Below are 144,179 nucleotides of genomic sequence, written 5' to 3'. Positions count from 1 at the left end.
GTTATTGTTTTCATTGATGACATACTTATTTACTCAAAGAATGACCAAGAACACGGTGAACATTTGAGAAAGGTGTTAGAAGTATTGAGGAAGGAAGAATTGTACGCTAAGTTTTCAAAGTGTGCATTTTGGTTGGAAGAAGTTCAATTCCTCGGTCACATAGTGAACAAAGAAGGTATTAAGGTGGATCCGGCAAAGATAGAAACTGTTGAAAAGTGGGAAACCCCGAAAACTCCGAAACACATACGCCAGTTTTTAGGACTAGCTGGTTACTACAGAAGGTTCATCCAAGACTTTTCCAGAATAGCAAAACCCTTGACTGCATTAACGCATAAAGGGAAGAAATTTGAATGGAATGATGAACAAGAGAAAGCGTTTCAGTTATTGAAGAAAAAGCTAACTACGGCACCTATATTGTCATTGCCTGAAGGGAATGATGATTTTGTGATTTATTGTGACGCATCAAAGCAAGGTCTCGGTTGTGTATTAATGCAACGAACGAAGGTGATTGCTTATGCGTCTAGACAATTGAAGATTCACGAACAAAATTATACGACGCATGATTTGGAATTAGGCGCGGTTGTTTTTGCATTAAAGACTTGGAGGCACTACTTATATGGGGTCAAAAGTATTATATATACCGACCACAAAAGTCTTCAACACATATTTAATCAGAAACAACTGAATATGAGGCAGCGTAGGTGGATTGAATTATTGAATGATTACGATTTTGAGATTCGTTACCACCCGGGGAAGGCAAATGTGGTAGCCGATGCCTTGAGCAGGAAGGATAGAGAACCCATTCGAGTAAAATCTATGAATATAATGATTCATAATAACATTACTACTCAAATAAAGGAGGCGCAACAAGGAGTTTTAAAAGAGGGAAATTTAAAGGATGAAATACCCAAAGGATCGGAGAAGCATTTTAATATTCGGGAAGACGGAACCCGGTATAGGGCTGAAAGGATTTGGGTACCAAAATTTAGAGATATGAGAGAAATGGTACTTAGAGAAGCTCATAAAACCAGATACTCAATACATCCTGGAACGGGGAAGATGTACAAGGATCTCAAGAAACATTTTTGGTGGCCGGGTATGAAAGTCGATGTTGCTAAATACGTAGGAGAATGTTTGACGTGTTCTAAGGTCAAAGCTGAGCATCAGAAACCATCAGGTCTACTTCAACAACCCGAAATCCCGGAATGGAAATGGGAAAACATTACCATGGATTTCATCACTAAATTGCCAAGGACTGCAAGTGGTTTTGATACTATTTGGGTAATAGTTGATCGTCTCACCAAATCAGCACACTTCCTACCAATAAGAGAAGATGACAAGATGGAGAAGTTAGCACGACTGTATTTGAAGGAAGTCGTCTCCAGACATGGAATACCAATCTCTATTATCTCTGATAGGGATGGCAGATTTTTTTCAAGATTCTGGCAGACATTACAGCAAGCATTAGGAACTCGTCTAGACATGAGTACTGCCTATCATCCACAAACTGATGGGCAGAGCGAAAGGACGATACAAACGCTTGAAGACATGCTACGAGCATGTGTTATTGATTTCGGAAACAGTTGGGATCGACATCTACCGTTAGCAGAATTTTCCTACAACAACAGCTACCATTCAAGCATTGAGATGGCGCCGTTTGAAGCACTTTATGGTAGAAAGTGCAGGTCTCCGATTTGTTGGAGTGAGGTGGGGGATAGACAGATTACGGGTCCGGAGATTATACAAGAAACTACCGAGAAGATCATCCAAATTCAACAACGGTTGAAAACCGCCCAAAGTCGACAAAAGAGCTACGCTGACATTAAAAGAAAAGATATAGAATTTGAAATTGGAGAGATGGTCATGCTTAAAGTTTCACCTTGGAAAGGCGTTGTTCGATTTGGTAAACGAGGGAAATTAAATCCAAGGTATATTGGACCATTCAAGATTATTGATCGTGTCGGACCAGTAGCTTACCGACTTGAGTTACCTCAACAACTCGCGGCTGTACATAACACTTTCCACGTCTCGAATTTGAAGAAATGTTTTGCTAAAGAAGATCTCACTATTCCGTTAGATGAAATCCAAATCAACGAAAAACTCCAATTCATCGAAGAACCCGTCGAAATAATGGATCGTGAGGTTAAAAGACTTAAGCAAAACAAGATACCAATTGTTAAGGTTCGATGGAATGCTCGTAGAGGACCCGAGTTCACCTGGGAGCGTGAAGATCAGATGAAGAAGAAATACCCGCATCTATTTCCAGAAGATTCGTCAACACCTTCAACAGCTTAAAATTTCGGGACGAAATTTATTTAACGGGTAGGTACTGTAGTGACCCGAACTTTTCCATGTTTATATATATTAATTGAGATTGATATTTACATGATTAAATGTTTCCAACATGTTAAGCAATCAAACTTGTTAAGACTTGATTAATTGAAATAGGTTTCATATAGACAATTGACCACCCAAGTTGACCGGTGATTCACGAACGTTAAAACTTGTAAAAAAACTATATGATGACATATATATGGTTATATATATAGTTAACATGATATTATGATAAGTAAACATATCATTAATTATATTAACAATGAACTACATATGTAAAAACAAGACTACTAACTTAATGATTTTGAAACGAGACATATATGTAACGTTTATCGTTGTAACGACATTTAATGTATATATATATATATATCATATTAAGAGATATTCGTACATCATAATATCATGATAATATAATAATTTAAAATCTCTTTTGATATTATAAACATTGGGTTAACAACATTTAACAAGATCGTTAACCTAAAGGTTTCAAAACAACACTTACATGTAACGACTAACGATGACTTAACGACTCAGTTAAAATGTATATACATGTAGTGTTTTAATATATATTTATACACTTTTGAAAGACTTCAATACACTTATCAAAATACTTCTACTTAACAAAAATGCTTACAATTACATTCTCGTTCAGTTTCATCAACAATTCTACTCGTATGCACCCGTATTCGTACTCGTACAATACACAACTTTTAGATGTATGTACTATTGGTATATACACTCCAATGATCAGCTCTTAGCAGCCCATGTGAGTCACCTAACACATGTGGGAACCATCATTTGGCAACTAGCATGAAATATCTCATAAGATTACAAAAATATGAGTAATCATTCATGACTTATTTACATGAAAACAAAATTACATATCCTTTATATCTAATCCATACACCAACGACCAAAAACACCTACAAACACTTTCATTCTTCAATTTTCTTCATCTAATTGAACTCTCTCAAGTTCTATCTTCAAGTTCTAAGTGTTCTTCATAAATTCCAAAAGTTCTAGTTTCATAAAATCAAGAATACTTTCAAGTTTGCTAGCTCACTTCCAATCTTGTAAGGTGATCATCCAACCTCAAGAAATCTTTGTTTCTTACAGTAGGTTATCATTCTAATACAAGGTAATAATCATATTCAAACTTTGGTTCAATTTCTATAACTATAACAATCTTATTTCAAGTGATGATCTTACTTGAACTTGTTTTCGTGTCATGATTTTGCTTCAAGAACTTTGAGCCATCCAAGGATCCATTGAAGCTAGATCCATTTTTCTCTTTTCCAGTAGGTTCATCCAAGGAACTTAAGGTAGTAATGATGTTCATAACATCATTCGATTCATACATATAAAGCTATCTTATTCGAAGGTTTAAACTTGTAATCACTAGAACATAGTTTAGTTAATTCTAAACTTGTTTGCAAACAAAAGTTAATCCTTCTAACTTGACTTTTAAAATCAACTAAACACATGTTCTATATCTATATGATATGCTAACTTAATGATTTAAAACCTGGAAACACGAAAAACACCGTAAAACCGGATTTACGCCGCCGTAGTAACACCGCGGGCTGTTTTGGGTTAGTTAATTAAAAACTATGATAAACTTTGATTTAAAAGTTGTTATTCTGAGAAAATGATTTTTATTATGAACATGAAACTATATCCAAAAATTATGGTTAAACTCAAAGTGGAAGTATGTTTTCTAAAATGGTCATCTAGACGTCGTTCTTTCGACTGAAATGACTACCTTTACAAAAACGACTTGTAACTTATTTTTCCGACTAGAAACCTATATTTTTTTTGTTTAGATTCATAAAATAGAGTTCAATATGAAACCATAGCAATTTGATTCACTCAAAATGGATTTAAAATAAAGAAGTTATGGGTAAAACAAGATTGGATAATTTTTCTCATTTTAGCTACGTGAAAATTGGTAACAAATCTATTCCAACCATAACTTAATCAACTTGTATTATATATTATGTAATCTTGAGATACCATAGACACGTATACAATGTTTCGACCTATCATGTCGACACATCTATATATATTTCGAAACAACCATAGACACTCTATATGTGAATGTTGGAGTTAGCTATACAGGGTTGAGGTTGATTCCAAAATATATATAGTTTGAGTTGTGATCAATACTGAGATACGTATACACTGGGTCGTGGATTGATTCAAGATAATATTTATCGATTTATTTCTGTACATCTAACTGTGGACAACTAGTTGTAGGTTACTAACGAGGACAGCTGACTTAATAAACTTAAAACATCAAAATATATTAAAAGTGTTGTAAATATATTTTGAACATACTTTGATATATATGTATATATTGTTATAGGTTCGTGAATCAACCAGTGGCCAAGTCTTACTTCCCGACGAAGTAAAAATCTGTGAAAGTGAGTTATAGTCCCACTTTTAAAATCTAATATTTTTGGGATGAGAATACATGCAGGTTTTATAAATGATTTACAAAATAGACACAAGTACGTGAAACTACATTCTATGGTTGAATTATCGAAATCGAATATGCCCTTTTTATTAAGTCTGGTAATCTAAGAATTAGGGAACAGACACCCTAATTGACGCGAATCCTAAAGATAGATCTATTGGGCCTAACAAACCCCATCCAAAGTACCGGATGCTTTAGTACTTCGAAATTTATATCATATCCGAAGGGTGTCCCGGAATGATGGGGATATTCTTATATATGCATCTTGTTATTGTCGGTTACCAGGTGTTCACCATATGAATGATTTTTATCTCTATGTATGGGATGTGTATTGAAATATGAAATCTTGTGGTCTATTGTTACGATTTGATATATATAGGTTAAACCTATAACTCACCAACATTTTTGTTGACGTTTTAAGCATGTTTATTCTCAGGTGATTATTAAGAGCTTCCGCTGTCGCATACTTAAATAAGGACAAGATTTGGAGTCCATGCTTGTATGATATTGTGTAAAAACTGCATTCAAGAAACTTATTTTGTTGTAACATATTTGTATTGTAAACCATTATGTAATGGTCGTGTGTAAACAGGATATATTAGATTATCATTATTTGATAATCTACGTAAAGCTTTTTAAACCTTTATTGATGAAATAAAGGTTATGGTTTGTTTAAAAATGAATGCAGTCTTTGAAAAACGTCTCATATAGAGGTCAAAACCTCGCAACGAAATCAATTAATATGGAACGTTTTTAATCAATAAGAACGGGACATTTCAGATAGGGAATTTGATATTAACGCCATCTGGAGGCGTATGTCCCACTTTAATGAATTTCACGCCAGTGGAAATCATACATACTTAGATATAGACAGAGCTGAACTCCGAGTGATTCATAGATTCTTAGCAAACACAATTACACAAAGGGGAAGAAATAAGGAGAAATTGACCGTAAACGATTTGTTCTACCTCAAGTGTATTAGAGACCCGAGGAGTTTCGTTAACATTCCCTATTGTGTTGGTTATTATCTCGCTAATGTAGTTTCAGGGATGAAATCGGGGAGTATTATAGGTGGTGGTATTTTCATTACTCTCATTGGAGAGTATTTAGGTGTAGATAAGCACCAAGGGGGTCCAATGAACGAAATAGAGGACGGAGGTGAAACTATAAGTTCAAACCTTTATCACGGTGCAAGGGTATTATTGATGAGACGTGGTCGGGTATATCGATACGAGGGACCTCAGCGACAGGTAGAAAGAGGTTCGGATGATGAAATGGAAGAGGCGAACAACATTATAGGAGTTGTTCGGGAGACTGCTCTTGATTTAGGCGTTCGTATGGAGGATGAATACATGACGAACTATGATAGGCATATGCAGTACGAGGCATGGCAACGTCGGAATGACTACGAGCATTCCCGGCAACGAGAGCATGGCCGATGGGATTATCATCAGCGCCAAATTATAAGCCAGTTGCAGCCTGGCGAGATGTATTATCCGACCCGACCCGCATACTATCCCGCACATCAGCCAGAAATGAGACCACCCTATGATTCATATGATTATGACGCAGCATACCAGTTCACCTATAATCAGCCATGGAACCCGGACGCGAACATGAATTGGGATCCATATCCTAATTTTCCTCCTAACCCACCTCCTGATCAGTAGAGATAAGTTGGTAATTTTTATTTTTATTTTAAACACTTAACATTTTATTACGTTTATGTAATGTTTGATATTCTTATTATTATTGTGTACTAATATTTTTCTTATAGTTTGAAAGTGGGATGCCAAAGTTCCATTTCAAATTGCATGTATGATTATATTTGTATTGTATGTATTCTCTTTTATGCACAAAACAGGGTAAAACAAAGCGTTTTCAAAGACTGGCATTAAGTTCAGCAAAAGCAAGTAATTTTGACGACAATGATGCAAAATATATGTGAAATAACAACAAGACGGAATGAACAAATGACGTGCACCATTTATCATTCAGCAAACAAACGCCAATATATTTGGAAACTTTGGTAAAAATTTAATCATTTTCACACAAATCACCCTCAATAATTTAAATTGTTACTGATTTCTTGCAAATGAGGGCATTGCAAGATCTTAAGTGTGGGAAGGGGTTAAATTCTTTCGGATTTTAAAATTTTTATATTAAACACTTGGTTACCATTAAAAATACTAGTAAAGCAGTAGTTGTATTAGAATCTAGTGCTCTCTGATAAAAAAGAACAGCCCTAGTCTTATATACTAACTACCCAATTCTAGTAAATTTTTCAAAATTTTCAATTAAATGAATTCAAAATCATGTTTATACATATTTATGAACGATAAAACTAGGTTTTAACACCGAAATTATTGTTACCTCGGAAAGGACATAAATTGAGAAACAAACTAAAATGTTAAAATTCATTTAAAATGGAATAGAGGACGATAAAAAGGAAAATAAAAGCCAAGTGTGGGAAAATTTACCAAGTTATTTTAAACATATGTCACATATATCTGTAACAAATAACTGAAAATACTTTTGCTTTGGACTAAACTAAACTGTTTTACCCGATGAAAGAAAAGAAGAGATGGATCTACACGATGAATCAATTCCATCATTAAAAGGAAGTAAAGTCTTCCGAAAAAGACACGCGCTTCTTGATTTAGGTCATGAAGTTGTCGTCCAGACCAGCTGTAGGTTGACGAAAAATCTAGAAAAGTCATCACTAAAATCAGCAGGAAATCCACGGACCTCAGCATTAAACAGGGTCGCCAAGTGGTCAGATTTATCCTAACCATGAGAAGGATTTATCTCGTACAATGGGGGGGCACCGTGCAAATTAGCTGGATAAGACTAATGAATCATATCCCCAGAAAGGATAATCTCCTTAAAGATTAAAAATCAGCTTTTAAGACTGATATTACTCAATCCTAGAGATTGACCTTAAAGATTGAGAATTACAAACTCATGGAATTCGATGATATCTAAACTCGAGCTTAAACGAGAAAATATTTTGATCAAAAAAATTACAAACCGATTTGTTTTCTGAAAACCCTATTTTCAATGCGTTCATTACCATTGAACGTAAAATCCTAGGAATTCACCTGGAATTCATTAGGTCACCTGAATCAAATCGGGTGTCAACCGTAAGAACGGTGGTTGCATAGCATGGTCAAAGACAGGACCTTGTGCCAGACCGAAAAATTATAAGGGTGAGCTTTTACTATTGCTCCTACCAAGGATAGTAATTGCGTCCGACACGTTATAGACCATAATCAAAAGCATGTCACGGGACATTGCCTTAACAGTTGCTTGTTCAACGCTTTCCTTTACAACCGGACGGTAGTTTACCGAAAGGTAATATACGGGACAAGTAAACTGGACGTGTTGCTTTCCAAATACAAGGTTAGCAAGTGGGTGACACAAAACCGCAAGTTTTGAGCTAAAATTTTCAAATCTGAAACCCACCAAACCCACAAAAATATTTTGCAAACACCGGTAAAGGGTTATTCCGGAAAACTTATCTAGGGTAAAAACTAGATTTCAAAAGATCAAATGTTTTCATAAAGATCCAATTTCCTTAATGGATCTAAATTTTTATAGTCATGTGGGACTGTAAACCATATCGTTATTACCATTGTTTATACCGCCGTATAGAAATCACTGATGTACAAAGTATGAAGAATAAAGAAGTGATTCTAGTATTTCAAGACAATATTGCTTGAGGACAAGCAACGCTCAAGTGTGGGAATATTTGATAATGCTAAAAACGAACATATATTTCATAGCATTATTCCCCAAGAAAGACAAGATTTTAGTTGGTATTGTTCGATTTACAAGCAATATTCGTTTAAATATTAAAAAAGTGAAGACAAAAGACACATTCGACAAATTAAAGACAAAAAGGTCCAAAGAGCTAAAAAGTACAAGATACAACTAAAAAGGTTCAAAATATTGATGAGGAACGTCTCAAAATGACAAGAGTACAAGTTACAAAACGCAAAGTACACGATATAAAATAATACGCGAAGACGTCCGAAAATCCGGAACCGGGACCTGAGCCAAGAAGAAACGCCCGACGCAACGGACCAAAAATATCTAGTCTACTATGCACAAGAATATAATATAATATATATATAATTATATATAATTATATATTATATATATTATTATTATTATATTACGTCGGCAAGAAGAAAACAAAGCAATTTGGCTGGATCCAGGGTGGCCATGCGACTCGCATGGCCAGAGGCACAAATCCATGCGAGTCGCATGGAGTGAAAATGTTGGTCAGGTCCTATATAAAGCCAGTTTTCTGCCGAGTTTTAGAGACATAATTTTAATCTCTCTCAATATATACGATATATATATATATAATTTATATTTTAATTTTAATTTTAATTTTAATTCTAATAATAAGGGTATGTTAGCGAATGTTGTAAGGGTGTAAGTCGAAATTCTGTCCGTGTAACGCTACGCTATTTTTAATCATTGTAAGTTATGTTCAACCTTTTTACATTAATGTCTCGTAGCTAAGTTATTATTATGCTTATTTAAAACGAAGTAATCATGATGTTGGGCTAATTACTAAAATTGGGTAATTGGGCTTTGTACCATAATTGGGGTTTGGACAAAAGAACGACACTTGTGGAAATTAGACTATGGGCTATTAATGGGCTTTATATTTGTTTAACTAAATGAAAGTTTGTTAATGTTAATATAAAGATTTACAATTGGGCGTCCCTATAAATTACCATATACACTCGATCGGACACGATGGGCAGGGTATTTATATGTACGAATAATCGTTCATTTAACCGGACACGGGAATGGATTAATAGCCACTAGAATAATTAAAACAGGGGTGAAATTACATTCAAGGGTAATTGGTGTAATTGTTAACAAAGTAGTAAAACCTTGGTTTACACGCAGTCGATAACCTGGTGTATTCATTAAACAAAGTATTAAAACCTTGTTACAATTCGAATCCCCAATTAGTTGGAATATTTATCTTCGGGTATAATAATAATTTGACAAGGACACTTGCAATTTATATTTATGACTGATGGACTGTTATGGACAAAAACCAGACGGACATATTAAATAATCCAGGACAAAGGACAATTAACCCATGGGCATAAAACTAAAATCAACACGTCAAACATCATGATTACGGAAGTTTAAATAAGCATAATTCTTTTATTTCATATTTAATTTCCTTTATTTTATATTTAATTGCACTTCTAATTATCGCACTTTTATTTATTGTTATTTAATCGCACTTTTAATTATCGTACTTTTTAATTATCGCAATTTTATTATTCGCAATTTCATTATCGTTATTTACTTTACGCTTTAATTTAAGTCTTGTATTTATTTTATATTTTACATTAGGTCTTAACTGCGACTAAAGTTTTAAAATCGACAAACCGGTCATTAAACGGTAAAAACCCCCCTTTATAATAATAATATTACTTATATATATATTTGTATTTTTATAAAAGTAAACTAATATAGCGTTGAGCTTTGTTTAAAGATTTCCCTGTGGAACGAACCGGACTTACTAAAAACTACACTACTGTACGATTAGGTACACTGCCTATAAGTGTTGTAGCAAGGTTTAAGTATATCCATTCTATAAATAAATAAATATCTTGTGTAAAATTGTATCGTATTTAATAGTTTTTCCTAGTAAAATAATAACTATTTTATATACACCTCGTTCGACATCAATCAACAACTCAATACTAGCTCCTTCAAACTGTTCAACCCTAATCAACATCCTTTGATTTCCATTTGTCTTGATCATCAAAGCATCCAAATACTCAACATACTTATCATCAACAAATTCTAAATATTCAGGAACACCATACCTTTCTACATGTCCCTTATCTCTCCTCTCCTTCATCTCTAGATCAAACATCCTACAAAATACTTCATAATCCTTGAAACTTATAAACCCTTCTTCAAACACCAAATGTACCAGCATATAAACTCTCTTCAACACTTCATCAACAACAGCTTGATCCCCTGCATATTCTCTGATATACACAGCTATGCCCTTCCACTCACAAAAACCCAAATGCACAATTTGATTCAGCTTAACTCTTAACCTCCTATCTGGCAAATGAGTCATGGTAAGCAATAGAGTGACACCTTCAAATTCAGATTTATCAACATCAACCTTGACAACATCACCTTCATATCTTCTGAACCTAAATCTTTTGTTCATCTGGACCCTTAGATCACCTTGCCTAGCAGCAACCACAACAGTATTCTCCTGAACATCACCAACACCACCTATTTGAGTATCACCAGTAACAACCACCTGAGTATCAACACCAACCACCATTTGAGTATCACCAACACCTCTATCAGCAATATTCTCCCCCTCAGCCTGATGCTCCCCCTCAAGTTGAGCTCTCTTAGATTGCTCCCCCTCAGAGGATGATTTAGTATGAACTGAACCAACTCTTCATAACCTTCGTTAGCAAAGTTTTCAGGAATAGAATCACATGCAACTCTGTTGTTAGCCGAAACCATCACATCCTTGTTTCCTTTGATTTCTGTAGCTCAAACCATGTTAGCAGTGGGTACAAGAACGAATGGAATGAACTTTGATCTTGCCATTTAGCTTTAAGAAAGAGAGAATTTTGAAGATTGAGGGAATTTTTGAAGATAATGATCGAAAAGAGGGATTAGGGTTTTATAATTTTGATATTGATTTGAAGAAGAGGAGGGATTAAATACTCCTGACACAATTTCAAAAAGTTACTTTTAACCCCCAAAAGAAATTACCTTTTACCCCTTTAAAAATAACCCTTTTCACTTTAGACAAACGTAAGTAAAAACCAAATAAGGAAACAAATATTTCACAAACTTACACCAGTAGAGTAAATCTTTCCAGACTCTGAATAACATGATGTCACCCAGACTCTGAATATGACGTAATAATTTTTTTTTTTTTTTTTGTACAACAACAGTTTAGAAAGTATCATCACTGGACAACATTTCAGTTGATAGATTTAACATTCCAAGTTGCCCAAGAAGAGAAAAATGCCTTTCTTCAGGAAGTGCTTTAGTGAAAATATCTGCCAATTGATCTTTAGTACCAATATGCTTTAAAAACACTTTGCCTTTCTCAACACAATCTCTTATAAAATGATGACTGATTTCAATATGCTTGGTTCTGGAGTGAAACACTGGATTCTCAGTAATAGCAATTGCACTTTCATTATCACACATTATTGGAGTTTTGGTCAATGATAACCCAAAATCCAAAAGTTGATGTTGCATCCAAAGTAACTGAGCACAACAACTTCCTGCAGCAACATATTCAGCTTCTGCTGTAGAAGTGGCCACAGAATTCTGCTTTTTACTAGACCAGCTGACCAATTTTCCACATAGCAATTGACATCCACCAGAAGTGCTTTTTCTGTCTAATTTGTAACCTGCATAGTCTGCATCTATGTAATCAATTAGATCAAACCCTGAGTCTTTAGAGTACCAAAGACCCAGGTTAGGGGTACCTTTTAAGTACCTAAAAATTCTTTTCACAGCTTTATAATGAGACTCCCTAGGATCTGATTGGTAACGTGCACAAAGACATGTAGCAAACATTATATCAGGTTTACTAGCAGTAAAGTATAGCAAAGATCCAATCATACCTCTATAGGTTGATTGACAAGTGAGTTTTTCAGATTCATCTTTATCAAGCTTTTCAGAAACACTCATTGGAGTTCTCAAAGTAGAACAATTTTTAAAACCAAATTTAGTTAACATGTCAGAAATGTAGTTACTTTGGTTAATAAAAATGCCTTCAGAACTCTGTTTAATTTGCAACCCAAGAAAATAGTTTAAAGTACATAAATTGCTCATTCTATACTCTTCAGACATAATGTCAGAAAACTATTTTCTTAAGTGTGGATTAGTAGACCCAAAAATAATGTCATCAACATAAATTTGAACAAGTAACACATCACCTTTGTCCTTTTTGATAAATAAAGTCTTGTCAATGGCTCCTCTGGAAAAATTCTTTTCTAGAAGAAATGTTGACAAGGTATCATACCAGGCTCTGGGAGCTTGCTTCAGGCCATACAATGCTTTCTTCAATCTGTAAACATGCTTAGGAAATTTATTACTTACAAAACCAGGAGGTTGTTTCACATACACATCTTCTTGCAATTTACCATTCAGGAAAGCACTTTTCACATCCATTTGAAACACCTTGAAATCTTTGTGTGCAGCATATGCCAGAAACAGTCTAATAGCTTCAATTCTAGCAACAGGAGCAAAAGTCTCATCATAATCTATTCCTTCTTCTTGTCTATTCCCTTGAGCCTCTAACCATGCTTTATTTCTAATCACAATACCATCTTTATCAACCTTGTTTCTGTAAACCCATTTAGTGCCAATTGCAGTTTTACCATCAGGTTTTGGAACCAACTCCCATACATCATTCCTTTCAAATTCTGTCAACTCTTCAGTCATAGCCTCAACCCAATCATTGTCAGCCAATGCTTCATATACATCTTTGGGCTCAATTAGTGAAAGAAAACAAGAAAATAAGCAGTAGTTTGCAATACTAAAGTCAGACACAGGTGTCTGAGAAGAAGAGCTAGGTTTAGGCAAACCAGTAGGATCCACAACATAATCCTCAAGATGCTTTGGAGGAACTATATTTCTAGATGATTTTCTAGTAGGAACAGCAGGATCCAAGGTGGTATTTGATAACTGATCACCCTCTTGAATAACAACAGACTCATCTTCTTGTGGAACTTCTTCTGTATGAGAATTATCTGCAGAATCATTTTTCAACCCAGACAAATTAGGTTCATCTGACTCAGACTCTGAATCCAGAGTCTGAACACTGTTTCCAGAAATTAAATTTGACAATTCACCAAGTGCAGATTGCTCAGTGCTGGATGACTGATCCATTTCTATAGAACTTTCATCAAAAGAAACATTAATGGATTCTTTAATCTTCATTCTCCTCTGATTATATACTCTATAAGCTTTAGATACATAAGAATATCCCATGAACATACCTTCATCAGATTTTGGCCTCATCTTTTCAAGCTGATCTCTTTGATTTAAAATATAGCATTTACACCCAAATACATAAAAATAATGAATAGTAGGCACCTTTTTATGGTATAACTCATAGGGAGTTTTGCCATGTTTTTTTCACAATCAAGGACCTATTTTGAGTATAACATGCTGTATTAACTGCCTCTGCCCATAACCTTAGAGCAACATTTGATTGACATAACATAGTTCTGGCTGCTTCAATAAGGGTTCTATTTCTTCTTTCAGCAACTCCATTTTGTTGTGGAGTTCTAACAGCAGAGAAATTTTGACCAATTCCAGACTCTTCACAAAAGTCAATTAATGTAACATTTTTGAACTCAGTACCATGATCACTTCTCAACTGTTTAACAAAAACACCTTTTTGAACCTGCTCTCTCTTGATCAAATTGATGATTTTTTCAGGAGCATCACTTTTTGCAGTTAAGAAAATAACCCATGTAAATCTAGAATACTCATCAACAATCACTAGAGTATATCTTTTCCCACCCAAACTACTAGTGTTCATTGGACCAAATAGATCCATGTGAAGCATGTGAAGTGGATCACTGATAGTAGCCAGGGTTTTTGAGGGAAACTTTGTTTTGGTCTGTTTACCCATAATACAGGCAGAACAAGGTTTATCTTTCTTAAAAGGCTGTTGAGGCAGACCTCTTACAAGCTTCTTTTTGGAAAGCTCATTAATGTTTTTGAAATTGAGATGAGAAAGCCTTTTGTGCCAAAGCCAATTAAGTTCAGGGACAGTCTGAGAGTACAGACATGTTTCAATTCCAGCATCAACAGAATTTAGATCCAGCATATACACATTTTGAAATCTCCAGGCTACAAGTGTTGGTCTTCCTTTAGGATCATAAATAACACCAGCTTTCTTCCTTATTCTGATTTCACAATCTTCATCAGCAATTTGGCTTACACTTAGCAGATTATGCTTTAACCCTTCAACTAAAGCAACTTTCTTAAATGAAACACTTCCAGCCATAACAGTACCATAACCAATAGTCTTTGCAACTGAATTATCACCATATCTTACAGAAGGACCTTTTTCTTCAACAAACCCTACAAGATGCTCTTTGCATCCAGTCATGTGTCTTGAGCAACCACTATCCAAATACCACATGTTACCCTGTTACACAAGACATAAAACAAAAGAAAATGATTAGTTTTTAAGGGGAACCCACTTTTCAGTGGGTTCAGTTGGAGTGCTCTTCACCCTCCAAACAAAAGCCTCGTTTCCAATCCAAATCAACTTGTCCTTAACAGATTGTAAGACACTTTTATTTTCACAAACTTTGGGTTTCCATATCTTCTTAATTTCCTTAGGAAAACAAGATGTTCTTTTAACTGAAGGTTTTTCTTGACTCTTGATTTTTTCATTGAGCTTAGAAATTTCCTTTTTGAGTTTTTGAATTGTCTTAGCTTGTTTTGACTTTGACCTTCTTTTAGTTAACACTTTTGGATCTGGACAAGTGTCAGTTTCAGAGGATGATTCAGAGTTGTTATTGCTACTTGACCCTTGGGTGTCAGACTCTAGGTCAGAACATACACTATTATCTTGAGAGACTAAAATGCTAGAGTCTGAAGGTTTCAAAAGTTCAGACTCTAATGGATTTTTATTTTCAAGTATTATAGTCTCAGAAGGTTCAACTGGATCTAATGACCTTACAAAAGCATTGGTTAAAATCTTTTTGTCACCATCAAATTTTACGAATGTGTTTGGTAGAATATCAGGTTTGAATATACTTGGATCAACTTCCACATTATTATCTAATATGTAGTTTTCACCTAGTATAGCTTTGACATCATTTGGAATTTGTTTGGCAATAGCATCAGAATTCTTTTTGGAAGATACACACCAAGATTTACAAGTTGATTCATAGTGTTTTGACCATTTCATCGATCTTCCTAACTCAGTATTTAATCTTTTAGTTTCTTCTGTGTATGCCATTTTATATGTGTCAAGTTCTACCTCACATTTTTTCATGATTTTAATTTCAGCTTCTTTGTCTTTGATAGTGTTTTTAAGATCAAAAATTTGTGTTCTTAACCTATCAATATCATCTAAACACCATTGAAAGTCAAGCAGCAAGTACTGAAACATTCTCACTTTTTCATTATCAAGATAGTTCACAAAATTTTGTACCTTATAAGCAGAAACTTTATTACAAGTAGAGTCTTTATCCATCTTCTCAATAGCTTTCAGATCTTCCTCAAACTTGCTAGAACTACCATCAATTAAAGCCATAAGACACTTATCTTCCTCCTCATCAGATGATGAGTCTTCATCTTCCCATGCTTCTGTGTACAAAGACTTTTCCTGTTCTTTGTTCTTTGATTTTTCTGCTTCACTCTTTAACTTCATGTACTTGAGCTTATACTTTCTTGCTTTGTCAACAAACTTGTTGCTATTTGAACCTCCTTCACCCTTAGACCAGCAATCAGCAGCTATGTGTCCTATCTTGCCACACTTAAAGCATTTAGCTTTCTTTGGATCAAAAGTACCCTTGCCTTTACCCTTCTTATAACCAAACTTTTTCTGCTCAATCCTTTGAGTCAAAAGAGCCATCTGAACTTCCAAATCTTTGATCTCCTCATCTTCATCAGATTCACTATCATCATCAGAAGTTTCATCACTTTCAGATTCAATTTTGCTAGAGTAACTAGAGAACAATTGCTTATTCTTCTTTGAGGTAGCCACCAATGCAGCTTCTGGATCTCTAGCAGTTTTCTTAGCATTGATCTTGTTCTTTAATTGAGTTTCCTCAAAGTTTGACAGTATGCCAAACAATTCACTTAACTCATAGTTATCTATCTTTTCACTGATTACCATAACACAGATTCAAAGTTTGAGGGTAACAGTTCAATGAACTTTTGACACAACACTTGTTGTGTTTTCTCTACCCCAACACTTTCAAGATCATTTATCATAACCTGAAATCTTGAATGAAGATCACTCAAAGATTCTTTAGGCTGAGCAGCAAAATTTTCATAACATCTAATCAGATTCTTTTTCTTCTGAGTCTTAACAATAGTGACTCCTTCATAGTCATTAAGCAACAGATCCCACATAGCTTTAGCAGTCTTGGCATGACTGATCTTTCTGAGAATTGGAACATGTAACAACCCAACCCAAATTACAAACGACCACGCGGAAAATTGAAATAAAAAAAATTTCTTTGTGCAGCTGGTGGCGCGGCGCGCCATTCCCATGCGCGGCGCACAGAATGGGTCTGGCAGCCCGCTGTCCAAAAAGTCCCCAAATAAGAAAATGTTCGGCCACTTCCCAACGTATTTTGACAAAACGCTTTTCACAACACCATCATATAAGTAAAACTAACATGGTCCATTAATAAAATAAGTTTTACGAACCCGGGCCTACATATGCCCAACTTGCCCCTTAAGTACAAAATACAAGTTCGACCACAAGAGTTTAAGTTCCAACAAGACCACGAGCATGATGTTGGGGATAAACTACCCAAATCCTAGGTCGAATCCAAAAGTAATCCAAGTAAGCATCAAAAGGAGAAAATCATCTAAATCCCGAGCATACCCTTGCCAACTCCGCTTTCGTACCTAAAAATGTAAACAACGAGAGGGTAAGCTAATGCTTAGTGAATGCAATACTTATACATATACATATGTAATTTACCTACACGCATCCACTTACAATACCATGCAAACAAAATGCATAAACGAGCTAGCAACACCAAACATACGACTAGCAACAACGTTAGTATATAAACCGGTACAATAATATACTAAAATCACAACAATGCATAAATATAACAAACCGTTCCCCGTGGCACTACCAACTTGTAGACGACCAATAACATCGAGTCTCACTCGTAAGATGCCACCGACTTGTGACTCATCATAAGGTGTCACCGACTTATGAATCACCAAAGGGTGTCACCGACTTGTGAACTACCCACCAATATCTATGGGTCACCGACTTGTGAACGCCATGTGACATCACCGACTTTTGAAGCACCACCAATAAGTGTCACTGACTTGTGAAGCACTATAGGGTGTCACCGACTTGTGAATCACCCGCCAATACATACGAGGTCACCGACTTGTGAACCTCCAGGAGGTTCACCGACTTGTGAATCTCCTAACGAGACACTACCGACTCGTAGTTCTCTTCACCCATAGCCTCAATAAGTCACCAACTTGTGACATAACACCCAATACTCACGATGTGACGCCTAAGGCCCACATCGCATACGAGTAAATAAACCACATACATACATGTATAAATATTCCACTCACCTCGATTACTTGAAGAAGTGCAACTCGCAAACTTGAACTTCTTCCACCGACTTCACGTATATCACCTACGCAAATCATACATGCAAATAAGCTACAACTTAAGTCTATTCGACTTAAAACATCACAAGTGTAATTTCGACTATTTACACTTAACCAACTTTGACTAAGTCAAATCTCACCCGAACCACTCATAATCACAATCGAATAGTGATTATATCCCACTAATATATTTTGCACAAGGTTTGATCAACCAACCCCCCATTTGGACTCACGACCCGCCCAAATTGACATAAAGTGCAATCTACGTCTTTTTGCACTTTTAACGATACTCGAAAGTCCAAGACTAACGAGACCACTTCCCGCGTTCCCGAAATACCTAAATGAAATGTCCCGTTCTTATTGATTAAAAACGTTCCATATTAATTGATTTCATTGCGAGGTTTTGACCTCTATATGAGACGTTTTTCAAAGACTGCATTCATTTTTAAAACAAACCATAACCTTTATTTCATAAATAAAGGTTTAAAAAGCTTTACGTAGATTATCAAATAATGATAATCTAAAATATCCTGTTTACACACGACCATTACATAATGGTTTACAATACAAATATGTTACATCGAAATCAGTTTCTTGAATGCAGTTTTTACACAATATCATACAAACATGGACTCCAAATCTTGTCCTTATTTTAGTATGCAACAGCGGAAGCTCTTAATATTCACCTGAGAATAAACATGCTTTAAACGTCAACAAAAATGTTGGTGAGTTATAGGTTTAACCTATATATATCAAATCGTAACAATAGACCACAAGATTTCATATTTCAATACACATCCCATACATAGAGATAAAAATCATTCATATGGTGAACACCTGGTAACCGACATTAATAAGAAGCATATATAAGAATATCCCCATCATTCAGGGACACCCTTCGGATATGATATAAATTTCGAAGTACTAAAGCATCCGATACTTTGGATGGGGTTTGTTAGGCCCAATAGATCTATCTTTAGGATTCGCATCAATTAGGGTGTCTGTTCCCTAATTCTTAGATTACCAGACTTAATAAAAAGGGGCATATTCGATTTCGATAATTCAACCATAGAATATAGTTTCACGTACTTGTGTCTATTTTGTAAATCATTTATAAAACCTGCATGTATTCTCATCCCAAAAATATTAGATTTTTAAAGTGGGACTATAACTCACTTTCACAGATTTTTACTTCGTCGAGAAGTAAGACTTGGCCACTGTTGATTCACGAACCTATAACAATATATACATGTATATTAAAGTATGTTCAAAATATATTTACAACACTTTTAATATATTTTGATGTTTTAAGTTTATTAAGTCAGCTGTCCTCGTTAGTAACCTACAACTAGTTGTCCACAGTTAGATGTACAGAAATAAATCGATAAATATTATCTTGAATCAATCCACGACCCAGTGTATACGTATCTCAGTATTGATCACAACTCAAACTATATATATTTTGGAATCAACCTCAACCCTGTATAGCTAACTCCAACATTCACATATAGAGTGTCTATGGTTGTTCCGAAATATATATAGATGTGTCGACATGATAGGTTGAAACATTGTATACGTGTCTATGGTATCTCAAGATTACATAATATACAATACAAGTTGATTAAGTTATGGTTGGAATAGATTTGTTACCAATTTTCAAGTAGCTGAAATGAGAAAAATTATCCAATCTTGTTTTACCCATAACTTCTTCATTTTAAATCCGTTTTGAGTGAATCAAATTGATATGGTTTCATATTGAACTCTATTTTATGAATCTAAACAGAAAAAGTATAGGTTTATAGTCGGAAAAATAAGTTACAAGACATTTTTGTAAAGGTAGTCATTTCAGTCGAAAGAACGACGTCTAGATGACCATTTTAGAAAACATACTTCCACTTTGAGTTTAACCATAATTTTTGGATATAGTTTCATGTTCATAATAAAAATCATTTTCTCAGAATAACAACTTTTAAATCAAAGTTTATCATAGTTTTTAATTAACTAACCCAACACAGCCCGCGGTGTTACTACGACTGCGTAAATCCAGTTTTACGGTGTTTTTCATGTTTCCAGGTTTTAAATCATTAAGTTAGCATATCATATAGATATAGAACATGTGTTTAGTTAATTTTAAAAGTCAATTTAGAAGGATTAACTTTTGTTTGCGAACAAGTTTAGAATTAACTAAACTATGTTCTAGTGATTACGAGTTTAAACGTTCGAATAAGATAGTTTTATATATATGAATCGAATGATGTTATGAACATCATTACTACCTCAAGTTTAGTAGGTAAACCTACTGGAAGTGACAAGAAATGATCTAGCTTCAAAGGATCTTGGATGGCTTGAAAGTTCTTGAAGTAGGATCATGACACAAAAACAAGTTCAAGTAAGATTTTTACTCGAATTAAGATAGTTTATAGTTATAGAAATTGAATCAAAGTTTGAATATGAATATTACCTTGAATAAGAAAGATAACCTACTGTATATAACAAAGGTTTCTTGATCTTAGATGATTACTTGGAATGGATTAGAAATCTTGGAAGTAAATTAGTAAACTTGAAGGGATTTTTGAAGTGTTCTTGAAGTGTTCTTCCTATGATGATTATAGCTTGATTCTTGAAGTGATTTTTGATGAAGATGATGATTAACTACTAAAAAAATACGTTCATAATAGTGTGTGTGTGTTGAGAGAGAACTAGAAAGAGAATTGGAAGTGAAATGGAGTGAATGATGAGTGGTAATTGGTGAGTGGTGAGTGGGGTTAAAAGGAGTTCTAGTTAGTTGACTAGCTCATGGTAGAAGTTAAAATTGATTAGTCATACATGACATAATCAAGAGTGGAATCCCATGCTAGTTCCTATTGGTATATACCCATAGTAAGTACGTTTTGAAGCTGTGTATAATACGGGTAAGAATACGACTAGAATTCTTGATGAAAGAAAAGAATGGGAAAGTAACTGTAACCATTTTCGTTAAGTATGAGTGTTTTGATATATGTCTTGAAGTCTTCCAAAAGTATTTTAATACATCTAAATACACTACATGCATATACATTTTAACTGAGTCGTTAAGTCATCGTTAGTCGTTACATGTAAGTGTTGTTTTGAAACCTTTAAGTTAACGATCTCAATTAATGTTGTTAACCCATTGTTTATTATATCTAATGAGATGTTAAATTATTATATTATCATGATATTATGATATATTAATATATCTTAATATGATATATATACATTTAAATGTCGTTACAACGATAATCGTTACATATATGTCTCGTTTCGAAATCCTTAAGTTAGCAGTCTTGTTTATATGTATATAACTCATTGTTAATATACTTATGGAGATACTTACTTATCATAATCTCATGTTAACCATATGTATATCCATATATATATCGTCATGTCGTTTTTACAAGTTTTAACGTTCGTGAATCGCCGGTCAACTTGGGTGGTCAATTGTCTATATGAAACATATTTCAATTAATCAAGTCTTAACAAGTTTGATTACTTAACATGTTGGAAACATTTAATCATGTAAATATCAATCTCAATTAATATATATAAACATAGAAAAGTTCGGGTCACTACAGTACCTACCCGTTAAATAAATTTCGTCCCGAAATTTTAAGCTGTCGAAGGTGTTGACGAATCTTCTGGAAATAGATGCGGGTATTTCTTCTTCATCTGATCTTCACGCTCCCAGGTGAACTCGGGTCCTCTACGAGCATTCCATCGAACCTTAACAATTGGTATCTTGTTTTGCTTAAGTCTTTTAACCTCACGATCCATTATTTCGACGGGTTCTTCAATGAATTGAAGTTTTTCATTGATTTGGATTTCATCTAACGGAATAGTGAGATCTTCTTTAGCAAAACATTTCTTCAAATTCGAGACGTGGAAAGTGTTATGTACAGCCGTAAGTTGTTGAGGTAACTCAAGTCGGTAAGCTACTGGTCCGACACGATCAATAATCTTGAATGGTCCAATATACCTTGGATTTAATTTCCCTCGTTTACCAAATCGAACAACGCCTTTCCAAGGTGCAACTTTAAGCATGACCATCTCTCCAATTTCAAATTCTATATCTTTTCTTTTAATGTCAGCGTAGCTCTTTTGTCGACTTTGGGCGGTTTTCAACCGTTGTTGAATTTGGATGATCTTCTCGGTAGTTTCTTGTATAATCTCCGGACCCGTAATTTGTCTATCCCCCACTTCACTCCAACAAGTCAGAGACCTGCACTTTCTACCATAAAGTACTTCAAACGGCTCCATCTCAATGCTTGAATGGTAGCTGTTGTTGTAGGAAAATTCTGCTAACGGTAGATGTCGATCCCAACTGTTTCCGAAATCAATAACACATGCTCGTAGCATGCCTTCAAGCGTTTGTATCGTCCTTTCGCTCTGCCCATCAGTTTGTGGATGATAGGCAGTACTCATGTCTAGACGAGTTCCTAATGCTTGCTGTAATGTCTGCCAGAATCTTGAAATAAATCTACCATCCCTATCAGAGATAATAGAGATTGGTATTCCATATCTGGAGACGACTTCCTTCAAATACAGTCGTGCTAACTTCTCCATCTTGTCATCTTCTCTTATTGGCAGGAAGTGTGCTGATTTGGTGAGACGATCAACTATTACCCAAATAGTATCAAACCCACTTGCAGTCCTTGGCAATTTAGTGATGAAATCCATGGTAATGTTTTACCATTTCCATTCCGGGATTTCGGGTTGTTGAAGTAGACCTGATGGTTTCTGATGCTCAGCTTTGACCTTAGAACATGTCAAACATTCTCCTACATATTTAGCAACATCGGCTTTCATACCCGGCCACCAAAAATGTTTTTTGAGATCCTTGTACATCTTCCCCGTTCCAGGATGTATTGAGTATCTGGTTTTATGAGCTTCTCTAAGTACCATTTCTCTCATATCTCTAAATTTTGGTACCCAAATCCTTTTAGCCCTATACCTGGTTCCGTCTTCCCGAATATTAAGATGCTTCTCCGATCCCTTGGGTATTTCATCCTTTAAATTTCCCTCTTTTAAAACTCCTTGTTGCGCCTCCTTTATTTGAGTAGTAAGGTTATTATGAATCATTATATTCATAGATTTTACTCGAATGGGTTCTCTGTCCTTCTTGCTCAAAGCATCGGCTACCACATTTGCCTTTCCCGGGTGGTAACGAATCTCAAAGTCGTAATCATTCAACAATTCAATCCACCTACGCTGCCTCATATTCAGTTGTTTCTGATTAAATATGTGTTGAAGACTTTTGTGGTCAGTATATATAATACTTTTGACCCCATATAAGTAGTGCCTCCAAGTCTTTAATGCAAAAACAACCGCGCCTAATTCCAAATCATGCGTCGTATAATTTTGTTCGTGAATCTTCAATTGTCTAGACGCATAAGCAATCACCTTCGTTCGTTGCATTAATACACAACCGAGACCTTGCTTTGATGCGTCACAATAAATCACAAAATCATCATTCCCTTCAGGCAATGACAATATAGGTGCCGTAGTTAGCTTTTTCTTCAATAACTGAAACGCTTTCTCTTGTTCATCATTCCATTCAAATTTCTTCCCTTTATGCGTTAATGCAGTCAAGGGTTTTGCTATTCTGGAAAAGTCTTGGATGAACCTTCTGTAGTAACCAGCTAGTCCTAAAAACTAGCGTATGTGTTTCGGAGTTTTCGGGGTTTCCCACTTTTCAACAGTTTCTATCTTTGCCGGATCCACCTTAATACCTTCTTTGTTCACTATGTGACCGAGGAATTGAACTTCTTCCAACCAAAATGCACACTTTGAAAACTTAGCGTACAATTCTTCCTTCCTCAATACTTCTAACACCTTTCTTAAATGTTCACCGTGTTCTTGGTCATTCTTTGAGTAAATAAGTATGTCATCAATGAAAACAATGACAAACTTGTCAAGGTATGGTCCACACACTCGGTTCATAAGGTCCATGAACACAGCTGGTGCATTAGTTAAACCAAATGGCATGGCCATAAACTCGTAATGACCGTAACGTGTTCTGAAAGCAGTCTTTGGAATATCATCTTCTTTCACCCGCATTTGATGATACCCGGAACGTAAGTCAATCTTTGAATAAACAGACGAGCCTTGTAGTTGATCAAATAAGTCGTCAATTCTCGGTAGTGGGTAGCGGTTCTTGATGGTAAGTTTGTTCAACTCTCGGTAGTCGATACACAACCTGAATGTACCATCTTTCTTCTTGACAAACAAAACAGGAGCTCCCCACGATGATGTGCTTGGTCGAATGAAACCACGCTCTAAAAGTTCTTGTAATTGGCTTTGCAGTTCTTTCATCTCGCTGGGTGCGAGTCTGTAAGGAGCACGAGCTATTGGTGCAGCTCCTGGTACAAGATCTATTTGAAATTCAACGGATCGATGTGGGGGTAATCCCGGTAATTCTTTCGGAAATACATCGGGAAATTCTTTTGCAATGGGAACATCATTGATGCTCTTTTCTTCAGTTTGTACTTTCTCGACGTGTGCTAGAACAGCATAGCAACCTTTTCTTATTAGTTTTTATGCCTTCAAATTACTAATAAGATGTAGCTTCGTGTTGCCCTTTTCTCCGTACACCATCAAGGGTTTTCCTTTTTCTCGTATAATGCGAATTGCATTTTTGTAACAAACGATCTCTGCTTTCACTTCTTTCAACCAGTCCATACCGATTATCACATCAAAACTCCCTAACTCTACTGGTATCAAATCAATCTTAAATGTTTCGCTAACCAGTTTAATTTCTCGATTCCGAAATATATTATCCGCTGAAATTAATTTACCATTTGCTAATTCGAGTAAAAATTTACTATCCAAAGGCGTCAATGGACAACTTAATTTAGCACAAAAATCTCTACTCATATAGCTTCTATCCGCACCCGAATCAAATAAAACGTAAGCAGATTTATTGTCAATAAGAAACGTACCCGTAACAAGCTCCGGGTCTTCTTGTGCCTCTGCCGCATTAATATTGAAAACTCTTCCGCGGCCTTGTCCATTCGTGTTCTCCTGGTTCGGGCAATTTCTAATAATGTGGCCCGGTTTTCCACATTTATAACAAACTATATTGGCATAACTTGCTCCGACACTACTTGCTCCGCCATTACTCGTTCCGACACCATTTGTTCCTTTCGTTCTATTAACCCCTGGTCCGTAGACCTCACACTTCGCCGCGCTATGACCATTTCTTTTACACTTGTTGCAAAATTTGGTGCAGAACCCCGAGTGATACTTTTCACACCTTTGGCATAGCTGCTTCTGATTGTTGTTGTTGTTGCGGTTATTATTGTTGTTGGGATGATTGTTGTAGTTGCTGTTGTTGTTGTTGTTGTTGTTGGGCCGTTTGTTGTAGTTGCGATTGATGTTGCGATTGTTGGGATAATTGTTGCGATTATTGTTGTAATAGCTGTTGTTGTTGTATTGGTGATTCTTATCACCGTTTTCCTCCCACTTTCTTTTGACTTGCTTCACATTGGCCTCTTCAGCAGTCTGTTCTTTAATTCTTTCTTCAATCTGGTTCACTAGTTTGTGAGCCATTCTACATGCCTGTTGTATGGAGGCGGGCTCGTGTGAACTTATATCTTCTTGGATTCTTTCCGGTAATCCTTTCACAAACGCGTCAATCTTCTCTTCCTCATCTTCGAATGCTCCCGGACACAATAGGCACAATTCTGTGAATCGTCTTTCGTACGTGGTAATATCAAATCCTTGGGTTCGTAACCCTCTAAGTTCTGTCTTGAGCTTATTGACCTCGGTTCTGGGACGGTACTTCTCATTCATCAAGTGCTTGAATGCTGACCACGGTAGTGCGTACGCATCATCTTGTCCCACTTGCTCTAGATAGGTATTCCACCATGTTAACGCAGAACCTGTGAAGGTATGCGTAGCGTACTTTACTTTGTCCTCTTCAGTACACTTACTTATGGCAAACACCGATTCGACCTTCTCGGTCCACCGTTTCAATCCGATCGGTCCTTCGGTTCCATCAAATTCCAAAGGTTTGCAAGCAGTGAATTCTTTGTAGGTGCATCCTACACGATTTCCTGTACTGCTAGATCCAAGGTTATTGTTGGTATGTAGCGCAGCCTGTACTGCGGCTATGTTTGAAGCTAGAAAAGTACGGAATTCCTCTTCATTCATATTCACGGTGTGTCGAGTAGTCGGTGCCATTTCCTTCAAAATAGTCAAATGGAACAAGTTAATCATACAGAATATTAAGAGTAGTTAATAGTATTTCGTAGCATAATATGAACTCATTTATAAAAGCTTTTTCTTCATATTAGCATTTTATAAGTTTAAATTCGGGTAGTACCTACCCGTTAAGTTCATACTTAGTAGCTAATATACAATTCAACTACTACAATTCTATATGAAAAACTGATTATAATAATATTTCGCGTTCAAACTTTTATACAATATTTTACAAACTTACAATACCGCTTATTTTACATAAAGCATGAAATATAGCACACAATAACTTTGATACAAGATAGTTGTGAAGATAATTCTAGCTAGTACACAAGTCGTTCAGCAAAGGCAATAAAGACACGTAATTCATACGTCCAGAAACAAGTCATGCATTCTGGTTTTACTCGGACTACTTCCCATCCTTGGTCTTGTGGAACATAACCGTTATGGCCGTTGATAAGACAGCGTGTTGTAACGTCGTCAAAGGGACGAGGGTTATGTAATGTCCAACAGTCCCGTAACAATCTAAAAACCTCATTTCTTACCCCAATTACCGACTCCGTCACTTGTGGGAACGTTTTGTTTAATTGTTGTAGGCCGATGTTCTTGTTCTCACTTTGGTGAGAAGCGAACATTACTAATCCGTAAGCATAACATGCTTCTTTATGTTGCATGTTAGCCGCTTTTTCTAAATCACGAAGTCCAATATTCGGATATATTGAGTCAAAATAATTTCTTAACCCATTGCGTAAAATAGCATTTGGGTTCCCCGCAATATATGCGTTAAAGTAAACACATCGTAACTTATGGATTTCCCAATGTGATATCCCCCATCTTTCGAACGAAAGCCTTTTATAAACCAAGGCATTCTTGGAACGTTCTTCGAATGTCTTACAAACTGATCTCGCCTTAAATAGTTTTGCCGAAGAATTCTGACCGACTCTAGACAAGATTTCATCAATCATGTCTCCCGGTAGGTCTCTTAAAATATTGGGTTGTCTATCCATTTTGTGTTTTTATACTGTAAAATAGACAAGAGTTAGATTCATAAAAAAAATACTTATTAATACAAGCAATTTTTACATATATCATAAAGCATAAGCACACTATATTACATATATTACACCACACGAATACAACTATCTTATTCCAACTCGCTTGTTTCTTCTTCTTCGGTTTTGGTTCGTTTTGCCAAGTTTCTAGGGATATATGATGTTCCCCTAATACGAGCCGTCGTTTTCCACATTGGTTTAGAAAAACCTGGTGGTTTAGAGGTTCCCGGGTCATTGTTACAACTTAAGGACTTCGGGGGTTGACGATACATATAAAGTTCATCGGGGTTGGAATTAGATTTCTCTATTTTTATGCCCTTTCCCTTATTATTTTCTTTTGCCTTTTTAAATTCAGTTGGGGTAATTTCTATAACATCATCGGAATTCTCGTCAGAATCCGATTCATCGGAGAATTGGTAATCCTCCCAATATTTTGCTTCCTTAGCGGAAACACCATTGACCATAATTAACCTTGGTCGGTTGGTTGAGGATTTTCTTTTACTCAACCGTTTTATTATTTCCCCCACCGGTTCTATTTCTTCATCCGGTTCCGATTCTTCTTCCGGTTTCGATTCTTCTTCTGGTTCCGACTCTTCTTCCGGTTCCTCTTCGGGAACTTGTGAATCAGTCCACGAATCATTCCAATTTACATTTGACTCTTCATTATTATTAGGTGAGTCAATGGGACTTGTTCTAGAGGTAGACATCTATCACATAATATCAAACGCGTTAAGAGATTAATATATCACATAATATTCACATGTTAAAAATATATAGTTTCCAACAAAATTTGTTAAGCAATCATTTTTCAAGTAAACACGGTCGAAGTCCAGACTCACTAATGCATCCTAACAAACTCGATAAGACACACTAATGCAAAATTCTGGTTCTCTAAGACCAACGCTCTGATACCAACTGAAATGTCCCGTTCTTATTGATTAAAAACGTTCCATATTAATTGATTTTGTTGCGAGGTTTTGACCTCTATATGAGACGTTTTTCAAAGACTGCATTCATTTTTAAAACAAACCATAACCTTTATTTCATAAATAAAGGTTTAAAAAGCTTTACATAGATTATCAAATAATGATAATCTAAAATATCCTGTTTACACACGACCATTACATAATGGTTTACAATACAAATATGTTACATCGAAATCAGTTTCTTGAATGCAGTTTTTACGCAATATCATACAAACATGGACTCCAAATCTTGTCCTTATTTTAGTATGCAACAGCGGAAGCTCTTAATATTCACCTGAGAATAAACATGCTTTAAACGTCAACAAAAATGTTGGTGAGTTATAGGTTTAACCTATATATATCAAATCGTAACAATAGACCACAAGATTTCATATTTCAATACACATCCCATACATAGAGATAAAAATCATTCATATGGTGAACACCTGGTAACCGACATTAACAAGATGCATATATAAGAATATCCCCATCATTCCGGGACACCCTTCGGATATGATATAAATTTTGAAGTACTAAAGCATCCGATACTTTGGATGGGGTTTGTTAGGCCCAATAGATCTATCTTTAGGATTCGCGTCAATTAGGGTGTCTGTTCCCTAATTCTTAGATTACCAGACTTAATAAAAAGGGGCATATTCGATTTCGATAATTCAACCATAGAATGTAGTTTCACGTACTTGTGTCTATTTTGTAAATCATTTATAAAACCTGCATGTATTCTCATCCCAAAAATATTAGATTTTAAAAGTGGGACTATAACTCACTTTCACAGATTTTTACTTCGTCGAGAAGTAAGACTTGGCCACTGTTGATTCACGAACCTATAACAATATATACATGTATATTAAAGTATGTTCAAAATATATTTACAACACTTTTAATATATTTTGATGTTTTAAGTTTATTAAGTCAGCTGTCCTCGTTAGTAACCTACAACTAGTTGTCCACAGTTAGATGTACAGAAATGAATCGATAAATATTATCTTGAATCAATCCACGACCCAGTGTATACGTATCTCAGTATTGATCACAACTCAAACTATATATATTTTGGAATCAACCTCAACCCTGTATAGCTAACTCCAACATTCACATATAGAGTGTCTATGGTTGTTCCGAAATATATATAGATGTGTCGACATGATAGGTCGAAACATTGTATACGTGTCTATGGTATCTCAAGATTACATAATATACAATACAAGTTGATTAAGTTATGGTTGGAATAGATTTGTTACCAATTTTCACGTAGCTGAAATGAGAAAAATTATCCAATCTTGTTTTACCCATAACTTCTTCATTTTAAATCCGTTTTGAGTGAATCAAATTGCTGTGGTTTCATATTGAACTCTATTTTATGAATCTGAACATAAAAAGTATAGATTTATAGTCGGAAAAATAAGTTACAAGTCATTTTTGTAAAGGTAGTCATTTCAGTCGAAAGAACGACGTCTAGATGACCATTTTAGAAAACATACTTCCACTTTGAGTTTAACCATAATTTTTGGATATAGTTTCATGTTCATAATAAAAATCATTTTCTCAGAATAACAACTTTTAAATCAAAGTTTATCATAGTTTTTAATTAACTAACCCAACACAGCCCGCGGTGTTATTACGACGGCGTAAATCCGGTTTTACGGTGTTTTTCGTGTTTCCAGGTTTTAAATCATTAAGTTAGCATATCATATAGATATAGAACATGTGTTTAGATAATTTTAAAAGTCAAGTTAGAAGGATTAACTTTTGTTTGCGAACAAGTTTAGAATTAACTAAACTATGTTCTAGTGATTACGAGTTTAAACCTTCGAATAAGATAGTTTTATATATATGAATCGAATGATGTTATGAACATCATTACTACCTCAAGTTTAGTAGGTAAACCTACTGGAAGTGACAAGAAATGATCTAGCTTCAAAGGATCTTGGATGGCTTGAAAGTTCTTGAAGTAGGATCATGACACAAAAACAAGTTCAAGTAAGATTTTTACTCGAATTAAGATAGTTTATAGTTATAGAAATTGAATCAAAGTTTGAATATGAATATTACCTTGAATAAGAAAGATAACCTACTGTATATAACAAAGGTTTCTTGATCTTAGATGATTACTTGGAATGGATTAGAAAGCTTGGAAGTAAATTAGTAAACTTGAAGGGATTTTTGAAGTGTTCTTGAAGTGTTCTTCCTATGATGATTATAGCTTGATTCTTGAAGTAATTTTTGATGAAGATGATGATTAACTACTGGAAAAATACGTTCATAATAGTGTGTGTGTGTTGATAGAGAATTAGAAAGAGAATTGGAAGTGAAATGGAGTGAATGATGAGTGGTAATTGGTGAGTGGTGAGTGGGGTTAAAAGGAGTTCTAGTTAGCTGACTAGCTCATGGTAGAAGTTAAAATTGATTAGTCATACATGACATAATCAAGAGTGGAATCCCATGCTAGTTCCTATTGGTATATACCCATAGTAAGTACGTTTTGAAGCTGTGTATAATACGGGTAAGAATACGACTAGAATTCATGATGAAAGAAAAGAATGGGAAAGTAACTGTAACCATTTTCGTTAAGTATGAGTGTTTTGATATATGTCTTGAAGTCTTCCAAAAGTATTTTAATACATCTAAATACACTACATGTATATACATTTTAACTGAGTCGTTAAGTCATCGTTAGTCGTTACATGTAAGTGTTGTTTTGAAACCTTTAAGTTAACGATCTCAATTAATGTTGTTAATCCATTGTTTATTATATCTAATGAGATGTTATATTATTATATTATCATGATACTATGATATATTAATATATCTTAATATGATATATATACATTTAAATGTCGTTACAACGATAATCGTTACATATATGTCTCGTTTTGAAATCCTTAAGTTAGTAGTCTTGTTTATATGTATATAACTCATTGTTAATATACTTATGGAGATACTTACTTATCATAATCTCATGTTAACCATATGTATATCCATATATATATCGTCATGTCGTTTTTACAAGTTTTAACGTTCGTGAATCGCCGGTCAACTTGGGTGGTCAATTGTCTATATGAAACATATTTCAATTAATCAAGTCTTAACAAGTTTGATTGCTTAACATGTTGGAAACATTTAATCATGTAAATATCAATCTCAATTAATATATATAAACATGGAAAAGTTCGGGTCACTACACTAAATACACCTCTTTTAGGCTTTAGATGCATTTTAGATCAACATTTACACAAAAACCCATTTTGACCTAAAAACTAGTCAAAACACCAAATTGCAAGTTTATACCCCTAATCACTAACAATCCAAGTTAGCTAGTGATTTCATCAAAAAATTTAGTTTACAAACTAACAACATCATCATCCAACCCTAAACCCACCAATATTAGGGATCTTACACCAAAACTTAACCCATTTACCCCAAACTTCCAAGAAATGGGGTTTACATCCACTTTAACACAAACCCTAGCATCATAAACGAATTAACACAACTAAATCCGAATTAGGGTTTTACCTTTGAAGAAAACGAAGCTAGCACAACCAAAACACAAGAAATGAGCTCCAATTTGATGAACCCAAGCTTTCTCCTTCACAATCCAAGCTTTCTCTCACTTGTTTCTCACTCTAAAATTTGGGGATGAAGAAGAGAGGATATGGATAGGATTGTGGATGTGAATGAGTCCCCCAACCTGCATTTTGTGGCCTAAAACCGTCCATATGCAAAAGGACTATAATACCCCTCATTTAAACACTTTAAAATGCTGAAAAAACGCATCAGACACCTTCGGAGCGCCGCTCCAAATGGTGGAGCGCCGCTCCAACCTACAGGTCAGTTTTCAGAAACTTGTTTTGGCCATAACTTTTTGACCGTAGCTCCATTTTCGATGAATCAAATATCGTTGGAAACGTAATAAGATTTTATTTCTAATGGTAAGGCTTTGAAACATCAACACAAACTTTATTTGGGGTTGAAAAGATACTTACACACCTTGTAACTCAAACAACGTCCAGTTTTCTTCGACATTCGAGCAAGCAACACGTACATGCTTCGTACACTTCATACACGCGTCGTACACCATAAATACATTATGTACAATAAATATTTGGGTCTTACAACTCTCCCCCACTTAAATTGGATCGCGTCCCCGCGATCTAACCCTCATCGCGAACAAGGACAACACACTTTTCTCAAGTTTTCGAGTCCTCACACAATCTCGTACCCCTTCGATGCCCCCATTGCATCCTATGAGTCCCACATCCTTGGAACGTAACGTCCCATCCACACAATAATCCTCCATGATCTCTTGGCACACTCTAATTTACAATTCAAAGTATCCTTTCCAACTGTCAACTAGTTTGGGTCATCCGCACCACGCACATGGTGATGGAATTTCCCGCAACTTTTTGATACTTCCAACCGACACACAACCCCAAAATTTCCAAAACTCGTCCGCCATTACACGGTGAACATCATTTCGATTGTCCTCTAAAGATGATCTTAACACCTTTCGCACGTACAAGTCCTCAATACTCTAAGGAACTCACCCCCGAACGCACTCTATATTAATATGTCTATACATGAGACAGTCGAAAATCAACACTCTACGTCCCTAGGTTACTCACAAAACGGGACAACTTCCGTCAATTGCTCAAACATGCCTTTTAACCCGGGGCAACACCGTACCCTCCAGGTACACACTCTCCCACTAAGGGTTTTAACCCCACACTATCATCGTCAAGATGATAATATCTTGTGAAATTTCAACATTCCACATCACACATGACCGGTACTAACGTTAGTCATTCTCAAAAATTTTCCACGGACTTACTACAAGGTACTCGGACCTCGACCCTTCGAATCGGTCAAACGTTAACGCCCGTAAATCATCACAATAAACCATTATCGTACCTTCGGGATTCTCATCGGTACCCAAGTACAAAACGATCACAACACCGGAGTGAAGCATTCCACTTGCAGGTATACGGAGGCACCTGACGTAGTGTTATGCAACTCCCATTACTACCACCGAGTCTCAATAGCTCGACCCTTACAAGGTCCATCCTCGGTGTCATAAGTCACTTGACTATTCGAAGTCACAAAAATCCCACGAACCTTACGGCTTAACGCCCACAACTCCCTAGCAATTAACTGCTAGTCGAGATCTACTTAGGCCACAAAGCAAGCCTAGCAACCCCTTCACTTACAGTGGCGATGCTTGGGGTCACCAAGACTTATACCCAACCCGTACCGTCTCGACCGTTAACGCGGTTACTTACACACAATCAAAGATAGTCAACAACCATAACTATACTCGCACACATACAAGGTCAACTTAAACGCCTCTCGAACGGCATACCATTACTACGCTAACCCTTATGGAGAGCAATACAAGTAACCCTCTAATCAAATCACGGTTACACCCGACTTGTTTAAGCCTCCAACACCGAAACGATTAACCCGACTTGGTTAGTCAAGCACGCCCGGTCAACCTACCTTGGCTAACCCTTCATAAGAATTGATTAACCCGACTTGGTTAGTCAATCACCCTTGGTCAATCCCGACCCGGTCAACACCAACAACAATTGATTAACCCGACTCGGTCAAGTCAAATACACTACGTCGACCCGCCTCGGTCAACACCTAACAACAATCGATTAACCCTATTTGGTTAAGTCAAACACACGTGGTCAACCCGACTTGGTCAAACCCTAACAACGATTGATTAACCCGACTCGATTAAGTCAAATCCACCCGGTTAACCCGACTCGGTCAACAACTAACATCTAATGACTAACCCGACTTGGTTAAGTCAAACACACTAGGTCAACCCGACTCGATCAACACCTATCATCTAATTGATTAACCCAACATGGCTAATCAAACCGCAATGGACTAACTCGACCTAGCTAGTCACTACAACACACGGATAAACTCAATCGTTACCCAAAATCACCCGCATAAAGATAGTACTAAAATCGAATAGTACCTGAATCAAGCGTCGCTAGATTTTCGCGCTCCGTCACTATTCCACTCGGGACATTCTGACTTCCGGTGTCCCTCCTTTCGGCACTTAAAACATGTGACCTTACCCGACGGACAATCACGAGACTTATGCCCCGTTTGCCCACAATTATAACACGCGAATTTAGAACCACCCGTGTCACTCATCTTTACGCTTCCGACACCTTCGGTAGCACTTTTACTCTTCTTGTTCGAAAACATCGTCGCTTCGAACTTCCGTTTACTAACATCGGACACAATTGGCTTCGACACCTCCGGTTCAAAACCCCGAGCCAACTCAAACAACTCTTCAAAAGACTTAGCCATTCCCCGACTAATCTTACCCTTCAACTCGTCATTCATTGCACGGTAGAAATCTTTCATCAACTTGTGATCGTCACCAACATACTCCGGACAAAAAAAAATCTTTGCCAAGAAGGTAGACTTGAGAGTAACCAAGTCCATAGAACCTTGTCGCAGATTGTGTAACTCGTCCCGGATTCTATCAAGATCGGAAGAAGTTCGGTACTCATCAAAGAACTCCTTTTTGAACTCATCCCATGACAAGCTCATACATTGTTCTTCGCTATACAATTGAATCTTGTCATCCCACCATAACTTGGCTTCTTCGCATAACATACTAGAACCGTACCTCGTCTTCTTCTCGGGAGGACACTCCGCGGTACAGAAAGCCCCTCGATATCGGAAATCCAACAAGTGCTTTTCAATGGATCCCTCACCCCATTAAACATTGGAGGTTGAGCATCCTTGAAATTTTTGTAATGGAAGTCCCGCCTTCCATGTCCCCCATTACCATCACCCCCTTCACCACGAGGATAAATGTTTCTAGCTTTGAATGCCTCTTCGATCACGGGTTTTACTCGTTCGTTGATTAACTCGGTTACTTGCCCATCAACCGATTCTCGGAATACCTTTCTAACGTCCTCGAGAAACTCCACTTTTTGACATTTAAAGATGGCCTCAACCTTAGCCGTGAATTCGACGTCTTCGCCTTGATCTCCGTTAACTTGTTTGTTCCTCGTCGTCATTCTAAGAAATGAACTTGGTTAGGAAACGCAACATGATAATGCTAAAAACGAACATATATTTCATCGCATTATCTCTCAAGAAAGACAAGCTTTTAGTTGCAGTTGTCCTATTTACAAGGAATATTTGTTTAAATATTAAAAGGTGAAGACAAAAGGCAGATTCGACAAATTGAAGACGCAAACGACCAAAAAGCTAAAAAGTACAAAGTACAAGCAAAGAGGTTCAAATTATTGATGAGGAACGCCTAAAAATGACAAGAGTACAAGCCGCAAAATGCAAAGTACAAGATATTAAATCATACGAAAGGACGTTCGAAAATCCGAAACAGAGACATGAACCAGCTTTCAACGTATGACACAACGGATCAGAAATTATAAATTAATTATGTATATAAATATAATATAATATATAATTAATTATATGAATTATATATTTATATTATATTTATAATAAAATCCGTCGGCAGACTAAGATCCAAACTTGTGTGAGCTGGATTCCACAGCTCCGCACTCGCGGAGCTTATAAAGGCAAATTGCACCGCACTCGCGGAGCCCATAAAGTCATAAATCCACCTATAAAAGGCCATGCAATTCGACGGTTAACACCTTTTTCATTTTCATCATACGTAAAATATATATATATATATATATATATATATATATATATATATATATATATATATATATATATATATATATATATATATATATATATATATATATATTATAATTTTAATTTTAATCCTAATAATAAGGGTATGTTAGCGAATGTTGTAAGGGTGTAAGTCGAAATTCTGTCCGTGTAACGCTACGCTATTTTTAATCATTGTAAGTTATGTTCAACCTTTTTAATTTAATGTCTCGTAGCTAAGTTATTATTATGCTTATTTAAAACGAAGTAATCATGATGTTGGGCTAAATATTTAAATTTGGGTAATTGGGTTTTGTACCATAATTGGGGTTTGGACAAAAGAACGACACTTGTGGAAATTAGACTATGGGCTATTAATGGGCTTTATATTTGTTTAACTAAATGATAGTTTGTTAATTTTAATATAAAGATTTACAATTGGACATACCTATAAATAACCATATACACTCGATCGGACACGATGGGCGGGATATTTATATGTACGAATAATCGTTCATTTAACCGGACACGGGAATGGATTAATAATCTATGAAATTATTAAAACATGGGTAAAATTATGTACAAGGACACTTGGCATAATTGATAATAAAGTATTAAAACCTTGTTACAGTTTAAGTCCCTAATTAGTTGGAATATTTGACTTTGGGTATAAGGATAATTTGACGAGGATACTCGCACTTTATATTTATGACTGATGGACTATTATGGACAAAAACCAGACGGACAAATTGAATAATCCAGGACAAAGAACAATTAACCCATGGGCATAAAACTAAAATCAACGCGTCAAACATCATGATTACGGAAGTTTAAATAAGCATAATTCCTTTATTTTCATATTTAATTGCACTTCTAATTATCACATTTTTATTTATTGTCATTGTATTTAATTGCACTTTTAATTATCGCACTTTTTAATTATCGTAATTTTATTTTATCGCACTTTTATTATTCGAAATTTCATTATCGTTATTTACTTTACGCTTTAAATTAAGTCTTTTATTTATTTAATATTTTACATTAGGTTTTAACTGCGACTAAAGTTTTAAAAATCGACAAACCGGTCATTAAACGGTAAAAACCCCCCTTTATAATAATAATATTACTTATATATATTTGTATTTTTATAAATTAAAACTAATATAGCGTTAAGCTTTGTTTAAAAGATTCCCTGTGGAACGAACCGGACTTACTAAAAACTACACTACTGTACGATTAGGTACACTGCCTATAAGTGTTGTAGCAAGGTTTAGGTATATCCATTCTATAAATAAATAAATATCTTGTGTAAAATTGTATCGTATTTAATAGTTTTTCCTAGTAAAATATACACTATTTCATATACGCCTCGCATAACATCAAGTTTTTTTGGCGCCGCTGCCGGGGATCTTAAACGCCGAAAGCGCAACGCTAATGATATAAAAAAAATAATAATATAATTTTGTAAAAGTTTTTATTAAGTCCTTCGTATAAAAATATAAGTTTTTTTCAAATATAAAAATATAAAAATACAAAAAGAGTTTGTTAAAAAATATATAAAGTTTAAAAAAAAAGTATTTTTACTTTTGAGTTTAAAAATAAGTATTTTATTGTTTTATAAAAATATTTAGTTATATTTATATTTTATATATATTTGATAAAATAGAAAAACATAAAAAAAATAAAAAGAAAAAAACTGAACCTGTGCAAAAACGAACCCCTTTTCAGCCTAAATTTGACCCTCCGCGACTCGCGGAGCTTTTGAACTGGACCTAACCGCACTCGCGGAGGTCAATCTGACAGGTCAACCTAGGACTGCAATTATCACGAAATTAGGGTTTAACTAATTTAATTATTTAGTTTTTAGGGTTTTATTTAATTAATTAGTTTAGTTATTTATTTAATTTGTATTATTAAGTTATAATTAGTTTAATTAATTTATAAAATTAATAGTTTTATTAAATAAATAATATAAAAATAATATTTTTATAAAAATTGTACTTTTTACAACTTTAAGTATATTTTTATATTTTGTACTTTTTTTATTCGTTTTAGCGCAATATTTGTATTTTTCGCTCGTATTTAGTTTTAAATCATAGTATTTGCCATAGTTATTTTTATTTCTAGATTTTTAGGCTTTGCCGTAAAATCCCTTAAGTGCTTTTTCTTTAGACTAAGATTTAGGTGCTTTAGAATTTTGCGACGCTGTTCTAAGTTTTTAGTACCTTTTTAAGATATTGTCATTTGGGATATAAAATTCCTTGTAAGCTTTAATATTTTTAGACGCAACTTTTAATTCTTAGTTTTTAGTTCCTTTTTAAGTTTCGACGCGCTACTTTCTTATTTTTATTTTTCGACGCCTATTATTTTTCAATCTTTTATTTTTCGACGTTTTTCGACGCGCTCTTTTTCTTTCTTATTTCTCGACATTCTAGTTTTTAGGACTTAGAATTTTCTCTATTTCTTATCTAAAATTTCTTTAAATTACGAAAAATTATTTTAAGTGGTTAAGTTGATAGACATCAAAATTTTCTGGTTCGTAGTAATAGTTGGATTTGTACGTGGACCGGGTTATTGGAGCCAAACAGTACTCAATTATATTGAGACCAAATGAATCCTGCCCCTCTGCTGCATCTTTTGGCTATTCAAAACGTGGGCAAAATCAGAAAAGTCTATTAATTGGATAACTTATATAATTTTTCTTTTTTTTTAAAAACTAATAGGATATTCAGTGAATGCACCGAGCAAAACGTTCACCACCTTTTGTACGTACACCACCTGTAACTCGATCAAGACATCTAGCAAATATTGTTGCCGTTGATTTTTCTTTAGAATCGTCATCCAGTCGACCAAGTACTCCAATTCAAATTTCCGATAATCCATTTTTTGAACCCGACCTCACAATTGAGAATCCGGAGAATATTCAAGGACAATTCATAGATCCTGAACCATTAATTTTTCCTTCGGAACCACCAATCATTCAAACAGAGATTATTGAGGAACCAACCATTAAATCAGAATCCTCTAGTGATTCAGATTCAACAAATTCAATCATGAAGAATCTGGAACCTTTAAGTATGGAAGACCGAATGAGAGCTAAGCGCACTGGCTAAGGTCACGCAATTACTCAACTTGACATTAATGCGCCAGATTATGAAATCAAAGGACAAATTCTACACATGGTGACTAATCAATGCCAATTTAGTGGTGCGCCGAAGGAAGATCCAAATGAACATCTTCGTACCTTTAATAGGATCTGCACTCTATTTAAAATAAGAGAAGTTGAAGATGAACAGATATATATCATGTTATTTCCCTGGACTCTAAAGGGAGAAGCCAAAGATTGGTTAGAATCGTTACCTGAAGGGGCGATTGAAACATGGGACGTTTTAGTTGAAAAATTTCTTAAACAATTCTTTCCGGCATCTAAAGCCGTAAGACTTTAAGGAGAAATTGTTACGTTCACACAGAAGCCAAATGAAACTCTATATGAGGCATGGACAAGATTTGGTAAGTTATTAAGAGGATGTCTGCAACATGGTTTAGACACTTGTCAAATAGTACAAATATTCTACCAAGGATGCGAAATCACTACAAGGAAAGAGATAGACATAGCAGCTGGTGGTTCCATTATGAAGAAAACAGAAACTGACGCTTATAAGATTATTGATAACACTGCTTCCCACTCACATGAGTGGCACCAAGAAAAAGATTTCATTAGATCATCTAAAGTAGCTAGAGCCGATTCTAGTCATGACTTAGATTCCATTTCTGCAAAGATAGATGATGTCGAGAGACGAATGGAAAAGATGACTAAGGATATACACTCAATACGAATTAGTTGTGAGCAGTGTGGAGGACCACATTTGACAAAAGATTGTCTCAGTATTGAACTAACAATGGAACAAAGAGAGAATATTTCATATCTAAACCAAAGACCTGGAAATAATTATCAGAATAATTATCAACCGCCAAGACCGATTTACAACCAAAAGCATAATTGAAATGTTCCATACAACAACCAACAAGGTCCTAGTAATCAAAAAGTATCCAATAATACTTACAATCAACAAAGACCTAATTTTCAAAACAAACCACCACAAACCGATGATAAAAAGCTGAATTTAGAAGATATGATGACGAAGCTAGTTGAATCTCAAACACAGTTTTTCACATCTCAGAAACAAACCAATGAACAAAATGCTCAAGCATTTAGAAATCAACAAGCTTCTATTCAAAATTTGGAACAAGAAGTAAGTAACCTAGCAAGGTTAATAGGTGAAAGAAAACCGGGAAGTTTACCTAGTGATACAAATGCTAACCCCCGGAATGAAACAACTAAAGCCATTACCACGAGAAGTGGTATTACACTTAAACCACCTGAAATACCTGTAATTTCTGATGAAGCTATTCCTACTCCACAAGAACCACAACCTGAACAAAATAAGGAAAAAGAACCGGTAGTTGAAAAGGTTAATGAAGATAACACAGTTAAGGCTAAACCTTATGTTAAAACATACCAACCACCACTTCCTTACCCAAGTAAAATGAGAAAAGAGAGACTTGAAGCCGAGCAATCCAAATTCTTGGATATGTTTAAACAGATAAATGTAAATCTTCCTTTCATTGATGTGATTTTAGGAATGCCTAGATATGCTAAATTTCGAAAGATCTAATCTCAAATAGAAAGAAAATGGATGAACTCTCGGCTGTTACTATGAATGCTAATTGTTCAGCAGTGCTGTTGAATAAGATACCAGAAAAACTATCTGATCCAGGAAGTTTCACAATTCCATGTTTTCTGGGTAGTCTTAGTTCAATAGAAGCATTGGCAGACTTAGGTGCTAGTATAAATTTAATGCCGTATTCACTATACACTAAACTAGACCTTGGAGAATTGAAACCAACACGAATAAGCATACAATAGCCGATAGATCAGTAAAATATCCTAGAGGGATAATGGAGAACATGCTAGTTAAAGTTGGTACTTTAGTATTTCCAGTAGATTTTGTTGTTCTGGACATGGAAGAAGATTCTCAAGTTCCTCTCATATTAGGAAGACCATTCTTAAACACGGCTGAAACAATGATAGACGTGTTCAGTAAGAAACTTACCCTAAGTATAGAGGATGAGAGTGTTACCTTTTCAGTTGATAGAGCAATGCAACAACTGCAATCTGCAGATGATACATGCTATTATATTCAAACTATAGATTCACATGCAGAATTGTTGGAAGAATTTCCAGAATTACAAGGAACAGGAGAATGTTCTTTAGGAGAAGGTACTGAACCAATTGATGAAACTAAAATGTTAGCTACACTTATGGCTAATGGATATGAACCAACAACAGAAGAAATTCAAATGCTAAAAGAAGAAGACAGATATCGATATAAATCATCGATAGAAGAACCACCGAAATTAGAGTTAAAGCCACTTCCAAACCATTTGGAATACGCTTATTTACATGGTGAATCTGAATTACCTGTAATAATATCGTCTTCTCTTACTGAAAATGAAAAATCTCAACTCATTTCTGTGCTAAAAGCTCATAAACCAGCTATTGCATGGAAGATTCATGATATTAAAGGAATAAGTCCTTCGTATTGCACACATAAAATCCTTATGGAAGAAGGTCATAAAACGTATGTGCAACGCCAACGAAGACTAAATCCTAATATGCAAGATGTTGTTAAGAAATAAATTATTAAACTGCTAGATGCAGGTTTAATTTATCCAATTTCTGATAGTCCATGGGTAAGCCCAGTTCAATGCATGCCTAAGAAGGGTGGCATGACTGTCATCACAAATGAGAAAAATGAGCTTATTCCGACTAGGACTATAACAGGATGGCGTGTATGTATTGATTATAGAAAATTAAATGACGCCACCAGAAAAGATCACTTTCCCTTACCTTTCATTGATCAAATGTTGGAAAGATTAGCCGGAAATAGTTACTATTGTTTTCTTGATGGTTTTTCCGGATATTTTCAAATTCCAATAGCACCCGAAGATCAAGAGAAAACCACGTTCACGTGCCCTTATGGTACTTTTGCTTACAAACGCATGCCATTTGGACTTTGCAACGCCCCTGCAACCTTTCAAAGGTGCATGATGACGATTTTTCACGACATGATAGAAGAATGCATGGAAGTTTTCATGGATGACTTTTCAGTCTTCGGTGATACATTTGAAACATGTCTAGCTAATCTTGAACGAATGCTTATTAGATGTGAACAATCAAATCTAGTACTTAATTGGGAGAAATGCCATTTCATGGTTAAAGAAGGCATCGTTCTTGGACATAAAATCTCAAAAGAAGGAATTGAAGTGGATAGAGCTAAAGTAGATGTAATTGCTAAACTTTCACATCCCACCAATGTTAGAGGAGTTAGGAGTTTTCTAGGGCATGCCGGTTTTTACCGACGTTTCATAAAAGATTTTTCTAAAATTGCCACTCCTATGAATAAACTCCTAGAAAAGGATGCTCCATTCATCTTTTCAGATGAATGTATCAAATCTTTTAATATTCTTAAAGAAAAACTCACTAATGCGCCGATTATGATAACTCCAAATTGGAATCTACCATTTGAACTTATGTGCGATGCAAGTGATTTTGCAATGGGAGCCGTTTTAGGACAAAGGATTGAAAAATGATTTCAACCTATATATTATGCTAGTAAGACGTTACAAGGAGCACAAACAAATTACACAACTACTAAAAAAGAACTCCTTGCTATTATCTTTGCTTTTGACAAATTTCGTTCATATCTCGTTCTAGCTAAAACGGTGGTCTATACCGACCATTCTGCTCTTAGATACCTATTTTCGAAACAAGATGCTAAACCACGATTAATCCATTGGATCTTACTCTTACAAGAGTTTGATATTGAAATCCGAGATAAAAAGGGAGCAGAAAATCTCGCCGCTGATCATCTTTCTCGTCTTGAAAATCCCGAATTAGAAGTTCTAAATGAATCGGCCATACAAGACAACTTTCCTGATGAATATCTATTGAAGATAGATTATAATGAAATTCCATGGTTTGCAGACTATGCAAACTATTTAGTATGTGGATTCCTTGAAAAAGGATTGTCGTACCAAAAATGAAAGAAATTCTTTAGTGATATAAAACACTATTTCTGGGAAGATCCACATTTGTTTAAAAGTTATCCAGATGGAATAATACGCCGATGTGTATTCGGAGATGAAGCTAGTAAAATTTTAAACCATTGTCACACAGGACCAACAGGAGGGCATTATGGGCCTCAACTAACAGCAAGAAAAGTTTATGATGCAGGATTCTATTGGCCTACAATTTACAAAGACGCACACCTTCTTTGCAAATCCTGTGATGCTTGTCAAAGGGCCGAAAAAATAAGTCAACGTGATGAAATGCCACAAAATGTCATTCAAGTATGTGAAGTATTTGACATTTGGGGTATTGACTTTATGGGTCCATTTCCAAAATCTCATAATAATCTATATATTCTCGTAGCCATTGATTATGTATCTAAATGGGCGGAAGCACAAGATCTCCCAACTAATGATGCACGAGTTGTAGTTAACTTTTTAAAACGTCTTTTTGCAAGGTTCGGAACACCGAAAGCTTTAATAAGTGATCGGGGAACTCATTTCTGTAATAATCAACTTGAGAAAGTTCTTAAAAGATATGGAGTAACTCATAAAATCTCCACCGCATATCATCCACAGACAAGTGGACAAGTTGAAAATACCAACCGAGCTTTAAAACGTATTCTAGAGAAAACCGTAGGATCAAATCCAAAGGAATGGTCCACTAAATTGGAGGATGCACTCTGGGCTTTTAGAACAGCCTACAAAACTCCAATTGGAACCACACCTTTTAAACTCGTTTACGGAAAAGCATGTCTTCTTCCAGTAGAAATTGAATACAAAGCATTTTGGGCTTTGAAGACATGTAATCTTGATTTACATGAAGCTGGACGTCTACGATTAAGTCAACTAAACGAATTAGAAGAATTAAGACAAGAAGCATACAAAAATTCGTTAATCTATAAGGAAAGAACGAAGAAATGACATGATAAAAGAATCAGAAGTTCCAAAGAATTTAAAGAATGAGACAGAGTTCTTCTTTTCAATTCACGATTCAAGCTATTTCCTGGAAAATTGAAATCAAGATGGTCTGGACCATTCATAGTCAAAAGAGTTTTTCCATACGAAACAATAGAATTAATAAATTCAAATGGGATTGAATTTAAGGTTAATGGTCACAGAGTTAAACATTACATAGATAGTCCGATAGAAGTTGACAACGAAGTTAATCACAATTTCAACACCACAGCTAACTAAGTGTGGGGAGAATCAAGTCTTTTAAGGATAATATGTATTTCTGTTAGAGTTAGATTTTCTGTTTTCGTGTAGTTCTCGAAAATGGAACCCGAATGGTCTTTCCCTAGCAGAACCTAAAGAACTATTCTTCTCCCCCCATTCTGAATTTTTAATTTTTTTAGGTTTTACGAGATGAAGACTTCCTGTGAATTAAACCATGGTCTAATGCTACATGCTTTGATCACTAAACGTAATAATGACATACTTCCAAGTGAAATAGTATCATTAATCAGAGGTAAATTGGACGGAGTAAGAAAAGAATCCAGATGCGAAAATAATAAGTTACAATTTGGTAAAGGAAAATCAAAATCCGCAGCGAAAAGAAGAGCACGACACCTTGAAAGATGTCACAAATGCGGAAAATGGTCACACGAAGGAAAATGCTCGACAAATCAGACATATTCCAATACCGAATTTGTTACGCTATACAGAGATGGACCGTTCATATGTTTAGAAGAAAAAACGTTGAATGCTCGAGGTTACGCCTATGTAGCCATGGAAAACCAATTAGTCCGACTATCTTATGAGTGGGCTAGAGCATATCATTAAGAAATCTTTCTCACAGGTAAGTATGTACAGTTTTCATTTTTATTTTTATTTTTATTTTTAACCTTTTGATAATAAACGCTAATTTGTTCGCTATAAAGTATTAAATTGGTATTCGATAAAATTAGGTCTTGTGACCGAAATTATTGATATCATACAAAAATTTATTACATCACTGCGAAATTTACCGTTTATTCTTAAGGTATAAATATCTTTAATCAATCAACTCAAAATATTTCAAAAATTCGTCATGAGTTAAACTAGGTTATGGAACCAAAATTACTTTACCGAAAAGAGGGGCGTATATTTTTGATAATATTTGATTGATTAAAGTGGGATAAAAGACCAAAAAGATTTTTAATTTTATTTTTACTTTGTTTTTAAAATTAATATTAAAATAATATTGTAAACTTGTTAAAATTAATATATATTTAAAATTGTAAATATTTGAAAAATTAATATTTTTAAAACAAAAATATAATTTAAGTTTGGTGTGAATTTTTAATATTAATTTTTAATTTTATGCATTTTAAATTTAAGTTTGGTGTAAATTTAAAAACAAAAATTTACTTTATTTTGCTAAGTTAAAAATATGATTTTTAAAATTCGTCGTGAGTTGAAGACTAGGTCGTTGAACCGAAATTGCTTTACCCGAGGGAGGGACGAGAACTTTTATTATCATTATTTTTAATCTTATTGAACTAAAGTAAGCCAAAAACATTAAAAAACCCAAAAATCTTTGCTTTTAAAACCGCGCTTAAAAATGACAAATTTTAAAATTTTTGTCGAGGGACGGACTAGGACATCGATCCAAAATGCCCTCATCCTAAAAAGAAACAAAATTTTAATTTTTAAATTAATTTTATATTTTATAAAGTTATAAGGTTTTATAAAAAAAAAAAAAAATCCACCGCAACTCGCGGAGGTTTAAATGGCCACACCACCGCACTCGCGGACGTCAAAAAACCCAGAAAAAAATATAACTGGTCGAACAGACCAGTTTGTACCACCACACCCATTTTTCTGCGAAAAAACACACAAAAAAATCGCCCAAATTCGTGATTTTTCACCATTTTTCATCAAATCTTTCATAAAATCACAATGAGGAGACTATTATCAAGGAATTACTCAAGGAAATCGGTAAATTTCTACACCTAAACACCATTTAATCCGAATTTTTAGTGTTCTTGAACAATTTCATGCCTAATTCGATTTTGATGCTTTCTAGTGTAATAATGCTTCAATTGTTTGTGTATTATGCTTGTATAACCTAGACTGATGCTATTTAACATGATTAGAAGCGTTGAACTTCAATTTTTGAGTAATCTAGAGTTTGTGTTCTTGAGCAAAATTAGGGCTTTTGATATAAACAGGTTATGACCGAATTTTGTTGTTAGTTTATACTAAATTGAGTAGTGTAACATGTTTAGGTTGCTAAATGATCAAAACTTTGATCCTAAACATGATTTATGAAGATTAAAATGGACTTTTTGAACCTAAATTGCATAAACTTGATTTAATTGATATGAATGCCATGAGGAACTTATTTAATTGTTATAATGATTGTTTTTGACATGTTTTAAAAGATAATTGCGAAGGAACTTTGTATACATTTTTGTAAAAGTATATTTGTAAAAGTGTAGAATTGTTAATATTTTGAAAATGTGTATAGAGTTTAATATGGATTAAACATGTCATTGTAATTGTTTAGATTTACGATTTTGCTAAAACTAATGCATATTTGGATGCACAAAAATTGTGTTTATTTTGCAGACTGAAAGGGCTGAATCTTCATCCCAGGCTCGCAATGCTCCTCCGGAAGATGCAGATCAATAGGAAATTAATAACCAATACCGACAAGATATGCCTCACCCAATTATTTCATATTCAAACAATCATGAGGCAGATTTACATCCGAATTTAAGATTTGATAGATATTGGATAGACTATCCAAAATATCAAAAGAACCTGTACAACCTTGTGTCTAATAATGTTGAGGTACCCAGAGATATAGATTGGGAACCATTAGAGGTAGTGAAATTGGCCGACTCAATCAGGGAATTACTTACTCAAAGGTATGGTAATTCTACTTTTAGTGATTGGGTAAGTTTATTCAACATGCGTAGACCTGTGTATAGAGAATGGTGTATAGAGTTATTATGTACTATTGAAATAGATGATCGGGTAGATACTTTAACCGATCGTAGTTTTCTTAGATTTTTATTAGGAGGGGAGATGCGCCATATGTCTTTACTAGATATGGCTCGGGCTTTACGTATATATACGCCCGAGGAGCTAGCATCTTATGATTGTCAGAGGTTAATAGTTTATGGTAGGAGGGTGGATGAGAATTTTGATATGAATGACGTATGGAGTAGGATGACTAGCCATCATTCCAGGGGGGATTATACTCTTATCTTGATATTGATAGAGCTGAATTAAGAGTAATCCATAGGTTTTTAGCCAATTCGATTACACAATGAGGTAAGAATAAGGAAAAGGTAAATGAACAGGATTTGTTTTACCACATGTGTATTCGAGACCCACAGAGCGCTGTAAGTATACCTTTTTGTGTGGGTTATTATTTATTAACTATGGTTAGGGGTATGAGGCGTGGTAGCATAATAGGATGTGGTATATTTATTACTTTAATTACTAAATATCTCGGTGTGGATAGAAGTCGGGGGAATTATTAATGGCATAACCAGAACCCCGCGATAGAATAGATTTGCATGTTTATCATGGTGCTAAGGTCTTAAAGAAACGAAACAATGCAGTAGCACATTATGATGGCAGGCATCCACAGGTTGAGAGAGATCAACAGTAAGGTCAACCGGGAGGGGGTAATCCAATGACGGAAATGTAAATTTTTATGGCTCGACACGAGTATGAAATGGCTAGACAAAAAGCATTTCAAGATTGGCAGTATCATCAAAACCAAATCATAAGTCATTGTACACACGTAGGTAGAGACTACATTCCTACCGTTATGCCCGAATTTGCTCCTTGGACTTTAGAGAGCCGACCACCATATCCTACATATGACCCGGCCCAAGCATTTTACAGCATCTATGGATACGCTTGGGACCCATACTGGAACCATCCTCCTCATCCGCAATTTTCTATTTTTGTTTATTTTATTGTAATGTTACTAATTCTTAATTTTCTTATTTCTTATTTCTTATTTTATTATTATAATAGCTTTTATAATTTTCTAACTTTATTAGATTTTAATAATTTTTGAATGTGGTGTGAAAACCCAACTTCAAAAATATGTACAAAACAGGGTAAAACAGCGCATTTTCAAAGACTGGCATTAAGTTCAGCAAAAGCTATTAATTTTGACGACAAAACAAAAAAACAAATGTGATGTACCAACAGACGGAATGAACAAATGATGTGCACCATTTATCATTCAGCAAACAAACGCCAATATGTTTGAAAACTTTGGTAAAATTTAATCATTTTTCTACGCTAATCACCCTCAATAATTTAAATTGTTACTGATTTATGCAAATGAGGGTATTGCAAGATCTTAAGTGTGGGAAGGGGTTAAATTCTTTCGGATTTTAAAATTTTTTTGATTTAAACACTTGGTTACCATTAAAAATACTAGTAACGTAGTAGTTGTATTAGAATCTAGTGCTCTCTGATAACAAAGAACAGCCCTAGTCTTATATACTGACTACCCACTTCTAGTAAAATTTTTCAAAATTTTCAATTAAATGAATTCAAAATCATGTTTATACATATTTATGAACGATAAAACTAGGTGTTAACACCGAAATTATTGTTACCTCGGAAAGGACATAAATTGAGAAACAAACCAAAATGTTAGAATTCATTTAAAATGGAATAGAGGACAATAAAAAGGCAAATAAAAGAAAATAAAAGCCAAGTGTGGGAAAATTTACCAAGTTATTTAAAACATAAGTCACATATTTTTATAACAAATAACTGAAGATACTTTTGTTTTGGACGATTTTAATCAGTTTTACCCGATTTACTGTAATATATTTGAAAGAAAGATGGATCTACACGATGAATCAATTCCATCATTTAAAGGAAGTAAAGTCTTCCGAAAAAGAAATGCGCTTCTTGATTTAGGTCATGAGGTTGTCGTCCAGACCAGCTGTAGGTTGACGAAAAATCTAGAAAAGTCATCTCTAAAATCAGCAGGAAATCCACGGACCTCAGCATCAAACAGGGTCGCCAAGTGGTCAGACTTATCCTAACCATGAGAGGATCTGTCTTGTAAAATGGGGAGGACGCCGTGCAAATTAGCTGGATAAGACTAATGAATCAGATCCCCAGAAAGGATAATCTCCTTAAAGATCAAAAATCAGCTTTTAAGACTGATATTACTCAATCCTAGAGATTGACCTTAAAGATTGAGAATTCAAACTCATGGAATTCAATGATATCTAAACTCGAGCTGAACGAGAAAATATTTTGATCAAAATTACAAACCGATTTGTTTTCTGAAAACCCATTTTCAATGCGTTCATACCATTGAACGTAAAATTCTGAGAATTCACCTGGAATTCATTAGGTCACCTGAACCAAATCGGGTGTCAACTGTAAGAACGGTGGTTGCATAGCATGGTCAAAGACAGGACCTTGTACCAGACTGAAAAATTATAAGGGTGAGCTTTACTATTGCTCCTACAAAAGATAGTAATTGCATCCGATACGTTATAGACCATAATTAAAAGCATGTCAGGGGACATTGCCTTAACAGTTGCTTGTTCAACGCTTTCCTTTACAACCGGACGGTAGTTTATCGAAAGGTAATATACGGAACAAGTATACTGGACGTGTTGCTTTCTCAATACAAGGTTAGCAAGTGGGTGACACAAAACCGCAAGTTTTGAGCTAAAATTTTCAAATCTGAAACCTACCAAACCCACAAAAAGAATTTGCAAACACCGGTGAAGGGTTATTCCGGAAAACTTATCTAGGGTAAAAGCTAGATTGAATTTTCAAAAAGATCAAATGTTTTCATAAAGATCCAATTTCCTTAAAGGATCTAAATTTTTATAGTCATGTGGGACTGTAAACCACAACGTTACTACCATTGTTCATACCGCCGTAATGAAATCACTGATGTACAAAGTGTGAAGAATAAAGAAGTGATTCTAGTATGTTTTTATTCAAGACTATATTGCTTGAGGACAAGCAGCGCTCAAGTGTGGGAATATTTGATAATGCTAAAAACGAACATATATTTCATCGCATTATCCCTCAAGAAAGACAAGCTTTTAGTTGCAGTTGTCCTATTTACAAGGAATATTTGTTTAAATATTAAAAGGTGAAGACAAAAGGCAGATTCGACAAATTGAAGACGCAAACGACCAAAAAGCTAAAAAGTACAAAGTACAAGCAAAGATGTTCAAATTATTGATGAGGAACACCTAAAAATGACAAGAGTACAAGTCGCAAAACGCAAAGTACAAGATATTAAATCATACGAAAGGACGTTCGAAAATCCGGAACCGAGACATGAACCAGCTTTCAACGTATGACGCAACGGATTGGAAATTATAAATTAATTATGTATATAAATATAATATAATATATAATTAATTATATAAATTATATATTTATATTATATTTATAATAAAATCCGTCGGCAGACTAAGATCCAAACTTGTGTGAGCTGGATTCCACAGCTCCGCACTCGCGGAGCTTATAAAGGCAAATTGCACCACACTCGCGGAGCCCATAAAGTCAGAAATCCACCTATAAAAGGCCATGCAATTCGACGGTTAATACCTTTTTCATTTTCATCATACGTAAAATATATATATATATATATATATATATATATATATATATATATATATATATATATATATATATATATATATATATATATATATATATATATATATATATATATATATATATATATATATATATATATATTATAATTTTAATTTTAATTTTAATTTTAATCCTAATAATAAGGGTATGTTAGCGAATGTTGTAAGGGTGTAAGTCGAAATTCTGTCCGTGTAACGCTACGCTATTTTTAATCATTGTAAGTTATGTTCAACCTTTTTAATTTAATGTCTCGTAGCTAAGTTATTATTATGCTTATTTAAAACGAAGTAATCATGATGTTGGGCTAAATATTTAAATTTGGGTAATTGGGTTTTGTACCATAATTGGGGTTTGGAAAAAAGAACGACACTTGTGAAAATTAGACTATGGGCTATTAATGGGCTTTATATTTGTTTAACTAAATGATAGTTTGTTAATTTTAATATAAAGATTTACAATTGGACATACCTATAAATAACCATATACACTCGATCGGACACGATGGGCGGGATATTTATATGTACGAATAATCGTTAATTTAACCGGACACGGGAATGGATTAATTGTGACGCCCCGTACAGAATCATCGTGTACGGTACATTAACAACAGGATCATTACAAGGTCAAACACTATATGCTGTTTGAAAACCAGTTTTGCATTCATGAACAGATAACGTTTTACAAAAGATGAATAGGAAACATTAACATGAGTACATGATACTAATGTCATTACAAAGCAATTGTTTTGAAAATAACATAAGTTGCGAATGCAAAGTAAAAGTTCCATGCTTGAGACATCTCTAAGTAATGCAGCGGAAGTCTAACACAGCAAGTCTGTAACAGCAAGTCTATACACCGAGACTAGAACAGCAAGGCTAACAGCGGAAGCAACAACGTCTAAACACCTGAGAAATACATGCTTAAAAAGTCAACACGAATGTTGGTGAGCTATAGTTTGTTTGTATTCAGTAATGTAATGTAGGCCACGAGATTTCAGTGCTTCAAACAAGCGTTTCAAATCAGTAATTCAAATCAGTATGATAAAGTATATGTAAAACCGTGGGCACCCGGTAACTAGACTTAACGTTTATAACCCCCTGAAAGTACACTTGGCGAGTTCGTATGTTCACGAAGTATTAAACACCCGTTAAATGCTAGCGCGACTAGCCCTACTGGGGATGTCAAACCCTATGGATCCATATCTAGGATTCGCGTTCACCGGTTCAAAAACCAATGACTAAACGTTACCGTGCTAAAGGGAATGTTTATGTCGTTATATAACCCACACACATATAAAGTTTAAGTACTCGTACCTAGTATGTAAAACGTAAAAGCGCATGTATTCTCAGTCCCAAAATAGTTAAAGTAAAAAGGGATGCTATAACTCACAGTGAATAAGCAATACAAGTTGATACGAAAGTGTGCAAGTAGAAAGTCGGTCCGAAAGGTCGTCAACCTAAATCAAAGGTAACTAGGTCAGTAGATTGTCTTTATAAGTTCTAATAGTACATAAAATAAGTTTAAGTGTCATCATCATCATCATTCATCATCATAAAAGCTAAGTAGGGTAATCAAGTATAGAGGTCAAAACAATTGGCTGACTTGGATCAGCTGCTACGACCTCTACGTAAATCGAAAAGACACAAAATCAGTGGCCATGGCTCCGTATGGGAGTCCTCTAGTTTCTGACCAATTTCTAGACTCAAACTCGTCTTAGTTTGACCGTGGTGACTGTCTAAGTGCGAGTAGGTCCGAATTTTCAGCACAACGTTACAAAGGAGTATTGACTTTCGGAAGGCCATAGATCCTAAATCGTAACTCGGATTAAGACGAGGTCTAAACGGAAAATCATCTACTCGAAATGAACTATCTGAAAATCAACTTTCCAGTAGCCCAGGTGGTTTGATCAGATACGAAAAACAGTAGGTTAGGTGCTCCGGTGGGGTTCTTAGTACTTGATGCTCATCACGGTTCTCATCCTTGATGCTTGTAGCTTCAAGTGTACAACTTGTTGATGGGTTAGCATCACCTTGACTAAGATTCCACCATCAATACACAATATGTTAAGACCAAGTAAGAATACAACTCATTTATGAGTCTTAGATGGATGATGAACCATGGTTACATCATATCCTTAGTCTTAACACATTTACAAGTCACATTTACAACTAAAGCTACAAACTTTACATCAATCTAACAAGTATGAACACACTCTAAGTCAAGTGAGGTGATAGAACCCTAAGCTAGAGAGCTTGGATCCATTTCACACAAGTTACAAGGTTGCAAAGCTAGAAAGCTTGCACCTTTGATGTTCTTGAAGATCTTGAAGCATAAAGCTTGGATCTTGAAGCTACATGAAGATTACAAACACAAGTTTGAATCTTTTCAACAAAATAACAAGATCATAAGTTAGAAAACTTAAATACAACAAAAAGATATGAAGATTCAAGCTAGAAAGCTTGAATCTTGATTGTTCTTGAAGATCTTGAAGCATAAAGCTTGGATCTTGAAGATACATGAAGATTACAAACAAAAGTTTGAATCTTTATCACAAAATAACAAGATTAAAGCATAAAATAAGTAGATCTACAATGTTGGTGAAGATTCAAAGCTAGAAAGCTTGAATCTTCCATGTTCTTGAAGGATTCATACTTGAATCAACAAGATAAAATCAAGATCAAAGTTAAAGGAACTTGATCTCCATATAATGATGATGATGAGCCACGAATTTGAAAAGAAAAAGAGGAAGAAAAGAAAACTTACAAGAATACTAGAAAGGAAAGAAAGAAAAGAGCAAGTGTGTGTGAAAATTAAAATGAGAGCAAGTGTAAAATGGGAGAAGTATGGCTAGTATTTATAGGCAAAATAAATGACAAGGATTGATGACATGGAGGCCTCCTTGGCCATGATTTTCATGGAGGGGAGGGGGAGACACCATTTTTCTTTTTGGGTAGTGGTTGTCTAAAGCATGTACTTATGCTAGAATCCCATGTAACCATATGGATAATCCTTATCCAAATGCTTGTATGACTCATTAATTAATTTATTTTATTTATTATGGGTCACTAGTAAATAATACTTGGGCTATTTAATTGGGTCACTATCTAGAGTAGGGTGGGCTTAAGTCCAACAAGGTAGAAAGTCTAACAAGACTAACTACTGTGCATAATTAAATTACTACGCGTAATTAAGCATCCAAAAACCCAGGTAATTATTATTATAAAATAATAATTAATATTTCGCAGTCATAATATTCCGATTACGACAAAATTTAAACGTGCGCGCAGTTCGCGGTTTATTCGAAACGTCAAATAACACTAACGGTTATAAAGGCTTCCAATGATCAAGTTATGTATCCTACGTACTCTAAGGCACGTTTTAACATATAAATGGAGGTAAACCACGTAAATCAAGTTTCCAGAGTATAAAGTAACACAGTACGCACAAATACGCAGTTTCGCAAAAACACAAGGCACAAAAGCAAGTCGAAAAAGTCGGGTCGTTACATTACCCACCTGTTAATGGAAATTTCATCCCGAAATTTGAGGAGTGACTAATAATGGTACCGTATTTAAATAAGAAGTAGTGTATCAAAGTTTTGAAAGATTCGTGGGCTAAAAAGTGAGTTATTTACCTCGAAGGGTACTTGGGCGTATAAAAGTAAGAATAGGTATATGCCATTGATTAAGTCTCTTGTCCTAAGAGACCAACAAATTGATTTCGTTTCTGGCTAACATGAGTACGTCATCTGAATATATACCCACAAAAGGAAAGATGACGTTTTTAGCCTTACAGGCATCTTCAGTAAGCTGGATGCATGGAATACATCATGAAAGTTACCAAACTCATCTAAAACATTGAGCGCTTATGTTGTAGTACCAAGCTGATAGATAGAATGGAAAACAGGGCGATCACAAAATACCGCATGTGAACTCATCCTTGGATGGAAAGAAAGCACAGTTCCATAATGTAACTTTATCCATTCAGTTACATGTTGAAGTTAGGTTTAACATTAATCTAGAACAACATATAGTTGTGACCAATGAAGGAAGGAATATGTAGGGTAACCATATCTGTGATACAGATGTTTTAAGCAGTCCCTTCCAAAAGGATAACAAGATTCATAGATTCTTAAAGTATTTTATACTACATTTCAGAAAGAAAATCGCACGAAAGGTGTGGTTCTCGAACGAGAGTGAACTCCCCGAGCGGTTTGTTCTGAATTTATCCTTATACTTAAGGGGATACGCGGATGAGAAGATACGTGAACCCTAGGTCATAAAGAACGGTTTACTCTAAGTGAAAAGAATATCAAAAACGATTCCTTGTACCTCAACCTACTGATTCATAGAGATGATGTTTACGAGGGTGCTGCGATTAGCCATGAAACATTGAGAGTAGAAACCCGTCTAGTGCCTTTCCTACAATAGGGTGACCACTGAGTGTACCTCAGAAGACTGATTAATCGGCCCGCGTTTTTGTCATGTCTAACCTTAAAAGGAACATTTCATGAGCGCAAAGACTTCTTAACAAATTTTTAAAAATCTGCCACCCAAAGTGGCTCAAGCGTTTTTAACAAAGATTTTAATAGTAAGCTTCATCCCTAACGGAGGGCGAGAAGAGGTGTGATCTATACATGGTGTAGTCTAATACGAAACCTTTAGTAACACCAAGGAAGTTTTGAAAAACCTTTAAACGTTTGATGTGATAACATAACGGAACGAAGTTCTTAGTAAATTTAGAAGTATGTACAACGTGTACCATTTTGCACAAAACTATTTGACTTAAGTTAAATAACTCGATAAATGAGCGATTTTTAAGTTATTTGGAGGTATAACTTTGTATGTACTAACCAAATTAAGTGAAGGTAAATTTATTAACTTAATTACGTACATACATATATGGTTTTATAAATCGCATAAGTGACAGAAAAGTTTTTAGTACTTTCATTTATCCATAAATCTCGTGAGGACCGGACAAATAAGCAACGTGTAAAATCAATGTGTAAAAATTTTGATAAACATAGTTTTTCGCATTTCAGAGGTTATGAGTTGAAAAAGATTGAGTGAAAAATCTTTGAATCATCGGGTGACGCTTTACTAGGTAATGAAAACTAGTGAATTAAATGTAGTTTTGATAACATAAGTCTTTGGACAAAAATGTTCACGTGTGAAGCCGTTGCTAAAAAGTGAGGTACGAAGGATAAAGCGTGAGGATGAGAAGTTAATCGTTTCTTGACTTTGCAGAATGCCACACAGGTTATGGCTAATATTAAAGTCGGAATACTAATGATGTTAATATCGCTAGATGAGAATTTCCTTAGAATAGGTCAGGACTTTGAGTTATGTAAGATAGAGCATCGCTCCGACAGGTGTGAAGAATAAGATTCCTGGGGTAACGCAGTAATTTTGAATGGTTTAAGTGTTTGTGGATGCCCGAAGGCTCTACATGACGTGGTAGTAAGTGCCTTCATCACATACACACACATGAATCTCTTAGTTTCGACAGTTGTCTGTCTTCATGGTGACTTGGATACGAATAAGCAACGAAAAATTTTATATTGACAAGCAACGAAAATTTTATAGAATTTGTTTAAGGTGACGATGTAAGAAAAGAAATTAAGTTCTTAGCAAACTAGGGTTATGTACAACACGTACCATTCAAGGTAAAATATCCTTTGAATAAAAGATTTGATTTGTAAAAGTGAAAGTAAAATTTCATATGTATTTGTCAAAAAGAAGTAATTATTTACTTTATTTTATATAACGTATACGATTTCAAAAATTTGCACGAATGGCAAATAAAATAAATTTATTTTTATTAAGTTTTGAGAGGATCGCACAGTAAAATAGTGTAAGTAAAATTTTGGCAAACAAAATTTTCATATTTCGGAGGTTACAAGTTGGAAAAAGATTGATGAGGATCGAGTAAAAGATTTTGAAAATTTCGGGTGATATTTGAGGTAATAAAAACTATTGAATTTAAATGCGGTTGATGACTATTAGTAAGGCATAAGTCCTTTGACCAAAAATGCTTAAGTGTGAAGTTGTTGCTTATAAGTGAGATACGAGGGGGAGAGTATGAGGATGAGAATTAACTACCCATTGATTTTGAAAATTTCGAACTGGTACGACTAATATGGAAGTAAGAAGGGTGATGGTGTGATTATCATCAAATAAGAAATCTCTCGGAATAAGTTAGGATTCAGAGTCACGTAAGAATGAGCATCAAATAAGATTCTTGGGTAGTCCTTGAGATAGAATTTGAATCGCCGAAGTGACGGGATACAATTTCCTTTATGTATCGTTGTGCAGCTTTGTTAATTGCATCGGTTTCTTTCATGGCTAGAAAGTGTGCAGATTTGATGAGGCGGTCAACGATAATCCCGATAGTGTTATAACTGCATATTGTTTTCGGTAGCTTCGGGATGAAATCCATTGTCATCCCTCCCCATTCCCATTGTGGGATTTCAGGTTGTTGAAGTAATCCAGATGGCTTTTGGCTCACCATTCTAGCGAGGTATACAAATAATCTTCTTACTATAAATAACTTTCGCTTTCATCCTTGAAAGCCAGTCCGTTCCAACTATTTTCTCAAAGCTTCCTAACTCGATGAGTATTAGGTTAATCTTAAAGTTGATTCCAACTGAATCTTATTATACTATCACGAAAAATTCTATCAACCTTCTCAAATAACATCTGCTTGTGCGTAGGTAACTAATCCTTCCCAACTACTACTTTAAAACTTCCAAGTTTTGTTGGCATGAGGTCATCTCCAGTGACCCACCTGTTAATTTTAAGGTACTACCTTAAATTACTCCTCTATCTCTGCCAGCTTACCATTAGCTTGTCCTATAGAATACTTAACCCTCATGGTTGTTAATGGCTTATTAGTCATAACACTAATGTTCTTAGATATAAGGTTTCTATCACTCTAGTATTAAACATCTCTGAGACAATAAAACGTTGTGACGAAACGTACCCTAACTAAAATCAGGATCCATGCGAGTCTCCATAGCGGAGATAACGATTGCTCTATCGTATGTGAGTCCAAAGTTTTTCCTATTTGAGAACTTTTCCTTAAGTATCCAGGGTGTCTATATCTATAACAAATTTTTGGGTTATCAATTCTGCAGTCCAGGCCCTTCTCGTACAGTATCTAGGCTAAGTGGATATTCCTACCTTTATCAGGCCATAATGCGTATACTCAAGTGGTTCCTACCAACATTTCCTTTGAATCGCTTCATATTCCTTATATAGTAACATTGAGACTTCTGCATGATTTACGTCAATATAATTACGCTGGCCTGGCGTTATTATACTGTACTGAATCGTACGTTCATTCCAATATCACTCCATATGGTCAATGTAACGTGTTCACTTCAAGTTCTACTCAATTCCACCTAACGGTACCTTATCTATGCTATCTCAAAACAAAATCTACATAATTAATCTCACGGTTTCTCGGTGTGGATGCGTAGGTTCCGTAGGTCATGCATCAATGCCTAAATGTCTCGAAATTTCTTCAAAATGTTTGGGTTCAGGTAATGTCGTTAGGTTCCTTTCTAGAAATTCAATATGGGTCTCGTGTCGAGTTGTACGTGTAGCAAGTAGTAACATGATATGTTTCGAGGCGACTCCCAAGTCTTTGGGTATGGCTGAGCATCAGTAGAAGACACTATGACCTTATGAAAGGAGATGTCTTCCCGACTTCTCTAATGCCTAAGAGTGTTAGGGACCTAAGTCCAGAAGTGTCGTTAGATCGTCGAGTAGTGGTGAAGAATGAAAGAGATAAGCGACGGTCACGAAAGTGTACGGGATACGGGTCTTCTTGCAGAAACTGAACATCCTTCGAATGTTCATACATTGTGCGTGGCTAATTAGGGTGAGCTCGGGGTGCGGTTACTCCGACAAATCCTCGCATATCTCCTCCTCCGAGGATCAACTTTAGTGGGCGTGTAATCCGAGGGGTACTCCTCCTAGATTGCGTGAAGTAATGCTTCGATCTCTGGAACGGTGGAACAGTAGTAACAGGTGGATTACAATACTAATCCTTAGGGTTAGACGTGTGGGAAATGGGTTCAGAAGAACATCTGAACTAGGAAAGGTAAGTTTTTCCAAGTCAGTGCAGCGAATAGCAGGCATGAAGCAAGCACGTAATCAGGCACTACAACAATCTAGCTCGTTTACAGCAGTATATAGCATGGCAATATTAACAGTACTAAACAGAAGTAACATGCAATCGAAAGCAGATAGTAGCATGCAGTAGCTAGAATAAGCAAAAGCATGCAGCGAGTTTACATAGCAGTAAAAGGAAACGGTAGCATGCAGTAAGTTCATACGGTAGTAAAAGTAAGCAGTGGCATGCAGTAGTAGTAAGCAGTAACATGTAGTAATATAACACAGTAGCATGCAGCAGGTTCCGCAGAAACAAGTAAACTAGCAAGTTATAGACTAGTCCTATTAGTGAATCCTACTCGGGTCGGTCCTAGACTCACTAATGCAACCTAATTCCCTACAACCAATGCTCTGATACCAACTGTGACGCCCCGTACAGAATCATCGTGTACGGTACATCAACAACAGGATCATTACAAGGTCAAACACTATATGCTGTTTGAAAACTAGTTTTGCATTCATGAACAGATAACGTTTTACAAAAGATGAATAGGAAACATTAACATGAGTACATGATACTAATGTCATTACAAAGCTATTGTTTTGAAAATAACATAAGTTGCGAATGCAAAGTAAAAGTTCCATGCTTGAGACATCTCTAAGTAATGCAGTGGAAGTCTAACACAGCAAGTCTGTAACAGCAAGTCTGTAACAGCAAGTCTATACACCGAGACTAGAACAGCAAGGCTAACAGCGGAAGCAACAACGTCTAAACACCTGAGAAATACATGCTTAAAAAGTCAACACGAATGTTGGTGAGCTATAGTTTGTTTGTATTCAGTAATGTAATGTAGGCCACGAGATTTCAGTGCTTCAAACAAGCGTTTCAAATCAGTAATTCAAATCAGTATGATAAAGTATATGTAAAACTGTGGGCACCCGGTAACTAGACTTAACGTTTATAACCCCCTGAAAGTACACTAGGCGAGTGCGTATGTTCACGAAGTATTAAACACCCTTTAAATGCTAGCGCAACTAGCCCTAGTGGGTATGTCAAACCCTATGGATCCATATCTAAGATTCGCGTTCACCAGTTCAAAAACCAATGACTAAACGTTACCGTGCTAAAGGGAATGTTTATGCCGTTATATAACCCACACACATATAAAGTTTAAGTACTCGTGCCTAGTATGTAAAACGTAAAAGCGCATGTATTCTCAGTCCCAAAATAGTTAAAGTAAAAAGGGATGCTATAACTCACAGTGAATAAGCAATACAAGTTGATACGAAAGTGTGCAAGTAGAAAGTCGGTCCGAAAGGTCGTCAACCTAAATCAAAGGTAACTAGGTCAGTAGGTTGTCTTTATAAGTTCTAATAGTGCATAAAATAAGTTTAAGTGTCATCATCATCATCATTCATCATCATAAAAGCTAAGTAGGGTAATCAAGTATAGAGGTCAAAACAATTGGCTGACTTGGATCAGCTGCTACGACCTCTACGTAAATCGAAAAGACACAAAATCAGTGGCCATGGCTCCGTATGGGAGTCCTCTAGTGGCTGACCAATTTCTAGACTCAAACTCGTCTTAGTTTGACCGTGGTGACGGTCTAAGTGCGAGTAGGTCCAAATTTTCAGCACAACGTTACAAAGGAGTATTGACTTTCGGAAGGCCATAGATCCTAAACCGTAACTCGGATTAAGACGAGGTCTAAACGGAAAATCATCTAATCGAAATGAACTAATTGAAAATCAACTTTCCAGTAGCCCGGGTAGTTTGATCAGATACGAAAAACTGTAGGTTAGGTGCTCCGGTGGGGTTCTTAGTACTTGATGCTCATCACGGTTCTCATCCTTGATGCTTGTAGCTTCAAGTGTACAACTTGTTGATGGGTTAGCATCACCTTGACTAAGATTCCACCATCAATACACAATATGTTAAGACCAAGTAAGAATACAACTCATTTATGAGTCTTAGATGGATGATGAACCAAGGTTACATCATATCCTTAGTCTTAACACATTTACAAGTCACATTTACAACTAAAGCTACAAACTTTACATCAATCTAACAAGTATGAATACACTCTAAGTCAAGTGAGGTGATAGAACCCTAAGCTAGAGAGCTTGGATCCATTTCACACAAGTTACAAGGTTGCAAAGCTAGAAAGCTTGCACCTTTGATGTTCTTGAAGATCTTGAAGCATAAAGCTTGGATCTTGAAGCTACATGAAGATTACAAACACAAGTTTGAATCTTTTCAACAAAATAACAAGATCATAAGTTAGAAAACTTAAATACAACAAAAAGATATGAAGATTCAAACTAGAAAGCTTGAATCTTGATTGTTCTTGAAGATCTTGAAGCATAAAGCTTGGATCTTGAAGATACATGAAAATTACAAACAAAAGTTTGAATCTTTATCACAAAATAACAAGATTAAAGCATAAAATAAGTAGATCTACAAAGTTGGTGAAGATTCAAAGCTAGAAAGCTTGAATCTTCCATGTTCTTGAAGGATTCATACTTGAATCAACAAGATAAAATCAAGATCAAAGTTAAAGGAACTTGATCTCCATATAATGATGATGATGAGCCACGAATTTGAAAAGAAAAAGAGGAAGAAAAGAAAACTTACAAGAATACTAGAAAGGAAGGAACGAAAAGAGCAAGTGTGTGTGAAAATTAAAATGAGAGCAAGTGTAAAATGGGAGAAGTATGGCTAGTATTTATAGGCAAAATAAATGACAAGGATTGATGACATGGAGGCCTCCTTGGCCATGATTTTCATGGAGGGGAGGGGGAGACACCATTTTTCTTTTTGGGTAGTGGTTGTCTAAAGCATGTACTTATGCTAGAATCCCATGTAACCATATGGATAATCCTTGTCCAAATGCTTGTATGACTCATTAATTAATTTATTTTATTTATTTTATTTATTATGGGTCACTAGTAAATAATACTTGGGCTATTTAATTGGGTCACTATCTAGAGTAGGGTGGGCTTAAGTCCAACAAGGTAGAAAGTCCAACAAGACTAACTACTGTGCATAATTAAATTACTACGCGTAATTAAGCATCCAAAAACCCAGGTAATTATTATTATAAAATAATAATTAATATTTCGCAGTCATAATATTCCGATTACGACAAAAGTTAAACGTGCGCGCAGTTCGCGGTTTATTCGAAACGTCAAATAACACTAACGGTTATAAAGGCTTCCAATGATCAAGTTATGTATCCTACGTACTCTAAGGCACGTTTTAACATATAAATGGAGGTAAACCACGTAAATCAAGTTTTCAGAGTATAAAATAACACAGTACGCACAAATACGCAGTTTCGCAAAAACACAAGGCACAAAAGCAAGTCGAAAAAGTCGGGTCATTACATTAATAGTCTGTGAAATTATTAAAACATGGGTGAAATTATGTACAAGGACACTTGGCATAATTGATAACAAAGTATTACAACCTTGTTACAGTTTAAGTCCCCAATTAGTTGGAATATTTGACTTCGGGTATAAGGATAATTTGACGAGGATACTCGCACTTTATATTTATGACTGATGGACTGTTATGGACAAAAACCAGACGGACAAATTGAATAATCCAAGACAAAGAACAATTAACCCATGGGCATAAAACTAAAATCAACGCGTCAAACATCATGATTACGGAAGTTTAAATAAGCATAATTCCTTTATTTTCATATTTAATTGCACTTCTAATTATCACATTTTTATTTATTATCATTGTATTTAATTGCACTTTTAATTATCGCACTTTTTAATTATCGTAATTTTATTTTATCGCACTTTTATTATTCGAAATTTCGTTATCGTTATTTACTTTACGCTTTAAATTAAGTCTTTTATTTATTTAATATTTTACATTAGGTTTTAACTGCGACTAAAGTTTTAAAAATCGACAAACCGGTCATTAAACGGTAAAAACCCCCCTTTATAATAATAATATTACTTATATATATATTTGTATTTTTATAAATTAAAACTAATATAGCGTTAAGCTTTGTTTAAAAGATTCCCTGTGGAACGAACCGGACTTACTAAAAACTACACTACTGTACGATTAGGTACACTGCCTATAAGTGTTGTAGCAAGGTTTAGGTATATCCATTCTATAAATAAATAAATATCTTGTGTAAAATTGTATCGTATTTAATAGTTTTTCCTAGTAAAATATATACTATTTCATATACGTCTCGCATAACATCAAGTATTTTTGGCGCCGCTGCCGGGAATCTTAAACGCCGAAAGCGCAACGCTAATGATATGAAAAAAAATAATAATATAATTTTGTAAAAGTTTTTATTAAGTCCTTCGTATAAAAATATAAGTTTTTTTAAAATATAAAAATATAAAAATACAAAAAGAGTTTGTTAAAAAATATATAAAGTTTAAAAAAAAGTATTTTTACTTTTGAGTTTAAAAATAAGTATTTTATTGTTTTATAAAAATATTTAGTTATATTTATATTTTATATATATTTGATAAAACAGAAAAACATAAAAAAAATAAAAAGAAAAAAACTGAACCTGTGCAAAAACGAACCCCTTTTCAGCCTAAATTTGACCCTACGCGACTCGCGGAGGTCAATCTGACAGGTCAACCTAGGACTGCAATTAATACGAAATTAGGGTTTAATTAATTTAATTATTTAGTTTTTAGGGTTTTATTTAATTAATTAGTTTAGTTATTTATTTAATTTGTATTATTAAGTTATAATTAGTTTAATTAATTTATAAAATTAATAGTTTTATTAAATAAATAATATAAAAATAATATTTTTATAAAAATTGTACTTTTTACAACTTTAAGTATATTTTTATATTTTGTACTTTTTTTATTCGTTTTAGCGTAATATTTGTATTTTTCGCTCGTATTTAGTTTTAAATCATAGTATTTGCCATAGTTATTTTTATTTCTAGATTTTTAGGCTTTGCCGTAAAATCCCTTAAGTGCTTTTTCTTTATACTAAGATTTAGGTACTTTAGAATTTTGCGACTCTGTTCTAAGTTTTTAGTACCTTTTTAAGATATTGCTATTTGGGATATAGAATTCCTTGTAAGCTTTAATATTTTTAGACGCAACTTTTAATTCTTAGTTTTTAGTTCCTTTTTAAGTTTCGACGCGCTACTTTCTTATTTTTATTTTTCGACGCCTATTATTTTTCAATCTTTTATTTTTCGACGTTTTTCGACGCGCTCTTTTTCATTCTTATTTCTCGACATTCTAGTTTTTAGGACTTAGAATTTTCTCTATTTCTTATCTAAAATTTCTTTAAATTACGAAAAATTATTTTAAGTGGTTAAATTGATAGACATCAAAATTTTATGGTTCGTAGTAATAGTTGAATTTGTACGTGGACCGGGTTATTGGAGCCAAACAGTACTCAATTATATTGAGACCAAACGAATCCTGCCCTTCTGCTGCATCTTTTGGCTATTCGAAACGTGGGCAAAATCAGAAAAGTCTATTAATTGGATAACTTATATAATTTTTCTTTCTTTTTAAAAACTAATAGGATATTCAGTGAATACACCGAGCAAAACGTTCACCACCTTTTGTACGTTCACCACCTGTAACTCGATCAAGACATCTAGCAAATATTGTTGCCGTTGATTTTTCTTTAGAATCGTCATCCAGTCGACCAAGTACTCCAATTCAAATTTCCGATAATTCATTTTTTGAACCCGACCTCACAATTGAGAATCTGGAAAATATTCAAGGACAATTCATAGATCCTGAACCATTAATTTTTCCTCCGGAACCACCAATCATTCAAACAGAGATTGTTGAGGAACCAACCATTAAATCAGAATCCTCTAGTGATTCAGATTTAACAAATTCAATCATGGAGAATCTGGAACCTTTAAGTATGGAAGACCGAATGAGAGCTAAACGCACTGGCCAAGGTCACGCAATTACTCAACCTGACATTAATGCGCCAGATTATGAAATCAAAGGACAAATTCTACACATGGTGACTAATCAATGCCAATTTAGTGGTGCGCCGAAGGAAGATCCAAATGAACATCTTCGTACCTTTAATAGGATCTGCACTCTATTTAAAATAAGAGAAGTTGAAGATGAACAGATATATCTCATGTTATTTCCCTGGACTCTAAAGGGAGAAGCCAAAGATTGGTTAGAATCGTTACCTGAAGGGACGATTGATACATGGGACGTTTTAGTTGAAAAATTTCTTAAACAATTCTTTCCGGCATCTAAAGCCGAAAGACTTCAAGGAGAAATTGTTACGTTCACAATACGAATAAATCACATACACCGCCACAATCAATATTCACAAACATATAAGTATGTCAACGTTCATACATCCCATCTAGTCCAATCCTTGTTGTACATCACTTGCATGACTTGGCTTGCAACCGTAATAATGGTCGCGAAGCATTATTACGCTCACACGCCATGCCGAGCTCATGAATACGACAACCATCTCGTTAGATGTTCCACACAAAACAACATGGTTAGTAACAACATAAACCATATAACTAAAACCCGAACCGACCCGTAATCCTACAAGTCCCGCATAATAGCACACACAAAAGTCTAAGTCTAGGCGCCTATCTCAAGTCACCTAAATCCCTTAGACCATGCTCTCATACCACTTGTGACAACCCAACCCAAATTACAAACGACCACGCGGAAAATTGAAATAAAAAAAATTTCTTTGTGCAGCTGGTGGCGCGGCGCGCCATTCCCATGCGCGGCGCGCAGAATGGGTCTGGCAGCCCGCTGTCCAAAAAGTCCCCAAATAAGAAAATGTTCGGCCACTTCCCAACATATTTTGACAAAATGCTTTTCACAACACAATCATATAAGTAAAACTAACATGGTCCATTAATAAAATAAGTTTTACGAACCCAGGCCCACATATGCCCAAATTGCCCCTTAAGTACAAAATACAAGTTCGACCACAAGAGTTTAAGTTCCAACAAGACCACGAGCATGATGTTGGGGATAAACTACCCAAATCCTAGGTCGAATCCAAAAGTAATCCAAGTAAGCATCAAAAGGGGAAAATCATCTAAATCCCGAGCATACCCTTGCCAAACTCCGCTTCCGTACCTAAAAATGTAAACAATGAGAGGGTAAGCTACTGCTTAGTGAATGCAATACTTATACATATACATATGTAATTTACCTACACGCATCCACTTACAATACCATGCAAACAAAATGCATAAACGAGCTAGCAACACCAAACATACGACTAGCAACAACGTTAGTATATAAACCGGCACAATAATATACTAAAATCACAACAATGCATAAATATAACAAACCGTTCCCCGCTATGGAACTACCGACTTGTAGACGACCCATAACATCGAGTCTCACTCGTAAGATGCTACCAACTTGTGACTCATCATAAGGTGTCACCGACTTGTGAATCACCAAAGGGTGTCACCGACTTGTGAACTACCCGCCAATATCTATGGGTCACCGACTTGTGAACGCCATGTGACATCATCGACTTGTGAAGCGCCACCAATAAGTGTCACCGACTTGTGAAGCACTATAGGGTGTCACCGACTTGTGAATCACCCGCCAATACATACGAGGTCACCGACTTGTGAACCTCCAAGAGGTTCACCAACTTGTGAATCTCCTAACGAGACACTACCAACTCGTAGTTCTCTTCACCCATAGCCTCAATAAGTCACCAACTTGTGACATAATGCCCAATACTCACGATGTGGCGCCTAAGGCCCACATCGCGTACGAGTAAATAAACCACATACATACATGTATAAATATTCCACTCACCTCGATTACTTGAAAAGTGCAACTCGCAAACTTGAACTTCTTCCACCGAGTTCACGTATATCACCTACACAAATCATACATGCAAATAAGCTACAACTTAAGTCTGTTCGACTTAAAACATCACAAGTGTAATTTCGACTATTTACACTTGACCAACTTTGACTAAGTCAAATCTCACCCGAACCACTCATAATCACAATCGAATAGTAATTATATCCCACTAATATATTTTGCACAAGGTTTGATCAACCAACCCCCCATTTGGACTCACGACCCGCCCAAATTGACATAAAGTGCAATCTACGCCTTTTTGCACTTTTAACGATACTCGAAAGTCCAAGACTAACGAGACCACTTCCCGCGTTCCCGAAATACCTAAATACACCTCTTTTAGGCTTTAGATGCATTTTAGATCAACATTTACACAAAAACCCATTTTGACCTAAAAACTAGTCAAAACACCAAATTGCAAGTTTACACCCCTAATCACTAACAATCCAAGTTAGGTAGTGATTTCATCAACATATTTAGTTTACAAACTAACAACATCATCATCCAACCCTAAACCCACCAATATTAGGGTTCTTACACCAAAACTTAACCCATTTACCCCAAACTTCCAAGAAATGGGGTTTACATCCACTTTAACACAAACCCTAGCATCATAAACGAATTAACACAACTAAATCCGAATTAGGGTTTTACCTTTGAAGAAAACGAAGCAAGCACAACCACAACACAAGAAATGAGCTCCAATTTGATGAACCCAAGCTTCCTCCTTCACAATCCAAGCTTTCTCTCACTTGTTTCTCACTCTAAAATTTGGGGATGAAGAAGAGAGGATATGGATAGGATTGTGGATGTGAATGAGTCCCCCAAACTGCATTTTGTGGTCTAAAACCGTCCATATGAGAAAGGACTATAATACCCCTCATTTAAACACTTTAAAATGCCTAAAAACGCATCAGACACCTTCGGAGCGCTGCTCCAAATGGTGGAGCGCCGCTCCAACCTACAGGTCAGTTTTCAGAAACTTGTTTTGGCCATAACTTTTTGACCGTAGCTCCGTTTTCGATGAATCAAATATCGTTGGAAACGTAATAAGATTTTCTTTCCAATGGTAAGGCTTTGAAACATCAACACAAACTTTATTTAGGTTGAAAAGATATGTACACACCTTGTAACTCAAACAACGTCCAGTTTTCTTCGACATTCGAGCAAGCAACACGTACATGCTTCGTACAATTCATACACGCGTCGTACACCATAAATACATTATGTACAATAAATATTTGGGTCTTATAGAACAGTAACAGCATTCCCAATAATACTCCTTATTTTGCTATCTAGTTTGTACTTAATAGCTTCTACTTCAGTCCACCTTTCTCTTGGTGTTTCACGAAAATAGGCAGGTTGAGCAGCAACAGTATCTGTGGCAGGAACAGCAGCTATCATAGAATCAGGAATAATGAAATGTCTCGTTCTTAATGATTAAAAACGTTCCATATTAATTGATTTCGTTGCGAGGTTTTGACCTCTATATGAGACGTTTTTCAAAGACTGCATTCATTTTTAAAACAAACCATAACCTTTATTTCATAAACAAAGGTTTAAAAAGCTTTACATAGATTATCAAATAATGATAATCTAAAATATCCTGTTTACACACGACCATTACATAATGGTTTACAATACAAATATGTTACATCGAAATCAGTTTCTTGAATGCAGTTTTTACACAATATCATACAAACATGGACTCCAAATCTTGTCCTTATTTTAGTATGCAACAGCGGAAGCTCTTAGTATTCACCTAAGAATAAACATGCTTTAAACGTCAACAAAAATTTTGGTGAGTTATAGGTTTAACCTATATATATCAAATCGTAACAATAGACCACAAGATTTCATATTTCAATACACATCCTATACATAGAGATAAAAATCATTCATATAATACTGACTTCGCCTCCGAGCTTACGAGTAGCTTGTTAATTAGCGTTTTTGGGTCCACCTTTCGATCAACTTCATCCATCTTCATGATTAATGATTGAAGGTTGTGATTGCCGACTTGATAATGTTTCAAAGAGAACAAATGAATTGAGAATAAGCGAAAGAAAGTGAGAATAGCGAGGGTAAGTGTGACGTTGGTGATTGTGAACCACAATATATATAGGCGAATGCAAGGGGTAATCAAGTGTTTTAATTATCCGTTGTAAAAAACTCAAACGGTAATATTTGAGTTAGCAGGAAACAACGGTAACTTTTACAACGGTAACTATGCTAATGCGACATTAATTAAAGCGGAAAATAACTGCGAACATTGCAAATTTTAGAGTTTATCATGATGCATTTGCTTCGCGAAAATACATCATAATAAACTGGGGGGACTTGATCATATACATAGCATTGTATATGTATATTTTATTTTCTAAAAGCTAAGGACAGAACTACGCGGATTATAAGGCACAGTTATGCAATATTCGCTGAAAATAAATACTGCGGTTATGTATTCGCTGAAATACCAAACTGCGGTTTGATCAGCTGACTTTCCGCGGAGAGTCGAGCATCTCGCAGACCACGGATATCACGGATACTACAAATAGGGAGCTTGGACTCTCATTTATGGGTTGTTGATTCTCTGCCATTTGCCTAAGCCTTTGTAGATTTCACTTGTGACTTTGCCCAAGGACTTCTTACATTGAGTTAAGGTGAATCATGCTAATCGATAACGAAGACCGGGTCGGGGTGGTTGATCACTTGAGAGTTAAAGTGAAAAACGATCATCGGGGCCCAAAATAATCATCGAACATCCCATCCTCCATTATAATCTTATTGCACTCAATCCGTAATTAAGCAACATCATTAATTAAGGATTGATTAGTGAACACCTGGTAACCGACATTAACAAGATGCATATATAAGAATATCCCCATCATTCCGGGACACCCTTCGGATATGATATAAATTTCGAAGTACTAAAGCATCCGGTACTTTGGATGGGGTTTGTTAAGCCCAATAGATCTATCTTTAGGATTCGCGTCAATTAGGGTGTCTGTTCCCTAATTCTTAGATTACCAGACTTAATAAAAAGGGGCATATTCGATTTCGATAATTCAACCATAGAATGTAGTTTCACGTACTTGTGTCTATTTTGTAAATCATTTATAAAACCTGCATGTATTCTCATCCCAAAAATATTAGATTTTAAAAGTGGGACTATAACTCACTTTCACAGATTTTTACTTGGTCGGGAAGTAAGACTTGGCCACTGGTTGATTCACGAACCTATAACAATATATACATATATATCAAAGTATGTTCAAAATATATTTATAACGCTTTTAATATATTTTGATGTTTTAAGTTTATTAAGTCAGCTGTCCTCGTTAGTAACCTACAACTAGTTGTCCACAGTTAGATGTACAGAAATAAATCGATAAATATTATCTTGAATAAATCCACGACCCAGTGTATACGTATCTCAGTATTGATCACAACTCAAACTATATATATTTTGGAATCAACCTCAACCCTGTATAGCTAACTCCAACATTCACATATAGAGTGTCTATGGTTGTTCCGAAATATATATAGATGTGTCGACACGATAGGTCGAAACATTGTATACGTGTCTATGGTATCTCAAGATTACATAATATACAATACAAGTTGATTAAGTTATGGTTGGAATAGATTTTTTACCAATTTTCACGTAGCTAAAATGAGAAAAATTATCCAATCTTGTTTTACCCATAACTTCTTCATTTTAAATCCGTTTTGAGTGAATCAAATTGCTATGGTTTCATATTGAACTATATTTTATGAATCTAAACAGAAAAAGTATAGGTTTATAGTCGGAAAAATAAGTTACAAGTCGTTTTTGTAAAGGTAGTCATTTCAGTCGAAAGAACGACGTCTAGATGACCATTTTAGAAAACATACTTCCACTTTGAGTTTAACCATAATTTTTGGATATAGTTTCATGTTCATAATAAAAATCATTTTCCCAGAATAACAACTTTTAAATCAAAGTTTATCATAGTTTTTAATTAACTAACCCAAAACAGCCCGTGGTGTTACTACGACGGCGTAAATCCGATTGTACGGTGTTTTTCGTGTTTCCAGGTTTTAAATCATTAAGTTAGCATATCATATAGATATAGAACATGTGTTTAGTTGATTTTAAAAGTCAAGTTAGAAGGATTAACTTTTATTTGCGAACAAGTTTAGAATTAACTAAACTATGTTCTAGTGATTACAAGTTTAAACCTTCGAATAAGATAGCTTTATATGTATGAATCGAATGATGTTATGAACATCATTACTACCTCAAGTTCCTTGGATAAACCTACTGGAAATGAGAAAAATAGATCTAGCTTCAAAGGATCCTTGGATGGCTTGAAAGTTCTTGAAGCAGAATCATGACACGAAAACAATTTCAAGTAAGATTTTCACTCGAAATAAGATTGTTATAGTTATAGAACTTGAATTAAAGTTTGAATATAATTATTACCTTGTATTAGAAAGATAACCTACTGTAAGTAACAAAGGTTTCTTGATCTTGGATGATTACTTGGAATGGATTTAGAAAACTTGGAAGTAAACTTGCAATCTTGGAAGTATTCTTGATTTTATGAAACTAGAACTTTTGGAATTTATGAAGAACACTTAGAACTTGAAGATAGAACTTGAGAGAGATAAATTAGATGAAGAAAATTGAAGAATTAAAGTGTTTGTAGGTGTTTTTGGTCGTTGGTGTATGGATTAGATATAAAGGATATGTAATTTTGTTTTCATGTAAATAAGTCATGAATGATTACTCATATTTTTGTAATTTTATGAGATATTTCATGCTAGTTGTCAAATGATGGTTCCCATATGTGTTAGGTAACTCACATGGGCTGCTAAGAGCTGATCATTGGAGTGTATATACCAATAGTACATACATCTAAAAGCTGTGTATTGTACGAGTAAGAATACGGGTGCATACGAGTAGAATTGTTGATGAAACTGAACGAGGATGTAATTGTAAGAATTTTTGTTAAGTAGAAGTATTTTGATAAGTGTCTTGAAGTCTTTAAAAAGTGTATGAATACATATTAAAATACTACATGTATATACATTTTAACTGAGTCGTTAAGTCATCGTTAGTCGTTACATGTAAATGTTGTTTTGAAACCTTTAGGTTAACGATCTTGTTGAATGTTGTTAACCCATTGTTTATTATAACAAATGAGATGTTAAATTGTTATATTATCATGATATTATGATATATAATATATCTTAGTATGATATATATACAGTTAAATGTCGTTACAACGATAATCGTTACATATATGTCTCGTTTCGAAATCATTAAGTTAGTAGTCTTATTTTTACATATGTATTTCATTGTTAATACACTTAATAATATATTTACTTATCATTTAACATAATAACCAAGTGTATCAATATCTTAATATGATTCATATGTACCTAGTAAGACGTTGTTATAACGATAATCGTTATATATATCGTTTTCGAGTTTCTTAAAATAATAGTCTCATTTTTATGTATATAACTCATTGTTAAAATACCTAATGAGATACATACTTATAATAAAATCATGTTAACTATATATATAACCATATATATGTCATTGTATAGTTTTTACAAGTTTTAACGTTCGTGAATCACCGGTCAACTTGGGTGGTCAATTGTCTATATGAAACCTATTTCAATTAATCAAGTCTTAACAAGTTTGATTGCTTAACATGTTGGAAACACTTAATCATGTAAATAACAATTTCATTTAATATATATATAAACATGGAAAAGTTCGGGTCACTACAGTACCTACCCGTTAAATAAATTTCGTCCCGAAATTTTAAGCAGTTGGAGGTGTTGACGTATCTTCTGGAAATAAATGCGGGTATTTCTTCTTCATCTGATCTTCATGCTCCCAGGTGAACTCAGGTCCTCTACGAGCATTCCATCGAACCTTAACAATCGGTATCTTGTTTTGTTTAAGTCTCTTAACCTCACGATCCATTATTTTGACGGGTTCTTCAATGAATTGAAGTTTTTCATTGATTTGGATTTCGTCCAACGGAATAGTGAGATCTTCTTTAGCAAAATATTTCTTCAAATTTGAGACGTGGAAAGTGTTATGTACAGCCGCGAGTTGTTGAGGTAGCTCCAGTTGGTAAGCTACTGGTCCGACACGAACTATAATCTTGAATGGTCCAATGTACCTTGGATTTAGTTTCCCCCGTTTACCAAATCGAACAACGCCTTTCCAAGGTGAAACCTTAAGCATGACCATTTCTCCAATTTCAAACTCTATATCTTTTCTTTTACTGTCCGCGTAGCTCTTTTGTCGACTCTGGGCGGTTTTCAATCTTTGTTGAATTTGGATGATTTTCTCGGTAGTTTCTTGTATTATCTCCGGACCCGTAATCTGTCTATCCCCCACTTCACTCCAACAAATCGAAGACCTGCACTTTCTACCATAAAGTGCTTCAAACAGCGCCATCTCAATGCTTGAATGGTAGCTGTTGTTGTAGGAAAATTCTGCTAACGGTAGATGTCGATCCCAACTGTTTCCGAAATCAATAACACAAGCTCGTAGCATGTCTTCAAGCGTTTGTATCGTCCTTTCACTCTGCCCATCAGTTTGTGGATGATAGGCAGTACTCATGTCTAGACGAGTTCCTAATGCTTGCTGTAATGTCTGCTAGAATCTTGAAATAAATCTGCCATCCCTATCAGAGATAATAGAGATTGGTATTCCATGTCTGGAGACGACTTCCTTCAAATACAGTCGTGCTAACTTCTCCATCTTGTCATCTTCTCTTATTGGTAGGAAGTGTGCTGACTTGGTGAGACGATCAACTATTACCCAAATAGTATCATAACCACTTGCAGTCCTTGGCAATTTAGTAATGAAATCCATGGTAATGTTTTCCCATTTCCATTTCGGGATTTCAGGTTGTTGTAGTAGACCTGATGGTTTCTGATGTTCAGCTTTGACCTTAGAACACGTCAAACATTCTCCTACATATTTAGCAATATCGGCTTTCATACCTGGTCACCAAAAATGTTTCTTAAGATCCTTGTACATCTTCCCCGTTCCAGGATGTATTGAGTATCTGGTTTTATGAGCTTCTCTAAGTACCATTTCTCTCATATCTCCAAATTTTGGTACCCAAATTCTTTCAGCCCTATACCGGGTTCCGTCTTCCCGAATATTAAGATGCTTCTCCGATCCTTTGGGTATTTCATCATTTAAATTTCCCTCTTTTAAAACTCCTTGTTGCGCCTCCTTTATTTGAGTAGTAAGGTTAGTGTGAATCATTATATTCATAGATTTTACTCGAATGGGTTCTCTGTCCTTTCTGCTCAAGGCGTCGGCTACCACATTTGCCTTCCTCGGGTGGTAACGAATCTCAAAGTCGTAATCATTCAACAATTTAATCCACCTACGCTGCCTCATATTCAGTTGTTTCTGATTAAATATGTGTTGAAGACTTTTGTGGTCGGTATATATAATACTTTTGACCCCATATAAGTAGTGCCGCCAAGTCTTTAATGCAAAAACAACCACGCCTAATTCCAAATCATGCGTCGTATAATTTTGCTCGTGAATCTTCAATTATCTAGACGCATAAGCAATCACCTTCGTCCGTTGCATTAATACACAACCAAGACCTTGCTTTGATGCGTCACAATAAATCACAAATTCATCATTCCCTTTAGGCAATGACAATATAGGTGCCGTAGTTAGCTCTTTCTTCAATAATTGAAACGCCTTCTCTTGTTCATCCTTCCATTCAAATTTCTTCCCTTTATGCGTTAATGCAGTCAAGGGATTTGCTATTTTGGAGAAATCTTGGATGAATCTTCTGTAGTAACCAGCCAATCCTAAAAATTGACGTATATGCTTCGGAGTTTTTGGGGTTTCCCACTTTTCAACGGTTTCGATCTTTGCCGGGTCCACCTGGATACCTTCTTTGTTCACTATGTGACCGAGAAATTGAACTTCTTCCAACCAAAATGCACACTTTGAAAACTTAGCGTACAGTTTTTCTTTCCTCAATACTTCTAGCACTTTTCTCAAATGTTCTTCGTGCTCTTGATCATTCTTTGAGTAAATAAGTATGTCATCGATGAAAACAATGACAAACTTGTCAAGATATGGCCCACACACTCGGTTCATAAGGTCCATGAACACAGCTGGTGCGTTAGTCAATCCAAACGGCATAACCATAAACTCGTAATGACCATAACGCGTCCTAAAAGCAGTTTTTGGAATATCATCCTCCTTTACTCGCATTTGATGATATCCAGAACGTAAATCGATCTTCGAATAAACCAACGAGCCTTGTAGTTGATCAAATAAGTCGTCAATTCTCGGCAGTGGATAACGGTTTTTGATGGTAAGTTTGTTCAACTCTCTGTAGTCAATACACAACCTAAATGTACCATCCTTCTTCTTGACAAACAAAACAGGAGCTCCCCATGGTGATGTGCTTGGTCGAATGAAACCACGTTCTAATAGTTCTTGCAGTTGGCTTTGCAGTTCTTTCATCTCGCTGGGTGCGAGTCTATAAGGAGCACGAGCTATTGGTGCAGCTCCTGGTACAAGATCTATTTGAAATTCAACAGATCGATGTGGAGGTAGTCCCGGTAATTCTTTCGAAAATACATCGGGAAATTCTTTTGCGACGGGAACATCATTGATGCTCTTTTCTTCAGTTTGTACTTTCTCGACGTGTGCTAGAACAGCATAGCAACCTTTTCTTATTAGTTTTTGTGCCTTCAAATTACTAATAAGATGTAGCTTCATGTTGCCCTTTTCTCCGTACACCATTAAGGGTTCTCCTTCTTCTCGTACAATGCGAATTGCATTTTTATAACATACGATCTCTGCTTTCACCTTCTTCAGCCAGTCCATGCCAACTATTACATCAAAACTCCCTAACTCTACTGGTATCAAATCAAACTTAAATATTTCGCTACCCAGTTTAATTTCTCGATTCCGGCATATATTATCTGCTGAAATTAATTTACCGTTTGCTAATTCGAGTAAAAATTTACTATCCAACGGCGTCAATGGACAACTTAATTTAGCACAAAAATCTCTACTCATATAGCTTCTATCCGGCCCGAATCAAATAAAACGTAAGCAGATTTATTGTCAATAAGAAACGTACCCGTAACAAGCTCCGGGTCTTCCTGTGCCTCTGCCGCATTAATATTGAAAACTCTTCCGCGGCCTTGTCCATTCGTGTTCTCCTGGTTCGGGCAATTTCTAATAATGTGGCCCGGTTTTCCACATTTATAACAAACTACATTGGCATAACTTGCTCCGACACTACTTGCTCCGCCATTACTCGTTCCGACACCATTTGTTCCTTTCGTTCTGTTAACCCCTGGTCCGTAGACCTCACACTTCGCCGCGTTATGACCATTTCTTTTACACTTGTTGCAAAATTTGGTGCAGAACCCCGAGTGATACTTTTCACACCTTTGGCATAGCTGCTTCTGATTGTTGTTGTTGTTGCGGTTGTTATTGTTGTTGGGATGATTGTTGTAGTTGCTGTTGTTGTTGTTGTTGTTGTTGTTGTTGTTGTTGTTGTTGTTGTTGTTGGGCCTTTTGTTGTAGTTGCGATTGATGTTACGATTGTTGGGATAATTGTTGCGATTATTATTGTAATTGCTGTTGTTGTTGTATTGGTGATTCTTATCACCGTTTTCCTCCCACTTTCTTTTGACTTGCTTCACATTGGCCTCTTCAGCCGTCTGTTCTTTAATTCTTTCCTCAATCTGGTTCACTAGTTTGTGAGCCATTCTACATGCCTGTTGTATGGGGGCGGGCTCGTGTGAACTTATATCTTCTTGGATTCTTTCCGGTAATCCTTTCACAAACGCGTCGATCTTCTCTTCCTCATCTTCGAACGCTCCCGGACACAATAGGCACAATTCTGTGAATCGTCTTTCGTACGTGGTAATATCAAATCCTTGGGTTCGTAACCCTCTAAGTTCTGTCTTGAGCTTATTGACCTCGGTTCTGGGACGGTACTTCTCGTTCATCAAGTGCTTGAATGCTGACCACGGTAGTGCGTACACATCATCTTGTCCCACTTGCTCTAGATAGGTATTCCACCATGTTAACGCAGAACCTGTGAAGGTATGCGTAGCGTACTTCACTTTGTCCTCTTCAGTACACTTACTTATGGCAAACACCGATTCGACCTTCTCGGTCCACCGTTTCAATCCGATCGGTCCTTCGGTTCCATCAAATTCCAACGGTTTGCAGGCAGTGAATTCTTTGTAGGTGCATCCTACACGATTTCCTGTACTGCTAGATCCAAGGTTATTATTGGTATGTAGCGCAGCCTGTACTGCGGCTATGTTTGAAGCTAGAAAAGTACGGAATTCCTCTTCATTCATATTCAAAGGTGTGTCGACTGGTCGGTGCCATTTCCTTCAAAATGGTCAAATGGAACAAGTTAATCATACAGAATATTAAGAGTGGTTAATAATATTTCGTAGCATAATATGAACTCATTTATAAAAGCTTTTTCTTCATATTAGCGTTTTATAAGTTTAAATTCGGGTAGTACCTACCCATTAAGTTCATACTTAGTAGCTAATATACAATTCAACTACTACAATTCTATATGAAAAACTGATTATAATAATATTTCGCGTTCAAACTTTTATACAATATTTTACAAACTTACAATACCGCTTATTTTACATAAAGCATGAAATATAGCACACAATAACTTTGATAAAAGATAGTTGTGAAGATAATTCTAGCTAGTACACAAGTCGTTCAGCAAAGGCAATAAAGACACGTAATTCATACGTCCAGAAACAAGTCATGCATTCTGGTTTTACTAGGACTACTTCCCATCCTTGGTCTTGTGAAACATAACCGTTATGGCCGTTGATAAGACAGCGTGTTGTAACGTCGTCAAAGGGACGAGGGTTACATAATGACCAACAGTCTCGTAATAACCTAAAAACCTCATTTCTTACCCCAATTACCGACTCCGTCACTTGTGGGAACGTTTTGTTTAATAGTTATAGCCCGATGTTCTTTTTTTCACTTTGGTGAGAAGCGAACATTACTAACCCGTAAGCATAGCATGCTTCTTTATGTTGCATGTTAGCCGCTTTTTCTAAATCATGAAGTCCTATATTCGGATACATTGAGTCAAAATAATTTCTTAACCCGTTGCGTAAAATAGCATTTGGGTTCCCCGCAATATATGCGTTAAAGTAAACACATCGTAACTTATGGGTTTCCCAATGTGATATCCCCCATCTTTCAAACGAAAGTCTCTTATAAACCAAGACATTCTTGGAACGTTCTTCGAATGTCTTACAAACTGATTTCGCCGTAAATAGTTGTGCCGGAGAATTCTGACCAACTCTAGACAAGATTTCATCAATCATGTCTCCGGGTAGGTCTCTTAAAATATTGGGTTGTCTATCCATTTTGTGTTTTTATACTGTAAAATAGGCAAGAGTTAGATTCATAAAAAAATACTTATTAATACAAGCAATTTTTACATATATCATAAAGCATAAGCACACTATATTACATATATTACACCACACGAATACAACTATCTTATTCCGAATCGCTCGTTTCTTCTTCTTCGGTTTTGGTTCGTTTTGCCAAGTTTCTAGGGATATATGATGTTCCCCTAATACGAGCTGTCGTTTTCCACAACGGTTTAGAAAAACCTGGTGGTTTAGAGGTTCCCGGGTCATTGTTACAACTTAAGGGCTTCGGGGGTTGACGATACATATAAAGTTCATCGGGGTTGGAATTAGATTTCTCTATTTTTATGCCCTTTCCCTTATTATTTTCTTTTGCCTTTTTAAATTCAGTTGGGGTAATTTCTATAACATCATCGGAATTCTCGTCGGAATCCGATTCATCGGAGAATTGGTAATCCTCCCAATATTTTGCTTCCTTGGCGGAAACACCATTGACCATAATTAACCTTGGTCGGTTGGTTGAGGATTTTCTTTTACTTAACCGTTTTATTATTTCCCCCACCGGTTCTATTTCCTCCTCCGGTTCCTCCTCTTTCGGTTTTGATTCTTCTTCCGGTTCTGATTCTTCTTTCGGTTCTTCTTCGGGAACTTGTGAATCAGTCCAATATATATTCAACTCTTCGTTATTATTAGGTGAGTCAATGGGATTTGTGCTAGAGGTAGACATCTATCACACAATATCAAACATGTTAAGAGATTAATATATCACATAATATATACATGTTATTAATATATAGTTTCCAACAAAAATGTTAAGCAATCATTTTTAAAGAAAACACGGTCGAAGCCCAGACTTACTAATGCATCCTAACAAACTCGATAAGACACACTAATGCAAATTTTCTGGTTCTCTAAGACCAACGCTCGGATACCAACTGAAATGTCCCGTTCTTATTGATTAAAAACGTTCCATATTAATTGATTTCGTTGCGAGGTTTTGACCTCTATATGAGACATTTTTCAAAGACTGCATTCATTTTTAAAACAAACCATAACCTTTATTTCATAAATAAAGGTTTAAAAAGCTTTACGTAGATTATCAAATAATGATAATCTAAAATATCCTGTTTACACACGACCATTACATAATGGTTTACAATACAAATATGTTACATCGAAATCAGTTTCTTGAATGCAGTTTTTACACAATATCATACAAACATGGACTCCAAATCTTGTCCTTATTTTAGTATGCAACAGCGGAAGCTCTTAGTATTCACCTGAGAATAAACATGCTTTAAACGTCAACAAAAATGTTGGTGAGTTATAGGTTTAACCTATATATATCAAATCGTAACAATAGACCACAAGATTTCATATTTCAATACACATCCCATACATAGAGATAAAAATCATTCATATGGTGAACACCTGGTAACCGACATTAACAAGATGCATATATAAGAATATCCCCATCATTCCGGGACACCCTTCAGATATGATATAAATTTCGAAGTACTAAAGCATCCGGTACTTTGGATGGGGTTTGTTAAGCCCAATAGATCTATCTTTAGGATTCGCATCAATTAGGGTGTCTGTTCCCTAATTCTTAGATTACCAGACTTAATAAAAAGGGGCATATTCGATTTCAATAATTCAACCATAGAATGTAGTTTCACGTACTTGTGTCTATTTTGTAAATCATTTATAAAACCTGCATGTATTCTCATCCCAAAAATATTAGATTTTAAAAGTGGGACTATAACTCACTTTCACATATTTTTACTTCGTCGGGAAGTAAGACTTGGCCACTGGTTGATTCACGAACCTATAACAATATATACATATATATCAAAGTATGTTCAAAATATATTTACAACGCTTTTAATATATTTTGATGTTTTAAGTTTATTAAGTCAGATGTCCTCGTTAGTAACCTACAACTAGTTGTCCACAGTTAAATGTACAGAAATAAATCGATAAATATTATCTTGAATCAATCCATGACCCAGTGTATACGTATCTCAGTATTGATCACAACTCAAACTATATATATTTTGGAATCAACCTCAACCCTGTATAGCTAACTCCAACATTCACATATAGAGTGTCTATGGTTGTTCCGAAATATATATAGACGTGTCGACATGATAGGTCGAAACATTGTATACGTGTCTATGGTATCTCAAGATTACATAATATACAATACAAGTTGATTAAGTTATGGTTGGAATAGATTTGTTACCAATTTTCACGTAGCTAAAATGAGAAAAATTATCCAATCTTGTTTTACCCATAACTTCTTCATTTTAAATCCGTTTTGAGTGAATCAAATTGCTATGGTTTGATATTGAACTCTATTTTATGAATCTAAATAGAAAAAGTATAGGTTTATAGTCAGAAAAATAAGTTACAAGTCGTTTTTGTAAAGGTAGTCATTTCAGTCGAAAGAACGACGTCTAGATGACCATTTTAGAAAACATACTTCCACTTTGAGTTTAACCATAATTTTTGGATATAGTTTCATGTTCATAATAAAAATCATTTTCCCAGAATAACAACTTTTAAATCAAAGTTTATCATAGTTTTTAATTAACTAACCCAAAACAGCCCGCAGTGTTAATACGACGGCGTAAATTCGATTTTACGGTATTTTTCGTGTTTCCAGGTTTTAAATCATTAAGTTAGCATATCATATAGATATAGAACATGTGTTTAGTTGATTTTAAAAGTCAAGTTAGAAGAATTAACTTTTATTTGCGAACAAGTTTAGAATTAACTAAACTATGTTCTAGTGATTACAAGTTTAAACCTTCGAATAAGATAGCTTTATATGTATGAATCGAATGATGTTATGAACATAATTACTACCTCAAGTTCCTTGGATAAACCTACTGGAAATGAGAAAAATAGATCTAGCTTCAAAGGATCCTTGGATGGCTTGAAAGTTCTGGAAGCAGAATCATGACACGAAAACAATTTCAAGTAAGATTTACACTCGAAATAAGATTGTTATAGTTATAGAAATTGAATTAAAGTTTGAATATGATTATTACCTTGTATTAGAAAGATAACCTACTGTAAGTAACAAAGGTTTCTTGATCTTGGATGATTACTTGGAATGGATTTAGAAAACTTGGAAGTAAACTTGCAATCTTGGAAGTATTCTTGATTTTATGAAACTAGAACTTTTGGAATTTATGAAGAACACTTAGAACTTGAAGATAGAACTTGAGAGAGATCAATTAGATGAAGAAAATTGAAGAATGAAAGTGTTTGTAGGTGTTTTTGGTCGTTGGTGTATGGATTAGATATAAAGGATATGTAATTTTGTTTTCATGTAAATAAGTCATGAATGATTACTCATATTTTTGAAATTTTATGAGATATTTCATGCTAGTTGCCAAATGATGGTTCCCACATGTGTTAGGTGACTCACATGGGCTGCTAAGAGCTGATCATTGGAGTGTATATACCAATAGTACATACATCTAAAAGCTGTGTATTGTACGAGTACGAATACGGGTGCATACGAGTAGAATTGTTGATGAAACTGAACGAGGATGTAATTGTAAGCATTTTTGTTAAGTAGAAGTATTTTGATAAGTGTCTTGAAGTCTTTAAAAAGTGTATGAATACATATTAAAACACTACATGTATATACTTTTTAACTGAGTCGTTAAGTCATCGTTAGTCGTTACATGTAAATGTTGTTTTGAAACCTTTAGGTTAACGATCTTGTTGAATGTTGTTAACCCATTGTTTATTATAACAAATGAGATGTTAAATTGTTATATTATCATGATATTATGATATATAATATATCTTAGTATGATATATATACAGTTAAATGTCGTTACAACGATAATCGTTACATATATATCTCGTTTCGAAATCATTAAGTTAGTAGTCTTATTTTTACATATGTATTTCATTGTTAATACACTTAATAATATATTTACTTATCATTTAACATAATTAACCAAGTGTATCAATATCTTAATATGATTCATATGTACCTAGTAAGACGTTGTTATAACGATAATCGTTAAATATATCGTTTTCGAGTTTCTTAAATTAATAGTCTCATTTTTATGTATATAACTCATTGTTAAAATACCTAATGAGATACATACTTATAAAAAAATCATGTTAACTATATATATAACCATATATATGTCATCGTATAGTTTTTACAAGTTTTAACGTTCGTGAATCACCTGTCAACTTGGGTGGTCAATTGTCTATATGAAACCTATTTCAATTAATCAAGTCTTAACAAGTTTGATTGCTTAACATGTTGGAAACACTTAATCATGTAAATAACAATTTCATTTAATATATATATAAACATGGAAAAGTTCGGGTCACTACAAATAATAGGTCCTGTTGTAAGAACATGCTCAGCTTCTTCATGAATGGATCCTAAAAACCATAGGACTTTCAATTTCCAAGTTGCAAAGTCTGTGCCATCGAATATTGGCACACCTTTTCCAGCCATAACTGGGGTAGGAATGATACTGGTAGACATATTGATAAAAATATGGATCGTTTGTAAAGATCACCGTAATAGGATTTTCACCTTACCTGCTCTGATACCAGTTATTAGTTCACAGTATTTGATCTATGAACACCAGACTCTCAATCTAACAATAAATAAGAATTATAAGTACAAGAATTGAGAGAACACGATATGAAATATATGTTTGATAATATTGATCGTACCAAAAAGATACACATCGAATGAAAAGCACACGTCCCTATTTATACAGATCAAAACCAAATCTGGAGATTTGGTTTCCAAAACTACTTTGCTACAAATAAGGAAAAGATAAACTTAAAAACTTAACAAATATGCAAAATAATTCTGAAGTTAATCTTCTGGAGATAAAATCGAATCAAAACATATCTTCTTAATATTTAAACATATCTCCTGAATCTTCCTTAGCTTAGCCATCAAGACATCTTCAAATCGTTGACTTCAATAAGCACCAGAGTCTGCAACCTCAGACTCTAAAACTCCAGACTCTAAAACTACAAAATACTTTGACTCATCAGATTATAATTCCCAAAAAAATGACTACATGCAATATTTGACATATACGAGGGACCAATGATGTAGTTTTGTCTAGTAGGTGACTTGAAGATTACCTGTTATAGCATGTTAAATACATACAATAGTACAATTTAGAAAGTTAAATGCATACAACAGGAGATCTGAAAGTTGGATGCATATAATAGAAATTTTATGAAAGTTCAATGTATTTTCAAACAATTTTTCTATACATTAGGGCAAATTATATGTATATATTTATATTTATTTATATTTATTTAATTTATTTATATTTTTTATTTATTTATTTAATATAGCAAAAGAAATATAGGAACGCGTTATGGCTTATTTTCGTTTGAGATTTTAGAAAATCTAGCCGTCATTTTGAGTAGATTTTTGTTTCGTCGCAAAAACGGAAAAACGTTTATAAAACTAGAAGGTTCGTCATAATAATAACATCATTCATAATGGTGAGGGTTTGATGGTGCGTAATGGGGTGTTTTTGTAGGGTATAGTGCTGATTTGGGAATTGTGATAGCGTGATGAAGTTTGTAATTGTATGAGTTGATGATTGTGTGATAAGAAAATAGGTCCCACCTTTTTAGTTATTATATTATTTTTATTTTATTAATTAAATTATAATTAAAATTATCTAATTTATTATTGGTTGGAGAAGTTATAATGCCCAAATATTCTTCCGTGATATGTGATCACGCCTAGCTTCATTTTGTACCATCACTCCCCATTGTTGGGTGATGGTGGCGTGATGGTGCTGTTTACGGAGCCATCACGCTGCATTAAATATGATCTAATGAAAATCTCCTAAACAAATACAAACCGAGTAATTCGAGCATAACTAGACAAAAACTACACAAAGCTCGCAATACCAATACAAAGACAAAGTCTTACTGAGCACAAAAAAACGACAAAAACATAACGAAATAGATGAAATCCAATCTAACCGGCAACCATTAGAGATTCATCTAAAGACGAAATGGAAAGTCGCCGACAATCGAGCCAAAAGGATCAAGCGTCTTTGATATATTCACCGAACACTTCCAACTCCTCAACGTGCATCAATTTCTTTTTATTTCTTATTATATTATATTATATAGTTATTATTATTATTATTATTATTGTTATTATTATTATTAATATTATATATATAATATAAAAATAAATAACGTACGTAATAATAATTTTTGATTTTATAAATTCACAAAAAATATTATAAAGCATAATTAGTTTTTAGAAAATCCAACATAAGTGTGTTTGTGCGAAACTAGCTGGAACTTATAGGAGCTAGCTTTTTTATTATAAATTTTTTTTTAAAGAAAATCAAATATATATTGATAAACCAAACCCCCTAGCAAGACGCTAGGAGGGAATTACAATAACTTAATTACCAATAAGTTCAGGGTTATATTTTTATGACCTATGTTAATTACAAAATCAATTAAATGAAAACTGCAAACAGAATCAAATAAAAGACATTTCTTCAACGAACAAGGCTCGAGAAAAGTGTTGTTATGAAGCCGCCATAAAATCCAGATAGAAGCCGCACAAATCAACATGATGTCTGTAAGAACTAGAATGGGGGTTCAATACTACTTAAGCCAAATTTTATTTTATTTTGTTATAATCCACTTTAATTTATTTGTTAAGACCTTGAACTTGAAATAGTGAAGTCAGTGGCCGAAGATGATTACTTGTCATTGCGAGACGTTGCGAGACGTTGAAGAAGATGTCGATGCTGGTAACAAGTCTCAAGGTTTCTTTGCATGTTTGGTGGAACGTGGTGTTATTCATCCATCATCTGGTACTCTTATTAATGATAAATATTCTAATGTTCTATCGTATTCTTTTGAATACACAACGGGGAAGGCGATACATATTGACAAAATCGATGGACGGATGCGTAAGAAGGGCTCCACTAACCGTATTTGATTTCTCAAGGTTTGGTTAGGTATTAGTTATGTTGTCATTTTTTGTCATTTTGATTGTTTGTTGGCTTGTGTTGGCTTGGCTTTCATGTAGAGTTTTTTCGGATGGCTCTTAGTTTGTTTGGTTGTGTGTTAGCTTTTTCCATTCGGTTTTTGCCCCGTTTAGGCTCGACTTAGATAGCGTTAGCTCGAGGTGTTTCAGTGGTTTAGTTTAGTTTATAGTTTCGAACCTTTTCGTTGTTGGTGTATTGTTTATTAGTCTCTTTCATCTTTCGATGAAAGCGCCTTGTTTTAGGGTAATCGTATTTTTCATTAAAAAAAAAAAAAATCCATCTTATAGTTTGCATTTTGCAATATACCAAAGGAACTTTGAATATTAAAGTTATGTGCAACTTTACACCATTGGCTATATAAACCTATTGTAAACAATGCGACCAGTTTTAAACTGTTAGGATATTAGGACCCAAACAACGCTAGTAATTCTACAAGATTACTAGCCGAGTAGTGATACTATCAAGATCACTCAAACCCACTTAATGAACGAAAGATAATAAATGCGAAAAAATAAATCGACACAAGATATAAAGTGGTTATATGCAATCGTTGTGATTGCTTTAGTCCACGGACCAACTAGAGAGTGTTTATTTTCTGAATATTTGTATGTGGTGTGTTACAATTGCATACAATGAGTTCTATATATAAGAGAGAACAAGAACAACCAAACTTCAACTTGATCTTCAAGTGTGCTAGTAATCATCAACTTAGAACCAACTAGCCATGCTTTACACCTTGTATTGGCATGATCACAGCCCTAATTTTAGGTGTAAAGTATCCAACTTTGCACCAAAAGTGAAAGGTAGGCTAAGCATGCTCGGATGTCAAGTGTGCAAGTTGACAACTTGCTGACAGGCAGGCGATGCGCCGCATCACCAAGGAATGCGCCGCATCCCTTTGCTTTCCACGAATGCAGATTCAAGAACTGGCATCAGATGCGCCGCATCTGAAGGAGATGCGCCGCATCTCTGCCCTTTGATGCGCCATATCAGCTTGAAACGCCACATCCAAACCCTTCGAACCATTTTGCTTGCATAGATGCGCCGCATCCACCTATGATGCGCCGCATCACAGCCCAGATTCAGTTTTCTTGTTTGTTTAATGACTCCATACTCCAACAAATCCCCCACTTGGAGACTTTGAACAAACTCCAATTATATCAATGAATTAACTAAGAACATTAAACCACCTTCGATTACCGTCAAATACCATTTGAAACACAGATGAGTAGACTTTCGATAAAAGGTCTTCAATACTACTTGTTAAACTTGTAACACCATTCAAATCTCTAGCTGGGGTCTTCTCTCAGCAATTCGTGAGAAGACCAATTGAGGTAATGCAAAACCTCAATTTCTTCGTCGTGACCACCTTAGTAAACATATCGGCAGGATTCTTCGTACCAAGGATTTTCTCCAAGAATAAAGTGCCATCATTTATATGTTGTCGAATAAAATGATACCTTATCTTGATGTGTTTCGTACGACTATGAAACACCGGATTCTTCCCAAGATGAACCGCACTTTGATTATCACAATACAAGGCGCAATAGTCTTGTCTTTTACCCAACTCGCCTAAGAAGTTCTTCAACCACACTAGCTCTTTAGAAGCTTCCGCAATAGTCATGTATTCGACTTCGGTGTTTGACAAAGCAACACTCTTTTGCAATCGAGATAACCAACTAATCGCCGTCTTCCCCATTGTAAAAACATAACCCGTAGTGCTTTTCCCCGAATCATCACATCCACCCAAATTAGCATCCGCATAACCTCTAAGTATGAGATTGTTTTTAGAGAAACACAATCCCATATTAGAAGTACCTTTCAAATAACGAAACAACCATTTGACCGCTTCCCAATGCTCTTTCCCCGAATTAGACATATAACGACTTACAACTCCCACTGCTTGAGCAATATCGGGTCTTGTACAAACCATGGCATACATAATACTACCCACGGCCGATGCATATGGAACCTTTTTCATATCTTTCTTGTCTCTTTCCGTCTTTGGTGATTGACTTTTCGATAGTTTTAAGGTGCTTCCCAAAGGCATAGAACGAGCCTTTGAATCTTTCATGTTGAACCTCTCTACTACTTTCTCAATATATTTAGATTGAGACAAGTATAGAGTACCCTTCACACGATCACGCACAATACTCATGCCAAGTATTTGCTTAGCACCACCAAGATCTTTCATCTCGAATTCTCGGGAAAGTAATCCCTTCAACTTGTTAATTTCGGACATGTTAGAACCTGCAAGCAACATGTCATCAACATACAACAATAAGATTATGTAAGAAGACTTGAATTTCTTCAAGTAGCAACAGTGATCCGCTTCACATCTTAAGAAACCAATCTTCTTCATAAACTCGTCAAACTTTAAGTACCATTGCCGAGGTGCTTGCTTCAATCTATACAAACTTTTCTTTAGCTTACAAACCCACTTATCTTTACCCTTTACCTCAAAGCCCTCGGGTTGCCTCATGTAGATCTCTTCAACAAGATCACCATGTAAGAATGCAGTTTTTACATCTAGTTGCTCAAGATGTAAGTCTTCGGATGCAACCATAGAAAGTACCAAACGGATAGTAGTCATTTTAACTACCGATGAAAATATCTCTTTGTAGTCAACCCCTTCCTTTTGTTGAAAGCCTTTGACTACCAAACGAGCCTTGTACCTTCTCTTGCCATCTAACTCATTCTTGATTCTATACATCCATTTGCTTTGCAATGCCCTTTTATCATGAGGTAACTTCACCAGTGACCAAGTCTTGTTCTTCTCAAGTGATCTCATCTCTTCTTTCATGGCAAGCTCCCATTGTATGGATTCTTTTGTCTTCCTTGCCTCAAAGTAACTTTCGGGTTCACCATTCTCGGTATAGAGCAAGTAGTTTGCTGATGGGTAATACCTAGGATTAGGTTTGGGCACTCTAGTCGAGCGTCTTGGTGTAGGAGTAACCGGAATGGGTGGACCGGTTTCATTTGTATCCTCCTCATCACTAGAACTCGCACTATGTTCGGAATCATCACCGCTTTCTGAACCATCCCCATCATTAGCATTTTCTGACACCTCACCGTCATTTGGCAATTTCTCAAACTCCCACTAGAACCTGCAAGATCATCAATAGAAACATCGTCAAAAGTAACTTGACTCAGTTTAGGACTCCCCGTTTCCGGTTTGCCATAGACCGAATCTTCATCAAAAGTAACATCTCGCGAACGAATTACTTTTCTAGCCTCGTTGTCCCAATAACGATAGCCCATTTCATCCGACCCATAGCCTATGAAAATACACTTCTTTGACTTAGCTTCAAGCTTGTCTCTATCCGCATCTTTGGTCTTCACATATGCATTACACCCAAAGATCCTAATGTGACCATAACTCACCTTCTTACCTTGCCATTCTTCCTCGGAAATTCGAAAACCCAACGGTGTTGAGGGTCCCCTATTTATCAAATAAGCCGCCGTATTAACCGCATCTGCCCAAAACATCTTAGGCAAACCGGCATGTAGTCTCATACTCTTAGCCCTTTCATTTAACGTACGATTCATACGTTCGGCGACCCCATTGTGTTGCGGTGTTTCCGGTACCGTTTTCAACATTCTAATACCGAGCTTTGCACAATGGTCTTTAAACTCAAGACTACCATATTCTTCTCCATTATCCGACTTCAAGCACTTGACTTTCAAGTTAGTTTCATTTTCTACCATAGCTTTCCACTTCACAAAAGTATTAAATACATCGGATTTAGCTTTAAGAAAATAAACTCATACCTTTCGAGTGGAGTCGTCAATGAAGGTAACATAATAGCGAGAACCTCCATGAGATTCTACATTGGTTGGACCAAACACATCCGTATGAACGAGCTCCAATTTCTCCAACTTAGGTGCATTCCCTAATTTCCCAAAAGTCACCTTCTTTTGCTTTCCATATACACATGGTTCGCAAAACTCAAGTTCTACGTTTTTCAAATCCGGAATTCTCCCATTCGAAACAAGCATCTTCATACCCTTCTCACTCATATGCCCGAGTCTTCGGTGCCATAGAGTTGATTCGGACTCAACATTAACCGTAGTAACCACTGTGCCTTCATCAAACACTTCAACCATATAAAGAGTTCCCCTTTTATGTCCACGAGCCACTACACAACTACCCTTAAGCACCTTCCATTGGCGGTTTTCAAAAGTAACTGCGTTACCTTCATCATCTAATTGACCAACCGAAATAAGTTTCCTTTTCAATTTAGGAATGTACCTTACGTTCTTCAAAGTCCAATTAGAACCAAGAGTAGTCTTCAAAACAACATCTCCAATACCCTCTATATTGAGTTTCTTGTTGTCCGCAAATCTCACCTTGCCTTGATATGAACGAAAATTCTTCATCATGATTTTGACATGAGTAGCATGAAACGAAGCTCCCGAATCTAAAATCCAAGACTCCATTGAATTTTCAACACTACACAAAAGTGCATCATCACTTTCCCCTTCGGCCAAGTTTACACCTTTCGCGGAACCATTTTTGCAATTCCTTTGAAAGTGCCCTTTTTGATTGCATCCCCAACAAGTAACTTCACTTCTATCTTTCGATGAATTCCTCTTCTTAGACTTCTTCCTACCCTTCTTCTCACCGCTTTCAAATTCCCTACCCCGGTTGTCGGTACTTAACAAAGAACCGGACGTTGATTCTCCCGAGTTTCTCCTACGAGTATCTTCACCAAGAATCAAATCCCTTATGGCTTCAAACGCTAGCTTAGTAGTTCCCGTAGAGCTACTAACCGCGGTAACCGTACCCGACCAACTTTCCGGTAATGATGAAAGCAAGATAAGTGCTTTTAGTTCATCATCAAACTTAATCTCTACCGATTCAAGTATTGAAACGATATTATTAAATTCATTGATATGATCCGTTGCACTCGTACCTTCCTTCATCTTAGTATTAAACAATTGACGCATCAGAAATACTTTATTTGCAGCGGTAGGTTTCTCATACATGTTAGAGAGTGCTTTCAAGCAAGCAAACGTCGTCTTCTCATTCACAACGTTGTATGCAGCGTTCTTAGCAAGTGAAAGGCAAATAGCACCCAAAGCTTGACGATCCAAAAGCGTCCAATCGGCATCGTCCATGCTTTCGGGCTTGGTCTCTAACAAGGGTTGGTGTAGCTTCTTTTGATACAAGTAATCTTCAATTTGCATCTTCCAAAAGCCAAAGTCTCTCCCATCGAATCGATCGATTCTAAACATCCCATCTTCCGCCATCGTTCCCTTAACGAAACCTTGTGCTCTAGATACCAGTTGTTAGGATATTAGGACCCAAACAACGCTAGTAATTCTACAAGATTACTAGCCGAGTAGTGATACTATCAAGATCACTCAAACCCACTTAATGAATGAAAGATAATAAATGCGAAAAAATAAATCGACACAAGATATAACGTGGTTATATGCAATCGTTGTGATTGCTTTAGTCCACGGACCAACTAGAGAGTGTTTATTTTCTGAATATTTGTATGTGGTGTGTTACACTTGCATACAATGAGTTCTGTATATAGGAGAGAACAAGAACAACCAAACTTCAACTTGATCTTCAAGTGTGCTAGTAATCATCAACTTAGAACCAACTAGCCATGCTTTACACCTTGTATTGGCATGATCACAGCCCTAATTTTAGGTGTAAAGTATCCAACTTTGCACCAAAAGTGAAAGATAGGCTAAGCATGCTCGGATGTCAAGTGTGCAAGTTGACAACTTGCTGACAGGCAAGCGATGCGCCGCATCACCAAGGAATGCGCCGCATCCCTTTGCTTTCCACGAATGCAGATTCAAGAACTGGCATCAGATGCGCCGCATCTGAAGGAGATGCGCCGCATCTCTGCCCTTTGATGCGCCATATCAGCTTGAAACGCCGCATCCAAAACCTTCGAACCATTTTGCTTGCATAGATGCGCCGCATCCACCTATGATGCGCCGCATCACAGCCCAGATTCAGTTTTCTTGATTGTTTAATGACTCCATACTCCAACATAAACTTATATGTTATATGAAAAAAGTATGATCAATAAGAAGCAAATACTATGTTATCAAATAAATGTGATCTCGTGAACTTCCATGTTAATAAAAATCATAGCATGAAACTTCCATGTTAATAAAATCATAAAATGAAAATTTCAAATATATCACATTTCCAAACTAGGGACTTTAAAGATGAAAATATCTATAGCTTTAAGTCCTTCACGGTATCCAAATCCATCATATTATCATACTTTATACATGTAAAATCTAAAACGGGATAACCAAAATAATAAGGATCAAGAATATTAAACAAATCACAAACGTGATTAGTTAGAAAATAACTCGCGCACGAGTTGAGAAAACAAGAACGCCAAAACAATTCTTAAAGAAATATTATTTAATAATTCAAATGGAAGATATCTTCTCGTATTACATATACGGACCCTATATATAATAAGATACCAAGACCCCTAACTAACTTGGACTCTTAACATTTAAACTTAAGGAAACAAATAATATAATATAATAAATAAATAAATAAGATAAATTATTATTTAGATAAAATTAATATTCTAACTAACTAATACGGATCAATTAACAATGGAACAAAATCCTACGCCAAATAGCCTTTGATCCTTTCAACCCGGGTCCCACACCAGTCTTCTCCACCTGAAAAGAACTCGACCTCGAGTTCCAGTTAAATAAGACGATACACCCGGATCAAAGACAAACCAATCAATGACAAATTCTTTAGTGCCATTCCAAATAAATTTGAGCTGAATCCTCCTACAATTTTTTTGCTCCAAAATCCTTTGATTCTTCTCAAAATCAGCATTATAGCCAACATTGAATACAAACATATCTTTCATTCTAATCTTTTTGCTAGTATCTAGTAAGTTAATCAAATAAACATATGATACTTTTTTGTCTCCATCTTTTAAAACCCCTACAATCTCACCTTTATCAAGAATACCTTCAGAACTCGTGACTAACTTGCATATTGATAAATTCTCTTCTTTTAAATTAGAGCCTAACAAGTAAGAATCTTGTGTCGCAGATTCTTTACCTTCTTCAACAATGGTAACTATATCGTTATGCATCTCCTCTAAAATAATTACCTTTTCTATATTTGAGGATACATTCTCTGCTTCAACCTGACTCTCTTCTTCAACTATTTTATCTCGCTTCTCCATATGAGAATCAGATTCCGATTTCTTCAACCTGGCTATTAAACTTTTCATCGAATCAAAAAATTCTTTCGTATCGAGATTCTCATTAACAGGTTGACTCTGCTGGTAGCGTTGTGGTTGATAGTATGGTTGATGATATGGTTGTGGTGGATAGTAGGGTTGATGGTAGGATTGTGGTTCATAGTAAATGGGGCATTGGTGGTATTGTTTATGGTAGGGTTGATGGTAGGATTGTGGTTGAGCCCAGGGTTGGGTGCCAAAAGCAAACCTTTCAGAATCTTCCCGCCCCTGTTTCAGGTCCCTAATGTTAATCTCCACTCGATCAATACGAACTGTAAGATCTTCAAGAGTGGATGTTATTTCTTCCAATCCCCTGATCACGTCAGAGAGATTGTTCTTCCTGCTCGCGTTATAGCCAGCCATCGAAACAGGAGAAACCTGCTCTGAATTATAGATGCACAAACCGGATAAAAAACCGGATTCGGACAAACAAACAAAAACCGGATTTTTTTGTCCGGATTTTTCGGAACCGGTTCCGGATCCGGTTCCGGATCCGGTTCTCGGCGTCGGATTTTTTTCGGATTTTTTTCCGGAACCGGTTCTTTTTCGGATCTCGATCGGATTTTTTCGGATTTTTCTTGGACTAGGATTCGATTTTGCGAATTATATTTTTACCGGTTCTATTTTTTTTAACGTTTGACAACAATAATATAATCGGTATAAAGAAAAGTTATAACGCTCAAGTGCTCAACACAATAGATAATATAAATAACAATATTCGAACAATACAATTGTGTACAACAAGCTTTTTCCGCACCATCCTTCATTACACACAACTCGAATTTGGACCAAACGTCCCCTTTTCGCTTTGTTTCTTTTTTGTAATCAATATCGGCCGTAGTGTAGCCTTGTGAAGATGTTCCAACGGAAGCGGAACCGGAAACGGAAGCTTGTGAATTATCCATTATGGGATAATTAGACTAGAGATTAGAGAATATTTAGTGATTTAAAAATAAATATGAGAATGTTTGTTGGTGCATTTTCAACCAAGGCATTACAGGTGAACAAAAAAACCGGATCCGAAAAAAATCCGAAAAAAAATCCGAAACCGGATCTTGTCAGATCCGGATCCTGTCAGAACCGGATCCGGTTCCTGGATCCGATCCGGATCCGACCGGATCTAGCCGTTGCCCCAGAACCGGATAAATACCGGATAAAAACCGGATTTTATCCGGATTTTTGAAAACCGGATAAAAACCGGATTTTTTTTTTTTTTTTTTTTTTTTTTTTTTTGCTGTTCGAAAATCAAAAAAAAACTAGCCGTTTGGAGCGTTTTTTTTGCAGTTTTTTGAACTTTTTTTGACCATTTTACCCCTTCAAGTGTAGTATAAATAGATGGTATTGGGTTTTGGTTGAAAACACACCATCTAATTCTCTCTATTCTCTCTAAATCTCAAAAAACTCTATAATTACACTATAATTACTCACTAAACTCTACTTACTAATCCTATAATGGATAACTCACAAGCATCCGCTTCCGATGCCGCTTCCGTTGCCCAATCTTCACAACGTTATACCAACAACGATGTTCGTACGATCAAAAATACGAGTCGTAAAGGCGACGTTTGGGCTAATTTCGACTTGTGCGTGATGACCGATAATCAAGAAAAAGCTCGTTGCAAGAGATGTGGTAAGTTCCTAGGTGTTTCGGGTAACTCTACTTTAAGAAAACATCTTGCAAAAAGTTGTTCGGGGGCCGCTCAAGACCCGACACAACCTACACTTGGTCGGGATGGTTCGATTTTTGTATACGATCAAGAAGCTCTTCGTCAAGATTTGGCAAGGTTTGTCATTCAACAAGGGCTTCCTTTCAACCACTTCGACAATCCAAAGCTTACGGAGCTAATTCGCAACCGACTACAACCGCGATATGACAATGTAAGTCGTACTACTCTTAGACGTGACGCTTTTAAATTATGGAAAAAAGCTAAAAATGATATAATTGAAGGTTTTGGAACATATAAACATAAAGTTTCTATAACTTGTGATGTTTGGACCGCACCACACGGAACGGCAAATTCTTATTTAGCCGTTACCGCTCATTGGTTCCATCCCGATTCGTGGTTATTAATGAAACGGACTATCGCTTTTAAATTATTTGCTTATCCGCATAATGGTAATAATTTAAGAAAAATTATACAAGACACTTTGACTGAATATAATTTAATCGATAAAGTTTTTACTATTTCGCTAGATAATGCTTCTAATAATACTAGTGCCATGGATATGTTAAAAATACGAATGCAACCGGTTTTAAATGGTGCGTTTATACATACACGTTGTGTTGCTCATATTATAAACTTGGCCGTTCAAGATTGTTTAACTTATTGTAGTTCGTTAAAAGATAAATTTAGAAAATTATTAGTAACGATATATCGTACGAGCAACGAACGACATAAAAACTATAAAAATTTTGTTAAAAATTGTAATGGCACTTGGTTAGGTCCTTATTTTGATAATAATACTAGGTGGAATTCTACTTGTCTTATGTTTGAAAATATATTACGACAAAAAGAAACTTTAATCGGTTTTAATAATAGACTAATTAGAAAGGGATATTCCGAACCGATTGATAACGACGAATGGGATGACTTGGAAGCATTAACAAATTTTTTACAAGTTTTTAAAGAGGCAACGACAAAAGTTTCGGGTGTTTATTACCCAACTAACTCACTAGTTTTACAACAACTTTATATAATGACGGAAAAAATTAACGAATTTGCGAACTCAAATAATCGTATTTTTAGACAAACCGTTTTTCACATAAGAAAAAAACTAAAAAAATATTTTGGAACAATACCTAAAGTTTTTTTATTTGCGGCCGCTGTTGACCCGAAAATCAATTTTAGTGGGGTGGAACTTTTGATGACAACAATATATCAAAATTTGGATTGTATTCATGGTCCCGAAGACGCCGAACCCAACTATATAAACAACCAAATATTCGCATTTAATGACACCTTTGAGCAATTATTTTCAATTTATGCAACAACTTATGGTCGACAATCAAACCCAATTGTTGACCAATTTGAGAGCGGATCATCTTCTCGAAGGGCCCGAGACCTTAATATTACTCTTTTTAACCAATTACGTGAAGACGCTTCAAAACGTGCCCGAACATCGGCACCCACAAGCGAGTTGGGAAATTACAAAATTGGAAACTTTGCACTAAACATGAATCCCGAACAATTTCACAACTTTGATGTTTTGGCTTGGTGGAAAACAAAAGAAGACACCTATCCAATATTATCCGCTATGGTTCGTGACTTATTAGCCGTTCAAGCCTCAACCGTAGCTTCCGAATCGGCTTTTTCTCTTAGCGGTCGAATTATTTCGGAAAGAAGGTCAAGACTTACCCCCCAAGCCGTGGAAGTATGCGTATGTTTGAAGGATTATTTGGACGGGGTAGATAGGATACAAGATCAAACGTCATTAGAATGTCCGTTAGATAATGACGTTGAAGATTTTATAGAGATGGAAGAAATAGAAGCGGGATTATCACCTTCATCAACCGAAGGAAATACCGAGACCGAAGTGGAGGAAGGTGAATATGATCCCATTAACATGGAAGAATATATTGCAAATTACCAACGAACATTTGCGGTTGATGACCCCGAATTTGAAGCAAGTGAAGACTATTTCGAACGACGAAGGCAAGACGAGTAGTCGAGTAATGTATAATGGGTGATGGCAATGCCGAAGCTCAATATACTTTGCTCGTAATACATTATCGGGTGATGGCCATGCCGAAGCTCGAATAATGTATTAACTTTTGTATACTTATAGTTGTAACTTGTATCGTTCAAATAAATGTATTGTTATTGTTATTTATATTATCTTTAGTGGTTAATCATTTGAATAAAAATGTTGTATTATTTATAATTGTTGTAGCGTTATATATTTTGTTTATATTGATTATATTATTGTTGTTCAAAAGTTATAAAAATCGAACCGGTAAAAATATAACCAGTAAAAAACAAAATCCGACAAAGATCTTAGTCCGAAAAAAATCCGGTCGAGATCCGAAAAAAATCCGATTCCGAAAAAAAATCCGAAAAAAAACCGACCCCGAGAACCGGATCCGGAACCGGAACTGGATCCGGAAAAATCCGGATTTTTTTTGTCCGGTTTTTTTAAATCCGGATCCGGTCCGGATCCGGTTTTTGTGCACCTATACAAGGCATTACCATGTATTTATAATGAACTTTGTGGGGTTAAAATGGTCAAAAATAAACTCAAAAAACTGCAAAAAAAAAAAGGCTGAAAGTGCCAAAAAAAAAAAAAAAAACGGCTAGTTTTTTGAAAAACCGGATCGGATCCGGATCCGGATCCAAACCGGATCGGATAAAATCCGGTTTATATCCGGGAAAATCCGGTTTTCTTGAAAAACTGGATCCGGGTGGAACCGGATCGGATCTCGGATCCGGATCCGGTTTTTGATGTGTCCGGTTTTGCTTGGATCCGGTTCCGGATCGGATCTGGATCCGGTTTTTTTGCCCATCTATACTCTGAATACCAACTAATAAGGATCAAGAATATTAAACAAATCACAAACGTGATTAGTTAGAAAATAACTCGCGCACGAGTTGAGAAAAAAAGAACGCCAAAGCAATTCTTAAAGAAATATTATTTAATAATTCAAATGGAAGATATCTCCTCGTATTACATATACGGACCCTATATATAATAAAATACCAAGACCCCTAACTAACTCGGACTCTTAACATTTAAACTTAAGGAAACAAATAATATAATAAATAAATAAATAAATAAGATAAATTATTATTTAGATAAAATTAATATTCTAACTAACTAATACGGATCAATTAACAATGGAACAAAATCCTACGCCAAATAGCCTTTGATCCTTTCAACCCGGGTCCCACATCACAAAAGATAAAAAGTAATGATAAGTTGACCTGAGAGGTAAACTGGATCATGCAAGGGGAGGACCTGAAGAGTGATAAAAAGGAACTCTGCAATGGGGATGAAAAGTTGTATGCCTGCAAGTTTTTATAGATGACTAACTTAATTGTTACATATTGTGACATTTTTATTAGTGTGTGTATTGACAATGTTTTTAGCGTTGGGGTTCGATGTATGAGGGATGTAAGACGTAGTCATTCCTTTACTCTGGGAGAGAGACTCGTTTCTCTAGCTTTCAATCAACGCCACTATTTTACAAGTTAATAATAATAATAATAAAAACAAATAGAGGTATAGTATTAAGAAAGAAAATTAAGAAACAAATAGACGTATAGTATAAAAAAACATAATCTAGACATGTACTCCACAAAATAGTCCGCATAAAAAGCAAAGCAATGTGCTTTGACAATTCTTAGTAATATTAAGAAAGAAAATTACCAAGCATCATCTTCGTAAAGAAGTTTTTCGGCGTCCAATAATTAACTTTGCTAAAGGTGATGCACGAGGAAATGGAAGATATATCAGCTCTTTATAAATATTCATTTCTTCAATAAAAGTAATCTTGTCATGAAGCTCAATTCGTGCTAGCTTTAGTACAGGTGACTTAGCCATGATGAATTTCACAAATTCAATCAGCAACACATTGTTACTGGAACTTACTATTTCAAAATGCTTAAGATGATCAAAGGTCAAACTCAAGTCATCTTGGAGATCAACAAACTTCATGGAACTTTCATGCGGAAGATTTACATTATCGTTCATCTAATCCAGAAACATGGTTAGATATCATTAGAACTGCATTATAAGGACCATTAATTATAATTATTAATTATAATTATCATAACGCAATACAATTAAATACCAGAAAATTAAGTCGCCTTAGTTTTGGGGCGTTCCTGATGATGCAAAGTGCAGATGAAATGACATCATGTTCCTTTAGGCACAAATCCAAAGTAACATGTCTTAGGTGAAGCCAAGTTGGAAGCTTATTTGGCATACCACCTACACCCAAGTTCTTTGCGGGAAAAACAAAAATAAACGATTAGCAATTGCAATAATTTTTGTACGAGATGTATATAATCTTTAGACAAAATCACTTTCATCTAATACTTTTTCATTTTTTATTAACATGAGTATTTTTTTTTTCTCTAATGATTCGAGCTTATTTAATAAATAATTAGATACTTGGAGATAGTAAACGTACCAAAAACATATCCACAAGTAGTGGGCAATTCGAGAGAAAGTGCTGAAGCGCTTTAGCAGAAATCTGAACATTTCGAAATGACATTCTCCTCAACTTATTAAATCCATTAAATATAACTAGAGTCTAGAGGTACAAAATTACAATTTTTTAGGTGTAGAGATTCTAATCCTTGCAAGGAAAAGAACGACGTGGGTAGTTTATAGAGGGTGTATAAATTATAAATGACTAAATGTTTCGGTTACTATGCCCAATTCGTTGATAGGAAGCCTGAACACTAGTATCGTCGGTGAAGGTTTCCAGCCTACAATCTAGAAGCTCACCTTCTAGATGTTCAAAGTATCCTTCTTTGAACACCATGTGGAAGTAGCAAAGTTGAAAACGGTGACGGCCGCCAACCTTCCACGTTCACACGTCACCTTCCTCATTCACACCTATCTACCGCTATAAGATCCTAGCTATAAATAGAGGTGCAAACCTCAGTTGTAAATTATCCCAAATCACTCAGAGAAGTGTAATCACAACCTTGAGAGTGTGTGTGAGTTTGAGAGTTTTTTTTAGAGTTTTGTAAATACTCGTGTAATCTATTCTTGTGAGTAATAGAGTTATTTTTCTCTCAAATTTGTATCTCCCAACGTCCAGGCGATCCTCTCTTCCTGACAGTCGGACCAGTGTGTATAAACAAAACATGGAAGATCGCACTGACAAGCTTAGATTTCACCAAATGTCTGTTGACACCATCAGATAAAACTTCAACCAGGTTGTAATCAAAAACAAGTTTTGGCATAGTCATCCAACAATACCTCCATTTCTTTGACAAAATGCTTGTCCTCAATGCATCTCAGATTGGCATAAAAGTTAAAATAGTTTCAATTATGTGTTGAGGAAGGGAGCTGATTATATCTGAACTTAGGCATTGAGTTTTCATGATATATAATCCACAAGTCTGTAATAGAAAACTACAGAAAACTGAATATAAAAAAATCATTCAACTAAACTTTGTAAAATTATAACTAAACTTCAAAAAAGTAATCACCAAAGAAAGCAGAAAGAATTTTTTTTCTTTTAAAAAAAGTTAAAGAGTTTGATGAAATCAAAAGCACTGTTCTTTTCAAGATGGATTACAAAAATATTATCAGATCTAGGGCTAGAAAATTAGGAGTTTCGTGAGTAAGGTATTTTTCAGTTCAGATAACGATATTGTGGAGCTGTTTCTTGATCAAATTTATAGACGGATGAATATATAAAAACTTGAATTGAATAAAATTAATCCGTATTGCAATAAATTGTAGAGCTAATTTATACAAGAAAGAACAGAGTTAAATACCTCTACGCTTTTGATCTATTTAGGACTCCATGATCATCATCAACCTATAATTTGAATTGAAAGTGCAAAGGGCGGTACCAAACGTAAGTGATGAACTTGGAGTAATTTTATTTAGGGCAAATATTATAAAGGAACCTATTCTATTTTAGAAAGTACTAGTGCAAAAACCTGTGGAATCACTGGATTTTAAAAGATTTTTTTTTAATAATACGTTATATAATCAACATGTAAATAAACTAACATAATTCATCAAATTGTATGAGATAGAAAACAACAATGTTTAAACAAATACTTGAAAGAACGACAATTAAAAAAGGGAATCCAAAAGCATAGTCTTAAGTTACAAAACGTTAACAAACAAATTGAAAACCATCTTAACAATTCATTACTTTCAAAAATCATAACAAACCTGACTGTTTTACAATTTGATCATGCATATTTTAACCGTGGGGTTTAATATGTCTGCTCAATACATAAGGAGGGGTTTAAGGATCTTAGAACGTGGCTCTCCGGTCCGGCTACCGTGAATAACCCTGGCCGACATGATGATATCGGCGGGGTGGCCAAGTGATTAAGTCCACCTCTGATAACGGTCGTCGATCAAGAGGCCCCAAATAAGGTCGTAGGTACTAGCTTACGAAAGACTAACCTGTTAACCTTGAAGAGATGCTGAATGATGCTGTTTTGCGTAATGTATCTCGTGTGCGATAGTTACGTAATATATGCCGTGTCTGGTAAATGATGATTAGGGTTTGTATTTATAGGCAAACCCTAATTCTAGAACCGTCCCAGATCACGTTAATCTTATCCATAACTGACTCCCCCAAATCACGGATATAATTATGGGAAAGATATTTACTTGACAGCTAAGCAACCGCCGTACCGGGAACAAAGGCATTCGCACGCCGCATACCGCACACAAGAACACGCATACGCACAATAGTGATTGTCCGCATACATTTGCGGTGCGCCTGCGGGTTGCGGTATCATTATGTCCTCCCAGTTTGATGTTATATGGCGCGAGGCGTATGATATCAAACTATTAAGCGAAAGAAAAAACAAGAAAACGGCTAGCATTTAATATTCCGCGTGCGCCTCGATGTCATTAAATGCCTGTCACAATCGCAGAAGCCCATTCGGCGGACATGACATAAAGTGGCAGTGTGTCAGGCGCGTGCCAACCACGCGCGTACATGTAATCATACCCAACTGGCATCCACGCGCATAAATAAAGTGCTGGCCGTCGATTGCGTAACACGTGTACAGCCACGATCACACCACTCCATCCAATCTTCCCTATAAATACCCCATTTTGCAGCTCATTTCCACTTTCCTGCTTCAAGCTTCCTCGTTACGCTGCCAATTTGAATTCCGATCAAAAATCGAACATTCCGGCCACCATTTAAAGGTTAGTATTCATCCGATTACTCCTAGAAAATGACTAAAGCTAACGAGACGTATGTAGATAGCGTAGAGTCTGTTATAGAGCAGAAGCACATAGATTACTTAATGAAACAGTATCCTCCCTTAGCCAAGTACAATCCGGTGCCACCCCTACCCCATCAGCGTGCTCACGAGCCACCGGAGAAGAAAGTGGCCATTTATGAACATGCGTTCAAGCATGGTAACTTTAGGGTTCCTCCCTCTGACTTCTTCTTAGGCGTATTAGATCACTTCAGAGTGGGATTAGGGCAACTACACCCGTACGCCATAGGCAAAATAGTTCTGTTTGAAATGTGGTGCGCCGCAATCGACAGGGTACCGTTGGTTAAAGTTTTCTGTCATCTATACCGCCTAGCCAATCACCACAAATCCTGGTTCACCTTCTTCGCCCGACAAAATTTCACCAAAACCCCAAAGTCGAATGCGGGTAACTGGAAAGAATCTTTCTTTTTTATTGACCAAACTGTAGTTGGTACCGCTTTTCCGCAAACGCTTATATGGTGCGAGAAGGTGGAAAAGGATGTGAACAAAACCCCGGTCCTTGATGACGAGGAAACAAAGCTGTTAGCGGAGTGCGCTAACGCACAGCTGGTGCACCGGTCATACGGGAACGTGATGTTGCGGCTAGGGAAGATATCCGCACACTGGCCATGGGAGGATGTGCGTCCAGCCATAGTCGGACCGGATGGAAAGGGTAGGAATAGTATAATCACGTACTAACAACAGTTTGCTATTTATGTGTTCTAACGCATGCGTGCATTTTTGCAGAGATGAAGATGAAGAGAGTACTGACTGCGGAGGAGATTGCGGGCATCGCCTTCCGCAAACAGAATGTGAACCAGCCGTTAGAGAAGGAGAAGACTGGCGAGAATGCACCTGCCACCTCCGGCAATAAGCGCAAGGCCGCCGAAGCCTCCCAATCCCAACAGAAGAAGAAGAAACTCACTCCCAAACAGAGGGAGGACAAGCGGAACGATAACTTCGTTCCCATCGAACCCCGTTCTGCGGATCTACCTCCCCCATCTGGTAAGAGTTCAGCTTTCGCGCATACCGCACATTTAAGTTTGCATTTATATAACCACTTATTAACACGCAGGGCATGTGGAAGAAACTCATCACACCCCACCGCGGGTCAATCCGGACCTCGAAGCTACTGCCGAGTCAAAGGATAAGACGATACACCTGGATTCCGAGTCCACACCAACCCCGCCACACGGTAACTTCCGATTGGCAAACCTGGCGCAGCTCACCCAGTTATCGGCGGAAAACGCCGCAGAGCATTCCGCCTTCCTCCAACAAATCTTCCCGGCTGAGTTCCGCAACCAACTAGCCGCACTGCCTTTTAATCAGGCGCTCAACGCCTTCGTCCAAAACGGCCTTGTCTTTTTTGGCATGGTTGCAGATCAAGCCCGCCGTTCGACTAACTTGTATCAAGTGACCTTGCGGAAAGAAACAGAGCTAGGGCTGCTGCAAGCGGGGGTTAACCAGGTGAAGAAAGACAGGGACGCCGCAGAAGAAGCGCGCAAGGCGGTGGAGTTAACCGCGGCGGAAACCAAAACTGCACTGATTGAAGAGAGAAAGAAAAACCGCGAGCTGGTTGGTGCGGTTGACCAGTCCAAGGGGGAGGCGGAGCGTCTGCGGGTGGAGCTGGAAAGGGTGACGAGGGAAAGGGATGACGCGGTAACCAACCGCGAGCTGGCAGAGGCGGATCTGGCGAAGCTGCGCACTGCACTCCCCACCATTGCGCAAAAGGTGATGGATTCTGGGCCAGTTACCGATAAGTTCAATGCCTATGTTGACGCGGTGAAAGACCACGAAGTCAACAAGGCAGTCTTAGAGGTGATTCAAGCCTGCAGCCTCACACCACTGTACCCTGACGCTGTACAGAAGAAATTGAAGGAGGGTACGGCTGCGGCATTGCTGGAAGCGGAGAATGCTACCACCACCATTCCTATCCCTCTAATCGAGGCGTTTGCGGCGGACCCAAACATGCCGATTGATGGGTTTCTCAAGGAGGATTTTTAGTTTTTGTGATGGTTTGCGCCGTAAGTCCTATGCTTAGGCAGGCAATTGTAAATGTATTTTTGAGCCCTAAGTCCCGTGTCGGGCAGGCATTTGAAACAATTACCACTTATGTAATAACTTAATTCAATGTATATGTATCTTACTGTTATGCATGCGTAGTGTAGCGACCCGACCAAATCGTCATTTACGGCGCCGTCTACTTAGGTCCCGTTACGTGGTCATAAGTCTTTAAAACAACGTTGACCAAAAGATATGTCGCATTCATTTCAAATGTAAAGGTTGTTCAAGTTTTACAAGAATAGTTCCACCACAAGTTACGATACCAAGTTTAAGTACAATTGAAACTTATGCGACACAATTTAAAAGTATCCAAAAGACGCTCCATGTATGCATGTATACTCGACATCCAATGCAAGTATCAAAATAATGAGCGGAAGCATGTATCATGTATCGTTCAAGGACCTGAGAAAAACATAGAAATCTGTCAACGAAAACGTTGGTGAAATCATAGGTTTAAGTAAGTAAGTACAAGTGAACCACAAGATTTGCATCAATGAAATAATAGTAATACATTCCAAAAGTTTGTTTCACGAGCACCCAATTATCAATGCTTAACATTTCCTTCCATTGAACCCCATCACTTAGTGCTAGAACATGCACTGTTTCTCGAAAATATATTTCATTCGTAAACGGTAGCGAACCGTTTGAATGAGGGTTTGTCAAACCCATATGGATCCATACAACATAAGTTCTCGCTTACACCCGGCAAGTGTAACTAATGATAATCGAATTGAGGATTTTGTTCTAAACTCGTATGTAGAATGTTTGTTTTTCCTGTACTTGTGTTCACTTAGTAAAAGAAATGTTTATGTTTTCTCATCCCAAATGTAAGTTCAAAAAGAGTAAAAGTGGGACTATGATCTCACCTTGAGTGCACGAGTAGTAAAGTACTTCAACAAGTAAACGTGTGCAAAGAACAATGCTAGTCTTGACCTAAACAATAGGTTGTATCAATAACGGTAAACACGATAGGTCAAAGATGTTCAATTAGTCCTATGGCTCGTTACGACTCGATTATTCAGCATGTGAAATCAAATTGCCAAGTTTCATGCAAGATACAAGTATATAAATAAGTTAGGAAGGTTGCATAATCATTTGGTTAAGTTTGACAAAAAGTCAAACTTTGGTCGGTCAAAGTCAACGAAAGTCAACACGTTCGGGTCGGGTTCCGAACTATTTTTCTAATCTTAGAAATCATATATGAGCATGTTGGCCAAGTTACATGTTAATCGGAGGTGCGTAGCATGCCAAACATTATTCGAAAATTGACCAAATTGGACAGACCCAATCGGCGCGCCGCGCGGGGGGTATGGCGCGCCGCGCCACCCTGCTGCTTCAGCTATTTTTCTGCTTTTTAAATGTGCACGAACCAAAACCAATTCTAACACAATTCTTGACCCGCAAACGCTTATAACGCCTATCATACATCGTTGGAAAGGTATTTTGACAAGGAATGCAACTAAACACATATCATCAATCAAGCTTGCACTTATGACAAACAAAACCGCATTTAATGTTCCATAATCAATGTATTCAAGTCAATATTGCAATTTAATGATTTGGCAACCAAATTACATGTACAATATGCCGTTTCGAAGGTAATTAAGCATACAACACAACCTAACACTTACAATTAACATCTCATGTCATTTAATGCATCAAAAGTTCATGTAAAGCTCATCAAACCCTAATCCAAATTCACCAAAATCAATAATCAAGTTCATGAAGTTTTCTAAGGCAACCTACACATCAAATTGAAGCTAGTGATGCTAGTAACACAATTAAAACATCAACTTTCAACATCTAACAACATATGATCATCCAAAATTCAAGAATAACACACCAAAATTCAAGTTCATGCTAGTTACACTAAAACAACGAGATCGAGCATATAAATCATATATTCATGTTAGACTTGAGCCATAGACACTAATTAACACTTTTATAAGTTAAAAACATCAAGAACACAAAATCTAGTGATTTTAGAAAGTTACCCAAATGAGATGAAGTTGGTACCAAAACGAAGAGGATGAAGAGAGGATCACGAATATGTAATTTATTTTGTTGTAAGCCTCCTAGATCGAATTTAGATGATGATTGAATGAATATGGTTTTGGGTGTGTGTGTTCTTGCTAGAGAGAAAGAGAGAGAGAGATGAAGATGAAATGAATGGGTGAAAGGGGTTTGACCCTTTGACCTAGTCAAGGGTTTGACCCCTTGTCAAGTTTAGTCCCTCAACTTTCGTTCGGGTGCGGGAATTACCTAAACGAGATAATTCAAACGCGTATTAACGAGATGTGTTATAAACATATAACGGAACTTAAATAGTTAAACGGAAAAGTAAATGGAAAAAGGCGGGATGTTACATTACCTACTCCTTAAAAGAAATTTCGTCCCGAAATTTAAGAAGGCGTAGTAATCGTTGTTTCTTCCTCGGAGTCAGACGATTCCGGAACCGGAAATAGATGAGGGTATTTCTTTCGCATTTGATCTTCTCTTTCCCAAGTAAACTCGGGTCCTCTTTTGGCATTCCAACGAACCTTGACAATCGGGATTCGGCTTTGTTTCAATGTCTTGACGGAGGTGTCCACAATTTCAACCGGTTCCTCCACAAAATGAAGTTTGTCATCAATGGTAAGCTCCTCGAGAGGAATGACGATATCGGGTTCGGCAAGACACTTTTTCAAGTTAGATACATGGAAAGTAGGATGAACGGAGCTCAATTGAGGCGGAAGATCCAAACGATAAGCAACGGTTCCAATACGCTCCAAGATTTCGAAAGGACCAATATACCGCGGATTTAGCTTCCCGCGTTTCCCAAAACGGATTACACCCTTCCAAGGTGCGACTTTTAACATTACTCGGTCACCGACTTGAAATTCAAGATCGTTGCGTCGTTTATCGGTATAGCTCTTCTGACGACTTCGGGCCGTCCTAAGCCTATCTCGGATTTGAACGATTTTCTCGGTGGTTTCGTGAATGAGTTCGGGTCCGGTGATTTGCACGTCGCCTACCTCGGCCCAACAAAGAGGTGAACGACATTTGCGGCCATATAGCGCTTCAAAAGGTGCGGCTTTAATACTCGCGTGATAACTATTGTTGTAAGAGAACTCGGCGAGAGGTAAGTGCTTGTCCCAAGCTTTTCCGAAGTCAACCACGCAAGCTCGTAACATGTCCTCTAAGGTTTGAATTGTACGTTCGCTTTGTCCATCGGTTTGAGGATGATATGCGGTGCTCATGTCTAAACGCGTTCCCAACGCTTCTTGCAATGTACGCCAAAATCTAGAAACGAAACGGCCATCTCGGTCGGAGATAATCGATAAAGGTACACCGTGTCGGGCTACGATCTCCTTAATGTAAAGTTGTGCAAGTTTCTCCATTTTGTCCGTTTCTTTCATGGCAAGGAAGTGTGCGGATTTGGTGAGACGGTCAACAATAACCCAAATGGTATCATAACCGCCCGTCGTTTTTGGTAGTTTTGTGATAAAATCCATCGTTATCCTTTCCCACTTCCATTGCGGGATTTCGGGTTGTTGAAGTAGTCCGGACGGTCTTTGGTGTTCGGCTTTGACTTTGGAACATGTCAAACACTTGGAAACATAAGTAGCTACGTCCCTTTTGATGTTCGGCCACCAATATAGTTGTTTAAGGTCGTGGTACATCTTATTGGCACCGGGGTGAATCGAGTATCGTGACTTATGGGCTTCATCTAAAATAAGGCTTCGTAGGTCCCCATAACTAGGCACCCAAATTCTTCCGGCGAAATATCGGAGTCCGGTTTCTTTAACTTCGAATCGAGAGGTGAGGACGTTCAAGTGTTCGAGAGAGATGTTTTCATCCTTAAGAGCCTCATCTTGGGCTACCCGAATTTGGCTATTAAGGTTGGTGTGAATGGTGATGTTTAAAGCTCGGACACGGAGAGGCACCACTCTTTCTTTTCGACTTAAGGCATCGGCTACTACATTTGCCTTCCCGGGATGGTAACGAAGCTCGCAATCGTAATCGTTCAAAGTTTCAATCCACCGTCGTTGTCTCATGTTTAGTTGCTTTTGATCGAAAATGTGTTGGAGACTTTTGTGGTCGGTAAAGATAGTACTCTTGGTTCCATAAAGATAGTGTCTCCACATTTTAAGTGCAAAGACAACGGCTCCGAGTTCGAGATCATGTGTCGTATAGTTTCGTTCATGAATTTTAAGTTGTCGAGAAGCATAAGCAATGACTTTCGTTCGTTGCATCAATACACACCCAAAACCATGTTTTGAGGCATCGCAATATACAACAAAGTCATCATTGCCTTCGGGAAGTGACAAGATAGGAGCGGTGGTTAGCTTCGTTTTCAAGATTTGGAATGCGGATTCATGTTCGGTCGCCCAAATGAATTTCTTTCCCTTGTGAGTCAAGGCGGTTAGAGGACGTGCAACCAAAGAGAAATTTTCGATGAATCTACGATAGTACCCGGCGAGACCCAAAAATTGACGAATGTGAGTAGGAGTAGTAGGAGTCTCCCATTTGCTAATGGCTTCGATTTTCGATGGATCGACTTTAATACCTTGGTCACTTACAACATGACCAAGAAATTGAACCTCCTTTAACCAAAATTCACACTTGGAGAATTTGGCATAGAGTTGTTCTTGTCTTAAAAGTTCAAGCACAAGTCGGAGATGTTGTTCGTGCTCTTCTTCATTTTTAGAATAGATCAATATGTCATCGATGAACACAATAACGAATTTATCGAGATACGGTTTGCACACGCGGTTCATAAGATCCATGAACACCGCCGGTGCGTTAGTGAGACCAAATGGCATGACAAGGAATTCATAACTACCATAACGAGTTCGGAAAGCGGTTTTGGAGACATCTTCCCCCTTAACCCTCAATTGATGATAACCCGAGCGGAGATCGATTTTCGAATATACACAAGACCCTTGTAGTTGATCAAAGAGGTCATCGATGCGAGGAAGAGGATATCGGTTCTTAACCGTCAATTTATTTAGTTCACGATAATCAATGCACATTCGTAGGGATCCGTCTTTCTTTTTAACAAACAAAATCGGAGCGCCCCAAGGTGAATGGCTAGGTTGGATAAAACCTCGATCAAGTAGTTCTTGGATTTGACTTTGCAATTCTTGCATTTCAGATGGAGCGAGTCTATATGGTGCACGCGCTACGGGTGCGGCTCCCGGAATAAGATCGATTTGGAATTCAACCGGTCGATGAGGCGGAAGACCCGGCAATTCGTCGGGAAATACATCGGAATAGTCACTAACAATTGGCACATCATCGATGGGCTTCTCATCGGACTCGACTTTCTTAACGTGAGCAAGGATCGCAAAACAACCCTTACGGAGCAGTTTTCTAACTTTAAGGCACGAAACGAGGTTGAGTCTGGTGCAACTCTTATCGCCGTAGACAATCAAAGGTTCACCATCCTCGATAGGAATTCGGATTGCGTTAAGATCACAAAGAATGTGAGATTTCGTTTTGGCTAACCAATTCATACCGATTATTACATCAAAGCTTCCTAGTTCCATGGGTATCAAGTCAATTTCAAATTCCTTACCCAAAATGTTTAACGTACACCCCCGGTAATATGTGTCGGCACTTAATAGTTTTCCGTTAGCTACTTCAATGGTATAAGTGGTATCTAATGGAAGAGGTGGAGTGCTAAAAGAATGAGTCAAAGTCTTGGATACAAAGCATTTATCGGCACCCGAATCGAATAAGCAAGAGACATAAGAATTGTTGAGAAGAAACGTACCCGTGACTAGTTCAGTGTCATCCCGGGCTTCCTCGGTGTTGATGTTGAAAGCTCGGCCGCGCGTATTGGTGTTATCTTTCCTTTTCGGGCATGTATTTCTATAATGACCCGTTTGGCCACATTCGTAACAAGTGCCCGTCTTTGGTGCATTGGGCCACTTTCGAGCGACGGGAGTGGCACTTTTACAATCGTTGGCCTTATGACCAACTCCTTGGCACCGGTGGCAAATTATCTTACTACATTCGCCAAAGTGATGTTTGTTGCATTTGTTGCAAAGAGGTAGGTTCCCGGCATAACCTTTCTTGCCGTCGGAGGTGTAAGGCTTCTTAGCAAAGTTGTTGTTGCTTGATTGGGAGGGTTCCCACTTTCTTTTGTTGCCGCTCGATTTATCCTCGGCTTTAGGTGCCAGAACTACGATTTCGTCAACCGTTTCGATTAGTTGGCGAGCCATGTTCATAGCGGCTTGATGAGTAGTGGGTTTGGATGACATCACCCCTTGTTTGATGCTTTTTGGAAGACCGAGCATGTAGAGCTCAATCCTTTGAGATTCGGGGTTAACAAGATTAGGACACATCAAGGATAGTTCGGCGAAGCGTTGATTATAAGCTTTAAGGTCGTTTCCGACCGCTTTCAAAGCTCTTAGTTCTTCCTCAAGCTTTCGGGTTTCTTCGCGCGGAAAATATTCAACAATCATCTTTTCCTTTAGATCGGCCCAAGAGAGGGCATGAGCTTCATCGGTACCCACCGATTGAACATAGGTGTTCCACCATGTTAGAGCAATTCCGGAGAAAGTGTGAGTGGAGTATTTGACCTTGTCTTGGTCCCGACAACCGCTTATGCTAAAGACGGCTTCCGTTTGCTCAAACCATCGGGTGAGCACGACCGGTCCCCCGGTTCCATCAAAAGTGTGAGGTTTGCACCCCATGAAAGCTTTATAGGAGCATCCCTCGTTTGAGTTTCCGGCTCCATTGTTGTTGTTGTTGTTGTTGTTGTTGTGGTTGTTATTATTATTGTTGTTGGATGAGTGACCGGCCATGGCCGCATCTACGGCGGTAGCTATCATCCGTTCGAGAGCTTGTTCGGGAGTTTCATTGCGGCGTACACGACGAGGAGCCATTGTTCCTTCAAGACACAAGAATATCATTGATTAGTATTCTCAATAATACTAACCGTGATATAGGATAAAGATAAAGAGAAGTTTTTTTTTTTTTTTTTTTTTTTTTTTTTTTTTTTTCGACTCGCCTTAAATTCTTTATGTCATAATGTCGGAACGTTCACACGAGTCACCGTAATATAATCCCGGAAATTATATTACCCTAATTCATATGTGCATTCGACATCATTTCATATAGTCAAGGTGGCGTGTCAATCAAATTAAACAACGTGTGATTAAGATGAACTAAGAGTAGATATGAGTAGAAACGTTCGAGTATAAATGCACAAGTAGTCAAGTAATTCCTACTTCAAGTCTATATGCCGGTTGTAGTCTAGACTCACCAATGTACCCTATGACTCGGGGTTGACACTAATGAACTCTAAATCCCTACAACCAACGCTCTGATACCATCTGTAGCGACCCGACCAAATCGTCATTTACGGCGCCGTCTACTTAGGTCCCGTTACGTGGTCATAAGTCTTTAAAACAACGTTGACCAAAAGATATGTCGCATTCATTTCAAATGTAAAGGTTGTTCAAGTTTTACAAGAATAGTTCCACCACAAGTTACGATACCAAGTTTAAGTACAATTGAAACTTATGCGACACAATTTAAAAGTATCCAAAAGACGCTCCATGTATGCATGTATACTCGACATCCAATGCAAGTATCAAAATAATGAGCGGAAGCATGTATCATGTATCGTTCAAGGACCTGAGAAAAACATAGAAATCTGTCAACGAAAACGTTGGTGAAATCATAGGTTTAAGTAAGTAAGTACAAGTGAACCACAAGATTTGCATCAATGAAATAATAGTAATACATTCCAAAAGTTTGTTTCACGAGCACCCAATTATCAATGCTTAACATTTCCTTCCATTGAACCCCATCACTTAGTGCTAGAACATGCACTGTTTCTCGAAAATATATTTCATTCGTAAACGGTAGCGAACCGTTTGAATGAGGGTTTGTCAAACCCATATGGATCCATACAACATAAGTTCTCGCTTACACCCGGCAAGTGTAACTAATGATAATCGAATTGAGGATTTTGTTCTAAACTCGTATGTAGAATGTTTGTTTTTCCTGTACTTGTGTTCACTTAGTAAAAGAAATGTTTATGTTTTCTCATCCCAAATGTAAGTTCAAAAAGAGTAAAAGTGGGACTATGATCTCACCTTGAGTGCACGAGTAGTAAAGTACTTCAACAAGTAAACGTGTGCAAAGAACAATGCTAGTCTTGACCTAAACAATAGGTTGTATCAATAACGGTAAACACGATAGGTCAAAGATGTTCAATTAGTCCTATGGCTCGTTACGACTCGATTATTCAGCATGTGAAATCAAATTGCCAAGTTTCATGCAAGATACAAGTATATAAATAAGTTAGGAAGGTTGCATAATCATTTGGTTAAGTTTGACAAAAAGTCAAACTTTGGTTGGTCAAAGTCAACGAAAGTCAACACGTTCGGGTCGGGTTCCGAACTATTTTTCTAATCTTAGAAATCATATATGAGCATGTTGGCCAAGTTACATGTTAATCGGAGGTGCGTAGCATGCCAAACATTATTCGAAAATTGACCAAATTGGACAGACCCAATCGGCGCGCCGCGCGGGGGGTATGGCGCGCCGCGCCACCCTGCTGCTTCAGCTATTTTTCTGCTTTTTAAATGTGCACGAACCAAAACCAATTCTAACACAATTCTTGACCCGCAAACGCTTATAACGCCTATCATACATCGTTGGAAAGGTATTTTGACAAGGAATGCAACTAAACACATATCATCAATCAAGCTTGCACTTATGACAAACAAAACCGCATTTAATGTTCCATAATCAATGTATTCAAGTCAATATTGCAATTTAATGATTTGGCAACCAAATTACATGTACAATATGCCGTTTCGAAGGTAATTAAGCATACAACACAACCTAACACTTACAATTAACATCTCATGTCATTTAATGCATCAAAAGTTCATGTAAAGCTCATCAAACCCTAATCCAAATTCACCAAAATCAATAATCAAGTTCATGAAGTTTTCTAAGGCAACCTACACATCAAATTGAAGCTAGTGATGCTAGTAACACAATTAAAACATCAACTTTCAACATCTAACAACATATGATCATCCAAAATTCAAGAATAACACACCAAAATTCAAGTTCATGCTAGTTACACTAAAACAACGAGATCGAGCATATAAATCATATATTCATGTTAGACTTGAGCCATAGACACTAATTAACACTTTTATAAGTTAAAAACATCAAGAACACAAAATCTAGTGATTTTAGAAAGTTACCCAAATGAGATGAAGTTGGTACCAAAACGAAGAGGATGAAGAGAGGATCACGAATATGTAATTTATTTTGTTGTAAGCCTTCTAGATCGAATTTAGATGATGATTGAATGAATATGGTTTTGGGTGTGTGTGTTCTTGCTAGAGAGAAAGAGAGAGAGAGATGAAGATGAAATGAATGGGTGAAAGGGGTTTGACCCTTTGACCTAGTCAAGGGTTTGACCCCTTGTCAAGTTTAGTCCCTCAACTTTCGTTCGGGTGCGGGAATTACCTAAACGAGATAATTCAAACGCGTATTAACGAGATGTGTTATAAACATATAACGGAACTTAAATAGTTAAACGGAAAAGTAAATGGAAAAAGGCGGGATGTTACACGTAGTTTGTTTGTTTATATATCGCGAATCAAAACAAAAGGTGAACCGCATGCCCATACGCATAGTTAACCAAAACTCATGCGTATGCGGGTATTACTGCGTAAAATAAACCAATACTTTAACAATTACCCTTTAATAATTTAGACTCGAAAGCTACTGCGTTATCGCTTTGTCATGTACTAGAGGTGCACTATAGCTGTATGGTAAGCAACGCAACTAAAAACAAGCCAATGTTTTTATGCTTTGAGTTCCTCAAGCAAACCAATGCGAGAGTAATTACGCACAAGCAAACCAATGCTTGTAATTTTTTAAGTCGACTTTGCAGCCATCTAGTCTGCGTGGCGCTTGGCTAGGGGAAAGCCAATTCCCTTTGCCTGCCGTTAGCCTCTAGCCTTGTAACTAAACAGGCTTCTGCCGCACGGGGGCTAGAGGACACCCCTTAAGTAGGCAGGGACCGCATACAAAAAAGATTTAAACAACAAAAGTATGCGCGAGTAAATATTTAATTGGCATTAATCACAATTACAACCGCGACACATCTAAACGGACGGAAAATACATAGAAAAAATAATGTGCTACAATAAACTGGAGTGATCAGGTCCACCTAGCTACATATAACATTTTTTCAATAACGTCGCATGCCAAGTGCGTTTCACAGGTTTTCCATCTAATGTCTCGAGATGGTACGCCCCGGTATTGTTTGCCTTCGCTACCCTGTATGGACCTTCCCAACGGGGGCCCAGTTTCCCAGTATCCTCCGCATGACTTGCGTCATTCTGACGCCAAACCAAGTCACCGCACTTGTAAGAGCGCGAACGCACACGCTGATTATAGTACTTTGCAATTTTTTTCTTGTTATTTGCTTCGTTGACAGCCGCAGAGAGTCTGCGCTCTTCCAGCAAATTAAGATTTTCCCGCAAAGCTTCAGAGTTATTTTGCTCATCAAAATTTTGTATGCGGAACGTTGGTACCCCAATTTCTGCGGGTACAACAGCTTCTGATCCATAGACCAAACTGAACGGGGTCTCACCAGTGCTTGCTTTGGGTGTTGTTCTATGCGCCCATAAAACCTTCGGTAGTTCATCCACCCAACCAACGCGACCATGACCCAACCTAGCTTTGATTCCAGCTACTATATCCCGGTTGGTCACTTCGCACTGGCCATTCGCCTGCGGATGCGCAACAGATGTAAAAGTTTGCTTAATATTAAGCTCTGCGCACCAGCTGCGAAAAGGGTCACCCGCGAACTGCGTACCGTTATCACTAACAATTTCGTTTGGTATACCAAATCGACAGACGATGTCTTCCCATACAAAATTTCGCACCCTTTTTCCTGAGATTGCTGCCAGCGGTCTCGCTTCGACCCACTTTGTGAAATAGTCGATTGCAACAATCAAGAATTTGATGTTCCCTGCGTGCGCAGAATGTGCGTAAGATACTGATGTGAGTAGCATGTTTAGAAAATAAATGATAAAATTACCTCGGCCTTTTGGGAATGGTCCGACTATGTCGATTGCCCATTTGCAGAATGGCCACGGTGAGGAAACTGGTATCATTGGATGCGCAGGTGCTCTGCTAATAGGTGCATGTATTTGGCATGATTCACATTGCTTAACTATGCGCGCAGTATACGCGTACATGGTGGGCCAATAATATCCTAGCCGCATTATTTTTGACACAATGGACCTGTGCCCCGAATGGAGTGCGCATGCACCCTCATGCACCTCGCGTACAACTTCCTCTGCCTCTTTCGGGCCAATGCACCTTAAGTGCGGTCCCAAATAATTCTTTCGATATAGGACGTCACCCACAAGGGCATACAGCGGTGCCTTAACGCGGACTTTCTTTGCATCAGCGGAATCCGCAGGAGATGTGCCATCCCGCAGAAAAGCCACAATGGGCGTCATCCATGTTGAGCTTGATTCCTCAACTGGTGCCACTAAAGGCATCATAACAATGGATTTCGCATTGAGTTCTTCTATTAGAACTTTCTTCCCCATATGATCAAAAGCCAAGGCAGCCAGTTTGCTTAGCGCATCCGCTTTCTTATTTTGCCCTCGCATTACGTGGGAGATTTGAAAAGCTTCAAACTGGTCAGCGAGGTTGTGAACAAGCGATAGATATTGCTGCATGGCTATGTCATGCGCTTCGAAATCTCCGCTGACTTGACTGCATACTAGCTTTGAATCCACATAAGCGTGCAAAATTTTAACATTTAACTTATGCGCAATGCGCATACCTGCTAACAGAGCCTCATACTCTACTTCGTTGTTTGTAACAGCAAAATTAAACCGCAGTGCGTATGTATGCTCTTCGCCATCTGGGCCTGTTAAAATTACACCCGCACCTGCACCAGATGCGCTGCACGCACCATCGGTGTACAATTCCCATGGTGACAAAGTTGGTGCAGGTGGATCTTGATGTTCTGCTGATGCCTCGACATCCGCAGTTAATTCTGCTAGGTAATCAGCAAGTATTTGACCCTTAACCGCACTGCGCGAAGAAAAATTTATTTCATGTTCACCTAATTCAACTGCTCACTTAGCCATTCGGCCAGAAATCTCAGGCTTGTATAACACCTGAAAGAAAAATGATTGCGTTAGTCAATGCGGTAACCCCGGTCATTGCCGCAAAGTAGGCGTTTACCAACCTGTTTGATTGGTTGATCAGTTAGGACCACGATTAGATGTGCTTGAAAATATCGGCGCAAACGCCGCGCCGTATGGACCAGCGCATATACAAGCTTTTCTATCGGTGAGTAGTTTACTTCGCTTGATGTCAGCGTCTTGCTTACGAAGTAGACCGGCATTTGCGTCTGAGAAAAATCTCAGTCGTTAAGTTTCTGCGATATAAATAAAGCATGTAAATTAATGGATTACCTTTCCGCGATCCGCGATGAGAACTGAGCTGACAGCTTCCTTCGATGCCGCGAGGTACAGCGTTAGCGTTTCTCCTGATACTGGCGCAGTAAGTGTTGGTAATTCTGCAAGCACCTTTTTCATCTCCTGAAAGGCTGATTTCGCTTCCTGAGTCCATACGAAGTCTTTTTTCTTCAAACAATTTTTCAAAGTATTGAAGAATGGCAACTGTCGTTCTGCGGCTTTCGACAGAAACCGTGTGATAGCCGCAAGCTTCCCCGTTAGACTCTGCACATCTTTCTTTGTCTTCGGAGATGGCAAATTATCAATGGCTTCAATCTTTTTGGGATTGGCCTTGATACCCCGCGCTGTCACCACATGACCTAAAAACTTGCCTTCCTCTTCCCCAAAACTACATTTTAGCGGGTTAAGCTTCATGTTGATCCTGCGCAGAGATGCAAGCGTTTCTAGGATGTCCGCGAGCATGTCTTCCTCGGTGTTACTTTTAATTACCAAGTCGTCGACGTACGCTTCAAGATTTCTACCGATTTGGTGCTTGAATGCTGCGTCAATTACACGCTGATAGGTCGCGCCAGCATTCTTTAAACCGAAAGGCATCTTCGTGTAACAATAAATACCCTGCGGCGTATGAAAAGCAGTCTTGTCCTCATCTTCCGCAGCCATTAAGATTTGGTGATAACCCTTGTATGCGTCCAGAAAACACTTGTACCTAAATCCCGATAGTGATTCTACCTTCCAGTCTATCTTCGGGAGAGGGTAATTGTCCTTGGGACATGCCTTATTAATATCTTTGAAATCAACGCACATCCTCCAGTTACCGTCAGCCTTTTTTACCAATACAGGATTTGCAACCCATGTCTGATAACGCACTTCCCGCAGAATGCCTGCTTTGACAAGGTTGTCCACCTCTGCGCACAACCAATCACTGCGGTCTAGAGCCATATGCCGCTTCTTTTGCCTAACGGGTGTCAATGATGGATTAACATTTAACTTATGTTCCGCAATATCACGCGGAACCCCAGTCATGTCTGACTCACGCCACGCGAAAACATCTGCGTTTGCGGACAAAATTCCATGCAATTTGGCCTTTGTTTCGGCTGACAAGCCTGCGCCGATTTTAATTCGCTTATCCGGATGCAAGCGATTTGCTATAACTGCACAATTTGCCAGTTGTTCTCCCACGCTAGGAGTGCTTATAGGCGCAACTGAGCCACACAACTCGGTTGTGTGATGTGACGCAACCGTGGCAACGCCTCCTACTGTGGGAAACTTGATCAAACCATGCACTACCGATGGTATGATGTTAAAACGCCGTATGAAGTTTCTCCCTAGCAGTGCATTATATCGTGAAGTTGAACGAACCACATAAAAATCGACCAATTCATGCCTGATCATTTGCGGGTTCCTGTCATCCGCAAGCTCTACCATTAATTCTATTCGGCCTAGCGGCCACGAGTTTTCTCCGGAAAACCCTGATAGCGTAATATCAGGCTGGCGTAACTGCGCTTTGACTTCTGCCGGAAGGAAACGATAACAATGCTCATACATAATATCGACACCGCTGCCAGTGTCAACATGCATGCGCTTAACCTGGATTCCGCAATCAGGGATGCGACACTTGATGATAATGGGCTCATTAATAGAATCAATTGACATTACAGGAGGGAAAGTGATTGGGAGAAGCTCCCAATCTTGGTGATCATTGTACTTTCTTCGCTGGCTGATTTTCTCTGCGTCAACCATGTTAATGGTTAAGTCGGCATTTTTCGCTGTCAACTTTCTGCCACGCGAAAGTCTTAGACTTAGAAGCCTCTTCTGCGGCCTTTCCCTTGTCCTTTTTAGGTGGTTTTAGATGATCCAATTTGCCCGCGCGAAGCGCCTCCAGAACCCGTTCCATCAAGTTTTTACACCGATTGGTGTCGTGACCATAATCGTCATGAAATTCACAATACTTTGTTTTGTCCCGCTTACCAAATTCCGTAAGCGGAGTTGGGACCGCAAAGGTCGCGCACACCGGTTCGGTTGCCAAAAATTCTTTTGGCGTTTTGGACAAACTTTTAAGCAGCGCATAGTTCTGATTATTGATGCCGCGCTGATTATTGTTTCGATAATTGCCACTTGATTTCCCTTTATCATTCCTGATGGGACCACCGCTAGGATACCTTCCACGAGAGTTGTTACCACGATTTTGATCGCGCGAACGATCATCATCGTCCTTCCTCTCGTTGCGTGAGCTAACTGTTGGAATGTCATTATCTTCGCCACTCCGTATATAGTCGTGGCATTCATTAAGCGCCTCAGCATAAGTTGTTGGGACTGTATGGCGCAAACGCCTTACCAGTGTTGGATGACGTTCTGAGTTTATACCATGTATGAGTCCGGAAATCTGTTGCTCTGGTTTGAGATCTGGTATACGCAGGCACTCATAAGTATACCTTGTGAGAAATTCGCCCAAAGATTCCTTGGACTTCTGCACGATGTCATGGCATTCAATGTGAGTGCGCTTGCGTGGTCTCTGATTCTGATATTGCAGCAAAAACTTTATCCGCAGATCCATAAACCCGGCAATACTACCCGCCGGCAACTTATTAAACCACTCACGAGCAATACCCTGTAGTGTCATAGGAAATATCTGACACGCAACCGGATCCACCCAGCCTTGAGTGCGCATTGCGCCTTCGAAGCGCTGTAAAAAATCATCTGGATCGGTCAGGCCATTGTAAGTACCCAACGTGCTAGGTATCTTTGGTGCTGATGGAAACGGGTATGCGGATATATGCGGAGGAAACTTGTCAAAGGTAGTCGGTAGCTCGAAGGATGGTTTAACAGGATCCCCTTTCAAGTTTGCAAAGAAACGCTTCATCATGTCCTGAACAAAGTCAGGTTGTGAAAATAAGTGAACCATATCAGGAGGTGCGGCCTGCATGAATTGACTTGCAAGATTTGCCTGCCCTTGAACATTTTGCCAAGGTTGACCCTGCGTCTGCGGATATAACCAAGGCTGCTGCGTTGGAAAAGAGGGATAACTTGAAGACGCAGAGTACACAGGTGGCTGTAAAGGAAGCGAAACCTGTGGCGCAGATATCTGCGAAACTTGAGGATACACACTTAAAAGCCCAACTGTATGCGTTGTGCTTTGCTGCTGCGCTGTTATCGGCGCCCAATGAGAGTTTGCATCTGGGATGACCCCAAATCCCCAACTATTAAGTAACGCCTGCGCATCCGCAGGAGTTAAAAATTGTGAAACTGAGCGCGGTGGTTGCCAAGGTTGCAACGGTGTAAATGACGAATTCTGCTGAATGCTCTGCGAATGCAGAGGTATTGAAACAGTGGTACTGTAAATAGGTACCTGGCCGCAGCAAACCACATGCGGCCCCGTTGTTCCACCGCTAGTGCCTGCAAAGATGACCCTTGGATCCACTGACGAAAAGTCCAGCCGCGTGGTTGTGACTGGTGAGTTTGCTCTTGGCGGTGTAACCCCGTCTGAATATATCAGCTTGTACCTCTGAAAGTGTTCGCCGGATATAGGTGGGGGGTATATCGTGTACCCCGCTTGAATAGCGGCCCCCGTAGTCATAACCAGTGTATGTTGACTACCAGACGGTGCGTTCTGAACATCTGTTTGGGTTTGTTCCGATGATTCCTCGGAAGTCATGATACTGTTAAAGAAAAAAAAAATTCAAAAATTTTGTAAATAACGAGTCATACAATTCAAAACCTTAAAAGAAAAAGCAATTAAACAGTCTTGAACTAATTCGACTCTCAATGAAAGCACCACTTGATCATGCATATTTTAACCGTGGGGTTTAATATGCCTGCTCAATACATAAAGAGGGGTTTAAGGATCTTAGAACGTGGCTCTCCGGTCCGGCTACCGTGAATAACCCTGGCCGACATGATGATGTCGGCGGGGTGGCCAAGTGATTAAGTCCACCTCTGACAACGGTCGTCGATCAAGAGGCCCCAAATAAGGTCGTAGGTACTAGCTTACGAAAGACTAACCTGTTAACCTTGAAGAGATGCTGAATGATGCTGTTTTGCGTAATGTATCTCGTGTGCGATAGTTACGTAATATATGCCGTGTCTGGTAAATGATGATTAGGGTTTGTATTTATAGGCAAACCCTAATTCTAGAACCGTCCCAGATCACGTTAATCTTATCCATAACTGACTCCCCCAAATCACGGATATAATTATGGGAAAGATATTTACTTGACAGCTAAGCAACCGCCGTACCGGGAACAAAGGCATTCGCACGCCGCATACCGCACACAAGAACACGCATACGCACAATAGTGATTGTCCGCATACATTTGCGGTGCGCCTGCGGGTTGCGGTATCATTACAATTAAATGAGACTTTTATACACAAAGATACAAAATCTAAAAAAATATATAGTAAACAAAATAACTTACGGTAAACAAAATGATATTACAAAGTGCCAAATATTATCCCAATAAGAGCATCCATGCATTCACATATGAGGTTCATAATATATCCCAATAACATGGAGTAAACAAAATGATATTACAAAGTGTCAAAGGCTCAAACTGGTCAAATAGCCCTCCTTGAATTGTTATTGTTACAATAATAATAATATAGCTGTTAATTATCAATAGAAGAACATCTACAAAAACTTACTTCCAACTCAATCTGACCAATTATAGCCCAATGCCCATTCCAACTTACTCAACCTAGTCATCATTATGATAGATGTACAGGCATCATAGATTATTAAGTAAGTTTTTCTAATAATACTTAAAAAATGAACATTATTCAAAACACTGATATTTACCATATAGCCATTTCCATATTACTCTTAAAACGTGATTTTCTATTAATGTACGGCATCCAATCACTTAAATGGACATGATGATTGGCATATGTATTTAATCTACATAGACTAAAAACCAAAAATATTAAGCAGAAAATGACAATTGAAGCGGAAAAAGATGCAGAAATAGAGTTGCATATCCCCAATCGTGTATGAGTTGAGTTCAAATTATCGAATGAGCTGTTAATTACATGATTAGTTCCAGCATACATAAGCCATCAACACAGCCACCCAATTCATAATTTTAAAATATCCAATAAGATGTCTACCGAGTTAACACCACTAACATCTTTAACACCGATAACACTTCAAACATACATTAGTCAGCAACACTTCTTTAATAAATCTCCACACAAATGATTAATATCTTTGAAAGACACTATGTCAAAGTATGCATATAAACACTTCAAATCTTTCAAATGGAATTAGATCAATTTAATGGAAACATACTCCTAAACCATATCACCAACCTCATCAAATGGACTGCAGAAGAAAATGTAAATAATGCTAACAAATTTTGAAATACTCAAACTGGTCGTGATTAGCCTTTTGACAAAACAAATGGTTATAAATATTGCACCAAGCCACCAATCCATGATTTGTCCAACTTTTTAATTTTACAACTGATAAATTGCTACAAACTTAAATAGCATTTCCAGTAGAGAAACATATTTATTCCACAACTTTGAATTTTTATGTTGACTCGAATAAGTCAAACTCTCACTAAGGGGTTGTTTACTTTTTTCCCATTAAGTTCTGTATGGATATAGATGGCAGAATGGATATGGATGACTATATGCAGTAATCATTGAATGATTTACATTGTTTACTTTTTTCGCTGAATAAACCGTCTAAATGATGAAAATGACAATTTTACCCTCAAATTAAATATCTTTTTTTTTATGTACACCCACCTACTTTCATTTTATGTAAATACACCCAAATTAAATATATTTTTACCCCCAAATTATAATTGTGGTCTATCACGTGATATATCATTATGATATAATAATTCGATTTAACCATCACCTAACAAAATTAAAAACTTTCCCAATTCTCAATATCTCCTCAACAACAACAAACAACTTAAAGAATGAAAGTAACTAATAAAAAATACAGTAAATGGTATAAGTTGTTTGATGTAAATAAACCGACCTATTTTTTTTTTTTTTTTTTTTTTTGGTATATAAATGTGGGTTTCGAGTTAAACAATGGTGGTGGGTTTTATAGATCGAGCTCAGTGATGGTGGTGGGTTTTGTAGATCAAAGTGGTGGATTTTATAGACTGAGTTCAACAATGGTGGTGGGTTTCGAAATACACGAAAATCAATGTTCATCAGAGTGGAACTCGTTGGTGGTTTCTTTGAAGGGTAGTGATTCAAAGTGAGAATGCAGGAGATTTATGTATTGAATGTGAAGGAGAAGCAGGGGACTATTTGCTAAAGAAAAGGGTAATATTGGGTAAAGGATAGCTTTATGGGGAGTACATAGCTTTTATGACTTTATGGGAAGGTCACCTGCACAGTTTTGGTTAATCATAAAGTCAAAAGTAAACAACCAAGATTTCTTACCGAATAATGCTTTCATTCAACTAAGCCCAGTAAGTCAAAAATAAACAGCCCCTAACGCTCTAATATATAACCAAAACACAAACTCATCATATCAAAAATGAGTCATAGTATCTCAAACACATAGCAAAGCTATTATTTGTTCACAAAATTTTGAAAAGAGTCAATATCATTATGTATGCTATATACCCAAACGTAGCAGCTAATTTAGACTATTTTGAAGGAAAAAATTTCGACCCAAATAACCTAATCTAATCACATCCATATTAGCTATAGCTATAACTTAGCTATTACACATAATAATATAATAATATTAATATAATAATAACCCAATATATTTTTTACTAATTCAAATTCAACCAACAACCCAATTCAAAGTCAGTTCAAAAGCATATTACTACACGGTTAAAAATGGTTGAAAAATTGATATAACATTTTCTCAATAAACGGGTTACTAAAAACAATTTTAATAGCAGCCAAGTTATATATTTGTAAATGGGTTAATCTGCCTAAGAAATGTATATGTCTCTACTAAAATGCACAACAATTCTAACAATGATGAAGCTTTAAATACATAAGCAATAAACGCGGCCAATTGACGATAATAGAAAACAAACCTTCGGGATTCAAATGTATCATCTTCATCATCAAAAATATATCCAAACACTATATCATCGCCTGCAATACAAAACAACAACAATGGTGAATAACTAATTTGAAGTTCCTTAATAGATCAAAACATTATTTACAATTTACAAAACATATAATTTGAAGTTCCTTATTATAGTTTCAAATATATATTTAAGAAAATAATCTTACTATTGCTTTGGTCCTATGAAACATCATAAGATAGGAAACTTACTTTTTTCTAACTTAAAGCTTTATTGTTTACACCTACTAATTAACAGATTTCAAGAACAACATATTAAACATTTATACCTTCAATAGCTTTTTTCAGATTGGCAAATTGCTTCTCTTGAGCATTTCACCAAACACTTCTTGTAGGCTTTTATTTAAATCTATTCTCAACAATTATTAGGTGTAAACTTCTTGTAGGCTTTTATTTAAACCTTTTTCCAGATTGGCATAATGCTTCTCTTGAGCATTTCATCAAGCATGTGGGGTTTGTAACCTCTTATCTCTAACTGTAAAGAATAAACAAACTACAAAATTAATTATTAAGTATCCATGTACTCAATCAAAGCCACAATATAACAAATTAAAATTAAGATAAAAAAGAATAAGATAATTTATAAAAGAATAATAAAAAAAACCTTTCATCAAGCATGTGGGGTGCGTAATCAAACCCAAAAATGCAAATACAAACCTTAGACTTACAAAATCAAAAAGACATAACCCTTCAAATCGTCTAAAGCTGCTATTGATGATGTTTGCTATTTCTGGCAGCATTGCTACTGCTGTTTTATTTCTGTTTTCCGGCAGCTGCTGCTGCCGGTCTGCGGTGGTTTCCGCCGGTTGGTGGTGGCTGCTGTTTTGCGGTCCGTGTGTCGATTTTTTTCATTGTAGCCTACCAAAATCAAACACCAAATATACATTTCAAATTAGTAAGCAACACAACCAAAACTTCATCACCAAGAGGCAAAAGAGTAAAAAGTACTTCGTATACCTCTGGGTATTGAATCTGAAGTATAAGCAGTAGAGTTTCCTTTAGGTATAATTGAGCCAAAAAAACCCTAACACACAAAATCAGGTTGTAACTGAAAAAAAAAAAAGTTCAAGAAGAAGACTATAACCTGCTGAAAAAAACCAGAAGACGATGAAAAGATGCATAATTTCTTGAAGATCAACGGACTAATATAATCGATCGGCAGCCTCGATGGTGGTGCGATGGCGGAGATGGTGGCGGCTATAGATTGTAGCAGTTAGAGTTCATCATCTTCTGGCGGATTTGTGAAGAGTGATTAAGAATTGTTTTTTGTTTTTGTGGATTTGTGAAGAGTAATGGATTGGATTTAAATGGGTCTGGAGGATAATTGAGAAACCCTAGGAGAAGAAGAGTGCTCTGCAATTTTGAGAGGTTCAAAAAATTTAGCGGTATTTTAATCCATGTCTATTTCACACACTTCTATTCCGTTTTTTAAATTTAAAATTTGAATGTATTATATCAATTTCAGTATTTTAAATTAGATTAGTTTAATAATTTATAATGTTTTAATTTAATTGTAAAATAAAATGTTTTAGACCACTCCCAACCATGACATGCTTCTTTAAAAAGACTGAGTGACACATCAGCAACACTTCATCATTTCTTTAGAAAGACTGAAAAAGACTGATTACTACCGATAATAACATACTTCTTTAAAAAAAAAAAACTAGGACCCACTCATCATTATCATTATATTTAAATAAAAACTACGTAGTAATATTTTAAAATAAAAATCATCACACTTTTTCAAGATTAAAACATAAAATAAGAGAAATGGGTGGATATGCAAGATTTCAAAGATTAGTGGGCCACATTTAACTGACATGGTGTCACGGACTTATCTCAATAAGCTCACGTGCGGCACTTAGTCTCTACTAAGTCAGCCTTACTCGGACCTTATAATGATTCAAGTAACCAAAAGAGAAAATATTATAGAACAAGTGGAATTGAAGAAAATACTTATATTGCTTGAGAATGCTTTACAAGAGAGAATGTTTGAGATTTGAGGTGTGGTGTGCCAAATGAGACCACCCCTATTTATACTACTTCTAACACAAAATGGATGGCTAAGATTAATCTAAATCAATGGTTAGGATCTAAGTACTAGAAACTTCAAGTATATACATGGAGATAGATATTTCCATGAACATTCCATACCATTCCATGGAAGAACTCATGGGAAAGTTCTAGGAAGCTTCCATGATGTTCTTGGGCCTTCCATGAAGTTCTTGGGTTAAAACCCTTAATTGGGTCATAATCTTAGTGGGTTGGGCCACAAACTTATTGGGTTGTGACATTCTCCCCCACCTAAGCTCGCGACGTCCTCGTCGTGTGATCCTCGTGATACTTCTTGATTTTGTCTGTGAACTGCCACAATAAGTCTTCGGCTTCCCAGCTTGCTTCACTATCGGGCAAGTTACGCCACTTAACCAGGTATTCTCTATAGCTCGGCACACCTCGTCTCCGTACCGTTCGATGCAACAAGATATCTTCCACTTCACGATCGAACGAAGTCGCAACTGCCATTGGTGCTCGTTTGGAAACTCCTCGTTCTGGGTCTTCCTCGTCCCCATGATAAGGTTTTAGAAAACTTACGTGGAAGACTGGATGAATCTTTAATTTGGGCGGTAGTTGAACTCGATAAGATACATTCCCAACACGTCCAATTACCGGGAATGGGCCTTCATATCTCCGGATTAATCCTTTATGCACCTTCCTAAATGTTTTGAATTGTTGAGGTAAAAACTTCACCATCACTTGGTCCCCAACTTTGAACTCAACATGTCGTCTTTTCTCATCCGCCCATTTCTTCATTTTCTTGGCCGCCTTATCTAGTGATGCTCGCGCCAAGTCGGCTTGTTCGTGCCACTCCTTCATCGTTCTATAAGCGGCTGGGCTGCTTCCATCATATGAAGCGGCCAAAGCATTCGGGGTCAATGGTTGGCGTCCTGTCACCAACTCAAAAGGACTCTTCCCCGTGGACTCACTCCTTTGCATGTTATAAGAGAACTGAGCAATATCAAGAAGCTTAGCCCAATCATGTTGATTTGCACTTACATAGTGTCGAAGATAGAGCTCCAATAGTGCATTCACCCTTTCCGTCTGTCCGTCTGTTTGGGGATAAAAACTCGTGGAGAAATTCAAGTCCGTCCCCATGATCTTGAACAACTCCGTCCAAAAACGCCCTGTGAACCTCGGATCTCGATCACTTACTATCACATGCGGTATCCCCCAATACTTCACCACATTCTTGAAAAATAGTTTTGCGGTTTCATCCGCGGTAACTTCGGATGATGCGGCTATGAAGGTACCATACTTAGAAAACCGGTCTACCACGACTATAATACTCCCACACCCTTCCGACTTAGGTAAGCAAGTAATGAAGTCCATGGAAACACTCTCCCATGGTCCTTTCGGTGTAGGTAGCGGCTGTAATAGTCCTCCTGGTTGGCGTTGCTCTATCTTATCTTGTTGGCATATTAGGCATGTTCGCACGTACGTCTCTACGTCGTCTTCCATCCTTGGCCAATAATAAGTGCCTTCTACTAATTCCAGTGTCCTCTTGATACCTGGATGACCAGCCCACTTTGAATCATGACACTCCTTCAAGATTGTCCGTCTAAGATCACCCCACTTAGGCACATATAACCGGTCTCCTTTGGTGAATAATAGATCACCCTTGAGCCAAAACCTTCGCGTTTTCCCATCTCGAGCCAATCCAACAAGGGTTTTGGCTATAGGATCATGCTCTAATCCCTCCTTTATACGATCTTGAAGGAAGAATTGTGGTTTTGTGATCGCTGCAAACTCCGCCTTACGACTTAGGGCATCAGCTACCACATTGGCCTTCCCAGGCTTATACTCCAACATATAGTCAAATTCGGCTAGGAAGTCTTGCCAACGAGCTTGTTTGGGACTCAACTTCTTTTGGGTTTGAAAATAACTCGTTGCCACATTATCCGTCTTGATCACGAACCTTGATCCCAAAAGATAATGCCTCCATGTCCTCAAACAATGAACCACCGCCGTCATCTCCTTCTCCTGCACAGTGTACTTCCTTTCCGCCTCGTTAAGTTTCCGGCTTTCGAATGCGATCGGGTGACCCTCTTGCATTAGAACTCCTCCAATAGCAAAGTCCGATGCGTCTGTGTGTAACTCGAACGGAATGGTCACATCCGGAAGTCTCAACACCGGTTCTTCCATGACCGCTCCTTTCAACTCTTCAAATGCTGCTTGACATGTCTCATCCCACAACCAAGCTTTGTTCTTCTTTAACAATTCTGTCAATGGAGCCGCTTTCGCCGAGTATCCCTTGATAAAACGACGATAGTAGTTTACTAAACCAAGGAAAGATCGTAAATTAGTAACCTTGGTTGGTGCCTCCCACTCTTGGATTGCCTTGATCTTAGCCCCGTCCATCAGCAACTTCCCATCTTTTATTCGATGTCCAAGAAATTCCACCTCTTTTAATCCAAATGAGCATTTCTCTAGTTTCACATACAACTCATTATCCCTTAGTACTTGAAAAACTTGTTTCAAGTGCCTCACATGATCTTCCATGGTGTCGCTATATACGACTATGTCATATAAGTACACCACGACAAACTTGTCGAGGAACGGGTGGAATAATTTGTTCATCAAAGTACAAAATGTGGCAGGGGCATTGGTTAAACCAAAGGGCATGACTAGGAATTCATAAGCGCCATACCTCGTCACGCATGTGGTCTTAGCCTCATCTCCTTCGGCAATTCGGACTTGATAATATCCCGATCTCAAGTCTAACTTGGAGAAGTATCTCGCCTTCCCAAGTTGATCGAACAAATCAGCAATAAGTGGGATTGGGTATTTGTTCTTGATAGTTACCTTGTTGAGTGCCCGGTAATCTATACACATCCGCAAGGACCCATCCTTCTTTCTTTGAAATAGCACCGGAGCACCATACGGGGATTTTGACGGTCGGATGTATCCCGCATCCAGCAACTCCTTGAGTTGTCTTCGCAACTCCTCTAACTCGGGTGGTGGCATTCGGTATGGGGCTTTGGAAGGTGGTTTTGATCCCGGCTCCAACTCGATTGCATGGTCAACCTCCCTCCTAGGTGGTAACTTCTTTGGTAACTCCTTGGGCATGACATCCTTGAACTCATCGAGGACCTTCTCAATTTCCTTGGGTACCTCTAGTTTTCCCTTATCTTCGACCGTCTCTTGCTTTGCTACCGCTAAATTACATGTCTCATTCTTGTTGTACCCCTTCTTGAATTGCATGGCCGAAAGTGACTTGGATGCACTCTTGCTTCCACGTTCGGTTGACACCATACAAGTCTTCTCACCATCCAAGATACACAGTGAATTAGCAAACGGCATAGGGAAACCGCGTACCTTATCTAGGAACTCCATCCCAAGTACTAACTTGAAGTCGTCCATAGGCACGACTGAGAGATCAATCATTCCTTCCCATTCTCCAATCTTCACATATACGTCTTTAGCCACCCCACTAATCGGTCTGGTACTCGTGTTCACCGTCTTCAACATGCCACTCTCTTTTGTTTCCTTAAGTCCTAGCCTTTTGGCTTCATCGGTGGAGATAAAGTTATGAGTTGCTCCCGTATCCACCAAAGCTCGTACCCGATCTCCACAAATGTTAATATCTACGAATTGGAGTCCTTTAGCCACTACCTTGGGTATCTCCGTCTTGGCCTTGATTGCGTTGAGGATATGCATTGATCCTATGCACCGCTCCTCATCCTGACAACCCACCTTTTGAGCTTCCATAGCATGAAGGCTAGCTTTCTTCGGACAATCTCGGGCTCTATGCGGTCCATCACATATGAAACATCCATCATTCTTGTAAGAAGTTTTTATGCTCTTGTTATTCCCGGTTGGTGGCTTACGTGTATTATCATTCCTTGATTGGGCGGGCTTATCTCCCCCACCTTTCTCATGGCTCACCTTCTTATCTTTTGACTTGAACGAATCTTTCCTATTAGCATGGTCGACTAGTGCCTCCGCTTGAGCAATTGCGGTGGCAAGGTCTTGGACTCCTCGTCTCTCCAACTCCGTTTTAGCCCAAGGTTGCAAACCATCGAGAAAATAGAAGAGGAGAATTTCATCGGGAATATCTGGGACCTCCAGGCTAAGGTTCGTGAATTCTTTAATATACTCCCGAATCGTCCCGAAATGATGTAATTTACGTAGACGACTCATCGCATCCTTTTGAGCATTCTTGGGGTAGAATTGATTCTTAAGTTCAGTAAGGAAATCATCCCAAGTATCAATAGTAACCGTACCTTTCTCGATATCTCCATATCGACGACGCCACCATAACGCTGCGGTATCCTTCAGGTAACGGGTTGCCGTCTTGATCTTCATTGCATCATCCACTATGTTGACTCCCTCCAAGTATTGTTCCATCTCCCATATAAAATCATCAACCGCTCGGGCTTCCCGCTTCCCCACGAACGGTGACGGCTTGGGAACGTCCACCTTCGGATCATTGCATCCAGTGTTGCTACCCCCACTAGCCATGAATCTCAAACAAGAGTTCATGTTGGTTTGTAAATCCACGAGGCGTTGGTGAATAGTGGAGACCTCCCCCTCCATTTCGCCTCGCAACTTCGTAATCTCACCCATGAGCATACCCCTTAAGTCATGGATCTCACGTCGCATGTCAACGTCTAGCACGTTGATTGCACTCTTGCAATCATCTTTCAATTCGTCAAAGTCCCCGTCCAAACCATCCAAACGTTGGTGGACGTCTTCGACCTTTGCTTTCACGTCGTCCATGGATGTCTCTACATCCATGATCCTCTTGTCCAAGTTTGCGACAAAGTCTTTAGACGTACCTCGGTTCTTCTTGGCTCCTTGGCGAGTCTCTACCCGACCACGAGTCTCATCACTCATCACACCACTTGTTGCGCTTACATTCTTCTCTGTCTCGGTTGCCATCTCCTTGAATCAACCTGGCTCTGATACCAAATGTCACGGACTTATCTCAATAAGCTCACGTGCGGCACTTAGTCTCTACTAAGTCAGCCTTACTCGGACCTTATAATGATTCAAGTAACCAAAAGAGAAAATATTATAGAACAAGTGGAATTGAAGAAAATACTTATATTGCTTGAGAATGCTTTACAAGAGAGAATGTTTGAGATTTGAGGTGTGGTGTGCCAAATGAGACCACCCCTATTTATACTACTTCTAACACAAAATGGATGGCTAAGATTAATCTAAATCAATGGTTAGGATCTAAGTACTAGAAACTTCAAGTATATACATGGAGATAGATATTTCCATGAACATTCCATACCATTCCATGGAAGAACTCATGGGAAAGTTCTAGGAAGCTTCCATGATGTTCTTGGGCCTTCCATGAAGTTCTTGGGTTAAAACCCTTAATTGGGTCATAATCTTAGTGGGTTGGGCCACAAACTTATTGGGTTGTGACACATGGTACGTCTTCTTTGATTTGTAAAAGAACGAAAATGAAAATTTGTCTATAAAATGACGAGAAAGACAATCATATACCAATGGTGTCTTTATTTTCTAGAAAATGACTGTTAAAAAGACTGGCCCGTTGGTACTAGTCTTATGACATAGCAGCTGATCCATCTATGTTGAGTTTGGCATCATGGTCTAAGATTTTTTCTTTTTTTTTTTTGATTTATTTTAAAGAAGAGAAAATGTTATTTATTGCATCATACAAATAGCCTTTTATAAGATAAGAATAGACTATTCGTTTAGTTTTTGTTCATCCATATCCATATTCATATCCATTTAGTTTCATGTCATTCGTTCATATCCATATACAGTGAATTAAACGGGTTAATGGATATCCAATGGATATTAAAAAATATTATAATATTTTCTAATATGTAATTAAAACAAAAACGTAGTATAACAAAAATAAATATAACATGACATATTTAAATTATAAATGTGTAATCTTAGTCGAAAATATAACAAAATTTGTTAAATTTAATATAAAACATAGATTATGAAAAATTAAATATGAAATTTGTAAGTTTATTTTGTTAGATATACATGTTTTATTGTAATATATTATAGTTATTTCAATATAGGGTTGAAAGCAAAATGTAAATCTAACGGTAAATGAACATGTAATAGAAATATGTAAGCATATATCTATATTTATGTATTTCTATATCTATTTCGGGTGGTAATGGATATATCCATGGATGAAACTTTTCATCCATGTTCATATCCATATTCATATCCATTTAGGTTAATCAATATCCGTATCCATATTCATTTAGGTTCATCGATATCCATCACGAAGCAGGTGGATCGGGTGAATATCACCGGATCGGGTGGCCACTATCATCCCTACCTACCAGCATTTTATTTTATGTACAGATAAACTAAAATATTATTCGAACTTCCTTCCAAATTGTAAAGATTCAAGTTCTTTCCCCTTCATTCACCTTAATCTCATTTCATTTTTTTCATAAAATTACTCGGGAACAAAGCGTAAAAAGAGAATTTTAGTAATCTTGCTTATCAAATAATTTTAATCTCGTGAACTTCACTAACATGAAACTACATGTAAAATGAACACGAAAATTTTAAATAAATAACATTTCCGAACTAGGAGAATTTAAAGATGAAAAATGTGTAGATTTAAATCCTTTACGGGATCTAAATCCATCATATTATATATGTAAAATCTACACTGGTTACTTGGAAGTTAAAAAATAATGAAAGTTTACCAGAGAGGTAAATGGATGAAACATACAGTATCGAGTGTAGTAAGCCGTTGAGATATGCTCTGAAGTCTCAACATTGGTTTCTGTGCTTTACGTTTTTCAAAATTTTCACCTCACTTCCACCTCTAACCACCCTAAACCTCCACAACACCACTACAACCCCACCACACCACCACCACAACACCACTACAACCTCACCTTTTACAACCTTTTTTACATCCTTTTCTTCTCTGTCTCACATTTATTTCCTTCCTTTTGTCTTTATGACTATCTTAAATTCCATTGAGCAGAGGTATTTATTGCCAAATCGTTCCTCTGTTTCAACTTCCAACAACATTCAAGATTCTCCTCCAACTTCCACCTGCCCAAACACTCTCACTTTTGGTTTCTCCAAATAGTTTGGTGACCAACCAGATGGCTCTTTCGATAGTTTTAATTGATGTCGTTCCGCTGATTGAGACGAAGGTGTCGAGCATTTTAATCTCGTGTAAGCTCTTGTTGATCACATTTGTAAATTTGGGCCTTATGGATGCATTTGTATATGTAGTGATGTTGAAAGTTTCAACATCATTAACTCGAATTCTAGTGAATTTGTGGTGATATCTTCGTTGTCTGATTCGAATAAGACTTATCATCAGTATGCTTGGATTGAAGTTTCCGGGGTTCCGTTCATTTGCGCATAAAAAAAGTACAATGGATGTTGCTGAGTTGCTTGGAGAGGTTATCACTGTTGCATATGCTTCTTCAAATTTGTATAACGTCCGGTCGTTATTTGTCTTTATCAAATCAGTTAATGCAAAACACATTCATGATATGGTTGAGTTTGATTTGGAAGTCAAAGATGGGGATTGGCTCAGATGTAATGCTTGGGTTAACGATGTTTCGGATGTTAATGTCTTGAATCGTGTGTTTAACAATGTGTTTGATAAGAAGTTGATATTGTATATGTAATCCCCCGTCAAAATATAGCCATGACGTGTTGTATTACCAAGGTCAAAGTCTGATCGACGCAAGCCATATGATCAAAAATCACATATCGATAACAATGAGCATTGTAAGCATCAATAAGCTTGGGAGTTCTGCAAATGTAGTGTGACGATCGCTCCAAATCCATATAGACGAACACGTCATTCATTTATTTCATTGCGAGGTATTTGACCTCTATATGATACGTTTTGTAAACATTGCATTCTTTTGAAAAGGCATTCCATAAATGAATATTTAATTCTAAGGTTTTCGACATCTGATGATTTCTACATATAGACAATCACCGTAAATAATAGTTTACAATAATACTTCCGTTGACAATGCAGTCAAAATGGATACATGATGATGGTTTTGTGAATGCAACGTTTTCTTGAATAAAGCATGTAAGACTCCATGCACATAGCTTGTATCACATATAAGCAAACAGCGGAAGACTTCTAGGGAACCTGAGAATAAACATGCTAACAAGTGTCAACAGAAAGGTTGGTGAGTTCATAGTTTTAGTGTTTCGCATAATCTGTATATAAAAGTGGATCACAAGATTTCAGTTGTTTCATCCAGAAACGTTTATCAAAATATTCTACAAAATTGAGCACCCTGGTAACTAAACTTAACGTATATATAATTTGTACCCTTTGTATAATCATCTTAATAATACACGCAAACCAACGTGTACGCTTCTCAAATAGCATACGTCCGTTAAAAGGCTAGTGCTCTAGCTCGGACGGGGATATCAAGCCCTATGGATCCATATACTACTACTCGCGCCCACCGGTTCTTATAACTGGCAGTTACTAGTTACCAAAGCTAAGGGATTTTCGGTTCAAACTCAGTGTAGAATTTAGTATGTACTTGTATCCATTGCGTTTAAAATAAAGTGCATGTATTCTCAGCCCAAAAATATAGATTGCAAAAGCAATTAAAAAGGGAGCAAATGAAACTCACGCATATAAATCTAGTATTTTCAGTATTTATAAACAGTCGCATGTATTCTCAGCCCAAAAATATATTGAGTAAAAGGGATCATGTGAAACTCACCTTAGCAGCACATAAAGTTGTTCATCGTAATGTGACCGAAACTCGGAAATCAAATAATCGTAGATTTCAACCTAGAGAACATATGTTGGTCAATAAATGTCTATCAAGCTAGGTCAGGTCATAGTGTATCACAATCCTAATGCTCGAGATCGACATACAAAAGTTATCCAAAGTCGTTTCAAAAAGTCAATTTTGACAGTTGCTTAACCAAACGAGACGTGTTTTATATAAGGATTCATTTACTCGGCTGGTAATATTCAAAAATCCAGTTTATCAACCTTACAAACAAGTTGTTTAAATATTAATTGCAGATTCAAAAGCAATTCTAATTATCGTCAATTATAATTCAGTTGACCATATCTTTTGATTCGTTCTACGAAACTATTCGATATCTAAATGAAAAGTTATTGATTTTTCGCTAGCTTTCCAAAAACATGTATATCATATACCTTTTACCAGTAATATATGTATTTAAATCATGATTCATTATAAACTGTTTAGCGATAAAATTTAGCATACAAGCATGTATAAATATATATACTCGAGCACTAGACATGGATACACAATTAATATATAAAAGATAAAAATATAAGTGCTTACGTATCAATATTGAGATTCAATATTGTAGAAAAGTACGTAGACGCAACGGAGATGATAAACACTAGGTTTGATTCATATATATACCCCCGAACATTACCCATAACCTCCTTGGCAATAACCCATAATTTTCTTAGCTCTAGCTTGCTCGTAAACCATTTTTGAAATCGTTTAGACATAACCTCGTCGTAGTATTTTATGTATAATACTAATAATTATTATACTACTGATAATAATAATAATAATAATAATATTAATAATAATATTAATCTTATTAATAATAATAATAATAATAATAATAATAATAATAATAATAATAATAATAATAATAATAATAATAATAAATATAAATAAAAGAGTGTGAGAGAGAGATGGATGGAATGCATCAAAAAAACAGAAACGATCGAGCTTTTATACATGTTTGCTGAATCTGATGCCCATGCAATCGCATGGGCTTTCAGTGCAAATGCCATGCGATCGCATGGCATGTCTGGACAGCTCACTTTCGTTTGTTTTCTTGCTTGTCGACACATTATTTAATTATATATATAATATATTTAATTTATATAATTCACATGCATAGTTGACTTGTACTTTTTGTTCCGATAAGTCGAACATCATCACTCGACTTATGTCCCGGTTCCGTTTTTTCGAACGTCCTTTCGTACGCTGAGAAAACTTGTACATTACGCTTATTCTCTTTCAATCAACAAAATGAGAAATGGGGGAGAAAGAAAAGAAAGAGGTCTTTACCAACGGTGACGAAGGTTACCTACTTTCGGTGGATGTGGAGCCAACGAGTTCAGTCGAACAGCGTAACGAGTCTAAGGTTACAGTTGAAACGACCCGTCCTAATCCATCCGGACGAAGTCCATATCGATTATAAACGGTTCACAACAATTGATTACATCGCGAGGTATTTGACCTCTATATGATAGATTTTACAAACATTGCATTCAATTTTAAAAGACACTCTTTCTTTACAACGAAAATTGACGGCATGCATACCATTTCAGAATATATCCATATAATTGACTTAATAATAATCTTGATGAACTTGACGACTCGAATGCAACGTCTTTTGAAATATGCCATGAATGACTCCAAGTAATGTTTCTAAACTGAGCAAATGAACAGCGGAAGATTTCTTTCGTACCTGAGAATAAACATGCTTTCAAGTGTCAACCAAAAGGTTGGTGAGTTCATTAGTTTAACATAAATAATCATTTCATAATTTTAATAGACCACAAGATTTCATATTTCCATTTCTCATAAACATACGTCCCATGCATAGAGACAAAAATATCATTCATATGGATTGAACACCTGGTAACCGACATTCACAATATGTATATAAGAATATCCCCACCATTCCGGGATCCTCCTTCGGACATGATATAAATTTCGAAGTACTGAAGCATCCGGTACTTTGGATGGGGCTTGTTGGGCCCGATAGATCTATCTTTAGAGTTCGCGTCAATTAGGGTGTCTGTTCCCTAATTCTTAGATTACCAGACTTAATAAAAAGGGGCATATTCGATTTCGATCATTCAACCATATAATGTAGTTTCAATTACTTGTGTCTATTTCGTAAAACAGTTATAAAAACAGCGCATGTATTCTCAGTCCCAAAAATATATATTGCGAAAGCATTTAAAAAGGGAATAATGAAACTCACGCATATAAATATTATAAAACAGTTAATAAAGCATTTGCATGTATTCTCAGCCCAAAAATGTAAAGAGTAAAAGGGATTAAATGAACTCACCGTATTGTATTTTGTAGTAAAAATACATATGACGTCATTTAACAATTGTAGGGTTGACCTCGGATTCACGAATCTATATCAGGTATATATATATATATATATATATATATATATATATATATATATATATATATATATATATCAACACACATATTTGTAATCAAACAAATTTATATATATAATAATTTATTACTTATATCATTTTTATATTAATAACTAAATATTTCATATATTTATTTTATATATTTAAAATAAATAAAAAATATAAATTTTTGCTATGTTATATGTATTTAATACATTTTTGTATATATATATATATATATATATATATATATATATATATATATATATATATCTTTTGTTTGTTAAAATTGTATTAATACTAAAATAATATTAGTAATGATAAAAATTATAATGATGATAATATAGTTAAAAATGATACTTTTGATCATTTCCACTAATAATAATAATTCTAATAATACTTATAATAATTCTATTAATAATAATTATAATAATAATAATAATAATAATAATAATAATAATAATAATAATAATAATAATAATAATAATAATAATAACTACCTCAAAAGCCTTTTCTAAAAAAAAATATGTCTCAGACCAGGTTCGAACTCGCGACCTCTTGTTCCTTGACAAACTGCCTAACCGCCTGCTCTAACCCATTTTTCTGTTTATGTTGGATTCTATTTCTTTTTAACACAATTTCTATGATCATCTTCTTCATTCATCATCATTTTCATTTAACTCAACATCATCCCAATCTCATCATCATCATAATTACCATCATCAGCTCACCATGATACACATAAAATCATAGTTATAAATTCCTAATCATTATTGTTTTCCCTCACCATCGTCATCTTATTTCTATCTTCTTCATTGTCTTAGTTATGCTTATGTTGACCCGAAATGGTAACAGGAACTGGAACCGAAACTAGCGGCTAGAAGCACCAATATCATCATTCTTCCTCGTTTCACCCAAACCACCGTAATACCCCATAAATCACGATTCCTTTCATCAATAACAAAACCAATTCGTGCAGCAACTTTTTCACATAACTAGGATGTATACTGCAGCAATTGATTAACATTTGGCCCATAAGCATTTCGGCCCAACAGTCCACAATTTAAACTTATAGGCCTGTTTCTTTGCATCTGGATATTATACGGAGTAATAATCTTCACGGTAAAAAAAAATAAAGAGAGTCTCCTTGCTTTAGTAGTGGTCGACGTTATGAATCGTTTCTGACCCACCATTTGATAACTAAATGATTCTTTATTGATCACTTTTGCAAGATAATCAAAACTCAAACAATCATGTGGTATTGCTTATTTATTCTTTTGTTTCTATACGTTGATCAAACAGAAAAGGAACGGCAACGATTGAAAGGTTAGAAAGCCAAGATTTAGCAATAGTTCATGGATGTGTCTAACTTAAATTGAATACTTTAAGAACGTGCCTCACCACTATCCCTTTTACAGTTCATCACCCATCTTCATTCCTATACTATTTCATTACGCATAGTTTGTTGTATTTTCTTTTATATCTTCTATATTTAACAACAACAGATGAAGTACGTACTGTAACAGCAATAGCAGTATTTGGGAAACATTTGCAGGTTGTTTATCAAATGGTTTTTCGTGGTTTTCGCAGAAGAGAGAGAGAAGAGAGAGTGTTTGAAGGTGGCGGTTTTTGAATGGTTTCCTGGCCGAATAGTAATATCACACGAAGGTGGTGACTAGTTGTATAGGGTGGTGATCGATGGGTTGAAGAGGGTGGTCTTGGTTGGCGTTTAAATGGTTGTGATATGGCAGTAGTGGTGATTGCTTTAGTGGTGGTTTGATCGAAGATGGAAGGTGGCGAGTGGGTGTCTATTTCAACAACAAAGTTTGATGGTTTTGGTGGTGGAAGGCTTCGGTTTCAAACAGGAAATAGATCGGAAGTATTGTAGCGATTTAAGAGTGATAATTGTTATTGGTAGTGCAGTGTCGAATAATTCTCATTCATATTATTGTGAACTTTCGATTGTTACATAAAAGGGAATGGTTGACAGATCGAATAACTCCAAAGAAGAAAAGAACAACAAAAGAAAGTAAAATTCATAAAGCAGACAGCGACTTGTAACAGAATTTGTCATAATGTGTAGTTAACTTGTACGATTAATTGACAGATAAATCAATTTACTACAGTCTGAAATTGATGGGTAACTGGATGTTCCCTTTACAGTATTTATTTATGCAACAAAAGTATTTATATGTTTATATAACTATATATATTTATAAATGATGATGATGATAAAAAAAACACTACATTCGATTAATAATTCAAAACTTTACTGATGAAAAGGAACAAGTGGGTGTTTGAATAATTGGTGATGAATATACTGGGTTTGGTTTTATAAAATAAGAAAAGAGAACGTGATTTGTAGTTCAAGAGTGTTTAGAAGCAAAAGGTGATTGAAGCAAATATAAATGAAATAGAAATAGAGATGGGAACTGAGATGTTTACTTGTTGGTCCAACATATCATATACACATTTCATATATATCATCAAAATATATTCGTTAGACAACACAGAGTACTCCAATAATTAATATTAATAATATAATAATAATTATAATATAATTAAAAATATAAACATGTATCAAAAATAATAATAAAGAAATATTAGGAGCCATGAAATTTGGAATTCTATTTACCGACAGTTTTCACAAGACTGTTATTTCATACTCAGTTGTTAATTAGTGGCGAATAAAAGTCTTCGGAAAAATCTCAAACTTTCACAGTAATTATTTTTATTTATCTCAGTTATTATGGTATAAAATTTGATCATTAATTTATTAAATAATAATTACATCAACTGTCCCTCTCAATTTTGGGTAAAATATAAAAAGTGTTAAAACTTAACAAATAGTTCCTAAATACATTTTTAATAAGCTTAAAATTTATAGAACTAATTTTCGTATCACCTGTTTATTTTAAAATTACATAAGTTTGAATTTAACTTGCTTAATATCAATTAGAACATCAAACGAGTATCACAATCATTTAATATTTATTTTTAATATACTTTTATTTATATATAGAGATATATTTTAAATAATAATTATTATAATATCCTATTTTTTTATTAATCTTTAATAACAACATATAATACATCAAATTATATTTCAAATTATTATTTATAAGTATATACACACATCTATATTTACAATTAATTGTTCGTGAATCGTCGGGCATGGTCAAAGGGTGATTGATTATATGAATATAGATTTCAAAACTTTCGAGACTTAACATTAAAGCTTTTGCTTATCGTGTCGGAATTGTATAAAGATTAAATTTAAATTTAGTCGGAAATTCCCGGGTCATCACAGTACCTACCCGTTAAAGAAATTTCATCCCGAAATTTGAGTGTGGTCGTCATGGCTAACAATAAAAATATTTTCATGATGCATGTGAGCTGATGAATAGAGTTTTATTACCATTGGGTAATAAAGGAATAAATAATTCGATTATTCGAAAAGTATAAGTGAAGCTGTCGCAAAAGATTGAAATACAGAAATAGAGATTCGTCTTAACTTTTGACGTTGTCTTGATTGAATTCCTGAATTCAAGGGATTTAAAGAAAATCTTCGAAATCTAAAAGATTTGATTCTTCGGCGAGTAAGGAAATTAAGACCTCTATAATTAAATACGGTGATCTGCCTTGATTACTCTGTCTGATATTTCCCTTATAAATTAAGCTCTTCCGTTCCATTATTTTCACCATTCTAATACTTTCTTTCTTAGTTCGTACATCCAAAGGATTGTGAAAATGCTTAATCCAGTTCTAATCCTTGATGTTTTCCTAATTATCATTTCTGTCATCCTTCTTTTAAATCTTTCCACCAGAAAAATCTGTTTACTTCTACTATTACCTTGGGGTGATACTATTCTTAATTCTACCGTGTCCTTATATTACTATTCATATTGATATCCATAGTTTGTAACCTCCGTGTTGTTATTGGGCTTTATATTTTCTCTTATATTTTGGAGCTCTTTGCCTTTTTATTATCTTCTCGACCTCTAGTAAAGCGAGTAACGGTCCAGAATTCGTAAGTATGGAATTTCGAATGAACTTAATGTTCTAAACAAGAAAGAACGTAATAGCACGATTTGATTTGTCAAATTACCAGAATCACTGAGAATAGAACTATCAAGAATATATTTTCTTGATATGTTCAGAAATTAAGCAGAATGAAAGAGTTATGTAACATGGCACATGATGACGTTATGATCTGTGAATCATCACGTTCCATTAGAAACTCAGCATGACTTACTGTAATATAATCACGTTGATCAAGTGTCATTATATTATACTAACTCATGCTTCAATTCCCAACACTTCTCCAGAATTCATTCATAATTTATACTTAGATGTTACAGAATATTGAAAACTAAAACAGTTTTCAATATGATGTAATACAGATAGCACGAAGAGGTATATAATTTCGGACGAGAATATTTATGAAAATATCTTCAGAAGTATCGAAGATATTTATGATGATATTTTGGAATTTCTAAGTTCGAAAGTTGATAAGAAAAAGATTTTCCGCAAGATTTTAACATGACTTCGGAGCAGAATATTCTCTAAAGATTTCATTGGATCCAGAATTACCTGGATTCTTTGAATATATAGTTTGGTCCTTGTATTTGTCCTTGGTCTCCTTCATGGTTAGCTCAATCCGTTTTCTATTTCCAAATTTTCTGAGCTTTTCCAACATACTATTCTTTATCATCAAACTTTCGATGATTATGGTCGTTTACGGTTGTCTATGGTTTCTGCTGCTTCATTCAGCTTTTTCGACATTCAGAGTATTGATTTGTGACTGAGTGCTTTTCAGAATTCCAGAAGGAGAGATCATAATTCTAAGAGATAAATGTCATATATATAACTATTGATGTAGATATGCTGTGAGGTTTCAAAGTACTGATTTCTGATTCCCGGTAATTGGTATGGCAGTTCTCGTTACAAGATGCGGATGAGTATATGATAGGGTTTCAATGAATAAATATAATGATTTGTCAGAGAGATTTAAGTCAAGAAGTAACGAGGTTGCTGGTATGTCTGCTGGTACTATGGTGGAATATAAAAGAATTCTCCGGTAACAATAAAAGAGCACACATATATATATCAAGGTTGTAATAAGGTTGTTTCGAATGAAAAGTCGAAGTTGGCTTGCTGGAGCCGTGACAAAATTTGCTACTTGAAAGGAATTACCAAGTTATTTTTGGTAATAATAATACTAAAAGAATTAACACAGCTATGTGTTAAACGTTTACTCTGTTTCCGAGAGTTTTCAGGTGCATAACTATAAGTATCAATCTTTCCTTCCGTAGATGAGATGCAGTTGGTTCATCCTCTCGATTGAGGTGTTTTCAAGAATCATGAAAGGTTTGAACGCAGATTGTAATCGTCAAGATACAAATGAGGTTTAAGATGAAATCAAGTGGCAAACTTGAAGAATTATTTAGTTTCATATGTTATAGTCAATATTTTAATTCATTTTAATTATCCAATGTTGATAGTCCTCAGTTGATAGTCCACAGTTAGCAGTGTACAAATAATAATTCATATATAATTTACTATATAATATTCGAATTAATTAATACGTATCGTGACCCGTGTACATGTCTCAGACTCGATCACAACTCAAATTATATATATTATTGTAGAATTAACCTCAACCCTATATAGAGAACTCGATCATTACTGCATATAGAGTGTCTATGGTGATTCCAAATAATATATATAGATGCGTCGATATGATATCTCAAAACTTTGTATATGTGTCCCGATATTTAAAGTGCATAAAATAAATGCAGAAATTAGATGACGATAAATAAAAATTGTGATAATTAAATTGCGATAAATAAAATGCGATAAATAAATTGCGATAAATAAAAGGTAATACGGAATTAATAGTTAGTTAGGAACAGTTAGCTAGGAATAGTTAGCGTGGATTCTTAACAAAATTTCTCATAATTAATTTGTTTGTTTCTAACAAATTTTATTTTGTTCGATGTTTTCTTCATTATGTCACTTGTTGGATTCTGGTAAATTAAAATTCAAATATGAAATTGGATGAAAATGGTTATTTTGCGGTGAACGGATACGTATATCTTGTGGATGTAAGTAGGATAGTAAATGACTGTTGAATCAGATTCGAAGAATGTACAGTGTAACTTATTAACGTGAAATCTAAATATTCTTTGGATATTACCTACCCGTTAAAATATTTTCATCATTAACAGTTTGTACGAAAGAATTTTTAATTACAATCTTTATGAAAATATATATAGATATATATTTTCTTCAGACGTAATCATGGATTTAATGAGTTAATATGATATTAAACTCATTTGATTTACCGTTAGAACAAGAATATATAATTTCTAAAACATTAAAGATTACATAATCATCATGTCGAACGAAGATAGATGATGTAGAACGTCATGTAGAATGATGGTTATGCTCGAGGAACAGATTGAGATGTTGAGGCATGGATTGTTGATGGTACTGGTGCTGTTACTGATAACTGTTGGTGCCGGTGATGTTGCTGAAGCTGGTACATTTTGCACCATATTTTCCAAGGCTACAACTCAGGTGCGAAGCTCGTTGACTTATTACTCCGGGATGATTGTCGGTAAGAACGAGGTTTAGAATTTTAAACAGAATATAATCATGGAGAGATATTCGGGAAATGAGAGAGAAAATGGTGTCTCGAACAGATTCGACGGTAACGCTTCAGGTTCATTGTCAAGAGGTGAATTCGGTTGGTGAAAAGAATCGTCTTCTTCATGTCTCCATTGATTAAGTCGACTACGAACTCATCAGATGAATTGGGGATAAATTATTGGTTGATTCATTCTAGTGACGCATGCTTTCGTAGCTCAGGTGGATATCCATATCGGACTAGCTGTCGGAATTCGAGGAATTCGGAATGGTTGAGGGATTCATCTCGTACGATCAGATGAAGGATTTTCGATAAGAAATAGATTGTAGGATATAGTTTAGTACCCTGCAATACATAACTTACATATGCATATATAATACTAAAACCCCATAAGTTACGGAGGAATCTACGGAAGCTGTCAGGCAAAAGTAACAATAATAGATACGCTAAGATATGAATTTATCTATACACTGTCTATGCAATAGAGGCAGTAAGACATGTCCAGACTAAGAATGATAAGCAGATAATTTCCTAAGGATGATAAGCAAATGATTTCCGACACGAAATGATAAGCAAAACTTTTGACATGCAGACACGGTCGAAGACCAGACTCACTAATGCCTCCTAACGATTTATCAGTTAGACACACTAATGCAGACCTGGTTCGGTAAGACCATCGCTCTGATACCAACTGAAACGACCCGTCCTAATCCATCCGGACGAAGTCCATATCGATTATAAACGGTTCACAACAATTGATTACATCGCGAGGTATTTGACCTCTATATGATACATTTTACAAACATTGCATTCAATTTTAAAAGACACTCTTTCTTTACAACGAAAATTGACGGCATGCATACCATTTCAGAATATATCCAACTATAATTGACTTAATAATAATCTTGATGAACTTGACGACTCGAATGCAACGTCTTTTGAAATATGCCATGAATGACTCCAAGTAATGTTTCTAAACTGAGCAAATGAACAGCGGAAGATTTCTTTCGTACCTGAGAATAAACATGCTTTCAAGTGTCAACCAAAAGGTTGGTGAGTTTATTAGTTTAAAATAAATAATCATTTCATAATTTTAATAGACCACAAGATTTCATATTTCCATTTCTCATAAACATACGTCCCATGCATAGAGATAAAAATATCATTCATATGGATTGAACACCTGGTAACCGACATTCACAATA

General features: G+C 36.3%; 1 pseudogene; it reads right to left on the bottom strand.

Moving 5' to 3' along the window:
• Positions 1-97,535: 97,535 nt before the first annotated feature.
• On the bottom strand, positions 97,536-99,661 carry LOC139901201 (F-box/FBD/LRR-repeat protein At1g13570-like; annotated as a pseudogene).
• Between the last annotated feature and the right edge of the window lie 44,518 nt (positions 99,662-144,179).

This window comes from Rutidosis leptorrhynchoides, chromosome 3, assembly GCF_046630445.1.
Source record: "Rutidosis leptorrhynchoides isolate AG116_Rl617_1_P2 chromosome 3, CSIRO_AGI_Rlap_v1, whole genome shotgun sequence".
NCBI classification, from domain to species: domain Eukaryota; kingdom Viridiplantae; phylum Streptophyta; class Magnoliopsida; order Asterales; family Asteraceae; genus Rutidosis; species Rutidosis leptorrhynchoides.
The sequence above is the reverse complement of the archived record's forward strand: the minus strand, read 5'-3'. Positions and strand labels throughout refer to the sequence as shown.